At 42.1% G+C, this 121,896-nt stretch overlaps 1 protein-coding gene, 1 long non-coding RNA gene, 1 other non-coding gene and 1 pseudogene across 3 annotated transcripts in view; 2 read left to right on the plus strand and 2 right to left on the minus strand.

The window, feature by feature from the left end:
• LOC118585172 overlaps positions 1–1,894 on the plus strand; it is a 2,741-nt gene extending 847 nt beyond the window's left edge. Inside the window, exons 2-3 of the long non-coding RNA XR_004945154.1 lie at positions 50–106; positions 1,732–1,894. This is a non-coding gene — a long non-coding RNA (uncharacterized LOC118585172). The remainder of the gene's footprint in view (positions 1–49; positions 107–1,731) is intronic.
• Positions 1,895–36,292: 34,398 nt separating this feature from the next.
• Pigk (phosphatidylinositol glycan anchor biosynthesis class K) lies at positions 36,293–121,673 on the plus strand. The gene is made up of 11 exons (XM_036189363.1): positions 36,293–36,418; positions 38,850–38,903; positions 43,954–44,045; positions 64,473–64,608; positions 66,995–67,106; positions 69,148–69,244; positions 71,052–71,169; positions 71,322–71,432; positions 74,946–75,118; positions 95,379–95,463; positions 121,212–121,673. The coding sequence occupies exons 1-11, from the start codon at positions 36,326–36,328 to the stop codon at positions 121,326–121,328; spliced, it is 1,188 nt and encodes a 395-aa protein (XP_036045256.1). The 5' UTR covers positions 36,293–36,325; the 3' UTR covers positions 121,329–121,673.
• On the minus strand, positions 85,934–86,628 carry LOC118585170 (annotated as a pseudogene).
• LOC118586463 lies at positions 99,901–100,028 on the minus strand. The gene has a single exon (XR_004945347.1). It is a non-coding gene; the product is annotated as a small nucleolar RNA SNORA40 (small nucleolar RNA).
• Positions 121,674–121,896: the final 223 nt, after the last annotated feature.

A 121,896-nucleotide genomic window follows, 5' to 3' on the forward strand; every position in this document is an offset into this window, starting at 1 on the left:
ATGTTTGCCTTCTTACAAACCCACCATTGCTGCCTCATTTGTCTTGTAGAGTCCGTGAGATGGAAGCCCTGACAGCACAACTTCCAAGGACTGCTACAGCACTGAGGTGAAAGGGCTCACATCTCAAGAACACGGCATGATGATGAGCTGGGTAGACCCAGTCCACAGGGTACCACCAGGGATAACAGTGGGTAGACCCAGTCCACAGGGTGCCACCAGGGATGACAGTGGGTAGACCCAGTCCACAGGGTGCCACCAGGGATGACAGTGGGTAGACCCAGTCCACAGGGTACCACCAAGGATGACAAGGAGGTTTGAGACTTGAGGATTTACTTCATCAGAAGGGTTTCCGACTCACCCCATTTGAAGGACTAGATCAGCAGCCAGGGCACTGGTAATGGTCACAGGAAAGTGACAGTTCTGCCACGGCCCAGGTAGAAGTACTTGTGAAAGGAAGAACAGCCACCCCCAATTGGGCCACCTGGGCCAGTCAGGGAAAGAAACATGAGTCCCTTTCCCCTGTCTGAGATGAAAGTGAGTTAAGAAAATGCCTGACCTTTGCCATGGCAGTGGGCTCCAGTGCAGGAGTTACCTAGCAGTCCACCCGAATTCTAGATGAAGGGTCTAAGGATAGGCCAGAGGAAGCACAGGCTGGCCGAGGACCTTAACTCCTTCACGTTGCCTCGTGTGAGGCATATGCTTCCCTCAGCACATGGAGACCATCTAGAGAGAGAAGCGTGTCCGCCTTTCTGAGATGCGGTGTGTTTATCTAAAGCAAAGCTTATTAAATACTTTCCATTTTGCTAAATACATTTTACATAGCCACAGGTATATTGGTATATAAAATAGGTTTACAAATCAAACATTTACAGATGATAAACTCATAAAAATTATTTTAAAAAATATTTTTCACCATTTATTAAATATGAAAGCAAATTCACTTACTAATGAGGTAAGTGTGTTTATTTACTTTACATAGATAATTTAGTCTTGGCTGAATATTTGATACTACAGGACACAGATCATCTATAATGTTTTTCTGAGTTGTTTAATGTTTTGATTTATAATCACCAATGCTGAGAATTCTGTGCACAGATACATAGTACAAAATGGCAGAAGTGTGTGAAAGGTCATTTCAAAAACTTCAAACTTCTATACTTAATCCCGAGCCAAAATTCATTTAATTTCTTTAACATTACTCAAGTCAGCAATCCAAACATCAATTTTTAAAATTAGACATTTTAAGACAATATCAGAAACATACTAATTTGGCACTTAGATGCTGAGGAAAGACAGTGGAACAATATTGTCATTTCTCATAACGAAACAAGTATGCTGCTCTAAGGGCAGGAACGTTTGCATGCACAGTAAAAGCCCGGCGGTTCATAATGTGTTGGCATGCTGGCATGCACACACTGTGTGTTTGGAACCGAGACAGTGGTGAAATCATTGGATGTAACCAGAACAAGTGCTGCCAGTAACACTGCAGATCCATTATGCATTTGATTTTCAACAAACTGTTGTTAGTGTGTGATCAGAAACCTTTCACTGTTTTTCATCACGCCATACTCAGCTGCGCAGGATCATGACCCAGGTTTAAGAAGGGAGGATCTACAGTACTAGACACCTCAGATAGGTATTTAAATGATTGTGTGACAGTGTTATCTGGACCGTGTTATTTTTGTTCTTGCTTACCTGTGAATGAGAGGCTCATCTGCCTTGTATTCCTAGGTTTTTAAATCTGGATTTCTGACATTCAAATATACTGTTGAACAAATCATGCATGACAACTTCACATGGAGGCTTCATCAGCAATCCTGGTACATAAAAGATACTAAACATTGACGGATGCCATTAGTGTAGCCACTATAGCTGTGGCTGTGTGCCGGAACAGAAGGGGTTAGTGTCTGCTTTTTATTAACGAGGCCTTAGTTGTTGATATACTAACGAACACCTTAATTGTGTCTAACCCTCCTACGATACACTGTGGACAGCCTATGTTTGCTAAAACTGCATGGAATGAACATTTTACTTGACATTAAAGTTCTGAAATAAAACAGACAAAAACCAAACAAACAAAAAACTCTCTCAACGAATCAAGAACTAAGTGTGAAAAAAACGTTGGTTCTTTGGGTTTGTCTCTTAAACATAGAAAAGGAAAGTGGAAATTTTGCTTACTCCTCAGTGGTAGCCAACTAGTTTAGTTTTGGCTCCTAGCTCCTCTTTAACTCAAAGTAGTAGAAATATTTTGTAGTGAAACATCAAAAAGTTACTTTAATTCCCTCTGTGGAGATGTTAGATTGAAAAGGTATACAGAAAACTCTTTATGAAAATAATCATAGATAAAATATTCCTGAAATGATACAATTTTCTAGTTTTATAAACAAACAAGTAGCAAAGGGTGCAGGTTTTACCTTTTCTGGTACTTTTTCTATTTTATTCATAGTATTTCCTCATACCAAAAGATTTTTGTAAACATGCACTTTAAAAACCCACAAGAATGTCCCTTAAAGTTTCTAATTAAAGATAATATGAAATGTACATATTGGACTGCAGACTTTGAGATGAAATACAGAAACTGTAACACACCCAGACAGTTCTTTTCCAGGAGTCTTTTCTTAGCCATGCATCATTTTGCTTTCTGTAGGTTCAGTGACCTGAATTCAAACATAGTCTCAACATATTAGACAGAAAATTCCAGAAATAAGCAATCCACAAGTTTTAAGTTGCAGACCGTTCTGAGCAATGTGATGGCACCATGCATTTCTCTGCTTTATCCAGGCCAAGACATGAGTTGTTCCTTTGTCTAGTGTATCCATCCTGTATATGCTACCCACCCGTTAATCAGTAGTCTTCTCGGTTTCCAGGTGGACTGCCACAGTATTGTTCTGTTTATGCTCAAGTAACATTTATTTTACTGAATATGGTCCCCAAAGTACAAGAGTATTGATACTGGCATTTTGGATGTGCCAAAGAGAAGACATGATTGGACTGTCTTAATAAGGAAAGAAAGATACTATGTGCTGATATCATTGTCAATCATAAAATTGACAGTAAGTTATTGATTTTAATTTCCTGGTGTTTCTAATTTATAAACTAAGCTTTATCATAGGAAGGCACCCATTGAGGTCCTGACAAGTCTCCCTATGGAAAATGCAATATTATTAACTTAGGTATCTTACTGTTTGAAACAAATGTCTGTGAGGTTTTAATTATTTTTTGGTTTTGTAGTTCATATCGCTATGATTAATTATGCATCATAACTATGATTTTGGCATTGCCCCAGCCTGTCTGCTCTTTGTGGCTGCAGTGACCCTTGATTCCATGGTCCCACTGCACTAGTCATGCTCCTGGCTGTCCTGAGACACCTGTGAGTTCAAATACTCAATCATTCCTTCATCCCTAGTAGGTGCTGAATACTTCTTACTTGCAGACTATATCTCACACTGTCTTTGGGGTGAAGAATATATGAATCCTTAAAAGAAGATGAGAAAGTAAAATCAGATGGAGTTCAACACCAATTTCTGGTTCACATTATCAATATAAGAATCACAAAAAGTCTAATGTTCAGGTCAGCAATAAGCAGAGAGGTGACAGATCATACCTCCCACTTTTCCTCTTATCTCATTGACCAGGCTTTTTTGATACGTTTGTTGGGTCCTCCCTAGTGATAGTTATGATGATAATTATGCAAGGTACCTGTACATACTTGCTTTGTGACCTTATCCAGTCTCCCAGCTTTATACATTTCGTCGTGTGAACTCTAAGTATTTGCAAATGCAAGCTCTTAGCTTATACTTGATTTAAAAAAAAAAACCCTCGTGTACAATACTTACTTGATAATTCCACTTCAAAGTATACTTGCACTTTAATTTTAGTACTCTGAAACCAAGTTTCTGATCATGCCCTGTGCCCCCCTATCCTAGTGAAGTTCTCTCTGTTGCTGCGGTTAGAACGTGCTTTTCCCTCCAAACCTCACATTGTGTGGGAAGAAACTTAACTCGACTGTGTTGTTCAGACCTGGAACCTTTGGGAGGTGATTAGAATTAGAAGACATCATCAGCATACAACACTTGGGATTGACCACTGGTGGTTTTGTAGGAAGAGAGATCAAAGGGCACAAATACACACATGCACCCTCCCTACTCCCTGTCTCTTGGTATGTGATCTCTTATGCTACCTTGAGACTTTACCAGCAGGAAATGGCTCCTTGACCTGGGACCTCCAGAGTCATAAGCCCAATAAATATTGTCAGTGCACAATGCATATGACAAGTTGCCTCCCCAACTGCTAGTTTGAAAGGAAACAGGTAGATAAAAAGTCTAGGCCATACCCTCTGCCACAGAGGAGTTTGTTTCTTCTAATATTTATTTCATTTCTGTGATTATTGATATGATATATAAAGGATTAGCAGTTCCAACCTGTTTGTATGGAAAGATATTTTAAAAGGTAATTTATCATCCCAAGGAAAAACAAATAAATGCTTAATTTGATAGGACTTAATTCCTGGAAAATAAAGTCTTGTCTAAGACTCTAGGCAAGATAATCATTTACAAAACTTAGTTGGATTTCTTGCTTAACATAGGAAGCCAAAAGATTATTTTTAAGATTTTATTTTTAATTCTTGGTCTGTGTGAGTGTATGTAGGTGCCTGCAGAGACCGGAAGAGGACATTGGATCCCCTGAAGCTGGAGTTTCAGGGAATGGTGAATTGCCCATCATGGGTACTGAAAACTGAACTCAGGTCCTCTGCCAAAGGGTTCCTAACTTCTGAGTCATCTCTCCAGACCCTCAGTAGTTTGTTTTTTTTCTGAAATCAATAATGCAGTCTGCCAACACATTTGTGGTTGAATTTAGGAATTTCCTTAAAATATATTCATTGTTGCATTGAAAATGGATTTTTTTCTACTGTATATTCTGATTGCAACTTCCCTTCCCCCAGCTCCTCTCAGATCACCCCCTTTTCTCCAACCACCCAAATTCACACCTTTTGTTTCTCTCCTCATTAGAATACAAACAGGCATCTAAAAATAATACGTTTTGTTTCTCCACTAACTCAAAGTTGTCAGTGTTACCAATGAGAACATATTTCGTATCACTTAGGGAATGCTTTTTAGTTTTCCTGGCCAAAACCAAGAAATAGCTTTTGAGACAATTAAATTATTAGCTCTATATATCATACTTGTTATGCTGTGAAGATATTTTTATGTCACATTAGGAAAAAGACCAAGAATTTCTAATGTCAGCTTCTCATTTTCTCACCCTTTTGTGTGCCCTTCCCTCCTGCTCCAGCCCTTGACCCCGCCTGGCTCCAGCCCTGACACTGGACTGCACAGTGTGTTGAGATTGGTCCCCTGAGGTCTGTCTAGAGAACCAGTGGATTTACTGCTTGTTTGCTTCACTTTGTTTTCATAGAAACTATGGTAGGCTTGAACCAGTGCAGACACATGAGTGGACACAAAGGAAAGCAATCAGGAGGAATTTGTATCACATAAGCCTTGAAGCTAGAGTATTTAGTAATGTTCTCACAGATTTCTGAAGGTTCTGGAAGGCTCCAAATGGCATTGAGTAACCACAATCTAACTGTAAGTCTTTGAAAAGAGAGTGTCTACTAAAAGGATAATTTGAAGGTGTCTTTTGAGTTCTTGTTCAAGTCAACAGCCCCAACATTAGTATATTTACTAGATACAACCAATGTGCAGGTCTCCCCAAAACGAAAATTATCGCTAACATAATGAAAGCAGAAGTTTAAGAAGCACAATAAAATAGCATGCATTTCAATATGCTAAAACCCAGGATAAACCTCTCTGGGGGAATTGATGAAATAGTGGATGTTCCTCTCTTGGTGAATTTACCCAGATCAAATGCTGCCTCTGTGTGAAAAGCACATTGTGAAGGCTTCTGCGGCCTGTGGGATAAAGACACTTCTGATTGCTGTTGTCTGGAACCTGGGAGAATGCTGTCTTTCCTTTCACATGCATGCTGTGGCTTCGCAACTCGTGCTTCCGTCAGTGCTTGGAGTTATGGGATCATGCACCCAGGGCTAAGCACAGGCAGTATTTATTTCTATTTCTGTTTCTGTTTTTTCCACCAGGAGGGCCTTCTGAGGATCCATTTGTCTTAGCTCCTATGTAGCCACAAAATTTACATAGTGCAAACAGGAGGTACTTATCTTATTTTATTAAATTATCATCTTATTTCTATAGTTCCTCTACTGAAGAGGGTTCTGGCCCAGGGGACAGATAGAAGCTGTCCATTGTTGGCCTCCAGAGCTTTGCAGGAAGTCTGGAGAACCAGATGCTTCATCAGTAACAGCAAAGATGCCAGCACAGCTAATTTTCTGTCCTTCATCTGTGCTCCACGACTTGCTCCCAGGTCACCCCCAGATATTGTTTTTCAGGTGAATGCTATATTTTTAAACCATCCATTGGGATAGTGGGATCTCTTTTTATTAAAATTTTTCTTGACAACTCATGCATTTGTGTACATACTGCTTATAACCAATATGGAATAAAAAGTATCCAGGCAAATTCCTGCTTTGAGAAACTCACAATGAAATAGATTCATTTTTTTTTATTTTTATTCATATAAAAGGTTTTTTTTTGTATATTTGGATGAAAAGAGGCAGCATAACTTAGTAGCTAAGATGGTTAAAAAGTCACTGTAACTCCCAATGACTTAATTTTCTCATCTGAGCAACAGGGGTAATATCATATCACCTCAGAGACTGAGTTGAGTGGTGAGCTAGCATGTATGAAATATTTGTCCATGGGAGGAGGATTGTAGGATATATGCAAATACCACAGCATTTTATGTAAGGCTTTTGAGCATCTGTTGATTTTGGTAACCCCAAAGGGTCCCAACACTAATCCCCCACACATAGGGGACAATATGATTTGGGCAAATAATTGTTGGTCAGCTCTTGTTAGTCACAGTGAGGACGTGACCTTTTACCCTGGACAATAAAAGGGATTCCAGTGTTTGAGCAAAAAGTGCTGTGTAGCTGAAGCCAGACCTCCTGAACCTTAACAGATGGTACCTATCAACAAAGGTTATAGCTCGTCTTCCCAGGACTTGACCATAATTCTTAATTTTCTCAGGATCCCCATAAGAACACAGCACCCTTTGTCAGCAGGAAGTAGCCTAGAAAACTACATCCACATTCCCAAAAAAATAGATTATGGATGTTTGTCTTTGTTTAGGTTGCTGGTTACAAATTGTTATTGGTCATAGTCAATCTCTTTCTAAAAGAAGAATAGGGCATATAGAAATGTAGAATATAGATATGATAGGGTAAAGGGGTAGATTATTGAACCTACTTTTTTTTTCATTTTTCTTTATTAGGAAATTTTCTACTCACTCCACATACTATCTACAGAGTCAGACTCTGGAGTGAGCAGAGCCCAGCACACTGAGCCTAGGCAGGTCCAAGCCCCTTCCCACTGCACCGAGGCTGTGCAAAGTGTCACACCACAGGCACCAGATTCCCAGAAGCCTGCCTATAGACCAGGGACAGATCCTGATCCCCCTGCCTGGGTGCCCCCCGAACAGTTCAAGCCAAACAACCATCTTCTGTATCCAGAGGGCCTAGTCCAGTCCCATGGGGGCTCCACAGCCACCAGTCCACAGTTCATGGGCTTCCACTAGTGTGGCTAGTCATCTCTGCATGTCCTCCCATCATGATCTCAATGTCCCTCACCTGCAGTATCTCTCCTCTCATCAATTAGATTCCTGGAGCTCAGCCTGGTGTCTGGCCGTGGATCTCTGTATCTGCCTCCATCTGTCACTGGACAAAGGCTCTGTGATGACAGCTAGGTTATTTGCTAGGCTGGTCACCAGAGTAGACGGGTCCAGGAACCCTCTGGACCACTGCCAGCAGACCAAGGTGGGGTCAACCTTGTGGATTTCTGAGAGCCTCCCCAGCACCCTGCCTCTTCCTATTCCCATGATGTCCTCATCTGTCATGGTATCTTCCTCCCTGCCCTCCCACTCTGTCCCTGTTCCAGCTTGACCCTCCCATTTCCCTATGTTCTCATCCCCAACTCTCGCCCTCTGCCACTCCCCACTGTCCTGTCCACTCATATACTGAACCTACTTTTAAAGAGCAACTTGTTTAAAATGTTTTACATTGCTATGGATTTTAGTTTATTGGTACAAATTTAAAGTTAATTTTGTTATACTGTATGTATACTTCTACTCTTGTTTAAAGTATTTTGTTTGTGCAACTCATTTGAAATTTTAGTGTATAGTTGAGAAATACAGATTAATAATTAGTCTTCTATGATAGTCAAACTTATGGTCATGTTAAGTTTTCTAGGTATACATAGATATAATTCAGTTAGGTAGCTAATCTTCAAACACTTCAAAGACCTACAGAATATAGCATTTAAAATGTTTTAAAAACAGACTTTTTGGACAGTAAGTCATGTTTGTTCCTGGCAGCACTGATTTACTTCAAAGAGAAAGATGGGCATCGAAGACACTCCATATGGAGTTTATCTTCTTCTTGGCAAAAATAGCCATTTGGGCAAGAAACTGTTCTTGCCTGGACTGCTTGACAAAAATGTTGCATAAACTGGACATGCAGGACCCATAGGAAGGTGACCACTGAACTTTGCAAGGCGAGATGGTCCTTGAGGTTCCTGCTTCACAGAAAAACTGCCAGACATTCTACAGGACACAGGAAGAAGTGACTGAGAGACTCTAGGCCTGTGGGCTGAAGATGAATGTCCCAACATTGCAGACGAACTTGGGATGACTGTTCGTTCAGGCAGTCAGCTTTCTCTGACATTGTAGATTTTTAGAAGTTGCTCACAATGCTCTTCCTGTTTACTTAGATAATATTACATCCTTCTGAGGTCTTTGATGTAGCTGAAGACTAGATAGTTATAATTATGATTTTTCCCTGGTTATGATAAAAGATAAATTAGATATGAATCTTTAGACTCACAAATATAGGATAGATAGAATATTTTCTTTAATTTTACAAAATACAAATATACTAAATATTGTAACTGTAATTATTGATTGGTAACTGTTTGTTATATGTAATTTTACTATGTTAAAGTTAAACCTTTCCTTTTTGATTAGACAGAAAAGGGGAGGTGCTGTGGGATGTTCTGTATGCTGTGAATGTGTTGCTCTGATTGGTTGATAAATAAAAAGCTGATTGGCCAGTAGCCAGGCAGGAAGTATAGGCGGGATAAACAGACAAGGATAATTCTGGGAAGAGGAAGGGCTGAGTCAGGAGTCACCAGCCAGACACAAAGGTAGCAAGATGTGAAGGCAGAACTGAGAAAAGGTACCATGCCACGTGGCTAAACATAAATAAGAATTATGGGTTATTTTAAATGTAAGTAAGAGCTAGTTAGTGGTAGGCCTGAGCTAATGGCTGAGCAGTTTTAGTTGATACAATAATCTGTGTGTTTACTTGGGTTTAAGTGGCCGCAGGACTGGCAGGTGAGAGAGATTTGTCCTGACCATGAGCCAGATGGGACACAGGAAATCTTCAGCTACAGTGCTGTGTTCTGTCTTACTGTTGATAATAAGTTTAGTTATTAGCAAGTTTAGAGAAGTCTGCTGCATAGAGAATGATCCTAGACAGCAATGAGATCTGAAAGATGGGATGGTGGTACAGACCAGCACTGATGGTGGAGGCAATATAAATCAATAATGTTCAGGCTATGTTCTGAAGACATGCAGGAGACATCACAAATGGAGAGTTGGATTCAAGGGATTGTGTTTTAGTCAAACATGTACTACTTGCCAGAGAAGGAGGAGATAAAGAGGCAGTTGAGGACCAGTGATGATGTGAAGGGAATGGACAGCAGCAGAGGATACCAACTAGTGGATGTTGGTGGAGAGCTTACCTTGAGAGACAGCATCATAATAAAATATAAGTGATGGGGAAGTTGAATACTAGAAATGTAGATTATATTAGAGTTGCAATTTTTGGCAATAACAAGGTCTAAGACTTTGCATAGAAATAAGTGGCTGACATAAGCTGATGGCCACAGTCATGGAGGAAAACAGGCATGGGTCTTAGAAGTTAGGGGACAAGACAGGTCATCTGCACAGATATGACAGCACCGAAAGCTGTTAGCAGTAGTGTTGAAATGATCGGGTGTCCGTTAGAACTGAAATCTGTCGATAATTGCATCAAGAAAAGGAAATGGCTTGTGCTGGTCAGAAGAAATCAGGTTCAAAGTCATAGTCATCTCCAGGAGGAGGGGGGAACCTGGTCATAAGGAAGGGGCAACCTCTCGTACTCTGTTCCACTTGTAGGTTCAGGGAGAGAAGAATAGCCACCACACAGAAGGACCCCAGAGAAGAGCTAGGATTACAGTAAAGCAGGAAGGTGAGAGAAGAGCCTATGCAAATGAGATTCACTGACAATGGACCATGAACTCTGGAGGCCAACGCCTCCTTCCTAACCCCAGCTTTTGGCTGAGTAGAGATGCTGTCTCAGGGTTACTATTGCTGTGATGGAACACCATGACCAAGGCAACTCTTATAAAAAAGAGTATTTAATTGGGATAGGTTTACAGTTTTAGAGATTTAGTCCCTTATCATCATGGTGGGAGCATGGTGGCATGCAGGCAGACACGGTGCTGGAAAAGCAGCTCAGAGAGTTTTACACTAGATCCGTAGGCAGCAGTTAGAGAGGGGCTGGGCCTGGATGGGCATTTGGAACTTCTAAGCTCACCTCCAGTGACATACTTCCCCCACCAAGGCCACACCTCCTAATCCTTCTCAAGTAGTGCCACTCCCTGAAGACTAAACATTCAAGTATATGAGCCCACAGAGGCCATTCTCATTCAGACCACCACAGAGGCTGAGGACAAAGCAATGCCCTTTCAGTGGATGTGAATGTTCCAAGGCTCAGCAAACCCTGCATTTGTGTTAGCAGATTGCTGTAAAATGCCTTTGCATCTCAAGGCTAACATGTTTTGTCTGCTTTAAGAAGCAGTAAGAACTGATTCCCACATGTCCTGTAGGTTCCCTGTAATGAAGGGAAGGGCCTCTTTGGAAACAGAGGAGGCCCATTTAGAGGGACAGAGACATTCTTTGATCAGGACTATTTAGTAAAGATTTGGGCAGAGTCTTCCTGAACCTCTCATTAAAGCCTGAGTTAGATGAGTGTGTGGGTTCTTAGGATCTTTTGTGGTGCGATGCTGCTGAATTTCAGTCACTTTGCTGAGTGCAGGGTCAAGATCAAGACTACTTTTTATTCAGTTTCTGCTATTCTCACTTCTAAGTATCTGTTTTCTGAACAGGGTGCTGAGAAAACCAGGGTTCTCCAGTTGATTAATTCTGGCAGTTCTTGGCCCAGAAGTACCATGACACTCTCTTCTTTCTTTATTTTTATTTTTATTTTTTTGGTTTTTTGAGACAGGGTTTCTCTGTGTAGCTTTGCGCCTTTCCTGATCTCGCTCTGTAGACCAGGCTGGCCTCGAACTCACAAAGATCCACCTGGCTCTGCCTCCCAAGTGCTGGGATTAAAGGCGTGCACCACCACCACCCGGCTCTTCTTTCTTAATAACTATTCTGTGACATTAATTCAGAGTGGCAAATGGAGGTAGATTTTCTTCATAATTTTTTTTTTTAAAAAATATTAGGCTAAATCATCACTACACTTCACTTATCTTCTTCAGGTGGAATAATGTAATGGATTTTTAAAATCGTTTTCTTCCTTGATGTTATATTTTGGGGGTAACAACTGATCTTCCTGTCCAAGCAATTTCAAAAACGTTTTATTGATTTGTTTCAGGAAGATTTCCATTTTTATATTCTTAGAATAGAAATAAATGATATCTGACTCACTTAGGCAGTATGTATTATATTTACTATCTTTCCTAGCCATTACCAGGAAAGCAATAATGAAAATCAATTATATGCAATAAAATGCATCTTTTTTTTCTTTTGGCACCCATAACCTCATGTATAAACCTATAAGGCCATTACATGTTACTTAGGCACAATTTTATCTTTAATTTTTAAAGTACTTTTGGTGCTTTAATTGGCTCATATCAAAAGGAAAATATTGTGATTGTTCAAGAATCAAAACTCATGTGATCAGGGTGGAGGTCAGAGGCAGGGGGAGGAGCAGAGGCTCCAGCTAGGGCTGGGCTAGGTCACTGTTTGCAGAGCACCCTGCTAGCATGCATAAGGCCCTGGATTCCATCCCCAGAACCCCATAATCCTCACAAGGTGGCACATATTTGTAATCCCAGGGTGTGGGAGGTAGAAACAGGAGGATAAAGCATTCAAGGTCATCCTCAGATACCTTACGAACTTGAGGGTAGCTTGGCCTACTTGAGACCCTGTCTGAAACTGCAAACAAACTTTCCTTCAAAATATCCAAAAACTCATACATGCAAGCAATGACAATCCTCTATTTTTCCTACAAGTGAACTTAATTTCATGTCTATCTTGCCTTTGGCAGAAAGCTCTGTCTTTTTGCTTGTAGTAAAGGCAAGCAAACACAGTCACATCTCTGTCATGCATGCTCTCCTTTCTCCCCCTCTCCCCAGAATGGAATGTCATGTTGGGCTGGGGGAGCCACCCTTGGCATGGTGGCTTGAAAAAGCAGAGAGGTCAGTGTTGTCGCCCCCGGAGACGGCTGACGGCTGCAATCACCAGATCCACCCAGTCCACGCTGGCATCTTCAGATATGGTCTCTTTGAAGCACTAGGAGACCTTCGGACTAGAGAGTCTTCCTTTGTGTAATTTAATCACTAATGCACCACTTTGTGGTGATGGGGAAGTTGGCCACTGTCCCTTACCTTTCTTGTCTTTCAGGAACTCCAGACTGCTACTGGACTCCGTTCCATTTCTTCCTCTCAGAGAGGCACAAAAAACTTCTGTGAGATCACTATAGGTTTTCTGCCCCAAATAATAATTATGCTGATGCATAAGCCAGATCAAGCCAAATTCAAAAGATGTAATGACAGTTTTATTGAGGGCAAAGCAATTTCTGGGCAGATTCATTGATCTCAGAGATCAATGACAGAGAAGTCGCATAAGGCAGGGTAATTTTATAGAGTGTAGGCAAGGGGTAATGATGTGTCTGCCAAAAACTGGGTTTTTGCTCAAGTATGGTCAAACGCTGAGCACTTAGATGGGAACTTGGGCGGCATCAGGGGAGGAAGCTGGAGTGGCCTCCAAGAATGTGGAACTGGGCTTTTGCTTCCTTTCCTTTGTTCAGAGACTCTGGGGTGTGGGGTGAAGCTTGGAGAGAGAGGGAGACAGGAATGGAGGCTCCAACTGAAAAGTCACATGTGATTTGTTTCCTGAGCTCCAGAGTGGATTAGACACACGTCTCCTCTAGAGGTCCCTCTACAGTTTACATGCTAGTCTGCCACCTTCTGAGAGACCAGCTCTTAGAGGGCAAAGGTCTCTCTTAAGACCCCGCTTCCTCTTCAAAGTCTCAGGGGATGACAAGTAGGTGCTGCTTTGGGAAGGACTCTTGGGTCTCAACTCAATCTAAAACTCATCTGTTTAAAACTCAGGACCAACTGGTTTCAAGAGTCTACTGCCAAATCCAAAATATAGACACTGACTACTTCTCTTTTTAATTTTTATTTGTGTTAGATATGTGTACCTTCTTGTCTACAAGTGTGCCACTTGTATGCAATGCCCATAGACACTAGAAAAATGCATCGGATTCCCTGGATCTGGACTGACAGGTAGTTGTGAACTGCCCAATGTGGGTACTGGGAACTGAACTTAGGTCTCTTGCAAAAACAGCCAAGTGTTCTTAACCAATGAGTTATTTGTCCAGCCCTGTTTGACTATTGTGATATTTTATTTGTGTACCTCAATAAAGCTTATCTGAGGATCAGAGGAAGAATCCAGCCCCTACATTAAACATAGAAGTCAGGCAATGGTAGCACATGCCTTTAACCCTAGCATTTGGGAGTCAGAGATCCATCTGGATCTCTGTGAGTTCAAGGCCACACTGGCAACAGAGCCAGGCATAGTGAGTGGCACATGCCTTTAATCCCAGCACTAACCATGGCAGTCTGGAGGTCTGTAGAGACAGACAGGAAGTGATGTAGCTGGGTGGAGAGAGAAAGTGAGATGGCAGGGACAGAAAGGCATATAGGCATGGGTATATGGGAAGTAGTTCTCTCTTTGACTGAGGATTTCTAGCAGTAAGAATGTGGCTGGCTTCTTTATGCTTCCCTGATCTCTCAGTTTTTACCCAAATACCTGGCTCTGGGTTATTATTATTATTATTATTATTATTATTATTATTATTATTATTAAGACCATTTAGCAATTTGTCTTACAGACTATTTCTTTTGATAGCCTGCTACCCCTGAAGTCAAGGGGTGCCTTGACCAAACAGAGGGGTACTGGGTGAGGAAGCATGAGGGAATGCTCCAAGGAGGGTCTGAAGAGAGGATTGGAAGAAACCTTGGTAGTGCCTGAAGCTGTTATCCACAGCCTCCGCTCTGAGGTGGCAAACACTGCTGTTTCTTGATTCCTTTTGGAATTCTGTGGTAAAGCCTGTTGTGATTTTCTTCCTTCCGCTGTCTTCCACCCTCTGTCTTAGCTTCCTTCCTCCTCTTCTGCCATCCCTGCTTTCGCACCAAGTGGAGAAGCTCCAGTTTGAGATCCTGACTTTTCTTCCCTTGCTGGCCTCTGCTCCTCTGAAATTCCACATTTTCCTACCTTCACCTGGTGTATCTGTAGATAGTGGCTGCTCACCTCTGCCTTCATACATCAATGCTGAGGACACATTCCTGCTTGGACTGAGCACACCTCAAAATAAGACACCCACAATGACTCAATCTTTTATCCATGTTTCAAAACCTGCCTCACCTTTCTCTTCACCATTTCCCAGTCACTGTGTCCAACATCCTTTCCTGTCTTGACTTCTTACTGTCTGAACCCATGCCTTATTCCTTTGTAAATGTCTCTTATTTCAACTGTACCTCCACCTGATGCCTCCACAGTTTTCTGAGTGTGCTCCCTTTGATGTAAGAACTCCTTGGCTCCCTCTCCTCCTGCCCTGTCCTTCTTCTTTGATCTCTAGCTTACCTGATTTAGCTTCAGGCTTTAGCTCCCAGATTCCACCTGTTTCTTAGAAGGGTGAACAGAGTTTGGACATTATGACCACCCTCTGACTCTGAGTATACTTCAGAATTCTGTTATTCACCCTGTGACATGGTGATGAAAATTCTGCTTGCCAAGGTTCCCATCTAAACCTCTGTGTCACTGGAGATGGGCTTAGATCAACTTGCCTTGCTGCCTGCAAGCTTGCACACATGATCTTCAGGTTAGTGATTATTTTGTTCTATTTATTTCTCACTTTCTGGTCCTCACTGTCTGCAAGAGAAGATTAAATACATTGATCCTATTTGAGCCCCTCTGCATTCTGTCAGCCTAGCATTCTGGCTGCATGGCTAACCACAGTCTTAAAAGAATTATGGAGTAAGTAAATGGTCAGTTGGTAAAATGCTTGCTCCAGGATCATGTGTGGTAGCATCATCTGTAACCTCACTGCTGGGGAAGCAGAGGTGGGAAGACTCTGTGACGTCCTTTCCACTTAGTCTAGCCACATTGGTGAGCTACAGGGTCAGTGAGATTGTATTAAAAAATAAGGTGATAGAGAAAGAGTAAGATACCTGATGTCCACCTCTACCCCACCCCATGAACACTTGTGTGGTTACATGTAGCGCGCGTGTGTGTGTGCGCGCGCGCGTGTGTGCGCGCGCACGCGCACACACACACACACACACGTACATGTGCCGAACCCTCAGTTCTCCTTTACATTTTCTGATTATTTTCTCTCCAGCACTTCTTGCTTTTGCATATTCCTTCTAAGACATCTGAAATTTTCTCTCCAGCACTTCTTGCTGTTGCATATTCCTTCTAAGACATCTGACATAGCATACACTTGCTTGCACATTCACTCTTGGAAACACACCTTTGTTTAAATTTGAGCTTAAGTTACTTTCTGAAGATTTCTCACTGGCTGATTGGTTATTTTTCACTGAAAACACAAGTCAATAATAGGAGGTAAAGTAACGGTTTATTATAGACCTATAGAAGCAGCATGAGATGTCGTGGCACCCATACAGACCAAGTTGCATATAAGTTTACTATCTGCTACAACAGGCAGTTTTTCAAGATTCTGAGAGGTTTTTGTGAAAACATAAAATGTTTTTTAATTGTTCAGCGATGGTTATAAAGACTTTGAGTCCCCAAATCTCCTCCTTTTCCCTAAGTTTCCCATTCCTCAAGTCTGTTGCTAGCCTTCCTCTCTGACTTTCTATGAACCTTGCAATTCTTTGCTTAGTGTGTCAGCAGCCATCCTGTGGGCTCTCTGCTCACCACATGCTCCCTCTAAGCCTGGCTTTGTATTTCCTTGGCCAAAACCTAGTGTACCAGTGCTCCCCGAGTGATTCACCATTGCCTTCAGGGATTCACTTATGATTCCTACCATTGTTGTCCACTTTTAACTCTTCTGCTGGCTATCTCATTTGCAAGAATGCCCAACCCAAAGCCTATGGGCTTCGTGCAGCCAAGAATATGAACACAACTCAACAGTAACTCAAAGCATTAAAATTGCTTCGAAAAATTTTAACTTAATTTTCCAGTTCTTTAGCATCGTCTACAGATGCCAGCACTGTTTCACAATGTTAAGTGGTTGGGCACACCTGGCCAACGTAGGCTTATAGCTTGGAGAATTTTGGTAACTTGGACTTCAAATGTCCCAAAGTGAATTCATTGTTAGTCTTCACAGTTGGGATTTTCCTCTTCTGTATCAGCACTTGCAACAGAAGCTGCATCTTTTCAGCCATCACTCTGCAATAATCTTCAACTGCTCCCCCATTTTCTCAAGACCCATTCACACCCTTCCAAAGACCCTTGCAGATCTCATTATGCTCAGAGTAATCTCAGACAACTTTCCCATGCTGCTACAAGTCCTGCAAAGTGACCTCTGATTGATTCTCCAGCCTCATGTCATGCCACTATTCTCTTCTAAATTCCTCAACTCTAATAGCTCAATTTCAAATCTTATGTTAGGCATATTGGAATTCTTCATAACTTGGCTCAGAGATTACCCTTCACAGTCACAATTTACCCAATTATGGTAGCTTCCTCTTGGTTATTTTCTATTGTTCTCCACATACTCATTCTTTCTGGCTTCGTTCTACTGAAGTATGGTAGAATGTGCCACTTTGGAATAAGTAATTCAACAGCACTTAAAGAAGTAGCAGGCATATGGATCCTTTGGTTCCTCCTGTCTCTTCCTGAAGGCCAGAGACAACTCCACTATGAAGGCTTTCCCTGTACTAGAAGGGGAGTGACAATCTTAGCTTTTAAAAATTAGATTTAACTAATTGATTTAGTATGTACATGGTGTGTGAGTGTGTGTGTGTGTGTGTGTGTGTGTGTGTGTGTGTGTGTGTGTGTATGCATGGGCATGTGTTTTCTGTAGCCCATGTATGGAGATTAGATAATGTGTAGGAGTCAGTTTTCTCTTTCTACCGTGTAGGTACTGAGACTCAAACTTAGGTGGTTAGGCTTGGCAAGTGAGCACCTTTCCCGCTGTCCTGGCTCACCCATCTGGAAAATAATATTTTTGTAATCAAGGACAGGAAGCTTCAGTAGTTAATCTTGACGGTCAGCTAATGGGGTTCAGAATCAGCCAGGGGACAAAGCTCTTGGCATGTTTGTGAGGGTGTTTCCAGAGCAGTTTAACTGAGGAGGGAGGACCAGCCCTGGGCTGGAGCCCTGTACTGAATAAAAAGGAGAAATGAAGAGGATTGCGAACTCTCTGCTGACTAACTGTGGGTAACATACGAAAGTCACCTCATGCTCTTGCTGCCCTGTGTTTCTTACGGTTATGAGGGAATGTGCACATCAACCCAAGAGCCAAAACAAACTCTTTCTTGTTTAGATTGTTTCTGTCATGGCAACAAGTAATTGTGTCAGAAAACTTGTGCTGAGGAGGAATTGTGTGGTGGTTTGAAAGAAAATGCCCCCAAAGGGAGTGGCACTGTTAGGAAGTGTGGCTTTCTTGGAGTAGGTGTGGCCTTGTTGGAGGAAGTATGTCACTGTGGAGGTGGGCTTTGAGGTCTCATATATGCTCAAGCTACACCTAGTGTCTCAGACCACTTTCTGTTCTCTGTAAGATATAGAACTCTCAGCTACCTCTCCAGTACCATGTCTGCCTGGATGCCTTCATACTCCCAGCTACCATGCTCCTTGCCATAATGATAATGGACTAAACCTCTGAAAATATAAGCAAGGAACTCCAATTAAATGTTTTTCTTATAAGAGTTGCCATGGTCATGGTGTCTCTTCACATCAACAGAAACCTACCTAAGACAAGTTGGTTCTTAGGAGTGAGGCTATGACTGTGTTGAGCCTGGCTAGTTGGTGAGGAGTGAGGATGTGGCTATCATGAGCTATACTAGCTGATTTTTAGGCCTTTGGAACTGGTTAGGAGAGGCAGGTGGAAGAGTTTGAGGCTGCCATCGAGAAAAGCCCCAGAATACTGTAAGGAGAGAATATTGGAATGTTCCAGTGGGAGTGCAGAAGCCTGGAATGCTGTGAGAAATGAAAACTATTGAAGCTTAGCCTGGGACATTTTGAAGGGAAACAGGACTCACTGGGAATTGTAGCTGAGTCATTCATGCTACACCCTGGTAAAGAACGTGTCTACATTCTACACCTGTCCTGAGTAAGTGAGGCTGAATTCCAAAGTAATGGACTAATTTACGTAGTACAGAAAACTGCAGGACAAGACAGCACTCAGAGTGAGACAGACAGACAGACAGACACAAGAGAGACACAAAACTGTGAGGTTAAAGATGCTGACAAGGTGGGCAGAGACAAAGCAGCTAAACTTGCTAAGGAGATCGTGTCTTTAAGGAGAAAACTCACACTTAACCCTGGGCCACTAGGAAAGTTGACTTCAGGGCCAGACCCCACCCATCAAAGGCCCCGGCTTGTAAAATTTCAAATTCATTTGAAAAGTGAGAGAGTAAACCAAGAACGCTCCAGAAGGGGTTCACTGCTCTAAAAAAAAAGCTGTCCAGGGAATTGCTTCCAGCTTCAGCAGCTGAGATGCACAGAGGGCATTATAACTGTGGCAAAAGGAGCCCAGGTTACATCTGTAGCTGGCAGTAGAACTTGGTAACATCATCCATGTGGTTTTGTAAAATGCAGGAGTCATGGGATCACAGAAGCCTTTCCCAGGGTTCCAGAATGCTGCTGAGGCCAGGCAATGTGTGGAAGGGTCGGATTCCCTGCAAAGAGGTCCTGAGAAGCCACTGTGTGAAGCTGTAGAGGTTCAACTCAAGTGCAGCAGAGACCCCAGGCTCAGGCAAGCTGCAGGAATACAATGGAACTGTCCCAGGAGAGGCTACACATGCCTCTGGTGGCAGCACTGGAGGGGCAAGGCTACCCGAGGTTGTGGAGCCCAGATGAGGCCACCTAGAGCCCCAGGTGCATGGCACAGAGTTGCAGAGTTGGGTGGGGCGTTTGCTCGTTTGTTTGTCCTGATGAATTTGCTCTTGCTTTGTACTAGCCAAAATGGTGAGCTCTAAGTTCAGTGAGAGACATTAACTCGAAACAAGGTGGAAAAGGAGACTCCTGGTGGTGCCATCTGGCCTGTGTGCATGCGTGTGCAGACAAGGAACACCACCCCTTGTTTTCCTTAGTCTACCTTTGCCGGGAATTCTTCCCCCTTCCAAACTAAAAAATTCTAAATCCTTTTCTGCATTCCAATCTACCATTTCAGTGAAGTCTTCCCCTAATGATAATTATAGTAGTCCTAGGAGAATAATCATGTTATATTTATTGAGCCCTTGCTATATGGTAGACACTTTCCTGAACACTTTTTTAAAATACAATTTAACCTTCTTTAACAGCCCCACAAGGAGCTGATATTATTCTGCATATACAAATGGAGAAAAAGGGTTAGAAGGGTTAATGGGATGGACAATTTCTTTGGACTCCAGCAGTTCTCAGGCATACCTCCATTGTGACTATAACTCTGTTACACAGTTACTTATTTGCATAGTGGCTGTCGGCCTTCCTCCCTGCAGAATGCAGCTAAGCCACACAATTGTGGGCTTACACCCACTCTTGATGCTAGTGCGGCATGCTCAGGTGGAAGCTGCTTTTCTCTACCAGACACGGGTCTTCACTCAAGTGTCCTGAACCAATTTTAGACAAATTTTCTAATATGTCTAACATTCATCTTGGATCCTTGAATCTGTTTGAAAGTTACTATGTCTGGTGTTTGGGAAATAAATGATTTTAAGTCCCCTTTAAAGAAACCATTGAGAAAACAATGGTGCATGGGGATGTTAAGATTTTGTTCAGCTATTTGAAAAATTAACTTTGATATGAAATGATCAAAAGCCTCTACTATAAAGAGAAACAAAGCATAAACAAATTTATATTCATTCTATGGCAATGGCACTAGAGAGAAGGAGTTAAAATGTGCTTTATTTTTAAATTTATTCTGATATCTCTATACTAAATGACACCCCTAAGAATTAAAGTACTTTTTATTTTGTATTATTTGAAACAATGAGGCTGCAGCTTTAGGCATTTCCTAACATAATGACTATATGTCTTCCACCGATGGCTCCCTCTCTATTCAAAGCAGTCTGTTTTTATTGGCAAAAAGCTTTTAAAACAACATATGAAAAAAATTAGACCTTTAAAAAAATTATCAATGCTGACAGATAAAATTAGAAATCCTATTAAAAAATGTAGCTTTGTGAAAAATTTTAGTTTGTTTTCTTGCTAGAATATGCCTCTAAAGAGAAAGATGTTAGGCTATGGAAATGATAACTTAACTATTTTACTATTTCCATGGATTGAAATATTACAACTTTAATTTGAATTTTAGATTTTCTTGAAGTTATTGGGAAAATAAGAACAATGAAAATAGATCCTTTGTGAGTTAATATGAAACTCAGAATGGTAGGGAAGTGGATTTTGTAGTACAGTTATTTGCTGGACCACTAGGGTAAATTTTGTGCCCATAAGCCTTCAATATGGTATTCTATGTGACAGTGATCAAGATGGGAACCTGCTAAGGATGGGGGTAGGAATCCTGATTGAGAGAAAATACTCAGTGTAACTCTGCAGGGAAATGGTGACATTTGAGTAATTAACTAATTAATTGGAGTAATTCATGGCAAATTCTTTAGGCTAGGGCAGGTGATGAATCCTCGCAGTTTAAGGAAGAGCCAACCCTAAAGGTCTGGGCCCAGACTGTACACTTGGGATTCTTCATGCCCATTAACTCTCTCTTCCACGTAACTGTTTTGTTTCTTTGCAACTATTTGTTAGTCATAAATATTAGGCATTCAAGCCGAATTTCTTGTTCCATCATCATTTCAAAACAAACCACAATCTCATACTTCACGTTAGAGTTCTGTATCCATTACTTTCTTTTTCTTTGATTTAAAAAAACTACCATGGCCAAAAGCAACAGGAGGCAAAAAGAATTCATTTTGGCTGGCTCTTCCAGAGGGCTAGAGCCTAGTGGCAAGGAGGACATGTCATGCTGCCTGAGCAGGGAGGCTGGTTATATTTTTCATCTATACACAGGAAGCAGAAAAAGAGAAGAGGAAGAGGGTGATGTTACAAACCCTCAATGCCTTACCCCAATGATGCAAGGCTTTACCTCCTAAGGGCTCCATAACCTCCACAAACAGCGACTCCCACTGGAGACTAAGTGTTCAAACACATCAGCTTATGGGAGACATTTCTCATTTAAACTATCAAATCCATCTCCGTGCTCTCAATAATCTCTCGGTCTCATCTTGATGCAAAATGCATTTAGTTTTCTCTCTCTCTCTTTCTCTCTCTCTCTCTCTCTCTCTCTCTCTCTCTCTCTCTCTGTGTGTGTGTGTGTGTGTGTGTGTGTGTGTGTGTGTGTGTGTGTGTGTTGACAGGGTTTCTTTGTCTTGGCTGTCCTAGAACTAGCTCTGTATACCAGGCTGGCCTTGAACTCAGAGAATTTTGCCTGCCTCTGTTTCCCAAGTGCTAGGATTAAAGGTATGTGCCACCACAGCCTGGTACAAGACTTAATTGTGACTCCGTGTGAAATTAAAAAAACAAAACAAAACAAAACCAATTATGTATTTTCACCATGTAAAGGCACAGAACACACATTCCCATTCCAAAAAGGAACAATGAGGGCATAATGATGAAAGCCTGGACTAAGGTGAGGTCAAAGTGGTGTACAACAAACACCAGGTCTTGTGGCTCCATGTGCTGTATCTGGGGCTTCAAAGACCTGGATGGTTATGCCTTGTAGTGGGTATTTGTTCCACTTATGACCTTGGGGTACCAGCCTCTAGGGCATGGCCTCTTGGTAGCTTAAAACCTGAAGAGCATGTACAAGGGTCTCTCTCTCTCTCTCTCTCTCTCTCTCATTCTCGGACGGCGGAGACTGACTCAGGCCACAGAAAGCAGTGTGGGATCAGCTCTGGGACTCTGCGGCAGATTTGCCTAATCCTGTGTTGGTGAGTTGTTCTCCTCAATATTATCCCTTAATAAATAATTCCTTGAACAGTCACCTGTGGACTTTCTGCATAACTGTAACTGCCTCTCTGGCTTGGCTGTCTGTAACAGGGCTGTTCTTGGGTTTGTTTGCATTGTGTGAGTTTTGACAAATGTGTACTAAACTGTCTTCACCAAGGTAGTATTATCCCAAATCTTCTCACTCCCTAAAAGTTCTCTGTGCCTGTGCCTTGCTCTTCATCTCTCCTTGCTATCTCCTCCCTCCTTGCCACTGACCTTTTTTTTTTTTTTCCAATTTTTGAGACAGGATTCTCTGTGCAGCATTGCACCTTTCCTGGATCTCACTCTGTAGACCAGGCTGGCCTCAAACTCACAGAGATCCACCTGCCTCGGCCTTCCCAGTGCTGGGATTAAAGACGTGTGCCACCACAGCCTGGCTATATTTTTTTTAAAACTTCATACCATTGGAATCACACCATATGCAGCCTTCCCAGCTGGACTTCCTACATGTAGTCATATGTGTTTACAACTATGGACATTCTAACAGGCATGAACAGAATTTCATCAGCTTCTGCAATGACAGATGATGTGAAATCTCTTTCCACATGCTCACCTGCTGTCAGTTATGGTTGGAATCTGAGTCCCCCTGTAGATAGGCCTGTGTTCTGAAGCTTTTTTCCCAGAGTGGGGAGACTGTGGAACCTTTAGGAGGTGGAGTCTGACTGGTAAAAGTAGGTCAGTAGGGCAGGACTCAGAAGGCCGTACCTATCCCTCACTCTAGCCTGCCATCTCTGCCTTCATGTCTCTGCTGTGTACAGAGCTGAGGCCTCATGCTCTGGCCACATGGGACTGCTCTGCCATGCTTGTTCCACATGAGGAATGAAAGCTCTCTGAGACAATAAGTCACAATTAAACTTTATTTTATTTTACACGATGAGTGTTTTGTCAGCATGTATTTCTGTGCACCACATGCATGCCTTACATATAAGGACCAGAACAGGGAATTGGATCCCCTGGGACCAGAGTTACAGATGGTTTCAAGCCATTGTGTAAGTGTTGGTAATCAAACCTGGGTTCTCTTGAAGAGCAGCCAGTGCTCTTAACAACTGAACCATTTCTCCAGTGACCATTTATTTTGGAGGTAGTGTTGTGTTTTGAACCCATTCTTTGTGTCTGCTAGACAAGTGCCCAACCAATGTGGTAGTTTGAATAAGAATGGCCCCAATGGCTTATAATCTGAATGCTTAGTCACCAGGGATGACTCTACTTGAAAGGGTTATAACAATTAGGAGGTGTGGCCTTGCTGGAGGAAGTGTGTCAGTAGGCAGAGCTTCAGGCTTCAGAAGTCCTCACCAGGCCCAGTCTCTCTCTCAACCTGCAGACCAGGATGTAACTCCTGGCTACTGCTCCAGCACCATGTGTGCTGTTGAGTTCCCTGCTGTGACGGTAATAGACTAAGCCTCTGAAAGTGTAAGCAAACCCTCAATTAAATGCTTTCTTTCCTAAGATATCATGGTGTCTTTACTTCCACAGAGCGGTGACTAAGACATCCACTAAGCTTCTTAATTAAAATCAAGTGCTGACATGATGGTTCAGTGGTTAAAGGTGCCACCACATCTGGCAACCACATCTGGCAACCTACATTCAATCCCCAGAACCCACATAGTAGAAAAAGAGAAGCAACTCCTGTAAGTTGTCCTCTGACTTCCACATGTACACCATGGCATCCATTCACATGAATAAATAAATAACAAACAAATAAATAATAAAAGACATTTAAAATAGAGTGATTGAATAATCTAAACATTACTAAGTGAGAAAACCAGAAAATTTTTCATAGAATAATGTTTTAAAAGTAAGAAATCATCTTTGAAAATGTGTTATTTTTATTTGCACACAAAAAGTATAGGCATTCTATTCTCATTCACTCTCATGTTATTCATTAGTTATCTACTCTGGGCAAAGAATGTTTTAGGAACCAAGAACATAGGAAGAAATAGACTTCCTGCCCTCACAGAACTTCTAAGTATTGCAGAGAAGCAGCTATTAAACAGACAATCACATGGATTATTAATTAATTACATAATGATGAGTTGAATAAAGGGCGGGTACAGGGTGACATCACCATGTGCCAGGGCAGTCTAACCTAGGTCAATACTTCCTTATAAGCCTCAGCACAGAGTTGGAAGATGAGTGGGATCTTGCAGGGCAAAGATAGGAAATAAAATTTCTATGAAGAACATATATCATTTTCATCAGAGAATGGTATTTTGAACTTTTTCAAGAAAAATAACTTACATCTCTCCGCCCTTTTGTACCTGCACCCCCAGCTGCACAGCACCAGAAGTTTCTACTCTCTGCTTGCTTTGTGCAAATCTAGTTCAGTGATCAGACATTTTCCTCTCACATGCTAATCCATCAGCTGAATGAAGCAGTTAAGATGTTAAATTTAGACTGCAGAACAAAAACCGTAAAATAACATCATGATTGAAGAGTCTCCTTGCCTGGGGCTTGCATTAGGGAACAGATTTGTGACCTTTGGTAGTCAATCCACCAAAAGCTTATGAAATAGTCTTGCTGTTGACCTTGAGGAGAAGCAGAGCCAGTGTCCATGCTGGCTGAAGTTCTGTTTTTATAGGTTCAAAGTTAAGGACCACAACAAATAAACAACGGACAGAGGACAAGAATTATTTTGAAATTCATATAACATGTATCAATAATGGAATTTTCCTCAACTTTCATGAATGAAACAGCTCTCACTGGATGCCAAGGAGTAAGGACTCTAAACACTCTCTGTAGTTGGAGAGCTTTTTTTCCAGTTGCCACCAAGCCCCCATGGTCCCACAACCCATGTATAAAATAATCACTCAGACGTTTATATTACTTATAAACTATATGGCCATGGCAGGCTTCTTGTTATCTACTTCTTCTATCTTAAATTGACTCATTTCTATTAATCTATACTTTGCCACGTGGCTCATGGCTTACCTGTATCTTACATCTTCCTTGTCATGGCGGCGGCTGGCAGTGTCTCTCTGCCCCAACCTTCCACCTCCCAGAATTCTCTTCTCTCTTGTCCGACCTATACTTCCTATCTGGCCACTGGCCAAACAGTATTTTATTTATACAGAGTGATATCCACAGCAACTCTCCCTCAGACTCCCATGTTATAAGTATTTTATCTCTTTGAAACACATTCACTACTGATTTAACCAAAACGTGTTGGCATTGAACATTTTCCTGGGTGTTAGGAATACACAGTGAACGAGTTGTTTGCTGCTCTTGGCTTCAAAGCCTTCAGTCTTAGTGCCATGGGTGCTACAGTAGAAACCCGTAAGATGTGATGGATGTGAAAGAGTGGACAACTTCTTTGGAATTGTTCCTTTGGTGAGGATGGAAGAGGAGGCACCTCCACAACCAACATGCACCAATGGTTAACTTCAAAATTTCATTTATTGATATTATTTGTTATTGGTGGTGGTGGTGGTGATTATTTGAGTGTGTGTGTGTGTGTGTGTGTGTGTGTGTGTGTGTGTGTGTGTGTATGTTATAAAAACACCATAACCAAGGCAAGTTATAAAAGAAGATGATTTGTGGCTGCAGAGGGAGAGTCTGCAATGTCAGGGAAGGCATGGCAGTAGGCAGGTGGGAACATAAACAAAAGCTGAGAGAGAGAACTCTCAGAGCCTTCCCACCAAGGGACATGCTCCTCCAGCAAGGCTGAACCTCCTGAAGGTTCCATATCCTCCCCAAATAGCACACCAATTGGAGATCAAGTGTTGGAATGCCTGAGCCTGCAGGGGCACTTCTCATTTAAACCACCATAGAAGAGGCATTCAGGATGTCTTACAGTTCATGGGACATGGTGTAATTAAAAGAAATGTTAAATGTTCCTGAGATTTTGGAGACTTGCAAAGGATATTTAGAATATGTACTACTGAATAAAAATAAAAATAAATTAAGAAAAATAAATTGCAACTGTAGGGAATTCTCAGCTCACGGAGAACTGAATTTTCCATCAGTCACCTTTGTGTTGAGAGAAGCAGTGGCTTCCTGGTTAACATGGGAGGACTTTAACAATTTTCCATTGCTAAAGAGTTTGCCATGACTCTATGTCCAGGTCACTGTGGCATTTGAGTACCAACACAAGGCTTCAAAACAGAAGACTTTGAAGGGCAGGTGATCTCCTTTTGCATTATAGTTCAGTCTGCACCTAATTAGAAGGTCAGATGGAAGTGGGTTATGGAGGAACCACAAACCACTGTTTGGTAGTGCATTGAAAAGATGGGGGGGAAAGCATTTCAGGCCAAGACAAATGGAACCAAAGGTGATTCAATATCAAAATCAGACTGAGAAATGGTGCAGATATACTGGAATCCAAGCCTGCTTTATTTCTTTCTGTTTGCATGTCATTGTATATGTACAGTTCCCTTTTATTGGATTTAATCCTGCTCAAAGAAATATTTTGGCTGTTAGATATGACAACCTTTAGTTAAATACTTTTTATTCTGATTGTTGCAGCAAACAGATTTGCCTGAGGCAATTAAACTACATGGTAAAAAGCACATTGGAAAATTTCAGAAATTGAGATTGCTTCTTCATGTGGGATGGTCTTTTTTTTCTTTTCTTTTTTTTTTCTTTCTGGTTTTTTGAGACAGGGCTTCCCTGTGTAGCTTTGCGCCTTTCCTGGAACTCACTTGGTAGCCCAGGCTGGCCTCGAACTCACAGAGATCTGCCTGGCTCTGCCTCCTGAGTGCTGGGATTAAAGGCGTGTGCCACCACTGCCCGGCGGGAAGGTCTTTCTGTACACTGTAAATATGTGTAGCTCTCACTGGTTGGTAAATAAAGCTGTTTTGGCCAATGGCTAGGCAGAATAAGTTTAAGCAGTGATGAAGAAGGGCATAGTTGAGAGACGCCAGCTAGCTGCCCAAGGAACAAGATGCCAGAGAACCAGTAAGTCATGGACTATGTGGCAAAAAATAGATTAATCGAAGTGGGTTAATTTAAATGTAAGAGCTATTTATTAATAAGCCTGAGCCATTAACCAAACATTTATAATTAATATAAGTTTCTGAGTGATTTTTTGGGAACTGGTGGGCAGAAGATAACCTTCTGATTACAGGTCTTGATTAAACTTATCCCTTTTGTGCATTTATTTTGTAATGTTTATTTAGTAGTCACAAAAGTATTTTTAATGGATGTATGTGCATTTGTCTTCCAAATTGCTTTGGGTAATATTTAACCCAGACTTTACCCACACTTCTTCCTGTGGTCTCAGTGTTGAAAGAATGGTAGGATGATGCATTCATTTGGACAGGTCAGATAGCCAAAAGATATTGAGTCTTCTCTTGACTTGAGTATAGTCCCCAGAACCTACATAAAAAGCCAGATGTGCTGTATGGTTGCAATCCCAAATGCTGAGAGGCAGAAGCAGGCTGATTGCTGTGGATGACTGACCAGTCAGTCTATCTAAATTGTCCAGCTCCAAGCCAATGAGAGACCTTGTCTCAAAAAACAAGGTGGCTCCTAAGGAATGACACCTGTGGATTTTGTCTGGTCTCTATTACAGAACCCACAGACATACACTTGCACAATTATAAATGGATGTATGCATATGTACCCTCCTAAAATTGGCCTCTCTCTCGTTCCAAAATATAACCCATCACTATGTTCTTTTGGTTGCAATTTACTTTAAAGCCCTTCTTGATTCTTGCCATTTTTCATTACCTCTACATTTAACACTCTTGTCTAAACCACAATTGTCTGGACTGTAGCAATAGTATTCCAAATGCTCTGTTTGTAATCATTCTTGTTATTGGAACTGGTATGATCACTCCCATTGTGAAGGTTTCCAGGCTCACAGGATATACATCAAAACTCATCCTTGGACCCTCAAAGCCCTGAGGACAGGTGACACAGCCTCCTTAGTAACAGCCTGTGTTCTGTTCTTTGGACTTGAAGTCTGTTGTCACTCTAGTAGTCCTCCATTAAGCTAAACTCCTTTCTACTGTGGAGTGTGCACACTGGTTGTTGTGCTTGTTCTGACACTTTCTGTTCACATATTTGCTACATTAACACATTAATCTCAGCTTGATACTTTTCCACTGGGAAACATAGTCTGGCTTTTCTTAAGTGGTTAGATCTTCCTCTACAAATGCCTGTTAGTCTTTTATACTCAGTTAAATGCTTCTGTCATTAGTGTCTAGCTCCTCTAGGTTGTGAGGTCAGGAACCTGCTCAGTTTATGTTCTTTCTTGTGTTGCTCATGTCAGACATAATGTATGGTACATTGCTGATGCCCAGTAAATATATTTTGATAGAAAGAATATTACAGCCACATCCATTATATACACACATATAGCCATACATATCTGTCTTGTCTATCTATCTATCTATCTATCTGTCTGTCTATCTATCTGTCTATCTATCTATCTATCTATCTATCTATCTACCTACCTGCCTGCCTACCACTTAACCTACCTGTATATACCTACCTACCTACCTACCTACCTACCTACCTACCTACTTGGTATTAGTATGTGCATGCATGTATATTTGTATGTGCACATACATGTGTGCACACTGTGGAGGCCAGAGGAGGACCTTACAGGTCTTCTACCACTTTCCACCTCATCCCCTTGGGACAGGGTCTCCCACTGAATTTGGAACTCACTGTTTTGGGTTAGGCCAGTAGCCAATGAGGCCCTGAGATCCTTTTCATTCCCCATTTCTTACCCAGTACTGGGGTTACAGGTATATGATGCCATGCTCAGCTTTTTACCTGGATGCTGGGGTTTCAACTTAGGTCCTTGTGCTTACACATCAAGTGCTCTTGCCAACTGAGCCATCTCCCCAACCCCACTGTCATAGTTTTTGTCTTAGTTAGGGATTCTATTTCTGTAAAGAGACACCATGACCATGGCAACTCTTATAAAGAAAAACATTTAATTGGATGGCTCACAGTTCAGAGGTTTAGTTCATTGTTATCATAGCAGGTAGCATGGCAGCACACAGGCAGACATGGTGCTGAAGAAGCTGAGAGTTCTACATTTTGACCCACAGGAAGTTGTCTGAAACGCTGGGTGTAGCATATATGAGACCTCAAAGCCCACCCCATAGTGACAGACTTCCTCTAACAAGTCTATCACTACTTCAACAAAGCCACACTTCCTAAAGCACCATTCCCCATGAGCTTATCTCACCAATTACATTCAAACTACTACATTCAATTCCCTGCCCCCGTAGTTCATCATAGCCTCATTAATGTTTTAAATCCAAAGTTAAAGACTCTTCTGAGATTCATATGATCTCTTAACTGCAATCACCTGTAAAAATAAAAGTTAAAAAACATTGTAGTAGGACAGGCCCATATGATTGAGGAAATTGGCTCAAACCAGTTGTCAAGGCATGCATATAATGTATTTCCTTATGAGCCAACCTGGAGTCTGCCTGAGGGCCTAGCAACAGGCACTGTCAGAGTTCCTAATTGTCCCTAGCTCATGAGGGGTGACCATGCAATGTCACCAAATTGCTGTCAGGGTTCCTGACCATGTCCAGCCAATGAAGGACAACGACACAATGTTACCAGATTGGGACACAGCCTAGGTGCTGGGAGGAGGGTATATAAGGCCTTCTTCATTATTGAATAAACAAGTCTGCTGTTTGCCTTCACCTAATTTCTAGTATCTGTGTCATTGACTCTACACCTTCTCACTCCCTCCACCGAGGGAGCCGTTAGGATCTGGCAACAACAGATCACATACTTCCAACATATAATGACACAGCATATACATTACTATTCTAAAACTTAGGAAAGGAAGCATAGTAAGGAAATACTGGACCAAAGCAAGATTAAAACCAGCTGGAAAACTCCAAACTCTGCATCTCCATGTAAAAATGCTCTTCAGATCTCCAACTGCTTTCAGCCTTGTTGACTGCAACACACATCTTTCTCTTGGGCTAATTCCATTCCCTGTTAGCTGCTCTCCTTGGCAGGTATCCCATGACTCTGGCATCTCCAACATCTTGGAGTCTCCAAGGCATTCCAGGTTTCAACTTCTCAGCTTCACTCAGTGGCCTCTCTGAGCCTCCATTCAGGGACATCCCTGCCACATGCCTGGTCACAGTGGCTTTCCTCAGTTGTGAAGGCAAATTCCATAGCCCCTTTCTTCTATCCTTAACTCCTTAACCACGTGGACAAAGCTGCCAAGTTCTGTTGCTTACTGGGGCTGGAACACAGTTCCCTCATTCAATTACATCTTCACCAACTTTCTGTTTTTTTATGGTTTCCTTCACTGTCTAAGCTTGGCTGTCCAGAGACTGGATCTGTAGACCTGGCTGGCCTCCAACTCAGAGATCCATCAGCCTCTGCCTTTTGAGGGCTGGGATTAAATGTGTGCACCATCACACCCAGCTCTAACTTTTTCTTTCATTCCTTTCCACAAGGTGGGATCTTGCCCTGAGATCACCAATCCCTTTATTCCATTTCTTAATATATATATTTTTTATCTCCTTGAACACAGGACTTATCTCCATCTCCCTTCCTGGTGCTTCTCTTCTCAAATTTCACATTTTTTAAAATTTTTTCTTGCTCAGCTTGCTCCTTTCCACTTTAAATCTGCATATAAGAGTGAACACTACTAACCATATGACTGAGTTAATACTAGACTGTTTTGAGATTTCCTCTGCCAATGTAATTAATCCAAATCTCTTCACTTTATCCTCAGGCAGGCTCTTGGGACAAGAGCAAAAAGAAGCCACATTCCTCACCAAAATATCACAAAGACAGTCTCTAGGCAATGTACTAAAATTCTTCTCCTCCAAAACCTCTTGAGCCAGGACCTACAGTTTATCAAATCACACTCAGCACCATTGTCTTCCATGCTCCTACTAGTATGGCCCATTAAGCAGTACTTAAATCATTCAACTGCTTTTCTAATCCACACTCCCAAAGTCCATATTCCTTCAAAGAAAAACATGGTCTGGTCTATCACAGCAATACCCCAGTCCCTGTCTTAGTCAGGGTTCTATTGCTGTGGAGAGATACCATGACCATGGCAACTCTTATAAAGGAAAACATTTAATTGGGTGGCTTGCAGTTTAGAAGTTCAGTCCATTATCATGGTGGAACATGGCAGCATGCAGGCAGACATGGTGCTAGAGAGGAAGTTAAAAGTTCTACATCTTTGATCCACAGGCAACAGGAAGTGGTCTCAGACACTGGGTGTGGCTTGAGCATATATGCCCACCCCCACAGTGACACACTTCCTCCAAAGCCATACTTACTGAAAGGATAAAAACACAGCAAAAGGGGTACCTCCTGGGGGTCCTGTGAAGGTATGCCCCTTAGAGAGCATGCCACATGCAACGGACTTAGTGCAAGAGGTTTATTGGGGGAGCAGGGCAGGGTGGGGTGAGGGGAGTGTAAGAGTGAAAGGCCCTCTAGTAGTGGGTACATGAGAGAGGTAGACAGACAGACAGATAAAACAGGCAAGAGCAGAACAAGAGCAAGAGAAGGAAGAGAGGACTGTGTCACACAGACTCTTTTAAGGGGTGTGCATGTCACATAGCTGAAGGTGGGAAGGCACCTGGGGACAGGTGATGATGTAACTACTTCAGTGGTAGAGGCAGGCTGGCCACTGCAGTGGGAACTAAAGCCTACTCTGACCAAGCTACACCTCCTAACAGTGCCACTGTCTATGAGCTTATGCGGAGCCAATTACATTCTAACTACCATAGTCTTGATGCCTAAGTAAGAGAGATATAGCCTGTACTTGGAAAGCAGAGGTTTGATGGAAAAAAAAAATGAAAAATGAAGACCTCCTCCTCCTCCTCCTCCTCCTCCTCCTCCTCCTCCTCCTCCTTTTTGTAGCTGTGTCTGTTTGAGACGCCCCTAGCAGTGTGATCAGCATCTATCCCTGGTACATGAGCTGGTTTTCTGGATCCTCTTATCTATGGTCTGACACCTTGCTCACCTTTGAGGCAGGGGGGAGGGGCTTGGTCTTGCCTCAACTGAATGTACAAGGCTTTGCTGATCCCCCAAGGGAGAACTTACCCTTTTGGAGGAAGGGATGGGGGATGAGTCGGAGGATGGGAGGGTTAGGCAGGAGTGGGGGGAGTGGGAGGAGGATGAGGGGGGGAATCTGTGGTTGATATGTAAAATGAAAAAAATTTAAAATAAAAACAGTGTAGTGATAAACCCACTAATTTTCAAACAAAAACAAAATAGTAACTGCTGCTTCCTACTAGTATTACTAATTAATATTGAGCCACAACATAAAACATGAAAAAGAAATGGAAGAAAACATACTGTAGAGTCAAAAGGCAATTCACAGATTTTTATTAAGACTAGAAAAGTAAAAACAAGTGACAGGAGAATACTTCCTAAATATAACACCAGTAGCACGGACACTGAGCAACAATCAATAAATGGGACCTCCTAAAACTGAAAAGCTTCTGTAAGGCAGAGGACACTGTCATTAAGACAAAACAACAGCCTACAGGATGGGAAAAGATCTTCCCCAACCCTACATCTGACAGAGGGCTGATCTCCAGAATATATAAAGAACTCAAGAAACTAGACATCAAAATACCACATAATCCAATAAAAAAATGGGCTATAGAGCTAAACAGAGAATTCTGAAAGGAAAAATCTCAAATGTCCAAAAGACATCTAAGGAATTGCTTATCATCCTTACTCATCGGGGAAATGCAAATCAAAATGACGCTGAGTTACTATCTTACATCTGTCAAAATGGCTAAGATAAAAAACACTGAAGATGGCTTATGTTGGAGAGGATATGGAGCAAGGGGAACACTCCTCACTGTTGGTGGGAGTGCAAACTTGTACAGCCACTTTGGAAATCAGTATGGTGGTTTCTCAGAAAATTGGGAATCAATCAATCTTCCTCAAGACCCAGCTATACCAATATTGGGCATATACCCAAGGAATGCTCAATCATACCACAAGGACACATGATCAACAATGTTCATAGCAGCATTATTTGTAATAGCCAGAAACTGGAAGCAACCTAGATGCCCCTCAACTGAAGAATGGATTAAGAAAATGTGGTGCATATACACAATGGAGTACTACTCAGCAGAGAAAAACAATGACATCATGAAATTTGTAGGCAAATGGATGGAACTAGAAAATATCATCTGAGTGAGGTAACCCAGACTCAGAAGGACAAATATGGTATGTACTCACTCATAAGTGGATACTAGATGTAAAGCAAAGGATAACCAGATTACAACCTATAACTCCAGAGAAGCTAGCTAACAAAGAAGACCCAAAGAGGGACGCATGGACCGCCCTGGGGATGAATGGTGGGCAATGGAGAGTAGGGGATGGAGAATGAAAACATAAGGGAACAGGATGGTCGAGCTGGAACAGGGATGGAGTGGGAAAGCAGTGAAATAGATACCATGATAGAGGGAGACATCACAGGGATAGAGAGAAACCATGTGCTAGGGAAGATCCCAGGAATCCCCAGGAATGACCCCAACATGGACTACTAGAAATAGTGAAGAGGGTGCCTGAACTGAACTAGCTTGCCCCAGTGATCAGATTGGTGAATACCCTGTCATCATAGAGCTTTTCTCCAGCGACTGATAGTAGATGCAGAGATCCACAACCAAACACCAGGCAGAGCTCCAGGAGTCCAAAGAGAGAGAAGAGGGATTCTACGAGCAAGTGCATCAGGATCATGATGGGAAAACTTCAGAGATGACCAAACCAAACTAGTGAGAACTCATGAAAGTTTGATCAATGGCTGTGGAGCCGCATGGGACTGGGCTAGGCCCTCTGCATGGCAAGACAGTTGTGTAGCCTGATCTGCTTGGAGGGCCCCCTGGCGGTAGAATCAGAATCCATCCCTGGTGCATGAGCGAGCATTTTGGAGCCCACTACCTATGATGGGACACCTTGTGCAGCCTTGAGGCAGGGGGAGGGGCTTGGACTTGTCTTTACTGGATGTTCCTCCTCATGGGAGGAGGCCTTGTCTTCTTGTGTGGGGAGGAGGGGCTGGGGGTTTGGAGGAGGGAAGAGGGGGATCTTTGAATGGTGTGTAAAATGAATGGAAAAATTTTCTTAATAAAAAATATAAACAAGTGAAAGTTTTAATAACCTTTATTGTCAAGATAATGAGGCAATCTTTATTATTAAAATAATGAAAGAGGAGCTGGAGAGATGGCTCAGAGGTTAAGAGCACTGGCTGCTCTTCCAGAGGTCCTGAGTTCAATTCCCAGCAACCACATAGTGCTCCACAACCATCCATAATGAGATCTGGTGCCCTATTCTGGCATGCTGGCATACATGCAGGCAGAATACTGTATACATAATAAATTAAACTTAAAAAAATGTCAGACTAGTGGGACACAAAAGAGAACCTGTACATCTGAATTCATAGTGACTATTATAGATGTGTATATGTATTTCTTACATAATGAAAACCGAGATCTAATAAGGATTTTAATAGATGTTGAAAACACCTAATTATAGCTTAAATTTTTCTGATAGTTTTGTGAATATTAAATTTTTAACCACTGATTAGAAAATAAAAATAAATAAGACACAGTTTCACATTGGAAATATATTTTAAAAGATGTCATTTTTTTCTCCACTTAATAGATTTTTTTAAAAATGACAACAGTAAAACTACGGTTAGCATTTCTTTTCTGATAGCCTGGGAAAAGTCACAAAATTCGAGGGGAAAAGCATTGATTACAAAAGTTTCTGTAGGGAGTGAAGAGATGGCTCAGTGGTTAAGAGTGTTGGCTGCTGTTCCAAAGGACAGGGGATTTAGTTTCTAGTACCCACGTGGTGGCTCAAACATCTATAACTCTAGTTCCAGAGGATCTGATGTCTGTCCACTTCTGACCTCTGCAGGCACTGCGCACACATTGTAGGCAAAACATTCATACACATAAATAAATCTAAAAGTAAAAGCTTGTGTGTGTCTGTGTGTGTGTGTGTGTGTGTGTGTGTGTGTGTGTGTGTGAAACAAAGAGGAGACTAAAATACCTAGCTCTGTGAGTTCAAACCTAGTCAGGCTCTAAATAGCTAGTTTTAGGTCAGGCAGGGCTACATGAGGCCCTGTCTCAAAAAACCAAGATAATATTCCAAGCAAGAATAATTAAAATAGCGCAGTACTAACTTTAAGATATGTATTTTTTATAGAGAACAGAATTACCAGAGAAACTGTGTTTTGCTCCATCTGTATGGTGTGTGTTGCATGGGCCCACTTACAGAAGGTAGAGGCAGATGTTAGGTGTCATCTACATTTCTGCTGGGATCTCTTAAAGCAGCATTTCTCACTGAAACCACAGGTTTTTTCCCCCCCTGCTAGGTTGGAAGTCAATAAATTCCAGTGATCATTTATCATCCTTTGATAAAAAGCTTGTTTCATATATAAAGAATTGACAACACCGTACAAAAGGGAAATAGCAAATTTTGTGGATTCACGGTTTCTCGTCTTATCTTTAAAAAACTTTCTCCTCAAATATTGTTTCTTATTTTACAAAACAAACCTAGAAACACAGCTAAGTAAACACTCATCAGTTAGATTGTCCCAGCGTTTCTGGAACCAGAAGGGAGGAAGGTGCATGTTTCCTCGCAAAAAAACAAAAACAAAACAAACAAACAAAAAACCAAAACCAAATAAAACTAAAAAAAGACTACTACCCAAACCAAACAAAACAAAACAGAACAAAAATCCAACAAAACCAACCCACGCACGCACGCACGGCAGCGCGCTGCTTTACGGCACTCGCCCCGCCCCTCCGCAAGGACGGGGCGTGAGAAGCCGGCAAACATGGCGGCCCCCTGTCTGCGCGGCCTGCCGGTGGCTACCCTGGCCGCCTTGGCGCTCCTGTCCCTCGGCAGCTCCGCCGCTAGTCACGTCGAGGTAGGCATCGGACTGCTGAGGAGTGAGCCCCGGGAGGACCGTGTGTCGTGGCTGTGAGCGCTGTGAGGAGGGGAGCACAGCCGCGGAGGGAAGCCTCCTGCAGCGCCCCGCCGGGCTGTGCGCCGTCCCTGAGCACCTACGGGGCAGAGGCCCGGTCCAGCCGTTTAAAACGCCCGGTGAAGCGGGCCAGGCCCCTGTGACCGGGAGGACCGCATCCTCCGCTCCGCTGACAGGCGCGGCTGCTTCCCTAGGACCACACGGTCACGGTGCTGTGTCCCGGCCCGCCCTCCCTTTTCCGAGGCCACAGGTCCGACTCCTTTCCGATGATTTACCAGTGACCCTCCAGCGAAGGGATTTGGATTTCTAGCATTACTTCCAGACCTGCTTGTCCTGCTGGCCCGGGACATTTGAAAAACGCCGTGCCAAGTTTTATCTCTCACCTCGATTGCAGCTGTTCCCTAACTGGGGCCGGAGTTATTCCGGTTCTTAGTTTGTTCTCTAAGCTGTCGTAGGAATAACTTTTAAAATGCTAACCTGATCGTGCCTCTCAAATGTACCTTAACATTGTCACGACCCACAGGGCCCCCTTCTTGAAATCTCTTGCTCCCCTCTTTAAATGTCAAGGTGTATTAAACCAGTTTCTTAAACCGCTGGGACCCCTTCCTCCATTGACTCAGATTTTTTTGTCTGGAATTGTCTTTGGTTTTTTTTTTCAGCCTTTGGGTATTCACCCAAAATGTCACTTAGATAGGCAGACATTCCCTGACAAAGTCATATCCTCTTGTTACAATTAAACCACATTTGGTGGCTTTGTAGACTGTGTGGTGGGCTCTTTGCTAATGTATGACTATTCAACTGGACAGCAATCTATTTAAAACAAAGAGTCCTTCAGTAGACATACTGCAAGAATAGCTTCAGCAATTGAAAACTTGAAAGAAAAACTCAGCGGTGTTTATGGGTGCTTTAGCACATTTTCTTTTTCCGACCATTGGTATGTAACGTGGTGACCAGTATTAAAGGGTGGTCATATTGCAGAGACCTTAGAGAATCAGAGGTAGTGTTCATCGAGTGACCTGGGGTTAAGGAGACTGGCAGAAGCTGCAGAAGCTCAAGGGTGCTGATTCTGTTTGGATTGAGGAAGTAGGGAGATGATGTGGTGTCTCATACGTAGGATCAAAGCTATCTTCAGGATATTGTTATCCTCAAAGTGGAACTAAATGTTGAGAGGTTCTTGGCATAACCATCTCACCTTATATTCTCATTGCACAGAGAGACTATTTTAATAGAGGGATTGTCAGAATATAACCTGAATTTTGAAATTTAATGATTTAGTTACAGGTTTTGTATGTGATTCCTTTTATTATGAACTCATCATGAGGCTTCAGTTTCCTGTGAGATATTCTAGCTTTTGTCACTGGCATAAAGTCATGTGAACCATATATTCATTTATTCAAGAACATTTAATCAAAGTCCACTGTATTCCTAGTTTGGATTACAATTGTGCATCTACTTGATGAAAGGCCCTGTCCCATTAGAACTAGATTCTGCTGGAAGAGGGGGTTGTAATGGACACAATAAGTTATTGGTTCCCAAGGAGATGAGAAGCACAATGGTGAAAATAAGTCGTGGTAAAGAAAATGGTGGTGCGAGGCTGTGGTTTTAAACGATAACTTAGTTAAATGTTTTAAACAGACAGATCCCATTCAGAAAGAGTAAAATGTGACTTCTTTGTTTAATTAGTGTCTCAAGCAAGACTGCAGCTTTGATCTCCAGATTTCTAGGTTTGGGCTTTTTTTCTCAGTATCTTAAACTAGGGCTTTTTGTGCTGAAACAGTATCTTTTAGAAACTACATGAATTAACATTAATTAATTAACATTAGTTAATTAATTTGTGTTTGTTTTTCTGTGTTTGTGCTATGGGATGCTTGTGGAGGTCAGAAGACAACATATGGAAATCAGTTCGCTACCATATGAGTCCAGGGATTGAATGTAGGTCCTCAGACTTGGCTGCAAGTAGTTCCTGGTTTATATTTGATTATTTTGTTCGTAAGGTCAAATACAATATCTTCATAAACTGATCATGACTGCTATTACAGTTAAAGTCCACGAGTAGCTTGAGATGGCTTAGTGGTTAAAAGCACTGGAAGCTTTTCCAGAGGAACAGAGGACCCAGGTTCGGTCCCATTTCCTGCGTGGTGGTTCAAAACCAACTACCACACCAGTCCCAATGCCATCTCCTTACCTTTGTGGACACTAGGCATGCACTTAGTGCACATACATATAGGCAAAGCACACATACACATAAATCTAAAGATTATAATAAAAACGCCCATGAACCCTCGATATCGTTTATCACTCTTTATTCTGGGGAATTGCATGTTTTTTAAACTGTGTGTATGTGTGAATCATTTTGCCTTTATCTGGCCTGTAGGATCAAGCAGAACAGTTTTTTAGAAGTGGCCATACAAACAACTGGGCTGTTTTGGTAAGTATGCTCTTTAAAGATATATCTTGCTGCTCATACTAGATATGTATCTCAAGACTTTTATGAATTGTGAATTAAATTTTTGAAAATATAATTTATCTTTTAAAATAAAAATTTTGATAGAAAAAAGAAAATCCTGCCCTATCTCTCTCTACCTCCCTTTCCCATTCTCTGTTCTCTCCCATCCCACCTTGTCTCTCTTTGAGATGGGGTCTTATGTAGGCTGGCTTCAAACTCACTATGTACCTCAGTATGGCCTTGAACTCCTGGTGCCCGTGCCTCGTTTCCTGATTGTTGGGTTTACAGTTGTGTACCACCATATGTAAGTCAGCAATTCTTTTTCTTTTTTTGACCTTTTTTTTTTTTAAAGTTGACAACAGTCACTAATATTTCTTACTTTTAATTTTTCTTATAAGTGGTAATTTGTAAGTAAAGACTGCATTTGAGGTACTGTTGTTGACTCACAAAACACAGAATTATTTTAATGCTTGAAATGAATAATTAAATTTCTCTGTAGTACTAGTTAATACTCTCCTTAGGCTGATTTATTATTTTTAATGCTTGAAATGAATAATTAAATTTCTCTGTAGTATTAGTTAATACTCTCCTTAGGCTGATTTATACTTGATTTTATGTGTGCAAAATGATAACTAGAAAATTCAAATCATACAGAAAGATGTAAAAGAGACAGACTAAATACACGTGTGAATTTTACCTCGTCTGACAGGGAGGGAATGTTTTCATGCCCCATATTCCAGAATCTCTGTTTAGTGATACCCCTCTCTCTTCATGGAGAAAAGAGAAATATACAGCATAGAGATATATTTTTCTGTATTTATCTATTATTGTTTCTGTAACTGGGGCTATCCTTAGTCTGTTCTTTTATGTTGCCTTGTCATAGGCTCTTTCCTTGTTGGTGGTTATATAGGTTTTTGTTTTTTTTTTATCTTTTCCAAATACTGTAATGTTTTCTGTGTTTCAATATATCCTTTAGTTTGTGGATATGAGATACTAAGTTTTTATTATTTTGTTCAGAGTTATATTGGATGTTTGTTTGTTTTTGAGATCGAAGAGCTCACTCTGTAGCCCAGGCTGGCCCCAAATGTCTATCAGCGCTGCCTCAGCTTTTCCAAAGCTGGGGTTGTAAGTGAACACCACCACATCTGCCTGAGTGTTCTTAAACATGCACGTTTGTGAGCTTGACTGGGTTTTGCTCAGGAGGATCAATCTCTCAACTTCAGAGTTTGAAGTTGTGATATGGTTACTTTCCAGGAAGGCTGGGCTTCTCTTTCTCAACTCAACTCATATTTCATTAGCTTTTTTCTTTTTGATCGCTGGGCTGGAAATTAATGTATGAATTTGCATAGTTTCATTTCTGGACAAAGTTAGCTTCCTGGCCTGGTTTTTCATTACCTTCCATCCCCTGCATAGTGTGAATTAATATCTTTAATATATATGGATTTATGAGTTTGTGCTCTTCGTTCCCTAAATAGAATACACATAACTTTACCTTTTCTGTGCATTGATAATTTTTACCACCAGAGTCTCATTTTATGGCAGATGATTAGGAGAAAGATGAAGTGCTTCAACAAAAGGCAGAGGTTGTTGACTCTAGAATTTCTGTTGCTGTGAAGAAAATCTGAATTTCTCTGATAGAAAAAACACAGGCTTGTTTAGCTCTGAGCTCTGGAGGCTGGAAAGTCCATGCACTAACCTGGCGCCAGCCTCTCTGCGTCTGCGGTGGCCTTTTCACTGCACTTTTATCTCGCCAAGGGCATCACCGGGTGAGGCAGGAAGTTAGCTAGGCTGGATCTTGTTCTTATGAAGCCACTAATGCTGTTGTGGGGCCCCGACCTGATGACCTTAGCTAGTCTTCATTACAGCCTAGAGGTTCTACCTCCAAATCTCACCATTATGTGAAAATGGGGGCTAAAGTTTGACTACATGAAATCTGGGGATCATTTTTAAATGCTAGCAAGGGACAACTAAGAGAAAGGTAAGGGGAGGGTGAGGGCCAAGAAAGGAGCAGAGACTGTGTCAACACCGTCAGCTCATGCTGACAAAGGAAGGGCACTTGGCGCCAGGACTTGTAGGAATATGGTGGGACTGTCGTGGAGTTGGAGAAATACATCCAAAGTATAACATGAAGAGAACATTAATGGCTTCCCCATGGCTTCCCAGGGAGCTTGCTCAGGGCTGTTTCCTAAAAGCATGGGGTTATCTACAGGTCACTAGAAATAAGGTGCACTTGTGGTGAATGTTTGTGTAAATGCAGTTTTAATTTGATCATGTGGAAAAGGATAGCATGGGATAACCCTGAGTATGATTCCCATCTCAGGGGACTGTGGAGGGACTGAACAAAAAGATGTTGAAGACAGAAGAGAGGTTTTCTGTGACTGCAAACATGACAGTTGTTGAGACCCAGGCTGTGACACACCTGCTGGAAATGAAGAGATTACTGTACAGGAAAGTGAGGGCTCTTCCAATAGCAATTACTGAGGAGAATTCGTAGATGGGCACTGGATAGCTGCCAGTGTGCAGACAGACCCTCCATTGGCACACAGCTCCCCTTAGAACTTAGAGCTGTTAGCTTAGGCTACACGTACATTAAAGCCTCAGTGACTTGGGTTCCAGATGACAATCAGGGTGACAGAGAAATTCTGCTGCACTAGTGAGACCTCAATAAATTGTACTTTCTAAATGAAAAATTTTAAAATTTGCCCAGGCCCCATTGAGAGTACCAGGTAGGGGGCAGTGGAGATGGCTCAGTTGGTAAAGTGGTCAGATTCCCAGATCCACACAAGAACTGGGCACTGGGGGCCGGGTGGAGACTAGTGTGTCCTTGAAACTCCCTGACCAGCCAGTTTAGCCAACTCCAGATTCAGTGAGAGGCCCTAATCTCAAAATGTAAGGCAGAGAATGATGGAATGTGACACCTGAAATTGACTCTGGCATGTGACATCTACAGGCTACATCCACCTTCTCCACATCTACCTCTTCATGAACACCCTCCCCCTTGTCTCCCTCCAGTACAAGAAGTGCAGCATGTTAGCGCTCTTACTCCTGTTTTCCAAAGTCTGTGTTTGTTTCCCAGTTTGAGTTAATTTGCCGTTACTCATGAGTAGAGGATGAGAGATAAGTGAAACAAAATAGTAGGATGCTATTTTGGCTCCGATCTGTTTGATGGTAAACATTTTTACCCCGTTTTGATAAAACAAACAAACGAGGGCATTTCCTCCTCACAGGAAGGAAAAACAGGCTGAAGGATCTAAACTGAAGTTGCACCTTCCCCTCATCACCGTTGTCCCGTAGTGTCTGTGTAGTTTCTTTGTGTCCTTTTAGAAGTTCCCAGGAGGTGCAGTCACGTTGTATTCCACTTCCTCTCTTGAAAAACAAATGGTTTATACAGACACACCTTTAGTGCATGTCCTCATGTACTCCAGTCGGTGGATATTTAATAATAAACAAATGGTTTATACAGACACCCCTTTAGTGCATGTCCTCATGTACTCCAGTTGGTGGATATTTAATAATAAACAAATGGTTTATACAGACACCCCTTTAGTGCATGTCCTCATGTACTCCATTCAGTGAATACTTAATAATTTATATGAAATTGGTTTCCTTGTCTCTATTTTTTTCCTGTTAATGTTCTTTATATTCCCTGTTAATTTTCTATTCTCTGATAATTTGCTATTGAAGGTGAGGACAGTTTCTTACAATTATTAAATAAAGAGCTGACATAAATGGCCTTTAGTTCTGCATAAAGTGCAGTAGAAATCTTGGCCTTCATTGTGGTTAATTTCTTATAAGTTGTTTTATACATTTTTTTTTTTAAATTTAAAAACTCAGGGAAACAGCTGGCTTTTGTCAGTGATTTTATCTATCTTATTTTGTTTTCTTTTTTCTTTTTCTTTCTTTTTTTGCTGGACAATGTTCTATTGGAAAAGTCATGAATACATACCTAAAAATTATGTAAATATGTACATTTTCAGACATACTGAGTTATATATATTTTAATATGGTCAGAAATTTTAGTCTGGTTTAGTTGCATTCTAGGATGAAAATTCACTCTAAGTATTAAAGAAACCACAACAGGTATGTAGAGGCAAGAGCCCCATACTGCCTTCAGATTTATTACTCCTACCGTGGCCTCAGGCATGTGGCAGGAGGGAGGCGTGTGCATGAGAGATACACTAACCGACCTTAATCTCTCTGTGTGTCTCCTTGGAACTAGAATTCCAAAACTTAGCTTTCCCTAGTAACTTAAAAATGATTTTTTTCTTTGTGTGTGTGTGTGTGTGTGTGTGTGTATCTGAGTATGGGTTTGTACATGAGTGCACTGCCCATAGGGGCCGGAAGAGGGCAATGGTTCTCCTGAATCAAGAGTTACAGGTGATTGTGAACTACTTTCCTGAGGTCATGGGAACTGAACCTCTGTCCTCTGCAAGAACAGTAGGTGTTCTTAACTGCTGAGTCATCTCTCCAGACCCTCTTTAGTATCCTTGATATTTCTAGTGATCTTTATTTTAAGTGAAAACTTTGGTTGACTCGTTTGTAGTTTTTTTGTTCAATAACTTTATAACATAGCTCTTTTCATGTGTTTATGAGGCCATTTTGTAAGTTTTATTTTGTGTCCGTCTCACTTCCCACAATGAATGAAAGAATTAAATTAAGAAACAGATATTACATCCGGAGGGCAGCTAGCTTGTGAGGAGATTATAGGCATTTTCTCTGATTCTAAAGAATTGAATCTTTTAGAAATAGGGATATTACAGATGCACAGAAATGGAGTTGAACTGTGTTTATTTGGTATTTGGTTAAATTTTGTGCATATTGTTTTCTCTTCAGCTGGGTGATTTTTTAATTTAATATCAGTTACAAAAGCCTCTCTTTAGGGACATTAGTTTTATTGAAGGTTCTTTGATGTTTCTAAGCCTGGCTGAAATGCTTTCTTCAGGCGTTTCTATATAGACTTCTAGGGAAATAGTCCTGTAATCCACAGTTTGACTCAGACAATCATGCGATCATGTTTTTGTTGTAATTCTAGGTGTGCACATCCCGGTTCTGGTTTAATTACCGACATGTTGCAAATACCCTTTCTGTTTATCGAAGTGTCAAGAGGCTAGGCATTCCTGACAGGTAAGCCATCTCCACTAAGTTTAACTTGAAACCCAGGAAACACAACTCTCAGGTGAGTTGCTTTTGAAAGAGGTAAAGAAACCTGATTTCAGTTTTATTGTTGTTGGACATACTGTGAAGTGTAGAGTAGATGTTAACTTAGGACCATGGTGGCAAAGTAAATATTAGAGCTATGAAGTACTAAGGTAATAGGATTTGATAAGTGTGGTTATTTAGTGTTGCTTATTAAATGCTTTCCTTAGTGTTTTTATTTGTTTGTTTTGTTTTGTTCATTTTATTTATTTGTTTTTGAGTAGGCTACTATTTTAACCTGAAATCAGAAAAAAGATTGATTGAAAGCTTATTGATTTTTGTTTTGTTTTGTTTTTTTGAGACAGAGTTTCTCTGTGTAGCCTTGGCTGTCAGATCTCGGCCCCATAGATTTACTGCTACATTCGCTACATATGGCTTCAGCCTTCCTCTCTGTCCTTCTGGCCCTATGCATTCAACCCATCTATAACTCTGTTTTATCTGAGATAGGGTGCCAATTCCTAAAAGTTGGACATCTACCTCTTGAAGAGGCCAATTTGGATGCCATGATTTTGGTGTAATTATAGTCACATCTGCACCTGTGTCTACCAGGCCCTCCAGAACCAAGCCATTAATTGGAATTCTAAGCTTTGGTCTTTGTTCATTTATGGAAGTCTGCCAAAATATTTGTTTTATTGTGTTCTTTGTAAACTGTGATTCATCTGTCAGAGCTGTTTTATCATCCATTGCAGTATTGGTTTTTACAATAGGCATTGGTTCATTCAGTTGTCCTGGAGAGGAATGTCTTACACAGTGGCTGGGAATGTTCTTACCACATTTGATTTGGGGGCCTGCAAGAGGCCCCCTGAGGCATTTTCCGCCAGTAAAGGGTTGCCTCGTATATCTATTTTTGATTTGCACTCACTGGTCCAATGTTGGCCTTTGCCACATCTTCTACATAATCCAGGAGGTGGTTGGGGTCTCCTGTTTAGGCTATTCCTAGAAGGAGTATTACTTCTAGGATTACCCCATGTACAGTTTTTACTTATATGACCTGGTGTACCACATCTAAAACATTTGGTACCACGGGGCCTTCTTTCACCTCTGGATTTGTCTCTCCTATCCAAGCCTCATTACTGTAGTTAAGAGATTCAACACCATTAGTATACTGAATCCATTCTTCCAAAGGAGCTGATCTGATCTTTAATGGTGTAAGTATTCTTTTGCATTCTGCATTAGCATTGTCAAATGCCAAGGACTCAGTTAATACTTTTCTTAATTCTTTATCTGATACAGCTTTTGTTATAGCTGTGTTCAGCCTTTGTAAAAAATCAGTGAAGGGTTCATGTGGTCCCTGAAATATCTTTGTGTATACCTCAGTTGCTTTTCCAGGTTCTGGAATTTTTTCCCAAGCATTTAGAGCTGCTGTACGGCATAGGGATATTGTATGCTCATCATAAATGGCTTGTACATTCCTGTCAGCAAAACATCCCTCACCAAGTATTTGATCTTGGGAGATCTCAAAACCTCTGAGTTTACCTTGTTGTTCTAAATTTCTTGCCTCTTCTCTCAACCAGCTTTTCCACTGTAACTGCTGGCTATATTCTAGAACAGCTGAAATTAACTGATGCCAGTCATCTGGAATGATTCTATGTGAGGTAGAACATGAATTTAACATCTGTTTTACATATGTGGAGTGTATCCCATATGTAACTACTGCTTCCTTTATATTTTTAAAGTCCTTTGTTGAAATTGGTTGTAATGTATATGTCATATATGGCTCAGGGTTAGTGTCATCTGCTGGCTTCTCATGGATGATAACAGGATAAGGCATGTATGAAAGCCATTTGGAGATGTTACAACCTGTATGGTCTTGCCCTTCTGCTTATTAGGTCCCTTGTCATGTTTATTGAGAGTTTCCTCCAGGGCTTGTAAACGAGCACCTAGGGTCTGTTCCAGGGAGTAAACCTCCTCTCTTGTAAGGGATTCCAGATTTTTCATGGAATCATGGAAGTTTTTATGTTCTTCTGAAATACATGATTCCATGGACCTTATCTTATCAAGTAATGATAATTTTTCTTCCTTATATAGTGTCTGAGTAGCTACAACTTCACTCTGGAGAGTTAGTGTTCTATCCATTAAATACTCATATTTATTATCAATAAAAGCAATTTTGGGTACAAGCTTGTTTTGTAAATTCTGGTTAGCAGATTCCAGAGAGAGAATCTTTTTATGTAAGTCCTGGTCAGCAGATTCCATAGACAGAATCTTTTTCTGTAAGCCTTCATTGCTATCTTTTAAAGCCTGTAAATCCTGGTTAGCAGATTCCAGAAAGAGAATCTTTTTATGTAAGTCCTGGTCAGCAGATTGCATAGACAGAATCTTTTTCTGTAAGCCTTCATTGCTAACTTTTAAAGCCTGTATCAGTCCCAATAATGACTCATCTTTGTTCTTACTATTAAACCAGTGTTTGAACACTGTGTGAATTATTACAATGAATGTCAAAATGGTACAGGCCAGATATGTCTTAGGGAGGTCGTATATTTCCAGGAAAATGTCATTCATCATACAGGCAAAAAGGTTTTTAAATTCTTGTGAGGTAATGTTGTCAGCCATATTACAAGAATTATTCAAAATTTGTTAGTCAGTTTTAAGGTGTAAAATTATCAAGTACTTTTACTTGAAAGAAGCTTACCTTTCCGTGGTTTTGGGTGGTGCAGTAGCACTTTTCAGCCAGCAGGAGGCGTTGGTATAGCTCCAAAGCAAGGCCTGCTGGTGACCTTGGCTGGCGGCAGCTGAAGGCAGGAGCCAAGGTGGCGGGGAGCCGGCACTCAGGGAGGAGTGGGAATGCCTCACTCACAGCGGTTTTTGCTGGTCTAGGGGCTAAGCTAGGGAACTGAGACCGGACTAGCTGTGCCCTTTTTCGGGAATGGGACCGCGTAGGCGTCCCCTGGTTAAATGGAACTTTGCAGGTGGGTTTAGGTACCCGCCAGCCTCCAGCCGCCAGCCAGGGAGGAGGCTGAGGGAGGGAGCCACCTGGGCCTTTGGAATTTGCCCCACGTGAGCGCCAGATATTGGTGAAATTATTAAGGCCACTCCACGTAGTTAAAAGGGAGGTTTATTTTGTGGGGTAACTTACAAATGAAGGGATAGGTTGTAGGGTCTTGCAAAGGTATAGCACAGTCCGGCGGTGTTCTCTGGAGAACTCTGCTCTGTCTACCTCCAGCATCCAGCGTCCCAAACCAAGAGAGCCACCTCCTCCTGCTCCTCGGTCTTCTGCTCCCTCCTCTGCCCCGCCTTGTGGGCGTGATCATTACTGAAGCCTCAATGGGGGTTGGAACTTCCAGGCCAATGCTGGGTTGGCTATCCACTACAGTAGACTACTATTTTAACCTGAAATCAGAAAAAAGATTGATTGAAAGCTTATTGATTTTTGTTTTGTTTTGTTTTTTTGAGACAGTTTCTCTGTGTAGCCTTGGCTGTCCTGGAATCTGTCCTGTAAACCAGGCTGTCCTCAAACTCACAGAGATCTGTCTGCCTCTGCCTCTTGAGTGCTAGGATTACAGGCATGTGCCACCACCCAGCAAAAGCTTATTGATTTATTCACCAGATTCTTGGGAAGGCTATAGCCTTAGCTAATCCGGAACAAGAAAAACCAGATAGTAGAGAAGGAAACTAAAACCCCTGACATGAAACTGGTCGGTGACAGATGCCATGCTGTAAATTGCTAACACTGGGCTCTATTGTGCTCAGAGTGGCAGGGATGTCTGTGGGTCCTTCATGTTGCTACTGCCTCCTGCTGCGCAGACCCACCCTCGGCATTCTCGGTTTTGTACGTTTCATGGGAATGCCGTGCTGGTAGTAGCGCTTAGATTCACTGTATGTGTGCAAGCTGCAAGGTGCCTGTCAAGATGAGTGTGTGGCATTATGTTTTCTCTGTAGAAAAATGGGCTCTACTTTTGCTGAATATCCCTAAAGTGGGACATTTCCTACTCGTAGGGAGTCAGATACCTCTACCCAGACCATGAACTTTGCTTTATTATGGTTAGCTTGGTTTCACTGCTACCAAAGGAGTGACCACAGAAGATACAGATGTCTCATTTTAAGGCTGATTCATTCAGTGCCCTTGAGGGAGGGGAGGATGTGATCAGCTTTGTAGTGAGATAGGAGTTTGAAGCCTGTTTTTTGTGGTAATTTTGTTTGTAACTTTACCAGACTAAGCAGAGTTTTCTTCATTTATGGCATAGTGCTAATATAATGGGACCAGTGCAGGATTCAGACAAAAGAGAGAGAGAGAATAAAGCACTGTAGAGGTATAATGGACACAATACATGACTTGAGAGACAAAGCTGCTATGTTCTATGTAAACATCATTTTAGTCTGGAAAACCACAAAAACACAACTCAATACCTGTATTCCATCTAGAAGTCAAAGCAACCAGATGATATTACTATTTTTAAATTAAGTCTGGAAAGAAGGTTAACTTATGTAAATATGCAGGTGTAGTTCTTTTTTTCTGTCAGTGGGTCCTTTTCAGGTAGTCCTTTGGTTTATACCTTTTCCCTCTCTGTCCTGAGACTCACTGTGCAGTTTCCCCCTGCCCAGAGACTCACTGTGCATGGATTCTCTCTGTCCTGAGACTCACTGTGCATGCTTTCCCTCTTTCCTGAGACTCATTGTATATGGTTTCCCTCTGCCCTGAGACTCACTGTGCCTGCTTTCCTCTGTCCTGAGACTCATTGTATATGGTATGGTTTCCCTCTGCCCTTAGACTCATTGTGCATGGTTTTCCTTTGTCCTGAGACTCATTGTATATGGTTTCCCTCTGCCCTTAGACTCACTGTGCATGGATTCTCTCTGTCCTGAGACTCACTGTGCACAGTTTCCCCCTCTGCCCAGAGACTCACTGTGCATGGATTCTCTCTGTCCTGAGACTCACTGTGCATGCTTTCCTCTGTCCTGAGACTCATTGTATATGGTTTCCCTCTGCCCTGAGACTCACTGTGCATGGATTCCCCCTCTGCCCAGAGACTCACTGCATGGATTCCCCCTCTGCCCAGAGACTCACTGCATGGTTTCCCAGCAGCTTTTACTTGGGATACACAGTCCCGTCGTATGAGTCAGTCATTAGGACATGTTGCTGTGGTTTGTGTAAGATTTGGAGCCTGTAGAAGTAGAAGATGGCAATAGCATGTATTCATCTGTATCCTGAGTTTGGCAAGTTTGTCCTTGAGTTTCTGAAGGATTTCTTTTGAAGTTATTTCTGTTTCGATGTTTGTTTGTAGCTCTATCTATGCAGCCTTTGTTCTAGACAAGAATTGGGGGATTCAGACAATTTTGTTTTCATACTGTTTGTTTATTTAACAAAGAGAATTTAACAAAAGATGGTTTTGTCTTTAGCTTAGTATGGTAAATGTTCCTTTATAGTTACAGCATTTATAGTTAGACTTCTTTTAATATACATTATCTCGCTTTATTGTACAATCCTCTGTAGAGATTGGTATAATTGTGCACGTGATTTAAATAGCTAATTGAATCCGAAAGGTATGTCTGTGTACTGAAGACAGTAACTAGGTGGTCATGGGAGCAGTATGAAGTGTAACCCTAAGGAACACCTCTCTGATTCCTCCTTTTCCCTTGACTAAAGGCTGCTGCCGTCTGGTTTGTTTCTCTCCTGCCTATGCCTTCCTGCTGCAGTGTCTCAGCAGACTATAGATGCAGTGCCTGTTGCTCTAACCCCCGAACCTGAAGTCTCCCCAAATCTGACACTTTCACATATTTCTGAGGGAACTTCCACACTTGACCTCATGTGATAGACTGCAGGGGAAACACAGGTGTCTAGGAGGCATCAGTGGATATCCTGTGCAGCTCCGGGTGCCATCTGCAGGATACTTGAGTGTGTGTTCTGAAATTGGAGTTGCTCTCGAGTACTTCCTCCTCCAGCTTCACGCGCCTCTGTGCTGTGGTGGCTTTTGTTTGTTCCTGCCTCTCTTCCCTTTCCAGCTCTTCCTACACACAGCTGTTAGCTAGCTTCCTCAGACACCGCCTTCATTACTGCCCTCCCACACACACTGTGTGAATCGTCTGTCTAACAAACCTGGACATTTCTAGCTTCAACTGTTGCTTTGTTAATTCTGACCCACTGTGTTCAGTTTGTTAACTTGTTTTGCTTTTTCTGGCCTAGTATTTGGTCTTTCATTTCTAATTTTGACCATTTATCCTACCGAATGCCCTGTGTTTGCCTCCTTATTTATATAGTTTTTCCCCTTTGTGTTGAGTATTCTATATAAAAAGGTCACTCTGATTTTTGATAATTGATTGATATGTTAAAGCCATTCTAATTAGTTTATAAAAATTAGTCAATATGTTTATAGCATTAAATTTTTGTTCCATGATTAGTTTATGCTTTTATTTTATTATGCAGAAAATCATCAGTTTATAATTTTGCATTATTTGTAATGAACAAAAGGAGTGGAACTATATAAATATGTTTTTTTTTTTTTTTTCCAGAGCTGAGGATTGAACCCAGGGCCTTGCGCTTGCTAGGCAAACGCTCTACCACTGAGCTAAATCCCCACCCCTATAAATGTTTTGTAAACAATTTCTAACAGACTGCCATAGTTACTATCACGATAATTTTAGCTCATGCCTTTGAATGCTCTTCCTCTTGTCTCCTGTCACTTTCTAACAGGTCTTCTCATGGAGCCCTTACCCAGTAAATGATGATGCCTGGGTACAGATGCTCTGCACTCTGGACCACCTGTCCTTTCATTCTCACGTCGGCAGCTGAGCCGTCGTCTCACACTTGATGTGACATTTCTGGTGGAGCAGTGGGTACGATCCGGGGGGCATAAGAAATGGGTTGTGCTTTAAGGAGAATAGTGACCCAGGTAACAGGGACGTTTTAGCCACTACCTTCATATTGTTGTGTTTAGAAAATAAAAAGGATCAGTTTGCAAGGCTCATAAGGCCTTGAAGGGTTTTGTAGAGATAAGGGAACATTCTGTCTTGATTTGTAGCTAGATTGACATGTATTGGGGTGCCTATTCCTTCACCAGTACCACGGTGTGTTCATTACTGCCTCTCCCTTCCTGTCTGGTAACCTGATTTCCTTGCCTTCGTTCCTTAGGATCATCTGTTGGTGGACCTTGTCCTTCACATGGTCTTTTCTGTGTGTGATAGTGGGGATGGTACCCCATGGCTTGGTAGGCAAATGCTACATCACTGAGCTGGATCCCCCAGGCCTCCTACACTAACTTACTTTTTAAGGGAAGCATAACTATTCAAATAATTATTTTTTTGGGTGTTGGCCTAAATAGTGGGCAGCTCCCCCCTCTCTTTACCCCTCACTCTCTTTTTCTCTGTCTCTCTGTCTCTCTGTCTCTCTGTCTCTCTCTCTCACACACACACACACACACAATGTATTTTGATCCTGTTCAACCCTGTATCAGATACTGTTTCTCTTCCCCTCCCACTGAACCCTTTCTTCTGTAGTAGCCCGCCCCAACTGCTCCCAGTCTACTTTGTTTTCTGCAACACATTGAGTTTGATAAAGTGGCTTGCATGAGCAGGGTGGAGGTCTCTTTACCAAAGGATGGGTCAGCAGCTCACCAGTGGCTGTACCATTTAGTAGAATGTCTCTTCTTCCTTCAGCAAACATCCGTAGCCTGTAGTTCTTCAGGGACGATTGGGCTGCATGAGCCCTTTCCCTACCGGGACAGGATGTTTACAGACTCGGATTCTGCAAGTAACACAGAGGACGGCAGTTGACAGTGCTCCCCCTGACATCTGGCTCTTACCTTCTTTGTCCTCTCTCCTGTGATGAGGTCCCTGAGTCTGAATCTTGGAAAGGTGCTCTGTTTATGGGTTGTTTTTTTTTTAAATCAAGAGTCATCTGGGAAGGAGAACTTAAGTTGAGAAAATGTCTTAATGAGATTGCCAGTAGACATGTGTGTAGGATATTATATTTTCTTTATTAGTAATCGATGTGGGGAGGCCTAGGTCACCGTGGGTGGTACTATCTGGAGGAGGTTCTGGGTTGCATAAGAAAGCAGACTGAACAAGCCACGAGGAGCAAGCCAGTAAGGAGTGTTCTCTGTAGCCCAGTTCTGCCTCCAGATTCCATCCTCATCCCTGCCTCGGCTCCTCATGATGGACTGGGAGTTGTCAGCCAAATAAACCCTCTCCTCCCCAAGCTGGTTTTGGTCAGTGTTTTATCACGGCAACAAAAAGGAACTAAGACAAAGGGGGTGATAAGATGCCCTGTTTAGGGGTGAGCACCCCATATTCACTGATGATCTGCATATTCACCCACTATGAGTTTCTGCATTGTTTGGTGCCACATAAAGAGAGAAATTTCCTCTTGGAGTAATTTAAATCAAGAATTAGCCTGACCTTGTTCTGTCAGCTTCTTGGTGTCTTCCATCTGTCCTTGTCAGAGGGCTTTTGCTCTATATTTATTCAATAGCACATAAAACATGCCTTGCAGTGAACTGGTAGATTAATTAGTTCAGAGGGATTTCTGAGTGTTGGACCCTTCCATGTGTGAACAGACTTATCTCCACTTAATAACCTATAGCATTAATTTAATTATGTCTTACAATTTAAGTTATTTTCTTTTAAGCTTTAATTATCCTAGTTATTTTCCTTTCTTGTTCATATTTAGGAACAATACCTTTTTCCAAACATGCTTTTCTGACTTTGATTGCCATGTGTGCAGTTTGGCTTTTGTGTCTTGTTCTAGCAACTTGCTAAATTTAATGATTTGATGATAAATTAATTTCTAAGAACTATACACAGCTTCTTCCTTAAACATCTTTGTACCTGGGTAGGGAATATGAAGGGTCGAGATGACTGAGTTGGGGGAAGGATGGAGAGGGAGAGCAATGAAAGAGATATCTTGATAGAGGAAGTCATTATGGGTAAGGGAGAAACCTGGTGCTAGGGAAATTCCCAGGATGATCCCAGCTAAGACCCCTAGCAACAGTGGAGAAGGTGCTTGAACTGGCCTTCCCCTGTAATCAGATTGGTGAATACCCTAACTGTTATCATAAAGCCTTCATTCAGTAACTGATAAAGCAGATGCAGAGATCCACAGCCAAGCACTGGCCTGAGCTCCTGGAGTTGAGTTGAAGAGAGGGAGGAGGGATCATATGAGCAAGGGGGCATCAAGATCATGATGGGGAAATCTACAGAGACAGCTGACCCAAGGTAGCAGGAGCTCATGGACTCTGGACTGACAGCTAGGAAGCCTACATGGGACTGAACCAGGCCCTCTGAATGTGGGTGACAGTTGTGTGGTTTATCTGTTTGTGGGACCCCTGGCAGTGGGACCAGGACTTATCCTAGGTACATGAACTGGCTTTTTGGAACACATTCCTTATGGTGGGATACCTTACTCAGCCTTGATGCAGGGGGAGGGGCTAGGCCCTGCCTTAAGTTGGTATGCTAGACTTTGTTGACTACTCAAGGGAGGAGGCCTTACCCTCTCTGAGGAGTGGATGGGGGTGGGTTGGGGGGGAGGAACTGGGGTTGGTATGTAAAATGGGAAAAAAATTAAATTAAAAAAAATCTTTGTACCTGTAAGTTAAAAAAAAAAAAGAAAATCTTAAGAATTTCCAAAATTGAAACTTTGGAGTAAAAATTGTCTTTGAAGCCCTCAGAATTAATAGTCCAGTTTGAAATACTTTTATTTTGAGAAAATGTGTCCTTGAGAGGGAAAGTGATTTTTCAGGACAACACACTACATGTGGCTGAGTAGGAGCTGAGCCAAGTATTTTTAATGTACCCTGTTGCCCAATTCATTGTCCAGATAGATGAAGCAATAAAGACGAAGGCTAAGTGAATTAATTAATTAAGTAATTAATGCTACAGATAGGTGCTGGGAGGGCTTATGAAGTTTGTGTGTGCACAGACTTGATTTACTGTCCTGAGCAATAACCCAGTAACCAAGAAAAGTATGGCTGCCAGTTTTTGGAGCTTCGCTCTGTAGCAAACTTTCTGCATGGTTGGCTGCTTGTTTCAGTGAGAACAGCTCAACAGATTGTTTTTGTTTTCACTCTGGTACTCTCCTGCTATTACTGCCTACTGGTGTTTTACATCAGTGTTTTAACTTGGTCCTTATATAGTGTTTATTTAATGATTTAAAAATAAATTTAAGCTCCGAGTTTCCACTTGTGTAACGCTAAGGGTGATGTGGCTCAGCAATGAGGCAGTTAGCAGGTGGTTGGCGTTTAGACCCTAGTGTCCAGTGACTTGTTTCAGTTGTTAGTGAGTTAGGCCAGACTGGAAAGTGATGACTTCAGCTTCAGCTTGATACAGAACCAACAAAGAAACAGTGCAATGAATATGTGAGCCAAGGATCTGAGTGAGTGGCTCATAGCTCCTCACTCCTCCTTTCTCACTGTGGTGCACAATCAGCATAGTGAAAAATCAGGTTGGACCGAGGAGACCCAACAGTCCTCAGAAGGATTCCACCTGTCACTTAAGGTAATTCCTTGCTGTGTCTGCTATAAAGATATGCTTCTTATGTTTCTTTCTTCTGACAATATCATCAGGCTTCAGTGAACCTAGAAATGGCCTGAGGGTCATATTTAGTCTTCTTTCATCTTGGGCAAGATCTTCTCTTTCTGTCTGAGTTCCTCATGGATATAGATGGGGTGGCATTTTTGCCTAAAACCCAGTTCTCTTTTTTTTTTTTAAGTTTCTTGGATCAGCCTGTCTTGTTTTTTGATGTGATTACATTACTCCAGCATTAACAGACTTGGCACTGAGTGATTTAGTTATATTATTACTTTTGGAGTCTCGATGTTGAAAGAAAGGTCATGAAAAGGTGGAAGGTTTAAGCTGTGCTGTTTTCATTGATGCTTGTTGCCTACTTCCAGAACTGACAGGAGTATGTCTGTAGCTGGAGATCTTTTCTCCATCTCCCACCAAGCCCCTGCAGTCCCACAACCCATGTATAAAACAATCACTTAGACGCTTATATTTCTTATAAACTGTATGGCCGTGGCAGGCTTCTTGTTATCTACTTCTATCTTAAATCAACCCATTTCTGTTCATCTATAAGTTGCCACGTGGCTCATGGCTTACTGGTACCTTACATCTCACTTGTCCTGGCGGCGGCTGGCAGTGTCTCTCTCCCTCCTTCCACTTCCCCCAATTCCCTTCTCTGCTTGTCCCGCCTATACGTTCTGCCTGGCTACTTGCCAATCAGTGTTTTATTTACTAACCAATCAGAGCAACACATTTGACATACAAAACATCCCACAGCACTCTGCATAGGCAGCAGAGAAAATATGGAGTAACCAAGTTATGTTAGCCCCCAAGTGGAGTCTGTGATGTTCCACAAACTTGTGTTGATATAAAAACTACTCTGAGTTCAAATCCCTGAAAGACTTTATTTTTTGTGTGCTTTCTCTCTCTGGTGCCAGAGATTAAACACATGGCCTCTCACATGTTCACTAAGCACCCTGTGGCTGCACGCCCATGCTCAGTAATCACCTTGTGACTGCACACCTCCCCCCTACTCAGTAAGCACCTAGTGGCTTCACACTCCCCATGCTGAATAAGCACTCTGTGGCTGCACTCCCAAGCTCAGTAAGCACCTTGTGACTGCACACCTTTCCCATACTCAGTAAGTACCCTGTGGTTGCACTCCCATGCTCAGTAAGCACCTTGGGACTGTATACCTCCCCTATGTTCAGTAAGAACCCTGTGGCTGCACTCCCAAGCTCAGTAAGCACCTTGTGACTGCACACCTTTCCCATACTCAGTAAGCACCCTGTGGCTACACCCCCACATGCTTTGATCTTGATTTCCACTAAGTTGTGTCACATTTTTATGGTTTTCCTTTCCCCATGAATGGCTTTCCTGATTCTATGATGTGTGATGAAGAAGAAAAACCAGAGCTTGACTTGTTTCTGGCTATTTCTCTGGAAATCTGTTAAAGGCAAGGTACTTTCTCCATGGTAAAGATATTTACTTAATTATGTGACTATAATTAGACTGAGATATAGAAATGGTAAACATTGAGAAGAAAGACAGTGCCTTTGAGCTTCTTAGGGTCATAATTTCTGAGTTTTGTTTCTTCCTTTTCAGAACCCAGAAAGCTTACGTCTAAGGAATTGTTACATAGGATGCCAGCTCCACCCATGGGCCATTAATGGTGAAAGTGAATGTTGTTAATACCTCATCCCTGAGCCGTCTCCTGAAGGACCAAGGAGAATAGTTCCGGAAGATTTAATTTCTCCTCCTCTTCCTTCCACCCCATTCCTTCCCTCTCTCCTTCTCTTCCTCCTCCCCACACTGCGCTCTCTCTCTCTCTCTCTCTCTCTCTCTCTCTCTCACACACACACACACACACACACACACACACACACACACACACACGTGAGTGCTTTCTCACTGGCTCGCTCACACAGGCACACGTGTGTCATGCTGTCAATGACTACCAGTGGTCATGTGTGTTCAGAGCCTTTGCTAGTTACAGTACATTTATGTATCTCAGCCACAGTGGGCGTGGGAGAAAGAGAGGTGGTGGGGAAGTAAATTACAGCCCTTCGAAGGACCTAAGCCTTTGGATGGAAGGAATGGCCATGACCTCAGAATAAGTCAGACTACCTTGACATGTCACCATAGAAAGTGGCATTTTTAAGAAATTTCGGGGGATTTTTCCTGGAGAAATGATGGGATGTTCTTTTTCTGGCATGTTCTGTCTGACACTTCGGAGCACTGAGAGGATCGTGAGATTAACATGTATGAATATAATTTGATCTCCTCAGCAAAGAAAGACATTTCACAAAATTTTATGTTAATAGTTTCTAAGAATTTGTCTGAGTATGAATAGAAGATATCACATCATTTAGATGCCCTGATGTTAAATTCTTGTGCTAATCCTTTAACTCCCATTTAAATTGTATCTATGACCATGACTTTAGGTCAGGGGATTCAGCTGTACTATTCTGGAAAACTCCATATGAATCAAACTTAATTCACTGTGGACTTGAAATTCCCCTGACCCTGCATTCCTATTCTGGGCTTGCTGGTGTGCTGTGCACACCCAGATAACCTCAGTGTGCTTCTGAAGTGTAGAAGCAGAGGAAATAAGATCTTTAAGGGACGACTCACTAATATGTTCTTGAAGTTTCTTTTCAGAAGAAAAAAGTTAAGCCTCATTTAAAAAAATGCATATTTCAGCTAATTCTGTCTATATTCCTCTGCTTGTTATTATGCTAAGTAAAGACATTCAAAATATTGCTTTGATCGACTGATCAAGACTTATGTGTAGTATATTGTACTTACTCAGGAAAGTCCTTCAGGTCCCAGGGATAGCTCTGTATATGAAAGGACCCCAGTGGTGACTATCTTATTTACTGTGCTTTACTGTGGTCAGGCTTTAAGTGTGTCTAAGTGCCTGACCTAACTAGTGTTTTCTAAGCAGTGCATTCAGGAGACTTGTCCAGCTCTTTACCCACAACTCTACTGTCTCTTTTGTTTTTAATTTGGTTTATTACATTTACTGTTCAGGATCTTATTAGAAGATCCAAGATAATATTTGTTTCTCAACTTAAGTCAGTTTTCTCTTTTACTGCCTGGAAATAATGTACAATAGTTAATTGTATAATCTTAGTTCCATTTTTATGCTACATGTAATCCAACCTTACTATACTCTTATTAAAATGGGGAATCCAAAATTGATAATTAGGTTAAAATTTTGTATCAGTGCTGGGAAAATGCTGTGGAATAGTTATGTTACATTCATGTCTGTGAATATAGTTATATTATTTAAACATGTTGATTTAACCTTTAATTGGAATTAGTCTCTGTCGGTTCCCATTCTGTATTGTTCCTGCCAAATTTTCTCCTACTTGACATGTATTGTTACCAGCAGGTCAGAGGCTCAGTGTCCTTCATCTCTAGTGTTTTCTGTATTCTGTCTTTTTAAAAAATTAATAAGAGAAGTGGTTAAAACACTTGCCGTGGGACTGGAGTTCAGATTCCCCAGAACGCACATAAGTGTGGGGTGAGCAAGGTAGCCCACCTGCAATTCCACATGCATGCACACATACATGCTTGTATATCTGCATATAGATGCTCCTGTCCATGTAGACATGGGTATGTACAAACATGCACATCTCGCATACTTACACATGAGAAGGAGAAAAAGATAAAAAATGATGTGCAATGAGAAGCAGCTGAAGCAGCTCTCGCATCGTTATACCTAGAGAAAGCCGGGAGGACCTCTGTATTTTCTTGCTGTTTGAGAATAAAAACAATGGCGGAACTTCTGACTTTCCTGTCAGCACCTCCCCAGTGCTAGGCTGACAGGCAGGAGTGTGCCACCATGCCCAGCTTCAGTCTTAGAGAGTTTGCTAAGACTTATGCATAGTTCCATTTAGAATCTCAAGGGCCTACATTGTTTTCATTATGTGTTGTGAATAAGTAAATAGTGATAATGACTTTGTGCATCTAACTTAGTCATCTGAGTCAACTAAGTTATCAGTATAAGATGAAACACTATTAAATCTTTTTAAATTCAGTTGTAAGAATTTCAGGATATTGCCAAATTGCTAAAGGAGTGTGTTCACCTTAACCAAATTGGCGATTGAATTAAATTCCTGCTTTCTGGCCACGTGGCCCATGCATGCTACTTAACACTGTGGCTTCGTGGCCTTCAGTGGGATGACAGCACAGAGTTCAGAGAACAGTGAACTTGTTGTATTAGTGCAGTGCTGAGGTATACCAAGCACCCCATGAGTGCTGGCTGTCGTGTCATTAAACTAAACTGCATTATGCCTTGATTATATATGAGCATGGAGCTGGCTTTACCCTCATGATAGCATCTTTGCTTTCTTTGTGATACTAGTGAATTCCTGTCTGCCATGTGTTCTGAGATTCTCTCCTTCCTCTCTCATTCTGTTTCTCTTCCTCCCCTCTTAAGTTTTCTCTTTCAGAGTCTCTTGTAGCTCTCAGTGTCACTAACTTGATGTAGCTGAGGATGATGTTGAACTCTTTATCTTCTTGCCCCTATCTCCCACATGCTGAGGTTTCCAATGTGCTGCCATGCCTGGCTTTGCTTACTTCTAATACTGTTAGTACAAAATAGCTGGTATTATACAGTCTAGGAATGCAAGTAATTCAGAATAGCCTCGGTTGTTAATAGGTTTGCTTTGATTAGTGTCATGTTACATTGGTGGCAAGAGTTATTAGTTTGGAGATTCTTTATAGTATGGAAGGAGAAGAAAAACAGATACCTTGATTCAAGCTCACAATCTGCTGATTTGTAGTGTTCTAGTAGTCATTACACTGAGCTGAAGTGGAGTGCCCGAGTGGGCCAGCGAGCTGGATCAGAGGGGTTCTGTGGAGCCATCAGCTCTTATTCCGGCTGTATTCCAGCTTCCAGGAGTGGTGTTGAACAGAACCCCAGCTCCAGTGCTTACAGATTCTCTCCAGGGAAGTATTATTTGATTGTACCGTGCCTATAGATTATACAGCAATTTTAAGGAAAACATTCCAAATAATTTTGAACAGTATCAATTATATTTCATTCAGTGAAAACATTTTAATAAGGTAATACCAGTCTATTGTAAATAAAATTTTATGTTTTTTTAAAAATTTCATGCTCATAATCCAGGACTTTGAGAGATCTGTTTAAAATGTCATTTATACCCATTGGTTACTAGTTTCATTAGGGCTGAGCAATCTTTCAGTAAGGAATACCCAGCTACCCCAGCAGGACGTACTGGTCCAGTGTCTGGTGAATGTAAAAGTGGGAAAAGCATTTATTTTAGGTCATCATCCCACCATCATGTTTGTCAAGTTGGATCTCTTTTTTTATAAAAGAAGTTTTAAAATTCAATTTTATATTGATCATGATTATTAAAAAGTCTACACAGCTTCAATCAGGATGTTTAGTTTAGCTGAGACCAAATATGGTCAGGTCAAAGGTTTCAGAAGTTCACCTTGTGTTTTTCTTTTCATCTGAATAAACAGAAGTCTTGCTGGTAGAGTGTCAGGCACAGAAAGGCATAAGCATATCTGCCAGCAGGTAAGCAGATGTTATGAAGGTCCCTCATAATTCTGATTTTACTGACTAGAGAACATGGAACATGACTTTAAAAAACAAAGCAGGTCCATCCATTTGCCTACAGATTTCATGAGGTCATTGTTTTTTTACTAATTTCCTGATTTCCACAGTGGCTGTACAAGTTTGCACTCCCACCATCAATGGAGGAGTGTTCCCCTTACTTCACATCCTTTCCAACATAAACTGTCATCAGTGTTTTTGATCTTAGCCATTCTGACAGGTGTAAGATGGTATCTCAGTCATTTTGATTTGCATTTCACTGATGACTAAGGATGTTGAGCAATTCCTTAAATGCCTTTTGGCCATTTGAGATTCTTCTGTTTAGAATTCTTTGTTTATATCTGTACTCCATTTCATTGGATTATTTGGTATTTTGATGTCTAGTTTTTTGAGTTCTTTATATATTTTGGAGATCTAGATGGAACTAGAAAGAATCATCCTGAGTGAAGTAATCCATATCCCGAAAGACAAATACAGTATGTACTCACTCATAAATGGATATATTAGATGCAAAACAAAGGATACCCAGGCTACAATCCACAACCCCAGAGAAGCTAGGTAAAAAGGAGGACCCTAAGCGGGACACACATGGAGGTCCCCAGGAAGGGAAAATAGTTAAGATTTCCTGGGTAAACTGGGAAGGGGGTGTAGAAGGGATGGGGGATGGAAACAGGAGGGACTGAGATGGCCCAGTGGAGAGAAGGACAGAGAGGGAGAACAATGAAAGAGATATCTTGGTAGAGGGAACCATTGGGGGGTTAGGGAGAAACCTGGTGCAAGGGAAATCCTCAGGAATCCACAAGGACAACAGCAACTAAGACTCCTAGCAATAATAGAGAGGGTGCCTGGGTGCCTGAACTTACCTTCCCTATAGTCAGAGTAGTGACTACCCTAATTGTCATCATAGAACCTGCATCCAGTAACTGATGGAACCAGATGCAGTGATCTACAACCAAGCACTGGGCTGAGCTCCTAGACTTCAGTTGAAGAGAGGGAGGAGGGTCACAGGGGCAAGTGAGGTCAAGATCATGAAGAGAAAACCAGAGACAGCTGACCCAAGGTGGTGGGAACTCAGGGACACTGGCCTGACAGCTGGGGAGCATGCATGGGACCCAACTAGGCCCTCTGAATGTGGGTGACAGTTGTGTGGCTAGATCTGTTTGGGCAGCCCCTGTCAGTGGGACCAGGACTTATTCCAGGTGCATGAACTGGCTTTTTGGAACACTTCCCCTAGGGTGGGATACCTTACTCAGCTTTGACACAGCGGGGAGGGGCTTGATCCTGTCTCAACTTAGTATGCCAGACTTTGTTGACTCCCCAAGGGAGGCCTTACCCTCTCTGAGGAGTGGGTGGGGGATGGGATGGTGGAGATAAGGGACAGGAGAAGAGGAGGGAGGGGCAACTGGGATTGGTTTGTAAAATGAAAAAAAAAAAAAACTTTAACAACAACAACAAAAAACAACAGCTTTTTCTATAAATAGCCTCTATATAGCTGACTTTCTCTGCCACTTGAGTGCTCACTTTTTTTTACACTTTCCCCACATTACATATGCTTTGTTTTGTGCAGAAGGGTTGCTGGGACTAGAACAGAGTCAAGTATGAGAGTGGAGTCATCATATGTGCCAGCAGTGACTCTCAAACTGTGAGATGCATTCTCCTGTAGATTGCTTATGTTTGATGAGTTTTGTATGTTTTCATAAGTCATAAAGCTCCTTGCTGTTCACAGAAGCTGCTCCTCAGTGTAAATATCTCTGTGTATCTTGGACCCATACTGGTTGATCTTACTGATCTAATAAGTGCAGGTTTAAGTCCATGCTGTAATGCTAGACTGGCACCAAAGACAGACAGGCACTATAAGGAGTCAACGAGTCAGCTGTCAGGTTACAGCTGTTACTCAGGGATGCTGATGGGCAAAACTTGCCTAAGTACACACTTTGATTGTCCTGAGCAACAGGCACTGAGGATTTTCAATTAAATGTTCTTTAGTAGATTTGTGTGGAGAGACATTGCTATATCATCAAATTATATTTGTAGAGTAGTTGTCCAAATAAAGCAAAAATGAAGTGTGGAACCAGACTTGAAACACCTGTGTTGTGCAGATCACCAGCCGTTTTGTTCCAGCAAAGTAGTGTCCTCATCCTCCAAAAGGATTAATGTTTTTACAGCACTGTTAGTGTGCTGTTCTTCTTAGGATTTAATTTGCAGTTTTCATCCTTAGCCTGTCATTTTATAGGAATTGTAAGCCCAAGTAGTCCGTATGTGTGGTTAAATAGAGTCTGTGTATGTGGATAAGTGTTGTTATATAGTCATGTATGCGTGTGTGTGCGTGTGTGTGTGTGTGTGTGTGTGTGTGTGTGTGTGTGTGTGTATGGTTAAGTGTTGTTATACAAAAGATTAAACACCTGGACTAAGGAAGGATTTTTATTTCATCAGAAAAACAGTTTTGAGCGTTTTCTAAGCTCTTAAGAAACAGTAAATTAGAATGTGTAGTTATACTTCGAAACCTTTGTAATCCATTGTTTTCAACTTGTTACTCATTTATCTACATTATTGCTAGTAAAATTATATTATGATATATTAATTATATTTAATGAATGGTCATAGTATACACTGAGGCTCAAAATTATCTCTAAGAAAAACATGGATTATATGTACTGTGATTGATATGGCAATCATTTCATTTCATAGACATTAACTCTAAACAAAGCATGGCCTAAAGGAAGACTCACGTTTATACATTTATGTATCAGTTCTGTCTTGTTTAACAAAAATTATGTGATTTATTAATAACTTAACGTAAACTAATGACCTTCCTAAGTTATAAGGAGAAAGAAAACATGGTTTCCACTTTAGAGGAGTAACAGGTGAAGGTCTGTATTTGAGCATGCAGGATTGGACTGTTTCCAGAGCAGAAATCCAGCCAGTTTTCAAGAAAAATCACATTGTTCCAGTTTTGAATTTTAATGTACTTGGAACATATGCAACAGAACATTTTCTTCTTGCTGTCTCATGCTAAACTAATGTATACTACCATGCTGGTTTCCTTGGGCTGGGGAGCTCCAGTATATGTAGAATAGAGAATGCTCCTGGTTCATGGTCTTCAGTCTCAGTGGGGGGACCAATTTCCTCTTCGGTTTTTCAGAAATGAAAATGCTTGACTCATTTAAATTATTAAGTAGCGACTGTGTATTCCAGGCCTGAGTGTGGTAGCAACTAGGACAAGGTACATATCTGTCTTCTGACGGCGTGTGTTCTCATGGAGTGAGGACAGAGTGTGACATAGATTCCTGATGCATTAGTGTCCTGGAGGCAGTAAAGCACACCTTGAGATAGAGTGCTGTATCTGGGGACCAGAATGCTTTGAAGTCTCATTGGTCAGTGGCCTGGGAGGGGTGAAAGGACCAGAAGGGCCAGTGAGGATGAGGCATTAGGGATGTGAGCCGTGGGGGAGTCCAGTGAGGATGAAGTGTTAGGGATGTGAGCCGTAGGTGAGTCCAGCAGACACTGTCAGGAGCTTCCACTTTAATCATAACTAGAAGTTTTAAGTGGAAAGTGCTGACTTAACTGATGGTCGGTCATTCGGAGACTCCACAGGCAGTGAAACAGGGTCGAAGTTCTGGCAGGACTCCAGGAAGAGGGAGAACCCAGAGACTCATCCCAGCATCTAGCAGCGGCTGGAATTCTGGAGAGCTGGGAACTGGCGTGGTGCAGTTGAGTGGGCTCTGCCTGGCCACACTGCTTGCACAGGATCCCAGATGACAGATTTCATGCTGACATGGCTGAAAGTTCAAATCGTTGGAAGATCATACTTTAGTGTGAACTCTTCCTGTCTTGAGGACGTTAGATATTCTGAAAAGTTAAAATGTTTGTCTGCGATAGCTCCTTTGGCTTCTCTTACATGGAAAGTGCTGACTTAGCCTAAGTTCTGTGGCAAGTTCATGTTCGAATGCCTGTTCTCTGCTTTGAGTTTACCCCACTAATGTATACTATAATGAGAATTTTTAAAAAAGATTTATTTATTTATTTATTATGTATACAGTATATATGTCTGCAGGCCAGAAGAGGGCACCAGATCTCATTACACATAGTTGTGAGCCACCATGTGGTTGCTGGGAATTGAACTCAGGACCTCTGGAAGAGCAGTCAGTACTCTTAACCTCTGAGCCATCTCTGAATTAGTTAAGGTTTTTAACTGCCTCAATGAAAATTCATTTTTTTTTTCTTTTTTAACGAGGGAAGGTTGAATAGAATTGCTCTTTGTTATACATGAACTATATGTGTTGAACTTGGGGCCTTGTGTAAAGTTTGGGTTTCTGGAATTCTTTTGCTAGTCACATTGTCCTGATGCTTGCCGATGATATGGCGTGCAATGCTCGGAACCCCAAGCCGGCCACAGTTTTCAGCCACAAAAACATGGAGCTCAATGTGTATGGAGATGACGTGGAAGTGGACTACAGAAGCTATGAGGTTTGTTGTCAGAAACTTGGGAAATGTGGTAGCCATCTTCTTTCAACCCTAGCCTTAGCTCTCATTGGACTTTGGTGGAATTCACTCTGCTTTTGGAGTTCCCAATATGGAAGGAAGTAGGGACACATGAATGAAACTCCTAATGCATAAAGTTAACGACAGTTGTGTCAACTTTTAAGGGGAAATGTCTGGTTTTCGTACTTGATCTAAAATGTCAAGTTCAGCATTTTTATTAGGTCCATGAATTGAGGAAGAACCCCGTGATTAATGAAGACGCCCCCTATTCCCCAGTGGTGGACTTTGTCCAGTCTGTGGCCTGTGGGCCTTATTTACCCCAGGATAGTTACGAACATAACCCAACACAGGACTGTAAACTTACAGAAACATTTTGAGACTTTTTTTCTTTTATAAACTCCATTGCACGGTTCCCAGGCCAGCTGTGTAGATGACGGGGTTGCGTTGCAGTATAAAGGTTAGGTACACACACCTGCTTGATATGAAACCACCTCAGACAAGCTTCCACTGTCTACACTTACCCAATTAAAGGTGATATGCAAGCTAAGACTGGCATTGCGTTTTCATTCTTAGAAACTTAGTTTTTAATAGTTCAAGACTGAAATTTGAAGCTGTCCTAGAGAATCCTTTTTTACCAAGCCCACGGAGTGTGGGAGGCCGTCTCTTGTGTGTAGAGCTCTCCCGCATCAGTTGTCAGGTCACATCTGTCCCAAGCTGCGAGTCCTTTAGACCACATCCTTTGTCTGCGTGTCTTACGTCTAGTGAGACTGCTCGGAAATTCTGTGGGTGGAATGTGTATGAAGTTTGACTTCCTACTTATTTGGTCATCTGAGAATATAAAATATTTTGTTAGCCAGTATGATTCTATTAAAACCATTAGCATTTTGCTGTATTCTGGGAAAGATTGTAAGCTAAACAGCTTGTACACATATGATTGTACGTGTTTCTCATTCATGATCCTGGGAAAAATCCATTGCAAAAGCTGACTGGATTTCCTGCTTTTTAATTTAAGTGTGGACAATATATGACTTAGCTGTTAACTTTAAATCGGTATTTTTCACCGGGCGATGGTGGCGCACGCCTTTAATCCCAGCACTCGGGGGGCAGAGGCAGGCAGATCTCTGTGAGTTTGAGGCCAGCCTGGTCTACAAAGCGAGATCCAGGAAAGGTGCAAAGCAACATAGAGAACCCCTGTCTTGAAAAGCAACAACAACAAAAACAACAACAACAATAACAACAACAAAAAAAGAATTAAATCGGTATTTTTTTTTCCTACAACTTTAAACATGACTTCAAAGAACTTCAGACACCTAGAAATTCTAAGCTGGGAAGATCTGTTCCAAGTGTGTTTTACTGTTGAAGACATTCCAATGAAATCTAAGTGACAGACACATCCAAAATTAAATATGCATAGTTTGGGAGGGGTGGTGGTGGTTATGGCACTGTCCTCTTCTGTGATTAACCTGTATGTAATTCACTGAGGGGTGCATAGGTTAGCTGCATGATTGACTAGTTATTCACAAATGTTTGTATTTTGTCTCCTCCCAAAGAATTGCCTGTATAAATAAGTCAGTAAATAAACTTTGGGGTCAATTTTTAACACATAACATCGAAAATTCTAAATTGGGAATTAAATTATTTTGCTCCAACATAGCTTTCCTTGTTAGTTTTTAGTACTAAGACTTTTCTTTAGTTCGTTTCTTGCTGTGTAGCCCAGTCTAGTGTTGAGGTTACACTTCTCTTGCTTTAGTGTCCTGTGTCCCCCTCCTCCCATGCTGGGTCGTAGGCACACATAACACATCAGGCCATCTTTTACTTTTAGGAGCAGAGTGACGTGAAATGCATGCTTAGCTTTAGAAATCTAAACAAATTTCATAGTTTTCTCTGTTTCACTTTCAGTTCATGCTGAGTGTAAATTGTGGCAGAGCCTTCTGTCCTGACCGATAGGTCATCCCAGAAGTTTGTATGAATTACAGAATGTTTGACTGACGGCTCATGCTCATTACTAACCAGCTCTGACCTTTAAATTAACCTGTTTCTACTAATAAGTACATATTATCTATGTACTGCCACGGGGTCTGTGGCTTCCTGGTTCTCCAGAATCCTGCTTCCTGGGCGGTTTTGCATTTCTTTCGATTCTGCCTCCTTCCTCTGAGTTCTTAGTTGGATTGTTCTGCCTAACCTTATTCTGCCTTGCTACAGGCCAAAACAGTTTTATTGTCAACCAGTGAGAGCAACACATTGACGGTGTACAGAAGGATCATTCCACAGCAGCTGAGTAATACATAGATAGGAGGAATGTTTTGAGTTTTTTCAGGTTCGATTTCATCAGATTGCTCTTTTTTGAAAAAAAGTATTCTTATTTTTTCAGGTAACCGTGGAGAACTTTTTGCGGGTATTAACCGGGAGGGTGCCACCTAGTACTCCTCGCTCAAAGCGTCTTCTTTCTGATGACAGAAGCAATATTCTCATTTATATGACAGGTATTTCAGAACTTCAGAACTCCATAGTGAGATATGTTGAAGCATGCTGAAATGGAATCCTGTGTACAAATGCTAACATTTAATTTTAGCTAAAGTAGTATGGTGTACAATTGTTTATTCTCACGATACAGAACTACTTGAAATGATATTTCAATGGGATATGGGTTGAGGATCTTTATTCTAGAATCTGAAATTGTTGCCAACCTGTACAAATGTCACAAGTAGAAAAATTCCCACTTGGCGTTATGTGGCAGGTGGGAGTCAAAATGCAGTTTTTCTCACTGAAAACGGACAAAGTTACCTTCAGACTCTGTGCATAAGAAACTTCAGTTAATTTCCTGTGTGTACCTGGGTTCTAGACCCGGAATGTCTGACTGTGTGAAAACAGGTATTCGGTAGTCAGCAGCCTCCTGGTCTCTCACTGTGGATGAGGACCGCACATGTGTGTTTGGTTTGTATTGGTTCCTTGCTCTACACAAAGCCCTTCTGTTCTGTTTCCTTTTCCTTACTCTTGGGCCATCGCACCCCACTTCTGGTTTTAGTCTCCTGTTGGTCATCCTACTCAAGTACTTAATAGAAATTGCAAACCTGTCCCTTTGCTGCTGAACAGTTTACTGTCCCAGGTTTTACTGCTTAAGTATTAACCTAGTGTATAGCTCAGACATTGCCTAATATTTTTTGTTTTGGTCTGGGGTGGCGTTCATGTAGGTGAGCATGTTCCCTCAATGTTGTAATTTGTAGGCTAGCTTCAGCTAATGTACTAAACCACACAATTTAGATATTTTATATTTCTTTTCTGTATTTATTGCCATTTCTTTGAAAATATCTCCAGCCTTGAAGGGAATTCCAATCATTTTAATATAGAGTCTGATGACTTACTCTTCTGAACTGCTGCTGCTGCTGCTGCTGCTTGGGGAGCTTTTGAGGGCACCATTGTCTCCGTTTGTTCTTGTATCTTCTACCCTGTGCTCCGCTACGATAGAAGTCTAATAGTTGTGGCAGAGAGAAGCAGGCTCATAGTGTCAACATTTCTGTCCAGTTTTTTACAGGGAAAGGTTGCAGACGTCTGCAACCGAGTGGAATAGCTGATGATTATGATACTATGATGACAAGAGCTGATGTACTCGAGGCTTTCTGTACACATGGACTGTTTTAAATCGCTGCCTCTGCCCCGCATTTCTCCTCCAGCAGCGGGTGATTTCGGTGCTGCTGTCCAGAGTCGCAGTGTGTGGTTGTGCAGATCTTCCTGGGCACACAGCACTTGGCTTGGTGTTAAGTGGGAACGGAGGTCTAGTGTGTTTTGACTGACTTGTGTCCCTTGCTGCAGGGATGTCTCATGGGAAGGAGAAATACACCTTTACCCGCAAAGGCTTAGCCACCAGTCACTCCTGTACCACATTCATTGCCCAGAGAAGGCACCTTTAACAGTTTGCACACAGAGCTTGCCAGCTGGTAACACGCTCCCTTTATGACTGAGGAAAATGAGGCAGAGATTAAGTTATTTACTTAAAATAGCACAGTCTGTAAGTGGTACAGCGAGTGGCTGAGTCCAGACAGACTGGCTCTTTCTTGTCACCACCCCCTGGCCAGCTCTGATGGACTGTGTTCAGTGGTCAGGGATAAAAACATCAGTTTTTAGTTGAGAACTTCACTCCCTAGTAATAATAGCATAGAGTGTACACTGAATTAACAGCACACCAGGTGCTAGGCAGTGTTTTTAGCTTCTTTCTCACAAAAATGTGGCACATTTTTATGGGTAAGATAAATTTCAGACATAGTAGTGGAGGCCAGTGGGCTTATGTAATTAAATAATAGAAAAACTCTTAAAGAATTATATGTACTGTTCTTATGCAGCCTAGCATTCTTTTTTTTGGTTTATGGGGAAAATTAAATTTGTTTTGCAGTCCCTATTTTAGGTAAAAATATAGTATTAAAACATTGTAATAAGTGATGTAACTGTATATCTGGATGCATTTATTACTGTATGTATTCTATATATACTAGGAAATATGTGAGTGTTGTCTTTTTGGCTTTCTACAAGGTCATGGGGGAAATGGTTTCTTGAAATTCCAAGATTCTGAAGAAATCACCAATATAGAACTTGCGGATGCTTTTGAACAGATGTGGCAGAAAAGACGGTAATCAGCAAGTAATTCTTCACTTTATTATTTAACATCTCCTGTACTTCTCCTTTAGTATGAGGGCTAAACCAGGGTTTGTCCACACTGGGCAAGTGTTCTAGCCTGGGCTGCACACCCAGCCCCAAATAAATGACTTCTTTTTGCAGGATGCACTAATAATCAAATTTTCCTGTGGGAGATGTATAATTATTTTACATGATTTTTAAATGATTTAGCTTGTCCTAATCATTTCTTCTACCATGAAATTTCTATTTGTTATTTCATTGAACAGAGCTTTGTGAAAAAAAATTCAGTTATTATTTAACATGAATGAGTTGACTTGAAATATTTTTATTTATTCAATTAGTGTTATGTGTATGTGTGCATTTGTGCACATGCATGTTTGTGTGCACATGTGTGTATATGTCCTTCTACTGTGTGGGTTGTGGGGATTGAACTCGGCAGAGTCTTTTCCCATGGAGCCCTCCCGTTGGCCCTGGATTGGCTTTTAAGATCACATTTCATGTCATGTAGCTGGTGTGTTCTTGCCGCCCCGACTCCTTAAACTCACGATCTTTTTGCTCCAGTTTCCAGAGTAGCTGAAGTTACAGATGTGTGCCACTACATTAGTTCATTATTTATGATTCAACCTCACTAAAGTTTCAGAGCACAAGCAGAATGCCACCAGATTCTTTGTCAGAATACAGGAGGAATGTCTCTAGTTCCTGGTGTTCTCTGAGACCTGATGCAGACGTTCCTGTCTGTTTCTGTTGGCATGCTGACCTTCTGATCCCTGCGAGAGCACTCTGAGGCTTCTCTAGGCCTCAGCCCCAAACTCTCCCACACTTTCTTCCATGTGGCTCTACCTCTCAATGGCAGGTTTCTTGTTGCTAGGACACAAGGCAAGAGTGTTCGGGGAGGAGAGGCTTACTCTGGCCCTCAATTCTGGAAGGGATAGTCCATCTTGGTAAGGAAGGTACAGTGTGTGGGGTGAGTCGGTTGCCAGTGGCAGGAGCCTGTGGTTGGCTTGTTCGTATCTTGGAGGATGAAGAAGTAGAGACTAGAAGCCGGTACCACAAGTCCCTGAGGGCAGCATTTCTAGCTGGTGGCCCTGTGTTGAGAGGCTCGGACCCTGGGGACTGTGGCTGAGCTAACAGAAACAGCTCCCTGGGGTGGAGTGTAAGGGTGGCGGCAGGATTTTGATGTGGCCAGTGCTTTCAGATTCTGAACCACAGAGATGTGAATATGTCACACGCTCCTGCCACCGTGGATGGAGCAGTCAGCCACCGTGCCTTCCTTCCTGTGGAGTGGAATGTAGGTTAGACGGACGCCCTTCAGTTGTGTCTGCTGGGATTTTATCCCAGGACGACAACAGCGGCACAGACACTATGCCTGTCTCAGCACATGTCTCCCTCCTGAGTTGTAGATCTGTCTGCTTTCTGTACATGGTCTGAGTGTGGTGACTGAGTCATACATGCGAATATATGAAATGTGAGCATCATCAGAACATATATACATGTCCGTGCTGACGTACGGAGTTACAGCTCTGTGTATATGTGTTAAGTTTCCAAGAAAACTTTTATGTCAGGAGTTCTTGAATATTTGTTTGAGTTCTGCATCATGTGGCCGAGAACAGAGGGCAAACAAATGGACACAGTGCCCTGGGACGTCCCCAGTGTGCCCTTCTGGAGTGTTTTCAAGAGCAGGATTCTTCTCTCAACTTAGCTAATGAGATGACTCAGGCTTATGTCATTGAATTATTGGAGAAATGGTAATGTGTAGTTAACAGCATGATTCATGTCAGGTTTTGTCACTTTTCTTTCAGCTACAATGAGCTGTTGTTTATTATTGATACTTGCCAAGGTGCATCCATGTATGAACGGTTTTATTCTCCCAACATCATGGCTTTGGCTAGTAGCCAAGTGGGAGAGGATTCACTGTCAGTAAGTTTTTGCCCTTTTCTGTTTCTCAAATCACTTCATATGCTTTATGAATATATGTGCTACTCTTGGACTTTATAAACAGGAAATTTCGGTATTTTAAATAATTTGTTGAGATGATCCTGTTTGACAAGTCCTTTCCCTCCCTTTCACAGCATCAACCAGACCCTGCCATTGGAGTGCATCTTATGGATAGGTACACATTTTATGTCTTGGAATTTTTGGAAGAGATTAATCCAGCTAGCCAGACTAACATGAATGACCTTGTAAGTAATCCATTCTCTTGATTTCAGTGTGTTGGTGTGCCAGCTTTAGTGCGATTTATGAGTCTCTTCTTCCCAGGATTCTGGGGGTGCTGTCTTGGCATCATGGTGTGTCCTTTTCAACTGTTTTGAATCCACCTTTTTTTTTTTTTTTTTTTTTTTAAATTAGTATCTTCTTCTTTTAAAAACTTTAAAATTATGCTTATCTGTTTGTGTGGGTGTGCATATATGTGTGCATGTGTGTGCATATGTGCATGTGCAGAGGCCAGAGGCCAGTCTGAGGGAGTCAGTAGGTTATGTCCTTCTGCCATGTGGGTCCTGGGAATGGAACTCAAGTCATCAGATTTGGTGGCATGTGCCCGTACTGCTAGGCCATCCTGTTGTCTCCCAGTGTGCCCTTTAGCACACAGGGCCACAGGCTTTAACCTTGGCACTCTCTTTTCCTGAGGTACTTGGCTCTTTCGTTTCATTTGCTTATTATCTTTTACCTACTAGGTCTGTCTTAAAAGCTGTCTGCTCACCTTTTGAAGTTCTGCCCATTCTGAGCCAAAGATAATCTTCCAGGAAAGTCACCTGAGTTCTTCAATGGAATTTATTTTACCATCTCAGAACTTCCATAGAACTTAATTTCTTATTTGTAACGTTTACCACAGTCTGTCTTTTGTTGATTTCAGGCAGTGATTGAGTCTTTGTCATTTAATGCAAAGCTCTTGGAAGAGAGACCTTACCCTACACAGTGTTTGTAGCCTATAATTCCTAGTCGAGTCTCTTAGTATAACTTGAGTTTAATTAAAATTTGCCCACTTTCCTATGCTGATTGGGCCATTTTAATCACAGCAGCTTGAAGTAGCTGTTGAGTTGGCAAAGTGAGAAGCTGCAGATGGTGGTTGTGTGATGATGTCACTCTGTCCACCTGCTTACCCTGTGTCTGTAACTGAAAGTTTTCCTGTGCCCACCCGGCTCCGGTCCTCGCGGTCCCGCAGCCCCTCAGACCCAAATGAACACACAGATGATAAAGCCACGGAATACATGACAACATATAGATGAACAGAAATGGACTGAGCTAATGGCTAAACAGTTCTAATGAACATAAACTTCTGAGTGATTATTTTATAAGCAGCTGTGGACTGCAGGGTTAGGCAGGGCCTGAGGACAACTTTTAGCTACATGTGTCCGTTCATCTGCACACATGCGTCTGGTCCTCCTGTCCTGCCCACCCTGTGCCCGTATCCTGCTTGCACTGTGACACCTGGTTTAGGACGCTCCTTCAGTGTCTCAGAGGAAGTGCCTTCGCTGGCTGTGCACAGCATGGGGCAGACACCGCTGCTGCTTTTCTGGAGCTCAGTTACTGAGGGTGACCAAGCAGATGGCTCTGTCCTTCCCCTCTGCACTGGCTTCACACTGAGCAGAATCCTTGTGAGTGAATTTTCAGTATTGAAGGAGTCCTGCCAAATTCTGAGAGCTGCTGCTGCTGGCTGCCAAGTATGATAGGCGTACTCACTAATACCAGTTTGAAGATTGTGTATTTTGATGCTTGTTAAGTCCTGATAGGAACTTGAATATTTAAACAAACTTTTTATAATGCTAATTTCACTTTCAAAAAACCAACTAATTAATTAATTGATTTTATATCCTGACCACAGCTCCCCTCCCTCTTCCCACTCCCTTCCCCCTCCTCCCCTCTCCCCCTCCATCCTCTTCTGTATTGGCTCAGAAAGGGGCAGGCCTCCCCTGTGCATCAGCAAAGCATGGCCTATTAAGCTGCCCTAATACCAAGCACCTCCCCCTTATTCAGTCTGGGCAGGGCACTCTAGCATGAGAAATAGCTTCCCAAGTCAAAGCACCAGGGATAGCCCTGCTCCCATTGCAGGAGTCCCACAGGTCGACCAAGCTGTGCAGCTGTCTCTTATATACAGAGGGCCTAGGTCAGTCACGTTCAGGCTCCCTGGTTGTTGGTTCAGACTCTGTGTGCTCCCATGAGCTAAACTAGCCATTTCTGTGGATTTTCCTGCGATGTCCCTGACCCTGCTAATTTCACTTTTTAAGTAAACAAAAGGTTCCACCTTATGTCTCTCCCTTTTGAAAACATGCTTTCCCTCAGAACTTCTGCTATCACAGAACCTGAGCACAGCAGCTCCTGTGGCTGTTTATCTCATGTGGGAATGTGACACACATTCTGAGAATAAAATGTGTCACCTGGCTTATAGTGCTTAATTTTAAAATCTTCTTCTCGGTTTTTGGAATGCATGGCATGCCATTTCAAAAGTTTTAAAATATGTATTGTTCTTTGATGTCTAATAAACTTAAAAACTACTTTTCCCATTGAAATTATGAGAAATAATGAGTATTTTAATTGATTGCAGTATATGTACATACACACACATATATACATATAGATAAAACCTATCTATCAATCATCTATCTATCCACACTCCTTATTAATATCTTACCTTGGTTTCTCACTTTCATTTGAAAATTCATTGATGTCTATTTTAATGTCTTTCAATAAGAATGATCCATAAGTGCCAGGTGTGATGGTACACATCTTTAATCCCTGGACTAAGGAGGCAGAGGTAGGTGGATCTCTGTGACTTTGAGGCCAACCTGGTCTACATAGTGAGTTCCAGGACAGCCAGGCTCTCTGTAGAGAGACCCTATCTCAAACACGCACACATTCATGCATGCATACAAAGTGATCTGTGGTGATCAATAAGAGCTTATAGGTATAGTGATTTGATATATCTCTAGGTCATAATAATACTTGTTTTGTTTTCTGTTGGCTAGAGATAGAGTAAAGTTTGCTGAGGAACTGTGGTCATAGGGCTGTCTTGGGTCCTGGAGGAGCAATAGAATATCTCATCCCCCTTAAAAGTACACTGTGCCGTTGGTGACTTTTCTACTTTATAGTCTCTGGCCCTTCAGGTCATCTTTAGAAGGTGACTGTGAACTCCAGTAAACACTCCTTTTGTTTTCACAGTGAGTGAGTGGTGTGTGTCTGTCCTTGATAATCACTAGTGTGGAATGTCACAGGGAAGAGTAGCACAGAAATTACTGTGACATCTGTGAGTGGGGAAGTCATGGTTTTCACCTGCCTTTTTGGAGGGACCTTGAGTTCATTCCCACCATGGTTAAACTAGGTTAACTGGTTTCAAAGCAGCACATAGTTTCAAAGTGTTAGCAAGAGGTATGTTGTAGGGGGTGACACTTTACCTTCCTGGATTCCAGTAGGGCTCCCCTTTACTCTTCTTTAAACCTTGGACTGCTGTGGCGCATTTTATCCTGACAGTCATGTTAGAGTCAGACCCTATGTGATGGATTCTGACCGATTTCCTTATAACATTCTTCTGATGTCTGTATGGCTTCCTTATGTCAGATACTGCAGTAAGAATGAAATGCTAGTCTTAACCAGTACCTTATCTTTAGAATACACTATAGTCTAATGTATTGTTTTACTTAATAAAAGTTTTTTGTTTATGTGCTTATCACTATTACTAATATTGTTATTATTATTTTCAGTTCCAAGTTTGTCCCAAAAGTCTCTGTGTATCTACTCCTGGACATCGTACTGACCTTTTTCAGCGAGATCCTAAAAATGTCCTGATAACCGATTTCTTTGGAAGTGTTCGGAAAGTGGAAATCACAACAGAGACTATCAGTCTGCAACGGGATTCACAAGTTGTGGAGAGAAGGTATTCCTCTTAGTTGTTATGTGGATAGCAAGTTCTAGGCTCACGGTTTGTGGATTTTTATAAGATGTACCAGTAGGTGAAGTTGGTGTTTGTAAGTAGTTTCAAGTTCCTGCCTGGTCTTCACCTTTACAAGCTGTATGCTTTTTAAATTGTGGACAGAAGTTGTCAATATGGCTGGGAAACTGGTTGTGAGTGGATTGTGCTGGTTTCCAAAATACAGTATTGGTCATATTGCAGGCTGAGATGTGTTGAGACTTGAGATGTCCACAACAGTCTGTCAGTCAAACATACTTTGCTGTTGGGTCTCTTGGTAATCAGTTGGGGAAGGTGGGAGAGAAGCATAAGGCAGACACGTAGCTGTGTAGGGCAGTGTGTGTCTGTGTAGTAGGAATCTTAAAGAGTCTTATTAATAAAAACAAACCCAAGGCCAGTTATTGGGGTGAATGCTGGAAGATCAGAGAAGCAGAACAAGCCACGGCTATCTCACCTTGCTAGTTCCTCAGGTGATCCTGTTTCCTCAGGCTGGAAGCTTCTGAGTCCTCCTCCACATGAATCTCAGCTGAACTGTCTTGCTCCAAAGCCTGAATGCTTAACCAACCAAATGCTTAACTAACTACATGCTTTACTCACTTAGTTCCTGGTCCTCACGCCTTATATACCTTTCTCTTTCTGCCCCCACTCCCTGGGATTAAAGGTTGGGTTTCTGGGATTAAAGGCGTGGGTCACTATGCTTAGCTGTTTCTAAAGTGGCCTTGAACTCAGAGATCCGGCTAGCTCTGCCTCCCAAGTGCTGGGATTAAAGGTGTGTACCACCATCACCCAACTTCTGCTATGGCTTACTCTTCCCATTTTCTAGCCACCATTTTTGGCTTTGTTCTAGTGGCTGTCTGTTCTCTGACCCCAGATATGTTTATTTTGGGGAACACACAATATTTCAGGGAACACAATACCCACCACATGTCTGTGTGAGAGAAGTTGAGGGAAATTGGTTCAAGTTGGGGGTTTGAAATAATTTATAATGCTCAATTTTCTTCCGTGATTATTTTTGAAAGGCAAAAGGGAAACTCTTGTGGGAACTATTGCAGTGTCTTTTCTAGGATTAACTGTTGTCTAGTGCTGCCTGATGCCTGGGCAGCTGGTACTGCAGGGCCTTCCCAGGTCACCAGTGGCAGCACACAGTACTGAAAGTAGTAGAAATAAGTTCAAAATGCAGGAAAGACGTTTCCTGTGAGGACTTAGGCACATCTCACTTCTTGTTTCAGAATTCGAAGTCTTAATGTTTTTTTCTTTTTCAATTTCTTATGACTGTTTGCCTATAAAACTATGAAAGCAGCAGATAAGAACAACAGAAATAACAATTTTATTAATTTTTAAAATAGCAGCTTTTAAATTACCTTTGTAAAAATTGCTAAACTACACTTTAATACTTTAATGAACTATGATATATTTAATACATTAACAGCATATCTCTTAGCAGATTGGTTTTAAAATTTCCCTAGACTTTAACCTGTGAAAGGCTGTTCACTCCCATTTAGCCACATGAACACTGATGCAGTCTCCCTTGGAGACAAGGGCAGCTTTGCACTTTATGTCTTCCAACACTGAACGGTGTGTGTTGTTATTCCCGGATGCTGAAGAGGAGTGCAGTGGGATTGTAGTGAGTTTTGTTATGTATTCTGGAAGAATGGAGTTTTGCCTTTTCATTTTTCTCTGTGTATTTGTTTGAAAGCAAAATTCTTAGTGCTGACAGTTGTCTCCATTTTTATCTAAGGATAAAACTAAACTCCACAGCTGCATTCCAAAATCTGTTGGCTTAGCGCGCCCTCTAGTGTTTGCAAATAAGTTTTACTTAGGGTGTTGCTATTTATCTGGAGCCCTTACAATGACCGATGTAAACAGGGCATAGTGGTGTGCACTGGTGTCCCTGCCTTCCACCTGTTTGAAAGGTTCAAGCAGGAAGACTTCATCCAAGAATTAGCCATCCCATATAACACAGTGAGACCCCTCTCAAAAACATTGCTGGTTCCGTCATTCAGCTGACATGAGAATTCCGTTCCTGTTTTGCTCCAGGAATTTTTACATGTATGAACAGGTATTATCTCATTGTGTGCAGGTGCTATTCACATGATATAAATGACAGTCTATGTAGAGAATAGTCTATCCACCAGAAAGTAGATATCACAAAAAACCCATTTTGTGAAGGAAATATTGGGTTACATTGTATATTTACTTTTTTCAAATTTTAGACCAGCAATATTAATACAGTGTTACTAAATTCTAGTTATATTTTAAAAAACACTTTCACATAATGGAAACAATGCATTATGTTGGTTCAGATTGGCTTTTTTTAATTTATATTTTTTGTGTGTAGTCTCAGCATACACCTTTAATCATATCGAATGAAATCATTAGTATACAAAACTAATGGGAATTTTTATGTGTTTTCTGAAACTTAGGCAGGGTATGGTAATGTCATGGAGCTGCAGAGAGCATAGGAGTGTAGATTGCTCTTTGACTCAGTTTACTTCCTTCAGATAGTGTTTTACCTTTTGTGCTACTTTGTGAAATTTATGTATATTGACCATGGCTATAGTTTTTCATTAAAAAGATACATTGTATAAATGTATGGAACCTTCAAAAAATAAAATATTATTGAACAAAGGATAATTTACTTGAATGGAACACCTTTTAATGTATATTTCAGAATTTTGACAAATATATACAGTTGGTATATTCAGTCTGTCGTGCTAAGTACTTTATGACTCTTCTCTTAGCCACCTGGACTGTCTCCAGGCCCATGGTCTCCTTCTAATAGACCAGCATGCACAAGCAGCCATGCAGTAGAGAGAGCACTTGGGGATTCTGGCTCTGCCCCTAGTGATCTGCTCCTGTCTGTATAATTGTGTCCACAGCACCTTCTGATGGTTATCCCACAAACTGCTCATCTGCAACCGGAGGACCTTTCTCCCCATCCCAGAGTTTGGGAATTACTTAGGAAAAACTGCTGTAAACATTTGCATATAAATGTTAAGGTTTCTTTTAATCTGAGTGCGTATCCGAGTGTGGGATTGCTGGCACCGTGGAACTGCAGGCTTGCTAGGAGACTGTCAGCTGCTCTCCAAGCCACCTTCCCTTTGTAGTCTCACAGACGACCACCCCACATTCTCACCTGCTCCTGCCGTTCCCTTCAGCTGTTCTGGGTAGGAAAGCTCCTGGTGGTTTTAATTTGCATATTTAATCCCTAAAGATGCTGAGCATACTTTTATTTACTGGTCATTCATACATCTTTCATAAAATATCTTAGAAGTCTTTTGCTCGTTTTTAAAATAATGATTTGTTTCTTCATTAAATATTGACAGTTCTCTGTATGTTCTGGATACAAGTTCTTTTTCAGATACATGAATCACAAAATGTTTTTTCCAGTCTGTGGTCTACCTTTCATTTTGGTTCACTATTGGTTGGTTTATTAACTTTCTCTATGTTTAGTGGCTTCTGGGAGTCATTCTTTGCCTAACCTAAAATTACAGAGAGTTTATAGTTTCAAATTTTATTGTTGAACCTCTGGTCTATTTTCAGTCATTTTGTGAGTATAATGTGAGTAGTGGTTGAAATTCATTTTGCTTATGAGTCAGCTTGTGAGTTTCTTAAGAAAGCATACTGGATTTTGATTGAGATTGGCTTGACTCTGTTAATTAGGGGAGTATGGATAGCAACACTGGGTCTTACTATCTGTGAACATATCCCACCAGTTATTTGGATAGTTATTTTCTAGGCGATGATTATATAATTTATATTTCTAATGATCCCTTGTTTTGGGATCATATTGACTCTGGTGTTGCTGAACCAAACCCTCTCAGAAACTCTAGAAGAAGACATCTCTTTTGACCAGATATGGACAGCTTGATTCCACAGTGAAAGTGACTACCACATATATAATTCACCACATGCATTCCAGTGAATGTGTATTTATAGGAATTCAGTCAGAAGTTAGGGGATGTGTTTCATGGAGACATCTGAGTGTTGGGTAAATTCATCCTGAATATTGTGGAGTCTGTGACCGCACTGTTCTGACTGCTACTCATAGTGAGTAGGTTAGACTGAACCTTGACCCATAGGTGGGGAGAGATGCTCCAGTCACAGCTGACAGGCTTTGTGCCCTACTTGTACACACTGTATGCGGTAGCTAATGTATTTGTAGTGTATAACACTATAGTCTTATATTACCGTCAGCATCTTACTTGGCCATCTGTTTTATTATTTTATGACAGTTTGCCACTCTAGTTATCTCAGAGTCTATTAAAATAGAATGTGAGAAATTAGGTGATTCATTTGATTTATAAAGGCACAGAACTAGTGTTGAAGTTATCCATTTTATCATTTTGCAAACATAAAATTCTTATAGCTTCAAAATGCATTGATCGTTTCTTTCTTTCTTTTTTTCTTTTTTTTTTTTTTTTTGGTGTTTCAAGACAGGGTTTCCCTGTGTAGCTTTGCGCCTTTCCTGGATCTCGCTCTGTAGCCCAGGTTGGCCTCGAACTCACAGAGATCTGCCTGGCTCTGCCTCCCGAGTGCCGGGATTAAAGGTGAGCGCCACTGTCGTCCGGCCTGTTTCATAAACGTTAGTGATTTGTTTTACCCTGTAGAGGACTGAAGCATATGTGGAATTGCTCTGAGATGTCTGGGGTGGCAGTGTGCACGCACAGTGCAGCTCTGTGTCACTGTCCTGGGAATTCAGCATGTTCAAGCAGAAGTGGCAAATATCCTGTATGCCAGAGTTGCAGACCCCGTTTGTTAACATTTCAAACCATATCAAAACAAGCTGGTTTTTCTTAAAACGCTAAATGTTAGAATTAAAAATGTGAGATTGTATTCAATGTAAAAATGGTGTGGTTGTTTATATATCACTGGCAGCTGTCCATGGGGTGCTCAGAGGGTGAATGTCTGATTTAATCACAAGATTGCTAACATTTCTTTTAGCAGTGTTCCCTGACACTCCTGATTGTCATATTGATTGTGGTACTGCTTCATCCCAGTAAGTTAAGCCTGGGTTAATTTTTTTTCTACATGATGGAATATTACAGCTAAATTTCCACCTGCAGTCTGCTCCTGTGTTCAAGCCCCCAGCACTCACTCACCAGCCGCATAACCAGGGGAAGACTTCATGAACTCTTCTTGGTCTCAGTGGCTCTGTCTCATATGGTCTCTCAAGAACTAACTTTGCCTGTGCTTAAAGTAGAAAGCAAGAATTTATGCCTCATGTTTCGCTAAGTTGCTTGGTCACGTTGGCATTGAGAAAGCCGATCACAGGAATTAGCAGAAACTAACTTTGGCTGCAGTGGTGTCTGTGCCCCATCCCACCATTTGTTTAATAATCTGTTGTTAATGCCATCTAGTCATCTCTTGTTTGGAAGGCTCCTATTTGTAGACCTGGATTCTTTGTACCAGCAGTTGGCAGCAGTATTTTATGTTGGCATATGTGTAAGAGACCTTTCTGAAAGTACTGGAGGTTGAGGTAGACTGTGGCTTTAAATAAACTGGATGCTTTCATCTCCACCTTGCTGAAAACAGCAAGACTTCTGAGACGTCAGTTCAGAAAAGAATGGTAGGGATTTCTCTTTGTGTAAATTATTTGCCGTAAGAAACCTGGCAATATATAATTTTACTTGTAAGAAACCTAAATCTATAGGACTCTCTTGAATCGCCACATTTTAACATCTTTTAATATATTAGTTTGCAAATTACTTGAACAAGAAATTGAAGGTCAAAAAATCATAGGATGTTTGAAGACTATTTGTTATTACTTAATAAATGATCTTTAACTTTAAAAAATGATTGGAATTTTAAGAGACTCACTTTATAAAAGAAACACTGGAAATGCAGTCTTTAGGTGATGCCAAAGGCAGACGATATAAATAACAACAACAACAAACTTGTAACCCCCGTTTTGAAACACACACACACACACACACACACACACACACACACACACACACACACACGGTCAAGGGATGTAGCCCAATGGCTGAGGACTTGTCCAGTGTTCACAGTGCCTGAGTTCTATCCACAGCACACCAGAAGGAAATAGAAGCACGACAACTCTTATTCAGGACTTTATGCTTGTATCAGTTTCTATCTTACTTTTATCCAAGTCATGTCTTAAAGTTTTGAGGTCCTCATTGTAGCTTATCAGCTTTAATAATAATAACTTTAGGATGCATGATCAACTACTTATAAGTTGCATTGTGTGAAGAAACAGAGACCTGGCCACTCACAGGGCCTGGAGGTCTTCTGTGGTATTCTTCACAGATGCTAACACTGCACCTGCTTCTTTCTGCCATGTTTCTGCCTTGATGGACCCATGTCCCTCTGACCCTTCCCTCTTGATACTGCCTTGGTCATGACGTTCTGTCGTGGCTACGATATGTTGTCCTTGGTTCAGCTTGATGAGATGAGGCCCTAGTCCATTGAAACTTTACCTTGGGGAACATTACTATGGAATGCTTTAAAATGGCACCGATCAGCTTCCTTTTAAGCTCATCAGAGCCCTTATCCAATGGCCTCAGCTTCCGAGGTTTTATGTATTACAGTTTCCCGAGAAGGGAAGTGTACACAGAATAGTGGATTGCGGGAGTTCACAGGCTGTGATCTTGGGTGGCTAATTTGTCACACGGGGACTAAGTAGGAATGTAGCTGGTTAAGTTTTCCCACTGTCAGCAGTGATGGACCTCATTTACTTGGCTAAACTGCGTTGCCAAACAGAGGTTGAGGGTAAGTTGGTGAGCAGTTAACCGGGGTTATTAAACTAGGATATCTCGTTTTGATGAGGGCATTTTAAAGTCAGCAAAGTCCCTGTGCTAGTTGGAGCTCTTCTCGCAGAGTGCTGTCTCTGCTTGTGTCTTGAAGTGTTTTCTCTGCATTTTCTAATATTGCTTTCAGGATTTCAGATCTGATAGTAGAGTCTTTGGTCCATTTTCAGTAGAGGATTGTACAAGCTTGAGAAAGAGGGTTCCTGTTTCATTTGCCAACATTTGGATGTCTACTTTCCCCAGTCCTGCTTGCTGCCTTTTCTCAGTGTTTTTGACACTTTTGTCATAGATGTGGTGGCTGTGACTGTGTGAGTTTATTTCTGGATCCTCTGTTGTCCTCCACTGATCTGTCTGTCTGTCTGTGTTAGTGCCATGCTTTGTCCCCATGGTTCCACAGTATGATGTGAGCTCAGGTGCTGTGACACCCCAGCACTGTTACTTCTCATCAGGATTGCTTTAGCTATCCAGGGACTTTTGGTTTCTATATAAACTTTAGGAATGATTTATACATAAAGTACAATCCCTCCCAAGATGGTGCCTGGACACCGCCCTCATGTAGAGTAACAATGGTCCCTGGACACTGCCATCATGTAGAGTAACAATGGTCCCTGGACACTGCCATCATGTAGAGTAACAGTGGTCCCTGGACACTGCCATCATGTAGAGTAACAGTGGTCCCTGGACACTGCCATCATGTAGAGTAACAGTGGTCCCTGGACACTGCCATCATGTAGAGTAACAGTGGTCCCTGGACACTGCCATCATGTAGAGTAACAGTGGTCCCTGGACACTGCCATCATCTAGAGTGAGAAAATGGGATTCTGTCCATCACTGGCTCGTCTGCTGTAGGAATTGATGTCTCACCACAACAGGCATCTGGACTTCAGGCCCATGTGCTGTGTGCTGGCCCTGTAGAGGACAGCTCTCCACTCTGTTGTCACCAGGACCAGGGGACATAACTTTTGAGTAGAGCTCCTCCCTGTCCCCCTGGGAACCAGGAGAGCTGAGTGTGGCTTCTCTGTCCAGGGCCGCATTGTCAGCAAGCTAGCTGTTCTCCACCACCTGTCCGAGTCCCTAAATTCTTTGTCTCCCTGGAATAGAGTTTGTCCTTACATTGACTCTCCTTAACCAGATTATGGAAAGGCAGCTTTAATCTGCCAGTTTACTTGGAAGTCCGTCATGTAAAGTTGAAATGTTTTCTTTCTTTGTACCAAAAAGTGTGCATTCAGAGCGTATACATTTAGAATGGAGTGAGAACATAGCGCGTTAGGCTTCTGTTGAGTGTATCACATATTGCACATCTCTCAGCAGCACCCTCCATGTGTGCTTTCGGAGGGTGAGGGGGTGAGGCATGCAGTTGTAACTGCTGTAGCTGCTTTGTGTAAACATGATGTACAGATTGAAAAATTACATCTAACTAAAGGGAAAACTCTAACTTATGCTAAAAAATAAGGGATAGTCATCATTATTTCTGTTTAGTATATACACTGTAATACATATTTTCTAAGTTACAGAAAATGACTGGAATTCACCTTCTATAGTTTTACTATTAAAAGAGTTTTCCCTTTATATTTCTTTGAAAATTAATCATAATAAAACTTTGACACTCCAAAAATTAGACAACTTTTGGTCATAAGGAGTATGTGAAAGCCGCCTGTGAGTTACCACGGAATATAAGTCATCCCATTTTCACCTCAGTTATGAAAACACAGCCAACTTCCCTGGCTTTTGGCATTAAGGTTCCAGTTTCATCAGAAGGAAACATTTTCCAGTGAGAAGGCTATGGTACTGTGGAAGAGGCTCTGCCCTCCCTGTTTCCAACCACAGCATTCGTGTAGGTGAGGTTAGTGTAGAGTACTCAACTGACTTCACACTGGGGTTGGTGCTGGCCAGATTTTTCTCAAAATGCTTATAAAATACCTAAAGATGCACTGGGCAGTGGTGGTGCACATCTGTAATCCCAGCACTCGAGAGGCAGAGGCAGGCAGATCTCTGTGAATTAAAGGCCAGCCTGGTCTACAGAGCTAGTCCAGGACAGACTCCAAAGCTACAGAGAAACCCTGTCTCGAAAAACCAAAAAAACAAAAACAAAAACAAAAAAACAAACAAAACCCCCAAACCCTAGAGATGCAAGTAGTTAAAATTTACTTTTTAGCACACAGCTGAACTGCCAAAGAAGTTGATGTGCAGAGGCAGACACGTACTGGATGAGAACACGGCAGGCTTTTCTGCCCTTCCCCATTCAATGGAAGGGACTCGGCTCTCTCCAGTACCTTTCCAGGGTAACAGCTGCTATTAAATACCAGTTGACACGAAGCTCAACTTGTCTCTCTTTATAAGGCTTCTTGGATTTCTATAAGAGAGAGCATCAGTGGGCTGGGGCTGACTCCTGATGTCAGACTCATGTGGTTCAGGATGGTATAGTTTCCTCCTTTTTTTTTTTTTTTTTTTTTTTTTGATAATTACATATTTAATACATCTTGCTTTCAACTGCCATTTTCAAAGAAAACATATCATAGACCTTATAACTTATTAAAGATTTTACAGTTTACAAATTTGATTTTAAAAATAGACCTCATTTGAATAGCATGTGAAAGACAGACTAACAGACAGTAGTAGTGCTGTGTTCTCCGCTCCTACCATTAGCCTTGTGTACAAATATTCCATGTGGAGTACTCTTGGGATGTTCACAACCTTAGCCTGAGAACACAAAGCACATTACACTCTGGTGTACAAGATTTCAGCATTGCTTTAAAAGAAAAAGATTTAAAATATCTACGTGACACTGTAGGAGCGCATGGACACATGCACACACAGACACATGTATACATTTTCTCTCACACATTCAACCCATAAGCACACGCACACTACAGTACTCAGAATAATTTACCCTCGTGTGCCAGATAACTAACAATTTCAGAAGGGAAGAGCAAGTGGAAAGTCAGCTGCTGCACTTAAACTGTAAGTCAGTGGCAGGACTTGTTAATGAGACGTGCCAGGAAGCTCTGTGAGTGTTCCCTCCAGTCATTCCCCAAGGATGGATCCACTCAGCAGCAGACATCTGCATCCACTATCCTCGGACTGTACTTGTGAAGGCAACAAACTCAGGCCTGCCAGAGCTAGTCAGTTCCACGGCCCGGCCCCACCAGCATGGCCTGCTTTCTAGACCCCAGTAGTTCAGAACCTTCACTTTGATCTCTCTGCCTGGTATTCCTTAATCATCCATGTGCTAAAGCAGTGAGCTTCAGGAACAAGTAACAGCTAATATCACTTTGGTTTCTGTGGCAGAGAAAAGGCCACACGGTATTCCCCAAATACATTTATCTAGTCAAATCCCCTAATTTTTTGTTACGTTTTTCCAAATTTAGACTCAAAGTAGGTTAATGCTGGTAACGCCCCCTGACATCACATATCACATACACCTCTGGTGAAGTTTGACAACATAGAAAAGTAGTCTTTGGATGCCTACATAACTGCAGTTTAACACCATCTACGGAAGTGCATCACTAATACAGTTAAGATTGAAACTCTGAAACAGAGATAAAGCACACACGGAGTGCTCGTACCACACACAGCTGATCAGAAACAGGAAAAGGCACAACAGTCAGTGAGAGGTAAGACCAGCTACCCATTGCTTTCTGTTCGGTTTGTTTTTAGCTTTCTTCTGTTTCACTAAATTTCTAAATTGTTCAAAGCATTCTTATTCTCTGTGACAGTAATAGCATAGTTTGGCACATCAACATTGTGATACATGGTATGTTTCAAAAATTTAGAAATTTCATGTACTCATAAATACATCTTTCATGTAGTGCACATATATCTTACATTTATTGAACTCAAACATTGAAAGGTTGGTAACTGATTTACAGAAGCAATCACAGACTGCAGAAACGTGTGTGTTACACACACACACCATCAAGGAAAAACTGCGTCCTCGCAATTTTACAGTCCAAAGTTTCGTTGGTGTGCCTATCATGTACACGCTGCTTTCCCATGGCTTCCTAGAGAAAGACTGCTTTTTGCCTTCTTCACTCTTGATGAGATTTTTCAGGAATAACTTTACATTCATACATTGCCAGTTGATGACCAATGTTTCCCATTGTTATGCCTCCAGCAAAAAATATGCATGGCAACCAAGAACGGACATAGAGGAAATCTGGAGATGTGTGTTGATAAACACCACTGTAGACTAGCAGCTGGGTGACAACAGTTGCTAAGAAAGCATTGCCCACGCCAAGGCCAAAACCACTTCTAGATCTGTCAAAAGTCCACCACAGTCCGACTGACAGTGCGGCCAGCGTGAGAGAAAACTGGAAGCTGTTTTCAAAGTCTACTTTGGCACTGGCATGATTGATACCCACAAATACCCCCACACAGTGCATAACACTGGACCACTTTCTCTTAAATTTATGTGGTTCTCCTAGATGTCTGTGAATGCAGGGGTACCACAACCCAATTACAGCTGAGGCTGTGCCGCAGCATGGTGGTACCCACCATGCAGATGAAAAGATGCTTGTGACCACATTAGGTGGAAAAAGTGTCACGTTTCTCTGAATCTGGAGCAAGTTCAACACTAAGGCAAGGAAGACGCCAATGAAGAAGAGTACCACCCCTCGGATCACCACATTCACACTCTGGCTGGTGACAGAGGAAATGTATGGGCCACACTTTGGGCCCAGGTGACTCAGTCTTTCCTTCTGCCATGGTTTCTTAAGTCCAGTAGGCCTAAGCTGTAAAATAAAATAAGGCTTCTCAGTGGAAAAGGTGAACTGTCTGTGAATCGAAGCAGACCAATGTTTCAATGGTACCACATCTTGCCTGAATATGGAACCTACCAGAAACCCTGCGCTCTGCTGGGAGACCCTCCAATTCACCCCCACCTCCGCCATCTTCAGGGACCGGCCCTCAGACCTCTAGTTTCCTTCCTGATTCGATTCATGCTGTGTCCAAATGTACTTTATCTGAATGTGCCTCCATGGGGCCACCTCCCTCTTCCTGCTGTTGCCATGTTTGTGAGCAGAAAATATTTGCAGTGACCAGTTGCTAGAAAGTAGCTGTGAACTGGAAGCTCTCCGGGAGCTTTGCTGAACAATGAAGAAAGCTCCCCGGAGAAGACACTGAGCTGAAACCCAAGTGTTCTGAGAAAGTACCTAAATCATGTTCACTAGATGACTGAGATAGACTGATTCTATCTGAGGGCCAGGAGCAGCAATTATGGGTCCATGATCTATCATGCAGTACGTTTTATGTCTTGTATATAGTGCTTATTATTTGCTCGAAAGCATAAGCAACAGCGGCTGATATCCACCTGGACATATCTTCAAAGATGTCTATCATCTTTATGGAGATTATTAATTATTATAAATGTACATACAGAACATAAAGAGCCATGTAAGTGATGGAGGGGTAGATCATCATCTTTAATCCTCAGAACAACTGCAGAGGATGGAGCCACTTTACAGATGATTCCAGTGCAGAGGTTAATCACAGGGGTGCTAGCTCTTGGGCTCTTAGCTAAGTGTATAAGTGCTCTGAGTACATGTATGCCTGCATGCCAGAAGTGGGCATCAGATCCCATTATAGAGCGTTGTGAGCCTCTATATGGTTGCTGGGAATTGGATTCAGGACCTCAGGAAGATTAACCAGTGCTCTTAACTGCTGAGCCATCTCTCCAGCCCTCAATCTTTTTCTTAATCATTAACCTAAGCCACAGTCTATGTGGCTCCTCAATAGAAACTCATGTGTTCTAGCTGTGTGGTACTTCCTTGTTTTATTTTTTAATCATCAAAACTCTATTTAAACTAACATTATTATAATCAATTAGACAGTACAGCTTAGGGAGGAAGTCATCTTCATAATAATCCACAGGTAAAAATGCACAGTAGAACTGGATGTTTCCATGAGATAAACATGCTACATTACAGGCAGTGGGATCTCCCCACACCCATTCACACCATACCAGATACCAGAGAAAGGTAGCAGCAGCAAACATGTATAGACACAGCAGAAGCAAATGACATTCCGGGGTCTGTGATCTTGAGGTCCTTGCCTAACGGAGAATCACTAGTCAGGGGATTGCCTCCTGGTGTGCTGACACCTTGAACTTCAATTGCCACCTGCTGCTCCTCTGACATGGCCGTAACAGTGGTGGGTTGATATGGTGGGTTGTCACAGATGTTCACCTAGGCTGAACACTCAGCACTCTGAGCAGCTGTGTGTCTCCACTGACTACTACCCACTGAAAAAAGAATCTGCCCAAGGCTAGGAGCAGCCCATGTGTATGGGGAGAAGCATAAATGTCAGAAAGCAGTCTGACAAATAACAATGGAAGTTCTCCCTGAGGGCCCATGACCTCTCTAGCCATGGGCTTTTAACCAAGGTTATAGTATTAGGCATGAAATTCCTTCCCTCCTGTGGAGCATGCCTCAGATCCCCCACAAAAGGCATACCACTAGTGCACAGTGGGAATATCTTGCCTTGCAGGTCAGTACTGTGGCAGGCAGTGCCTGTTCCCTCTCAGCAGCCTGTGTAGCACCTTCTGACTCTGAAAGCTATGCAGCAGGTAGGAAGTTTCCTGGTCACATTGAGATTGACTCCTTTGCATCTTGCAGCCACAGTGTGTGGTGTCCTCGGGAGTAGGGTCTTTGTGACCTTACGCAGGTAACCAAGGGCAATGGAGATACCTGCAGCTCTCTGACCAGTAACTTAGAGGGAGGTATTCTATACCTTGTCTACCATGCAGAGTAGTTGCAATTTATTTTTCCATAAGGTTTCCATATATGTCACCCTTCCTTTAGTTAGTACCCCCCACTTCCCTGTACTCTGCCCCTCGCCCCCACTGAAGTCTTCCTCTCTGCTTTGGTTTCATGCACGGTCTACCGTGTTAACATGCCCTGTCCCAAAGGCCCCTTTCTAGTTTGCTGGCTTCCATTTGTGCTCAAAGTTAAACACAAGGGAAGTCTTGAAGCTAGTCATCCGTTGATGGACATTTGGACAATAGAGGGATGTGCAAGTGCCTCTATAGCAGCATACGGAGGCCATTGGTTATATGTCCGTGAGCAGGACAGCAGGGTCCTGTCACAGTTCTGGTTCTGGTTTGGGGGGGGGGGCAAACCTCCTGACATTTCCAGATGGGTGCTGCAGCTCACAGCTGACACTCCCACTACCAGTGCAGACATGTTCATCACTTGAATTCCTGATGATAGCCATTCCCTCACTATTGTGAGGTGGGTCTTAAAGTGGTTTTAGTCTGCATTTCCCTCGTGTTGGGTACCATTGAAAGGGTTCCCTGGCCATTTGTGACTACTTGAGCATGTTTAAAAAAATACAGTTAAGGGATAGAAATTTTTGTATGCCTTTAAACTATATATGTATATAATGTAATTAATTTACTGTACATAAATTAATTTGCTTTCTCTAGTATATATTTTAGTTTCAAGTCATTGTTTTGTGCTGTTTTGTTCAGAGTTATGCTAAATGTTGGGTTTTGGGTCTGTTTATGGAGTTTCCTCCTAATGCCCTTGGGTTAATCGAGATAATGTGTTATTTATTGATTTTATTTTTAGTATCTAGCATAGCACAGCATCTCTGCTTTCCTGTTCTTACAGTTATTTTCAGTTCTTAGAAGAATGCTTTGGCCTTTAGTGCCCAATAAGCTATGCCATTTTGTACATGAATAATCTGATTTCAGCATGGCGTTATGGAAGCAAAGATACTCAGTTTCTGAGTCAGAGCTGACCTTGTGTGTGGGCACTGTAAGTGACTCCAGAGTTTTGTTTCAGGAGTGCTTGGGTAGCACACTAAGGAAGATTTTTGTGGTCACTGGACATCTAGGAAAGAGAAAACCAGGACATAAAAGATGGGAATTATAAACTGATTTCCCAAGTGTCTCATGTGCCTGCTCTGTTTTCTTTATCTGCACAGAGAACTTGGGCAGTATTTTTAATCAGTTTCATCAATGAACAGACTCTACTTGTCTTGTATCTGAAGGACATTGCTGTTTAGACATAGTGCCGTACATAAGAGGGCACAGCCTTTCTCTGCAGGCGTCCTCTTCCATGAAATGTGTCAGTAGATCTTAGTGAAGGGTCCTCCAAAGAAAGGCAAGGATAGCCTTTGGAGGAGCCTAGTGTGTAGGAGTGTAGTCGGGTTTTTCTTTGGGCCTCCAGTTCACGAATAACAACATGGAGACATTAATTTTGAAAGCTTGGCCTTAGCTTAGACTTGTTCCTAATTAGTTTTTTTTGGTTTTTCAAGACAGGGTTTCTCTGTGTAGCTTTGCGCCTTTCCTGGAACTCACTCTGTAGCCCAGGCAGGCCTCGAACTCACAGAGATCCTCCTGCCTCTGCCTCCCGAGTGCTGGGATTAAAGGCGTGCACCACCACTACCCAGCCTAATTAGTTTTTATAACTTCAATTAACCCATTTCTGTTCATCTTCGTCCCGCCACATATTGCCCATCCTGCTTCCTCCATGTCTCCTAGCATTGCGGGCCTAGCTTCCTCCTCCTCTCTCTTTCTTTCCCTAGAAGTCTCGCCTATACCTCCTGTGTAGCTATTGGCCATTCAGTTTTTTATTACACCAATCACAGCAATACATTTTCACATAGTGTGCAAATATCCCACAACATAAGATCTCTCAAAATGTTAAATGAAAGGAATGACTTTAAGAAAGAGAACTTAAATGATTTGTAAGAGAAGAACATAGGTCTTTTGGGGGTTTCAGCCATGTGTAAGTTGAAATGAGCACGTGTGGTTTTCTCAGAGTCACAAACATTGATTAGAGAGCTTGTATAGTGCATGTACCACTCTTAGGAAAGAGAAGACATGGGGAGGAGGAGGGTGGAGACACAGTATCATTGGAGTGTTAGATGTGGAGGAAAAGAAGAAGGCAACTGGAGGCGAGGAGAGGTTTTATGGAAGCAAGGGAGCATTTAAAAATAGCACTGTGTCCCACCCTGAGACAGTCAATACCTTATTAAAGAAACTGCAGTCCACTGTAGCTACAGAAGAGGGCGCTCTTGAACTGAGAACCCTTGTAAGCTAGTTCATCTCTCTTCCTCCAACTCCGGGTAAATTGCCATTACTAATCTCAGGAAAGCTAATGTAAATAATCCTCAACAGAAAAAGAATCCAGAAAATGTAAAAAGTTAATACAAGAATAAAATTAAAAATTGAGATCAGACCTTATTAAATTATATATAACATATAATTTGTATACATCTTGTTATGTATGGAGACTCCTTCAGGGAATGAAGACAAAAGTAGATGAGGGTGGAAGAGATGGCAGCCTCAGTGCCTGAGTTCAGTCCCGGGACTCTGGTCACAAAGCTGGGGTGGTGCCTGTAATCCAGCATTGCTGAGGCAGACACATGCAAACCCCTGGGCTTCACTGGCCAGCCAGTCTGAGTCCTCAGTAAAATCCAAGCCAGCGAGAGGCTGTCCCCAAAAACAAGCTGGACAGCTCCTGCAAATGCCACTTGAGCTCTCCACACATGTGCACACATATCACATACATGCACCTGCACATACATGACATGGGGGGGGGGTGTCGGAAAGATAATAAAAGGAAAAACAGAGGAAGACCAGATGGCCACCTGGCATATGAACAACATATTATACAAGGGTCTGTGTTGTGAAAGAACACCCTGGGCCAGTCAGTTAAAAAGTCATGACTGAAAGAGATAAACAGCAGGAATGTCTGAAATAGAACCTGACTGAACTCTGGGAAGAAATTGACAAAAAAGACAAAAGTCACCTTAGAAGTGGAAACTAAATTACAAGGTCCCCAAGGGAAGGTGTATATTACCAGAAGTTCAGTGAGGGCATAAAGACTAGAAATAAGAGAGACAAGAAGGTAACACTGAACTATGGGGGGAAAGAGAGAGAGGACGCGTACAGAAGCTTATATTTATATTGATAAGAACAGTGCAGAAGTGCTGCATTTATTCTCTGTACTCTGACTAGTTCTGAGTCTGTGCAGTCACCGCTGACCACTGGAAAGAGAAGCTTCTCTGACCACACCTGTGCTGTGAACATGGCTCCATAGAAGGAACAGGATTTTGACTTGTGTCTGCACCAGAAGTGAGTTCTAAGCCCCAGCCAGGTCTGCCGCCACTGCAGCGGTACTCTCAGAGTGCCTGGCCGGTCAGCGTTGACCACGAGGGGAGCCGCATGGCACCAGCTGGCAGTGTCAGGCTGGTCAGCAGGGGAGGTTTCCAGCGCAGCTCTAGCTTGCCTTCTCCATGTCTCCTGGCCAGAGCCTGTGTATGTTTAGCGGTAGTCTTCCAAGAGCTGTGACCTGTGTAGTTCAGAGTCCTTGGGAGCATCCGTGGTCACAAGTCCTGAGAAGTAGCCCGCCACTGGCCCTAGGGTTTTGTTTACTAAGCGGTGGCAGCTTTATTCACCCCACAGGCCACCTCCACTCAGAGTATTTAATTGTTGTTTGATTAGCTTATCAAAATATCAGTGTTCTATAGATCATTTTGGTTGACATCCTCTCCTGTCTTCTGTGCCTTCCATCTGCCTGCTGTTCTCACTGAACAAGCCTTCACAGTGTCCTGCTTCCCATTTTGGGTCACATGTTCTGCTGTCCCCCGACTTAAACAATCTTTTTTCTCTCATGGACCCCTTTTATTTTTGTGGGCTCCAACATATTCTCTCTGATACAAATGTATGTATATAAAAATAGCTAGAACCTATGTATGAGAGAGGGGGATAGGATATTTTCCAGTTTCATCCATTTTTCTGAAAGTCCCATAATTTCATTAGTGGATGAATTAAAAATATGTACCACATCCTCACTATCCTTCAGTAATGATGTCTGGGCTGACTGCCTTCATTGCTGCTGTGAGTCTGCTCACAGCAGGGACCATGGATGTGCAGGTGTCTCTAGTCTGCTCACAGCAGGGACCATGGATGTGCAGGTGTCTCTGGTCTGCTCACAGCAGGGACCATGGATGTTCAGGTGTCTCTGGTCTGCTCACAGCAGGGACCATGGATGTGCAGGTGTCTCTGGTCTGCTCACAGCAGGGACCATGGATGTGCAGGTGTCTCTGGTCTGCTCACAGCAGGGACCATGGATGTGCAGGTGTCTCTGGTCTGCTCACAGCAGGGACCATGGATGTGCAGGTGTCTCTGGTCTGCTCACAGCAGGGACCATGGATGTGCAGGTGTCTCTGGTCTGCTCACAGCAGGGACCATGGATGTGCAGGTGTCTCTGGTCTGCTCACAGCAGGGACCATGGATGTGCAGGTGTCTCTGGTCTGCTCACAGCAGGGACCATGGATGTGCAGGTGTCTCTAGTCTGCTCACAGCAGGGACCATGGATGTGCAGGTGTCTCTAGTCTGCTCACAGCAGGGACCATGGATGTGCAGGTGTCTCTCTAGTCAGATGGTGAGTCCTCTGGGCGTGTGCCAGGAGTGGTGTAGGTGGGCCACATGGACGTTCTAGTGATGGTTTTGAGGGACTCCACACTGATTTCCCTGGCGGCTACAGGAGTTTACGGGCCCACCAATGCCAGTGCAGCAGCTGCTGTCTTGATGTTAGCCACTTACTGGTGTAGATGGAATCCCAATGGGTTTAACTAGTGTTTCTCTTTTGGCTAAGGACACTGTGCATGTCACACAGTATTTGTTGGCCATTTGTGCTTCTTTTGAGGACTCTATTCCATTCTTTAGCCTGCTTAGGTTTTTGAGTTTTCATATGTTTGGAATATTAATCCTCTGTTAGATGTCTCGTTGGCAAAGGTTCTCTTCTGTTCTGGAGGCTGCCTCTTCACCCAACTGTTTCTCTGGCTGAATGGTAGTTTTTAATTTCACGACAGTCCAATTGTCATTCATGGCCGTATTTACTCAGCAACAGGAGCACACTCAGGAAGTCTTGGCCTTTGCCAGTATCATGAGTGTTTTCCCTGCTTTTTCCTTTAGACATTTCAGAGTTTCAGGAAACTCTACCCATGAGCCAGAACACCACCACCACCACCCCCACCACCACCCTGCCCCCACCCCAAGTCCCTGTACCCGCACTCCCCCGTCCGGCTTCTAGGAGTGACCTGCCTACTCTCCCTAACCAGTGCTGGAATCCTGGGCATTCCTGGACCAAGTCACCTGTCTTTACTCTGGGTGTGCCTTAATCTTGGGCAGACGTTTGTGCTGGCTTGCTCATCAGCCTCCCTCTGGGGAAGACTCCATAAGCCTCATCATTGTGTCCTTGAATCTTAGGCCAAGCTTATCCCCTGTGTTTTCCAGGAAAAGTAGAAGTTTAGGCATTCAAAATCTGACTTTGGTACAGTGATGTCAAATTCACTGGAAAGGGGGTAAAAGAATGGCTCATTGAAGTTATGTCTTACTGTCTAAAATTCAGTGTTTATTTCTGAGATGGTCAATAATTTAAAAAATATATTTTATCAGACTACTTGGGAAGTTTTTTTTTTTTCTCTTTAAAATTCCTGTTTTCCAGGAAACAGGAGGTGACAAGAGAGTGATGGAATATACATACCCAAAAGCAAAAAAAAAAAAAAAAAAAAAAGACCACATGAGAGCACGGGGTGGGGACGGGTGAGTGTAGTGAGGGCCGGAAACAGGAACATGATGACGTGTGTGAAGTGTCACCACGAGGCTTAGGACTCTGTATGCTAACTAAGAATGCTAACAAAACGTTCTAAAACCTAGAGGAGAGCTGTCTGTCTGCATCTTGTAGTTCAGACTGTATTAGTGTGTGTTGTGAATTTTGTATATAACTTTAAATTTAGAATTTAAAATGGAGTGTATTTCCCACTTTCTGAGATAGAAGTAAGCACTGGGTAAATGTAGAAGCACATGATGTAGGTTTTCTCTTTAAAGAAGTGGAAACAGGTCTTTTAAACAAATTCATACATTTAGAAAGAGTGAGCGGACGGACAGACGGCAGGATTGGAAGTTGGTCCAGACAGACAGGAATAATCACAGGCAGGAACCAAGACCTGGAGGAGCAGGCCAGTGGAATGGTGCAGGTTCTTTTTTTAATTGTTATTTTTTAAAGATTTATTTACTTATTATGTGTTCAGTATGTGTACTTGCAGGCCATAAGAGGGTACTCGATCTCATAGATGGTAGTGAGCCAGCATGTGGTTCCTGGGAATTGAACTCAGGACCTCTGGAAGAACAACCAGTGTTCTTGACCTCTGAGCCGTCTCTCCAGCCCTGTGAATAGCGTTCTTAAGTGTTAAATCTTGAGTGAAAGTGGGGGATGTGGACAGTAAATGACGCCAGCTATTTCATCACACAATTATGTGTAGTATGAATACATTCTTGGTTAAAATCGGGATCATTTTATTGGGTAGTTTACTCCAAGTTATTCATTAGTATTATTTTCAAAAGTTAGGCTAGGTCTGTGTTAAGCCCATTTCAGGGTTATGTAGTTATCTGCTGTTCGCTGTGGGCACCTGCCTGAGTGTGTCTTCTGATTGCTTTCCAGTTATGAGGAAGACGGGACGGTGGAGGAGCTCACAGAACCTTTCAAGTACGCTGAGCAGCTGCCAGTGGCTCAGATAATACACCAGGTTTGTCTCCATTTGATTCTTTTGAAAGAAACAAGACTTTTACTCTCAGAAGGTAATTGCTTTCATAGGTTTTTCCGAATCAGTATGTTCCAGGTAAACGGCATTGTGGACCCATTCTTCCTGCTTAGGTCTCACCCTTACAGTGCACAGCCTCATCTGAAACCCAGTTCCGAAGACAACTTAGAGTGTCACGCTGCAGCTATTACACAAGATGCAGGGTAGTCGGAATGGCCTCTTACACATTACTAAACGTCAGAAAACTTCATTTTCAACTGCTGTATGGTCTTTGTTCACAGGAGAAAGCTTACAGCGAATCATTAGTATCATTTTGTAGAGTGGCTAAGGACAGGAACGTGTCTTCCTTGCTCTTTTCAGCCCCCCATCATCAGCTGTTGTGAAGCAAATTCTAAACGCCATGTGGGCAATTTGTTCATCTCCAGTTATGACGACTCCGTCATCCTTCTATGTCGTGATCATCTGAGAGAAGACAGTGTTGTTAACACAAAGCTTAGATTTTGTACTGTGGTTGTGACAGCATAGACCATCTGCCAGCCTAGGCCAGAAGCAAATTACTTTAAACAGCTGTTGAGTGGCATATAGGCCTAGAAGATTCTTCAGCTCCTAGAGATTGGTGGAAACGCCAAGCAGCTTTGAGTGTCAGGACTCCTCAGAGCTGCTGTGGTATTTTTTTGTTCAATCAGAGGAATTTTGGTTTAGTGTCTGTGGGTTGTTAATAGTGCCAGTTTGAGTTTATTTAAAGGAAAGAGGCTTTTAATTGAAAATTTCCAATATATAGATAAAGTTCAGTTTCAAAATTCTGCATGCATCTTAAAAATGGTTAGAAATCTGCCCCTCTGGGGTGCTCATCTATATATGGTAATCAAGTCCAGTTTATATGTCAGGGTTCCCCAGGTTGACAGAGCTTAAGTGACCTAACAGTCTGCAAATGTCACATTTAAAATTCTGTCTTCATGCCTGACTCTCAGCATAAATGAATTAACCAGCAGAGCAGGCAGCAAGTCAATATGTTCTTACAGTGAGAGTGCACACTGAAACAGTGTGCTTTGCTCGGAATAGGTAAACAGGATCTGCCCGGAGCCGGTCACCTGGAGTAAAACCTGACCGCAGAAGCAGGAATTAACCTTTAAGTCGGCTGACCACTTGAAATGTCAGAAATGTTTTTATAATGTGACGGAACCAGTAAACTGCCAGTTTTCTGAAACCACTGTTTTGTAGTTAAACACTGTTTGAATTCAAGGTAAAACATTTGACCCTGGAGAAGATTTTAGGTTGTGGGTTTTTTCTAGTATAAGAGAGATGGTATTGATTGAACAATAAATCATAAACAGTATAATTAAAAATCTGAATGATCTATTATAAAAAATCCCAATCTTTAAGAAATTTTGCATGTTAGTTTATTTTCGTAAATTAAGGTGTAGGCAGGAAAGGCCATGTCAGCAGCAGATGTCCTCTCTTCTCTTTGTCTTCTGTGGCAGCTCTGTAACAGAAACGGCCACCTTGCACTCTCCAGGCAGGCTCACTTAGGAAGGGATTATTTGTTGTAGGTGGACTTTTCTTCCCTGCCCACAGTTTCTAAATAACCGACATGGAAACTTAATATTAATTGTAATTGCTCAGCTGATAGCTCAGGCTTATTACTAACTAGCTCTTACAACTTCAATTAACCCATTCCATTTCTCTTAATCTACATTCTGCCATGAGACTCTTAGCATTTACCTCTGCAGCATGTCTTGCTTCCTTTCTGTCAACATATATCCACACAGTGTAAAGGAATATTCCACAATTTGTCTTAGAGTTTTTAAAAAGATTTTTATTATTCTTGATTATGTGTCTGTCCCTGTGTGTCTGTGTGTGAGTATGTGCACATGAGTACAGCTCAGAAGAGGGTGTCTGATCCCGTGGAGCTCTTCTAGATAGATGGTGGCACAAATTCCAGGATGATGACAGCCCCTATGAACAGAACACATATGGCTGGAACTGGTGGGTTTCCTGGTGACTTGGATGAAGTTATGAACTAGAGGTCACATGCTCTGAAGAACCCACACCTACATCAAATGTTCTGCAAAGGTTGCATGGCTGACTACACCTGAAGTTATTGTGGGAGGCTGAGGTGTTGCAAATCCAGCTGGATTATCTTGGCTGTGTTTGGCTCTCTTACTAGCTATTCGTTGTCCATCTGTGTCTGACCTACTGCCTGTGACTGTGAGGAAACCCTCTGGGAAGTAGAGTCTAACAGACCCTTAGCGTCCAGCAAAACTGAAACCATAAATGTAGAATATTTTCCATGACATAAGGAGCCATCAGCTTAGAAGACAAATTCTTCTAAGGGGGCCTCACAGTGAATTGCTCGGGATGTGACTCAGTAGAGAGGGTTTGCTTTGTGGGCACAGCACCTCCGTGCCCCAGCAATGTTGAAGGAGGAGAGGAGAGTCAATTGAACAATATACAGGAACTCTTGAGAGTTTCTCAGAGGCTGAATGCTATCTCAGTGCAGTGGGCAATGAATGAAAGAGCCACAGATGCCAAGAGGGCACTCGGTAAATGCAGTAGTTAGTGCCCGTCACATGGCCAGATTGGAGTCCTGTTTGGGAGGAGGGCTGAGGAGATGGTGCTATGCATAACAATCCTCAGTTCCCAAGTATGAGGACAGATTTCAAATCCCACTCAGCACCTCAGGGGTTTGCTGGGCACCAGCGTAGAGATACCCCATTTCAGGAGAGTGACAGGGCAAGACACCTGGAGTCCTCTTCTGGCCTCTGTGAGTGTACCCATGGACACACAAGACCCCCCCCCCACACACACACACAAATAAAATAAAGTCACATGTACCCATAGGTACACACGCTCCCCCACACAAATAAAATAAAACCACACTTTTTTTTTTTTTCCTTTCAGAGACAGGGTTTCTCCATGTAGTTTTGGTGCCTGTCCTGGATCTTGCTCTGTAGACCAGGTTGGCCTCAAATTCACAGAGATCTGCCTGCGTCTGTCTCCCGAGTGCTGGGATTAAAGGCATGCGTCACTGCCACTGGCTAAAACTACACTTTTGAACCCAGTTTGACAGTTTCTGAGAATGTTAAACATAGTTATCATATGACCCAGTGATTCCAACATTGGCATAGGCCCAAGAGACTTAAGGACAAGGATCCATACAAAGACAGATGTTCATTGTAGCAGCCTATGAATAAATAGTAGGTGGAAACAGCCCAAACACAGAACAGCTGGGTGAGCAGGTCAACAGAATACAGCACACACCAAAAGAAGAATAGTATTGAGCAATATAAAAAGGACTGAGGTGCACATTACCTGTGGCCTGGACCCACCTCATCAGGAGTGAGCGTCATACTGTGAAAGAGGTCAGACATAGACTGTCCAGCAACGGCACATCTGTAGATCTGGGAGGGGACAGGGCATGATGCTCCCTGGACATAGAGTTCCTTTTTTTGAGTAATAGAAATATTCTAAACATAATGGTGATTACTGCACAGCATTGTAAACCATTGAATTTAAAAAGGTGAATGCTGTGGTGTGTCAGTGTATTTAGTACAGATATTTGAAAAGTTAAAAGCACCTATTTGTAGCAGAGATGCCAGGAAACAAGGTATATGACCCTCTGCTGCCCTTCTTGAATGCCACAAAGTAGCTTCATAAGTGATGTGGAGTGGACAGTAGTTCTGCTCATGAGACCCCGTGCAGTGATGTGCCCCACACTCATTGTGTCCATGGAATACTAGGAATACACATTATACACTCACTGTGGCCACAGCACACTGGGAACACACATTACAATACTCACTGTGGCCAAGGCACCCTGGGAACACACACTGCAACACTCACTGAGACGACATCACACTGGGAACACACAACACACATTGTGGTCATGGCACTCTGGGAACACACGCTACAGTACACATAAGCTGATGTAGGAGACAGGACTTTCAGATCCAGAGCTCAGCAGAGCAAATGGGGTTTTCTTATTTATTTATATTTTATTGCAAAAATAAATTTTTATTTAATAAACAATTTTTATTTAAATAAATTTTCTATTCAGTTGCTCTTCATTCATCCAGGTCACATGGGTTCAGGATTTTTTCCTTTCCCAAGGATGCTCATTGTTACTTATTATCAGCCCTTTATTCTTTTTTCTTTTCATGAGAAATTCAAAGTTGTCTACCAGAAGATTTCTGGTGACTTCTTCAAACGATTTACTTCAGGAACCATTTTAATGTAGGCCTCTCACTTGTTGACATCCAACATGTTTGAAGAGTTCTGCTAATATTCATTCCTAAGCACTCTTAACTTTTTGAAGGATATGCCAGTACTACACTGTAACAAACATCCATTCACAGGTATTTTCAATTCTGCCTTCAAAATCAAGACAAGCCTCATTGGTACCGTAGTCCCTTTGTGCTGTCCTGTGTTCCTTCTTGTATGTATCAGAACTCATACTGAACAGTGAGTTCTGGGTTGCAAAGGAGGATTTATTGTTGCGCCTGTCTAGCCTGCCTTTGTCCACCAGCTGAACAAAAACATACACAAATGCTGTCCCTTTTTTAAATAATTGAATTTTATTTTCTTATCAACTACATGCTCTTTTCTTCTGTTTCTGCCTGACAGCAGAAAGTTTAATCTAGCTGCTTGCAGATGAAGTCACCTAAGCCCTGACTCTTCTCCATCCTTTGTCTGCGTCACAGTGCAGGTAATAAGGTATGGCTGACACAGCTTCATTGCACACGAGATTCGGTGTCTCTCCTGCTGACATGTTCTGTTAGACTGTGGCTTAGTCCTAGTGACCAATGACGCAGTATGCACAGCACATCTGGAAATACTTAGTCCTAGTGACCAATGACGCAGTATGCACAGCACATCTGGAAATACTTGTCATTTCTCTGTCTGCGGTTGCATAGCTGGTGAAGGTAGTGAGTAGTGTAGGTAACTAGAGCGTCATGGTGGAATCAAGAATCATCTGGAAGATGGACCTCTGGTGTGCCTGTTGGGGTTATCTTGCCTGGCATTCTCTGGATGGGATCCTAGGCTCTCTAAGTAGAGAAATGGAAGTGAGTAGTAACCCTGGCTGTAGAAACCGTGTAACCAGCTGCCTGCAGCTCCCCTGCTGTGACTTCTCCACAGTGATGTTGGGTACCTGGATTCTGAGCCTGAATAAATTCTTTTGAGTATTTCATCACAGCAGCTTTTGCAGCAGAGATGGAGACGAGCCCCCATTGCTGCTGTTGGCTTGCAGTGGCTGCCCTCTATCTTTAGGCTTCTCACTTCTCTTCCTTCCCTCTCCACATTTCCTTCTGTCTGAGACTTTAAACCCGCTTCACTTTCTTCCTAAATGCTGTTGAGTGAGTAAATGTTTTGTGAGTACTTTTGTTGAAGAATTAAACAGCATGTTTAACGCATAGCAACACTGCATGCATATGGTGCCCACTACTTATTGCTTTCAGGCTTCTTTTCCACTGACTGAGGCGTGCAGGAACTTAAGGGATCTCTCAAGCCACCAAGGGCCTTATGCCAAACTTGCTTGTGGTACTTTCATAGCCAACAGTGGTGGTATTTATCAACATTTGTGAGAGAGCTTGCAAACTGTAGCATTCACATGCTGACAGTTTGGCAGTACTTTGGGAAAAAGGAATTGGAGTTGCTGGTGAAGGGACATTGCTCTGTAAAGCACACGCCCTTTAGGAATTTATTAAGCTCGCAGTGCATGGACATTATGGAGAAATAGCAGGAAAGTGCGGACAGAGAAAGTAGTCTCTGGCCCTGTGTGCCCTGCTCAAAGTCTCTGCTCAAAGACTGTACTTGTTCTGTTTACAGAAGTGTGTCTACTGTTGGGGCGTTAGAGAGAGAAATGGGTGTTTTTCATGTGTAAGCAAACTTCATAGTTACCCTGCAGGTGCTGGTTTGAAAATCAAACCACTTTTTAAAAGGTAGTGTGGATTTTGAATTAAGATTTAAAATTTATGAATATAATATGGTATTTTATTGAATGTTAATCCTATTTTCTTTGTAAATGCAATCACTGACAAATGAGCTAGATAACATTTTTGGCAGTTAATAGGTTTGTTTCACTTTAATTTGTGAGCATAAAAAGTTGATTAGCACCATGTAGAGCTTATTAATTATAAAATAATGAAAATTAGTCAGACATAAAAGTCTTCAAAAAGAGAACTATCTTTGTAATTAGGAATATCTATTCATCTCAAATGCTTTTTTTAAAAAAAGCTAACTTTGAAATAAAATATTTCAGAAATGTCAAGTCTGTGCTGAGTGGGTGTCCGAGCCTACTATTAGGTGAGCTTTTCTTTAGTTTCATCCAGTGTAGCATGCCCGTTAATTTTTGTAGAGGAACCAATTTTAAGTATTCCTCACACACACTAAGATATTTGGGCCAGTGTTTTCTATAGATAGACGGTGGCACAAATACCAGGATGATGACAGCCCCTATGAACAGAACACATATGGCTGGAACTGGTGGGTTTTCTGGTGACCAGGATGAAGTTATGAACTAGAGGTCACATGCTCTGAAGAACCCACACCTACATCAGATGTTCTGCAAAGGCTGCATGGCTGAAGTAGTTTGGGAGGCTGAGGTGTTGCAGGTCCAGCTGGATTATCTTGGCTGTGTTTGGCTCTCTTACTAGCTATTCCTTGCCCATCTGTGTCTGACCTACTGCCTGTGACTGTGAGGAAACCCTCTGGGAAGTAGAGTCTAACAGACCTCTAGCATACAATAACCCTGAAGCTAGGAATGTTATTGGACAGCATCAGGGCCTATGTCAGAGATTACGCACCTCGCCATGACCCACGTGCCTGCTGCTTCCACTAAAGGAGCCCTCATGGAGTGACTGTCAGAGTGGAACCTGGAGCTTGCGGTGCCCCAGGACTTGTTCAGTCTTACTTGGCTCTCCATAGACTGTCTTCCAGCAAGGGTCTGAAACTTGTGTAAAGATGATAATTACCAAGTGGCCTTGACAATACTGGGGCCTTTAAACTTAAGAGTCAGTTGTCTCTATTGCGCAGGAAGGGGTAGTGAAATGATGTCCGGAGTAACAGCTGCATCAAAGTATATTTTGCAGTTCAGTTAGTTCATGCAGTCATTACATAGGTGTAACAATGCTTCAATTGCTTGTTTGATCAATGCCTGTGATCTCAGTCGATAGCAGGACTGGTACACTGTACTGTGAAAGCCACAAAGGCGTGGCATGAGTCAGTGACTACTGTGGACTGAATTGAAGCTTTGTTTCTGCTGACTTCTCATTCCACCTGAGGATGGTAGGTGCCCCAGCATACCTGTATTAACCACGTATGTGCCCACATGGTTGAAACAGCATCATTAAAGGCTCAATGCATATGTGGGAGGGTTGAGACGTGCAGACGTGATGCCGAGACTCCAGGTGCTGAGGTAATCTCTCCCTTGATTTTTTTTACTAAGTGGTGGGTTCTGTGCTGTTACAAGGACACAGAGACTGAAGTGAGCACAGTATATCCAGATGTTCCATGTCATCGGGGGACCCGACCCCACTGTGGACAGTACCCGACACCTCCCTACCTCTTTGTCTGTATCCCAGCACCCTCAGGGCCTCCTACAATCCTGTGTTGACAAGGGTCTTCCCAGCACACTCAGTTCAGATAGTGTCCTGGGCATCTGCCGACACTCTGGGGACAGAACCACCCCTGACACTGCAGGATATTTAGCACTGGCTGTAGGTAGCACTGCTTAGTCTGGACACCCCTCTCTGAACTGGCCCCCTGCATGAAGGGTAGAACCAAACAGATCCAGGACTGCTGCAGGGAACTCTTTCCAGTGTCTGCCCATAGAATCTTTCATTTCATAGCCCAGCTTCTCAATCTTGTCGTTCTAAACTAGGGACCAGAGTGGTGACTCAGTAGTCAGAAGAGCTTGCCACTAAAGCCTGGGTGTCTGTTTGATTCTCCAAACCCATGGTGGAAAGAGAGAACTGACTTGCAAAAGTTATTCTCTGACAGCTGGTTGTGTGTGTGTGCCTGCACATGTGTACACACACACAGATAGTAAATAAGATCTTAAATGTATAGTCCAGTCACTCCCTTGTCTGTGTTACACAGTCCAGTGAACTCTGCAGTTCTAGCTCCCGCCATTATATGACATGGAGAAGGGCAGATTTTCAGACCTTCTGTTCCTGTTTGTTCTTTATTTTATTCTGCTGTAGGTATTTTGGCATTTTTAATGTTTTCTTCTGTTCCAGTGAAGCCTCCCACACTGGAGCTAAACTCTGCTAAAGGTTGACTGAAATGCCTCGAGTTGTAGGTCTCTCGCACCTTCTTTTTGAAGTGTGTCTATTGAATTATTGATGTCTGAAAACTCATCAAAAGGGAACCAAATCCATATCACTCATGCTGTCTGGGATGGGCTTGGATTGCTTTGTAATTTTTCAGACTCTTCCTAACCATGGAGCTTAAAAACTGAAGTGGAGTGAAAAATAATACACGGATCATTTCTTTTCATTGAAATTGCAGGCTCATGACTGTGTACTGCTCTTGAACACCAAATAGGAGTTTTTAGGGGATTGCAGTTAGCCCCCACTTCCATGTCAGAGCCTGGTGCTCATTCTTGACAGTGTTGCTTCCCTAGAATAAATAAGCTATAACAGTTTTAGAAATAGTAATCCAGGTTTCAATAATGATGTCTCATCAACCTGATATAGTTTTGGAATTTTTTCAGTTTGTCCGTAAATTTGTCATCATATCTCTTTCATGTGTTATTTTTATTAACAATTAAAAGTTGAACTCTGCGGTGGTGGCACATACCTTTAATCCCAGCAGAGGCAGGCAGATCTCTGTGAATTTGAAGCCAGCCTGGTCTACAGAGTGAGTTCCAGGACAACCAGAGCTACACAGAGAAACCCTGTCTTGAAAAACCAAAAATAAATAAAATATGGAGCCTCACCTACTTTTCTAAAGTTTTCTAGAACAAAAGGCATTCCTGTTTCCACTAAATTTGTAACAATTTAAAAAATAAGAATAGTTGATATTAATAAAGAAAGAGTAGAGTTCTCTTTTCCTCTTCTCTGCCTTCCTTCCTTTCTCTCCTCCTTCGACATTCATCTACAGTCAGCTTTTAATTCGCCCATATTCTACCTGGAAGTGTCTCATTTACGTCTTCTACCCCATTTATTTTGTGCAGTAGATAATCACCACCACCACCACCATCGCCTCCTCCTCTTCCTCCTGTTTCTCCCCCTCCTGCTGTTCCTTCTCTTTTCCTCAGCTTCAGAAAACAAATAGTACCGTTAAAGAAGTTCCAGTTACATGTAAGTGAACCGAGGCGCAGAGTCACTTTAGTAGTCTGCTTGAGGTCTTAGGAATAGCAGTCAGGCTTTGGGTCATGTGACTCCAGAGTCAGTGTTCTTGACTACTGTGTGGAGCTTCCTCCTGACCAACACTTAGAGTTGTTTTCAAACAAGTTCTTCCCTCAGAAAACCGGGCAGTTGTGAGTTCTAAGCAGGTGTAATTCCCGCGACAGTTAACTGAAAGCATGTTTTGGTAGAATTCTCTCTGTATTCCTCAGCAGATGAGGATTCGTTTATTTGAAAGCTTGGCTAAACAGAGTAACTCTAGAAGACCTGGTTTCCTTCTCTGCCCTAACTGCACTGGACTCCAGTGCGTTGGAGACAAACAGAGTCAGTCACCTAGCTGGCCTGGGATGGAATGAGCATTCTTCCTAATAAAAGCTGAGGTTATCATTTATGGTAAATGATATGTGCATGCCAGGAAAGTCCTGTTTTATATGAAAAGGGTCAGTATCTTTGGTTACAGAAATTTGACAGTCAAGATTCACTTACATCTCATTGTACCAATCACATTTGGGTTGATGTGTTACTGTTTTCTCAGTCACCTCTGATCATTATTTCTGGTAATTTTTAGAGAAGCCCCTGTTTTCTTTTGAGGATAATTTCACTTTATATTCAGCAGCTTTATCTGATCAGGGGTTTTAGTTTTCCTGTTTTGTGTGTGTGCCTTTTTACACTTTCTAGTGCTCTGAATTTCCTAAGACAAACTGATACCTGCATTGTTTAATTTCATATAATTGGTGGGTTTCTGATGTAAGATGTGCCAGTAGACATTTTAATCTTATGAAGTACATTCATCAGCCTTTAGGTAGTTATTCCGCCTATAACATTGCTAGGGATAGGTAATAATTATAAATGGATAGATTAGGTACTAACTGATTTTTTCCCTTCCTGCAAAATAGCACTGTGTACTATAATTAAAATTATAAGCTTGTGGTAGAGCTCATTTGAAATGTCAGCAGCTGATATCTTAGAACTGTCAGGCTTTGTAGTTTGCGTCTCTCCTGGCCATTTTGGCTGACATAATGAAGTAATAGTTGTGGTCCTCTGTTAATATTATCCTGCATGTTCAGCTACCATTGAAATAGAAAGGGCTGTATCAGAGCATTGGTGCAGACTGTTGTTACCCACAGAGAAGCTCTTGGTCCATGGGAAGAACCATTATGAATATGGGTAAAAATAATTATAACATTTGTTTTTATTGTAAAGATATGCTAAACACTTTCATAATGACTGCTGTGACTAACAGTTACTCCTTTTATTAAAAATGCTTTGTTGAACTTTATTTGAAAAGGCATTCAGTCTGTGATCGTTTTTTGATGCAAGCAAATAGAGTTCCAAAAAATTAATTTGACTGAAATTAAATTGTTTCTCCCATGAATGGCTTCATTTAAGCACAGAGGGAGGCTTTGTGATTTGTTCTTCAGACTGTGTATCTCAAAAGAGAATACACCAGGATCCAGGCATTAAAACTTGAAAGCATTGTGAGGATCTCCTGGGAAACCCACAGTGAAGAAGTTATAAAAATTCTGCCTAAAACCAGGAAGTTGGAGTTTAACTGTGTTTAAACTAGAGAGTAGCAGAAGCCAGTACAGTGACTTAAGATACATCCCCTCAACTAGTTTCCGCTTAGAGCAGCTCTCCAGCCAGCAGCGAGCTTTACTTGTGACGTGTGCTGGGGTTTCTTGTGGTGTGCTTAACATTTGGTTTTTGGTTTTTGGTTTTCTCTGGGGAAATGAGTTATGGTAATTTAGGCAATTGACTTTTTTACCAAGGTGAGAAAATTTCTTCATGCTTTGAAATGCCAAGACGATGTGATAGTGTGCACCATGCTTCTTTCCCCCAGTTTCTCCTATCCCCATTGGCTGCTCTAGAGTCTGTAGTCTGTCCTCTCCTTGACTGTCATAGACTGCACTGTCCAGGTAGGAAAGCCCACTCCTTCCCCTCAGGTGTTGCTGAAAAATCTTTCTTCTATCTAACGTCTCTTATACTTTCTGTCCTTCAGTCCAGTGAAGTATAAACGTCCAAACCTGATTCTGTCCCATCTGCAGCTGTTTGAAGGGTTCCCTGCTTTCTGCTCATGGAGGGTCTAAAGAGAAACATTACTGCAGTGTTCAAAAAGCAGACCTTTGGCGTGACCTGGACTAGGTGAAAAGGAAATTTTGCTAATAATCATTTTGTTATGTTGGATGATTTCTTTGCCTCTAGTCTTTTTTTTTAATTTGTAAAATGACATTAAATTGAGAATTGGTACAAGATAATTTATAGAGAGCACAAAGTACATCCTTGACACTCAACAAATACTGGTTCTGGACTAAAACACTTTTTCTTTCCTCTTTTAACAAAAAAAAAAATGTGTTGTTAGGCTGTAGGACAGGTTACAGTGAGGATGCTCTCAGAATGACTGACTAACTGCCCAAGTATTAAGAGAGAGACTAGGCTAGCCCTTATCCCCGCCTCGCCCATTTTGACTGGCGGGAAGTTGTTATGCCTGCTGGAGAGCAGACTGAAATAGAGGAGACACTCTGCAGATTTCTTGGGGAATTTAAGTATCAAATTCCTTTAATAGCTTCTTGCTGCCCAGCAGTGCTGAAATCCTTTTGAAAAGAAGGTAGTAGCAGTCCTTCTTCCCGGAGGCTTTTACGAAGGACTGGTACTTCTACCTGCCGGTATTTTGCATGTCACTGTTTACATGTTGGTTTGTTTCACTGCATTGTTAGGTTCAGGATCTGATCTGGTTATACCTGGAGCCTGACCAGTGCCTGGTGTGGTGGATACTCAGACCATATTTGTTAAATGGGTGGTTGAAATAGTAAGCCATCGATGTAGGTATCTGATTGCTAAACTGGGTGTAATCACAAACATTCACAGAATGCATCAAGAGAACATGTTGTCACATGCACTCACCCATTCTGCTTACCTGCGTCTCAGAGCCTGCGTCTTGTTTGTACAATTGAGTTTCCTGCTGTCTGAGTGTCACTGTGTAGGTGTGGGCCTGCCTTACTGCTCTGTGTCTGCCCCATTCGCTCTTCCTTCTCTTTCCTTGTCTCTCGACTGTGTTTTGGATTGTATCATTTGCGCTGCATCTGATTTCCACTAGTGCTTTAGCAATGGATCCACTTCATTGCCCTGGACTTTATCACAGTCTGTGGTATTTTCTTGTGTGCGTGAATGCATGTGTGTGTGTGTGTGTGTGTGTGTGTGTGTGTGCGCGCGCGCGCGCGCATGTGTGAATGGAGACCAGAGGACAACTTCAGATGTCGTTTTCAGGAAGGCCATCCATCTCCTGAGACAGGGTTTCTCATTTGCCTGAATCTCACCAGTTAGGTTAGACTGGCCAGCCTGAGACCCCATGGCTCCTCCTGTCTCTGCCTCCCCAGTGCTGGGAATACAAGCCCAAGCTGTGTGACATGGGTTTTGGAGCTTGAATTCAGGTCACTCACAAGGCAAGCACACCACCAACTTGCCATGTCCCCAAGCCCCACAGTCTACTTCCAATAATATTGTGTTCACATATGCTGTAGGAAGTCTGTATGCCTGGCCCTTTGTTCTTTGTGCTGTTCTGAGCGCCACAACATTTGATCACTTTTGCTTTTAAATAGTCAATTGTGTATTTTAAGTGTTTAAAACAAGGGCAATATTTTTATTTGTTGCACCCATTTCACTTCCACCCTCCCCTGCTTTGTGTGAGTCCACCTCATCCTCCTTCTGCTGGAAGAGCCCCTCCTCCTCCACCTACCTGCAATGAGGGTCTGAACTCAATGCTGAGTTCCCAAAGCTCGGGCCTTTGCTTTTCCCTCTTACTAGAAAGGTACTCCCATCTGGTCCATTTTCTCTAGAGTTCCAAGTTGATAGCTTTACTGTGTTTTCCACATTCTGATGATGTCGTTTCTCTTGGCGGGGATTCAGTGGAACTTGGTTTACAGGCCTGGGATATGTCATGGCTGGAGTTTGCTGACCATGCTTCTTCTTGCCACCTGTCCCTTTTCCTCGCTTTTCATTTGGATTCTGATGTCCCATTGTGTGGTCTTCTTTGTTTTCTTGGTATTAGGTGTACAGATTTGAAATCGAAGAACTTCAGCCATAATTTTAGATCTTTTCCTCTGCACTTGGGAATAGGTGTGCAAATGTGACTGTATGCCCTGTCACTTGGCTGGGTTCTTGGAAGTGTGCTGTTGCTTGGGATAGGTTCTCAGTAATGAGCCTGTTCCTCAGCACACAGGCTCCCTCTCCTCTTGGGTGCTTGTGCGGCTTTGGGAATGATGTGTGTTCCTGTCTTACTCTGACACTGCCCCTCCCACATGCAGTTCGCTAATTCCATCTAGTGTATTCTCTCATAGGATGTTTTAGTGGTACAATTGTGTATACTTATTATCTACAATGTTCTTTAAAGCACATGTGCATTGTAAATGCAGTCTATATGTATGTGGTCTTTTCATCAGGAAGTGTAAATTCTTGTGGAAGTAAGCTTCAGACCACAACCAACCAACCAAGTGCACACTATGTGAATGTATGAACTGTTCACATTACTAAAGGTGGTGAGTTCTTATTCCTTTTCATAAAAACTAGGGCTTATCAAGCCCTTTTCCACAGACAAAAGACTAACTGTAACATCTTGGATAACAGCTTTTTTTTCCCCTTTATTGAAATAGATTCTCTTTTCTTACATAATTTATCCTGATTACAGTTTTCCCTCCCAATATTCCAGATTCTCCCCACCTTCCCTCCCTTTCTGCCTCTCATTAGAAAAGAAACAAGTTTCTATGGGATAATAATAAAATAAAATGTAATATAACAAGATAAAATAAAAATGAACACATCTGAATTGTACAAAGCAAAACAAACAGAAGGAAAAGAGTCCAAGAGAAGGCATTAAAAAAAACAGAGACCCACTTGTTGGCACACTTAAGAACCCCATAAAAACACTAAACTGGTAGCCGTAATACATATGCAAAGGACTTACGGGTAAAAAGAGAGAAGAAAATATATAAATAAAATAAAAATAATAAGATTAAAAAACCAAACAAACAAACAAGGAAAAGCTCCAACACAGTGTTATGAGACAAGAAACAAGATGATATTGAGTATGTTTTCTGTTGGCCACTACTGCTGGGAATACGGCCTCCCCAAAGAGTACTCTGTTTCCCCGGGGAGACTCCTTTTGGAGAAAACTAAATTTTTATTTGCAAGTGGTTAGCAATTGGAGATAGCTTTTGGTTAGGGATGGGGGCCTGTGTCCATTTCACTTTCCAGCTCTAGAGTCCCATCTAGTGTAGATCCATGCATGGTGCAGGCCATGTGCATGCAGCCTCGGTCTCTGAGAATTCGAATAACCCTTGATCCTGTTGATTTAGAGACCTTGTTTCCTTGATTGGTGTTCTCCATTCCCTCTGGCTCTTACACACTTTCCCCCTCTTCTCTGGGTTCCCTGAGCCCTGAGGGAAAGGATTTGATGGACATCTCCCATTTAGGGCTGAGTTTTCTGAGGTCTCTCACTCTCTGTATAGTATCTGGCTATGGTTTCTGTGTTTGTTCCCATCTGCTGCAGAAGGAAGCTTCTTTGATGACGGCTGAGGTTGGCAATGATCTCCTTCTCTGTTGGGAGTGGCCTATGGGTTCCCAGAGATTGCCAGCTGGAGTCGGGGGCTGCTTCCCTGACCAGAGTGCCATGTGTCTTGTTTTTAACCTCAAGAAATCTTGCATGGTTTTATTTGTGTATTTTTTCTCTTCCCAGATGTCCATGTTTTCCTTTACACCCAGTTTAAAGTATATGTCTTAAGTTCCTTGTTCATAACCCCTCTCTTCACGTATGGTTTTCCCTTGGTGTGGTGGTTTGAGTAAGAGCAGCCCCCAAAGGCTCATATACTTGAGTGTCTGGTCATCAGAGAGTGGCACTACTTGAGGGGGATTAGGAGGTGTGGCCTTGGAGGAGTACATATGGCTTTGTGGAAGGAAGTGTGACACTGGGAGGTAGGCTTTGGGATTTCAAAAGCCCAAGCCAGACCCAGTGACTCTCTTTTCCTGCTGCCTATGTATGGAATGCTCAGCTACCATGTCTGCCTGCATGCTACCATGCTCCCCACCACGAGGATAATGGGCTGAACCTCTGGAACTGTGCCAGCCCCAATTCCATGCTTTCCTTTAGGAGAGTTGCCCTGGTCATGGTGTCTCCACAGCAGTGGAACACTGACTATGACACTTGGATATGATATTTGATTAAGATCTCAGAGATTAGGAATGGAAAATACAAAGTCACAGTGGAGCATTTCATTTTTATGTGTTTGTCTCAGATAACAAGTATCAAACTTGATAGTTTTATTTCCTATCCATTTATTTTTTTCTGCAAGTGTATCCATTAATGTGTATTGCTTTATAACAAATAGTGATTTGCAATCATCATTTTCCAGGAGTCTGGTCCTGGCTCAACTGAGTCTCCTGTTTAGGAACTTCAGTCAGGATAGCAACCAGTGACATGCGCTGAGGCCCTGGGTCATCTTCCATGTTGACTGGATAGTTCTCCATGTCATTTGAAGGAGTCGGGGCCTTGCTCTGTGTCTAGGGGTTTCTGCTCTTCTGCTGTTCCCTGTTCTCCATCCACTCTGCAGTGTGGCTCTGAGTCTCCAACACCCAGGGAGCATCCTGGCTGCTTCTAACATGTCTGTGTCTTTGACTTCTCTGTCTGACATCTCGACCATCTTATAGGTCAGACCCTTCCTTCCCATTGGCTTTACTCCATCCCAGTGGCCTTCCTTTTGAATAGAGACCTTAAGTCACCCCTCAGAATCCTTCTCTTTGCTTTATGATGCAGCTGCTCACAGGTTCCTGTTCTCAGGCCCCATCCTTGCCCTAGAACCAATTGCTCTACACAGAGTGGGAATTGTGGGGTTGTCTTGTAAGTCTGCCTACTGTGGTTTTCCTTATATATTAATAAAATTTAAAGACTTTCATCATGGGGCTGGAGAGATGGCTCAGCATTTAAGAACACTGGCTGCTTTTCCAGGGATCTTGGTTCCATTCCGAGGACCCACTGGTGACTCACAGCAGTCGGCAGCTCCAGTCCCAGGGAGTCCAACAACCTCTTCTGGTCTCTATGGGCACTGCATATATGCAGTGTCCAGAGATACAGGGAGGCAAACACTCACACATATAAGACACTTTTTAAAAAGGAATATAAGTTAGGTAAATGCAAAGGGTATAGATATATTGGTAATATTAATAAACTATATTAAATAGATAGTAGAAACCAATTATTTTCTGAATTGTAACTGTAACCTTGGTAGATAACCTTGTTTTATAATTTTGTTTCTCTAGAGTATAGTATAATTAACTCTCATTATTCTTAGAGAAGGATCTCAGTGAAATTTTGGTAATTTTCCCTTTACTTAGCAATAAATATGTATAATTTCAAAAATCCTGTTTCTTTACATAAATTTAATACTTAGATCTGTAGTCTCTTCAAGTGTTTTGAAGTTATATGGTAATGTTCTTGCAACACGAAAGAGGGCGTGAATGCTATCCACAGTTCTAAGTGTAGTGTTGCTTAGCTACCTAGCCCTTTACTAGGAAATACTAGGCATTTTGATAATTGGTAGCCCGTAAGCTTCTGAGCGTTGGCTCCTGACACACAGTCGTTTTATGTAAGCCATTCACCTTTGTATTGTAGATGTTATTGTGAGAGGTTAAACAAAAGAGGAGTGTATTTAACAGCAGTCTGTAGAGTACCTTAACTATATAAAATCAGTCATTTTAGGAAATGCTTTAATGGATACAAGTGAAATTATAAAAAAAAAAATTAATATGAGTTTGCTTCAAATATAGCTGTACTACAAAATGCAGTAATTATACTGATCCTTCACTTGGCTGTAAAGAAAAGTCATGTCTAAAATATCATGTATAGTTTGTATTAAAATAGCAAAATTGTTATGGCAGGAATAGCATTGAACACACACTGGAAATGCACTCTGATATCATGCTGCTGTTGTGGTACCCATGTTGCTGTTTGGTAGGTAGCATATCTCGAGTGGAGTGATGTAGAATGCTCCTGCTAGTGAGAAAAGAGTAAGGGAAGCCTCTCCTTTTGTCCCCCACCCACCCCTGTGCATGTGTGTGAATGCACATAGGTTTTCATGCATGTAGAGGTCAAGGCTGATGTCAGGAATCATCCTCCATTGCTTTTCTCCCTTAGCGCTCACATGTAGGTCAAGTCTAGCTAAGCAGCTTGTTCTAAGGGTTCCTGTCTGCCTTCAGAGGCTGGAGTTCCAGGTGGGCACACCCAGTATCACTTGGGTCTCTGGGGATCCAAACTCCAGGCCTCACGTTTGCATGGCAAGTGTTTTACCCATTGAGCCATCTCCACAGCCAGGGGCTCTTAATGCGGTTTCTCTGTGTACCCCTGACCTGCCTCACATAACATCCCCCCTTATATACCTATAAATATTCCATACATATACATAGCCTACACATAGACTTAATGCGGTTTCTCTGTGTACCCCTTACCTGCCTCATATAACACCCCCTTATATACCTATAAATATTCCATACATATACATAGCCTACACATAGACTTTTTTAAAAGTACAAATAAATATGAGATGATCATATCATCCTGCTTCTTCCAGAAAAGCAGAACTAAGGTATTAATATATTTTTCTTCTTTTGAATATTTGTTATAGATTATAAGCCATATTTCATATTTAATTTTCATATTGTTTTAACTTCTTTATTATGGGATAGGAATCTTAAATCATTAAAATTGTGTGCAAGCATGTTGGTGGCTGGGTACTACACGGGCACAGTCTGCTTAGGTTGTTTGCTGGTGTTTATGGAGGAGGGGCGACTGGAAATTGTGTAAACCTTTGTCAGCACTTTTGAGTTCCTTTACTGTGATTCCAGGAGGAAGAAGAAACATTTAAAGATGTGCAGTTAAAGCTGACCTTGTCATTCAACTTTTACTAGTTCAGTTTTCAACATTTACACTGTTTTTCTGACAGGGAAAGTTTTCAAATGTGAATTGGCTCTTTATAGTTGTGTGAGAACTTTTATTCCCATCTCATGTAATGATAAACCCTGTGCTTTGTGAATTTGGAGGAAAACTTCATGGGTTTAATTTCCTTTTCTGTCATATTTCCCTTTTAATTTTATTTCTATACTTCATAAAATGTGGATATTTCAGAAATTTATTTCCATTCTACACCTTTGTTTTCTTGTTTTCATTCATTGTAGTAGGGTTTATACATCTCTTTATTGTGCATATTTTTCTACATTTTATCTCCTTTGTCTTCGGTATTTATATTTAACTATAAATCATACAGTATATTTGGGTGGTTCTAGTGTTGATTTAACCCACTGTTGAGTATGTGAAAACAGTGCTCCCTTGCAATTGATATGTAAGAGTTCTTCTATCTGTAAATTCTTTCTTTTACATTTCTGTAACATTTATTATAGGAAGTTGTTACAATCATTTTATTTCATTAATATTAGTAACCTATTACTGTGTAGTTTATTGATTAAACTTTGTGATAAGAATGTATGTCTAGAAAAGTGAGTTTAGTACTGACTGTGGTTTCAGGTATCTGCTGGGGTCTAGGAATCCGTCTCTCACAGATGAGGGTGACAGAACTATGGTAAACCTTTGTTTTTGTTAGTCATTGATGTTTGAGAAAATTATTTGGTGATTTCATGCATGAATACAATGTATCTGGATTGTAGCCACCTTCTACTCTCCCCTCCCAACTCCTCTCTCACCTGGAAATCTTAGTTACCTGTTTCTCTCCTCATGTGTTCACCTTTCTGGCTTTGTATCAACACTGCATTATTGGCTAGCATTATCCTTTTTTTATCTTCAGAGTTTATCCCTCTCTGTAGACTAATGTAATTGTTTGCCTGACATCTCATTCCATAGGCATCCCTATCTGCCTTATGTTTTAAAATTGCCGTTGTAAATGAAAATAAAGTTTATTCTCTTTTACTGATGTGATTGATGGCTACTGATTTTAAAAAGAATATTTCAAGTATGAACTCTTCTCAATAGTTATTAGAGATGAGTTTATGTATTTTGTATATGTATTAATGGCCTCAAATGAAATTTACTTTTCTTTCTCAGGAGTTGTATCTGGATCGGCCAGTGAGAATAAAGAGATATTAATAAAACCTTAACAGTAGATATTCTCATCACAGAAAAGTGAAATTCACGGTAAAGAAAAACTATAATTAGTGCTCCATCGAATTGGAAGTGGCAGTGGAGAACAGTCATCCATCATTATCTAATTAGATAACCACACTGTCAAGAGCAGAGGTCTGGAAGATGTTTCTTCTTCCAGCAGGGGGCAGCATTGACTGTCACCAATGAGTCCCCTGGCCTTCAAATGGTGGAGAGAGAAGCATTAGAGAAGGTACCTGGAGAGAAGCAACAGAGCAGGGATTTTGTGCTGGGCCTTAAACCCTGTCCAGTGAGGCAGGACATGCTGAGGTCTTGGCTTTGGGATCTCACTTCTGACTAGATTTCCCACTGTAGGAAGGTCAGCCATGATCTTGGCAGCGCTCACTCATCGCAGAAGAGTTCATGGTGGAGCAAGATTAGTCAGTTTCCTTGGCCCTCATTATGTACACATGGTTGTGGAAACTTGAAGCTACAGGTGGATCAGTGGGAGTCTTTTTATTATGACTTTAAGAGCCAAGATTTTCTTCTCTCATCCAATGTCACCTCAGTGGTTATTTTTCATGGCTTTTGATGCATAATAAACCACTCCACAAATTAGTGACTAAAACTTTGATTATTTGTTGAGGTGATAGTTCTGCATGTTGGCAGTTTGGTCTGAATTCATCTGGAGAGTCCTTTGTTTTCCCTGGCCTGCCTGTGATGAGTTAGGTGGCCTGCCTGTGGTGAGTTAGGTGGCCTGCCTGTGGTGAGTTAGGTGGCCTGCCTGTGGTGAGTTAGTTAGGTGGCCTGGCTGTGGTGAGTTAGTTAGGTGGCCTGCCTGTGGTGAGTTAGGTGGCCTGGCTGTGGTGAGTTAGCTAGGTGGCCTGGCTGTGGTGAGTTAGCTAGGTGGCCTGGCTGTGGTGAGTTAGCTAGGTGGCCTGGCTGTGGTGAGTTAGGTGGCCTGGCTGTGGTGAGTTAGCTAGGTGGCCTGGCTGTGGTGAGTTAGCTAGGTGGCCTGGCTGTGGTGAGTTAGCTAGGTGGCCTGCCTGTGGTGAGTTAGTAAGGTGGCCTGCCTGTGGTGAGTTAGTAAGGTGGCCTGCCTGTGGTGAGTTAGTTAGGTGGCCTGGCTGTGGTGAGTTAGCTAGGTGGCCTGGCTGTGGTGAGTTAGCTAGGTGGCCTGGCTGTGGTGAGTTAGCTAGGTGGCCTGGCTGTGGTGAGTTAGCTAGGTGGCCTGCCTGTGGTGAGTTAGTAAGGTGGCCTGCCTGTGGTGAGTTAGTAAGGTGGCCTGCCTGTGGTGAGTTAGTTAGGTGGCCTGCCTGTGATGAGTTAGGTGGCCTGGCTGTGGTGAGTTAGTTAGGTAGCCTGGCTGTGGTGAGTTAGTAAGGTGGCCTGGCTGTGGTGAGTTAGTAAGGTGGCCTGGCTGTGGTGAGTTAGTTAGGTGGCCTGGCTAGATGTCTGCTCTTCACTTTTCTTCCCAAAGCTTTGGCTTTGTTGTGATTGCAGCAGGTGTGTGAGACAGCAGAGAAGCAAGCAGAATCTCCCGAGGTCACACTTGTGTTGTGTTCCTTTACCCAAGAGCAGTTTCCAGACCAGCCGATGCCAGAAGCAGGCATGTAGAAACATCACCCTGCCCCAGCCTGACAATCAACTCCAAGGTCTTCCTTACATATCCTGGGCAAATGCCTACCACTGACCTACATCCCTGCAAATGTCACCTCCTTATATGACCTGCTAGAAAGCCATGCAGTGAAACCCGGGATCACAGTGTTCCTCCCTAGCCTGTGTGCAGGTTTGTTTACTGTTAGGAAGTTGTGCTGCTGGCTTCCTTTTGTTCTCGGCCTGTTGTCTTTGTTTTCTTCTTTATAGACCTAGTGGTTCTCAGCCTTCCTAATACTGTGACTTTAATAGGTTTCCTCATGTTGTGGTGATTCCCGACCATAAAATTATTTTTGTTGCTACTTCATAACTGTAATTTTGCTACTGTTGTGAATTATAATGTAAATATCTATGTTTCCTGATGGTCTTAGGTGACCCCGTGAAAGAGTTGTTCAATCCTCAAACAGTTGGGACCCATGTAGGTTGACAACCACTGTTTTAGATAATTCTTATATTTTCTATTATTTGCTCATTTTTATTAAAATTCATGCTGAATATTAATTTCCTAAATTACATTGTGGTTTCTTATGAAATTTTATTTAGAAGTGTCTTCCCTGAATCTTTAGGATGTATCTCTTTTTCAGTGGGTGGGCCATTTTTCATCATAATTTTCTTTATGGTTATTCTTTTTATTCTGTTTTATTTATTACTGGGGGGGGGGGCATGTGCTGCCACACACGTGCCGTGCTCAGAGGACAGCGTTCAGGGCTCCATTCTCACCGTCTCCTTCCTTCTGGTGTGGTCCCCTGTTGTCTGCACCGCCACTGAGTGCATAGTCCAAGTTAACTAGCCCAGCAGGCTCCAGTGGGCTCTCCTGTCTCCACTTCCTCCTAGTGCGGGAGTTCTGGGTTTCAACAGAGTGTGTGTGGGTGTTTCTTTGTGCCCTAGTGTGAATGTTGTCTTAAATCTGTGTCCAATGAGTGGTTTTTACTGTTCCCAGGATCCTGCAGGCAGCAGTGACATTAAACCAGGGTTCTATGCTGCCTTGCCACTCACGCATGTACCAGATGCATAATAAGTTAAAAAGACAAACCTGTCACTGCAAATGGTGGGATTTGAAAGCTGAGATTTGCTGCTTTTGTATATTTGTGTCGTATTTCTGATTGTGCAAGTGCGTGTGCACGTACATGAAGTCTCCCTCTCTCTCTCTCTCCCTCTCTCCCCCTCTCCCTCTCCCTCTTTCTCCCCCTCTCCCTCTCCCTCTCTCTCTCTCTCCCTCTCTCCCCCTCTCCCTCTCTCTCTCTCTCCCTCTCCCTCTCTCTCTCTCTCCCTCTTTCTCCCCCTCTCCCTCTCCCTCTCTCTCTCCCTTTCTCTCTCCATCTTCCACTGTTCCTTCCAAAGCTTCTTTTTGAGGAACTCTGGACCCTGCTTCCTCGCTGGTCCCCTTGTCCACAGGCTGAAGGACCGTGAGTGCTGCAGCTCACTGGGCTCACTTTTGGAAGAGTACATTTCAACTGTCACGGTTCGTTGTTGAGTCTTTGAGGAATGACAGTTACTTACAAAGATGCTCTTTTCTCGTACATTGACTTGACTTTGGCGACTGTTTCTGGCCTCGGAACATAAGATTGAAATTGAATGCCAGGGAAACCGTATCATCAGAAGTACTTTCTCCAGCTGCAGAATTAGTTTGCTGTTAACTACGTGTTGTTCCTCTAATCTTATGGTGGAATTTAACTAACTTGCTGGAATCACCCCCTGGACTCTTTCAGCACCAAAGCTGCTAATATCTTATTTATAGAAAGATTCTCTGGGTCCTACTTCCCCTGGGGAGTTTACCCTACTGCTGAATTTTAAATAGTTGTTTAATTTTCCTAGGAGAGTAATGTGTGTGTGCTTTCAAATGTCCTATGAATCAGAGACCCCAGTTCACCTGCAGGCTGTGTGAGGTGTTCTGCTGTACTGGGAGCTGTAACCTCCTCAGTGTGTGGAAGAGAATAAAGGTCTTAAGCCTTGCTGAGGCTTCCATAATCTTTTCAATTATTTGACTGCTAGCAAAGGACAATGCTGGGCAGAGCAACAGTCATGCTTAGTTAACACGTTAGTCTTTCTGTGACATTGATATTACCTACATTTAGCATAACTGCTTTATATTAATCATTCTAGACTTTTGAGAGAAAAAAAAAATTAGTTTTGCATGGTGTAAAGAGACCATGACTTCTAAGAATTCTAATGTTTGGTCTGAGAACTACTGCACTTAAAATTTCCTATGATGCTAGAGGGCAGCGTCCTTTGTCCTCACCATTGTTACATAGGTGATCAAATCCATCAAAAAGTCTTTGTTTGTGTGTGTGTGTGCACACGTGTGCACGCATGTGTGTGCTTGCGCACATATGTGTACATGTGTACACATTCATGTGCAATGCGCGCACACGTGTGTGTGTGTGTGTGTGTGTGTGTGTGTGTGTGTGTGTGTGCGCGCATATGTGGTGCTGGGGACTGAACCCAGGGCTTGTGTTTAAAACCATGTTAGGCAGGTGTTTAAACACAGCTACAGCTCAAACCCCCATTAGATACTTGTAGTAGAAAGTAAATAAGAAAATTACATTTAAAAAAATTTTATTTCATTTGTTCTATACATTTTCCTCTGAAGCAAGATCTTACTATGTAGCCCAGGTTACCTTGGAATTTGCTATGTAGCCCAGGCCAGCCTCAAATTCCTGCTTTTGCTTCCTGAGTGCTAGGAACAGGTATATACCACTATTGCCAACTTTGGATTTAATATTCTTGGATCAGATTTTGGAGATCTTTCTGGAAGAGGACTGTAGGAGCAGACAAAGGAATGAAGTTGGAATGTACCAGTTTACTTCATGTTGAATAGTTGATTAAAAACTCTTAAAACTTATCATGCTCCAAATGAAAATACGAAAGCTTTTGTAGTTTTAGTTTTGATGAATTAATTCGAACTAATAGAAGTTGATTCCCATTTTGTAACTGTTACTGTCCTGGCCAACATTAAGTATGTTGACACGTAGAGACATAATAGTTACACACCTCCAGTTTTAGGGCCAGAATGCAACTGTTGAAGACACAGCAATGGTGTTTTCTAGACAGAGGTACACATGTAAGAGCTGAGGCTCTCCACTATGGGTATGTTGGAAAAGAGCTATACAGTGACTCTAGATCAGTGGTTCCCAACGTGTGGGCCGCAACCCCTTTGTGGGTCAAATGACCTTTCACAGGGGTTGCCAAAGACCATCAGAAAACATATATATTTACATTATGATTCATAACAGTAGCAAAATTACAGTTATGAAGTAGCAATGAAAATAACTTTATGGTCAGGGAGCTGTATTAAAGGTCACAACATTAGGAATATTGAGAACCCCGCTCTAGACAGAGACACACATGACACAGCTGTGGACTGTGGGGTTGTGTTAGAGAAGAGGTGGACCTCAGCAGGTTGTCATGGAGATAGGCAAGAACGATAACTGAAGGGTGTGCAGGAGAGGTGTTGGGGGGAGGACTCAGCTTTGTGAGAGTTCAAAGAAAAGTGCTTCAGCTGGGAACAGTCTGGGAGCTAGCATCATTTGGTCAGTGGGTTTTGAGAAAGCCCATCAGGGTAAGGGTATTCTCTGGGAAGGTAAGCCAGGACCAAAGTTACCTGCCGCCAGACAGGTGGCTGCTGCTGTTGGGATGAATATGGAGTTTCCTACGATGTCTTCATCCTCTGATTTAGTGTGATGTGTGAGTGCTTCCTATCAGTAGCATGGCCCTCATGGAACCATAGTTCCATAGGAAAGATGAGGCACAGAAAACTGAAACTAACAAAGAAATAAACAGTGACAGGCTCTTCCCTTTCAGAGGGGAGGGTTAACACTAGTGTCACACTGGTGTTACATTGGTGGTCACACTGGTGTTACATTGGTGGTCACACTGGTGTTACATTGGTGGTCACACTGGTGGGCACAATGGTGGTCACACTGGTGGTTACATTGGTGGGCACACTGGTGGGCACAATGGTGGTCACACTGGTGGTCACACTGGTGGTTACATTGGTGGTCACACTGGTGGTTACATTGGTGGTCACACTGGTGGTCACACTGGTGGTTACATTGGTGGTCACACTGGTGGGCACAATGGTGGTTACATTGGTGGTCACACTGGTGGTTACATTGGTGGTCACACTGGTGGTCACACTGGTGGTTACATTGGTGGTCACACTGGTGGTTACATTGGTGGTCACACTGGTGGTCACACTGGTGGTTACACTGGTGGTCACACTGGTGGTCACATTGGTGGTCACACAGGTGGTTACATTGGTGGTCACACTGGTGTTACATTGGTGGTCACACAGGTGGGCACAATGGTGGTCACACTGGTGGTTACATTGGTGGTCACACTGGTGGGCACAATGGTGGTCACACTGGAGCTCAGGGCAGACCCCTCTGAGGAGTTATCTTTGTTAGCAGTCAGCTTGCCTTTCGGATTTTTATCTCATTTGACATCTTTCCCACTATCACTGTCCCTATGTCCCATTTGGCCCAAAACACCCTCTTACACACCACCACTGAGCTTTCTCTTTCCCATTGGCATTTACTTTATCTGTTGCTGAATTCTTCATCTGTTCTTAAGTTGGCTGTGTTATCCTTGTCTTGCAGAAACCGAAGCCAAAAGATTGGCACCCTCCTGGTGGCTTCATTCTGGGATTGTGGGCGCTCATTATCATGGTCTTCTTTAAGACGTATGGAATCAAGCACATGAAGTTCATTTTTTAGACTCAAGGATGTATGAAGAACAAATGGAAGACTGCAGCCTTGGATAAAAACATAGGTTTTTATGTATTTAAATATGTTGCTTTTGTGTAAATTTGGGAAGAAATTAGAAAAAATGAATTTTAATTAACTTGTGACTTTGTCATTTAAAAAATATTGTTAATGTACTTGCTTGTTAGCCATTAAATGTGTTTTTCATTTTGTTTGTGCATGTGTGTGTTATAGAAACTGGGGGACAATGACATTGGAATATATTGATTGATTCTTTTTATCCTCTTTTTATTGTAAAAGAAAGAATTGTAAAGGTATTAACTACCACTAAAAGAGGTAACTGTTAATAGTTTTTTATGTGTTGTCTTGGTCTTTTTATTTATGTACCTATTTCCCCAAAGCCCAGCTCATACAGAACCATTTCATAATCTTTTTGTTTTTACCACATATTATTAACCTTTTCCCCACTTGTGAGCCAGACGTACTTACCTATAGTCAAAATTGCTCAGGAGGCTGAGTTGAGATCATTGGAGCCCTCAGGATTGAAGGTCAGCCTGGACAACAAACAAAAGAAAATACA

Source organism: Onychomys torridus, chromosome 6, assembly GCF_903995425.1.
Source record: "Onychomys torridus chromosome 6, mOncTor1.1, whole genome shotgun sequence".
Taxonomy (NCBI): domain Eukaryota; kingdom Metazoa; phylum Chordata; class Mammalia; order Rodentia; family Cricetidae; genus Onychomys; species Onychomys torridus.

What these genes read in the sequence shown, in the direction of transcription:
- Pigk (XM_036189363.1), top strand. Translation starts at nt 36,326, where the DNA reads ATGGCGGCCCCCTGTCTGCGCGGCCTGCCGGTGGCTACCCTGGCCGCC. An exon ending in AGGCTAGGCATTCCTGACAG is followed by an intron (nt 44,046 to 64,472) that starts GTAAGCCATCTC and finishes TTCTTTTGCTAG; the next exon opens with TCACATTGTCCTGATGCTTG. An exon ending in TGGCTCAGATAATACACCAG is followed by an intron (nt 95,464 to 121,211) that starts GTTTGTCTCCAT and finishes CTTGTCTTGCAG; the next exon opens with AAACCGAAGCCAAAAGATTG.